The 144,179-nt window shown below is 32.2% G+C and overlaps 3 protein-coding genes and 2 long non-coding RNA genes across 7 annotated transcripts; 3 read left to right on the top strand and 2 right to left on the bottom strand.

The window, feature by feature from the left end:
- The first annotated feature begins 19,312 nt into the window (after window positions 1–19,312).
- LOC143052294 (uncharacterized) lies at window positions 19,313–24,165 on the top strand. The gene is made up of 4 exons (XM_076225303.1): window positions 19,313–19,441; window positions 19,827–20,363; window positions 21,337–21,468; window positions 23,650–24,165. The coding sequence occupies exons 1-4, from the start codon at window positions 19,392–19,394 to the stop codon at window positions 23,837–23,839; spliced, it is 909 nt and encodes a 302-aa protein (XP_076081418.1). The 5' UTR covers window positions 19,313–19,391; the 3' UTR covers window positions 23,840–24,165.
- A 22-nt stretch (window positions 24,166–24,187) lies between these two features.
- LOC143052298 (uncharacterized) lies at window positions 24,188–26,414 on the bottom strand. Its single transcript, XR_012971070.1, has 3 exons — window positions 26,334–26,414; window positions 25,384–25,503; window positions 24,188–25,197 (listed from the first exon to the last, which is right to left on the bottom strand). It is a non-coding gene; the product is annotated as an uncharacterized LOC143052298 (long non-coding RNA).
- Window positions 26,415–36,481: 10,067 nt separating this feature from the next.
- On the top strand, window positions 36,482–134,554 carry LOC143052265 (orexin receptor type 2-like). Of its 3 annotated transcripts, XM_076225265.1 has the most exons (7): window positions 38,251–38,607; window positions 57,912–58,004; window positions 58,509–59,185; window positions 114,377–114,755; window positions 120,779–120,932; window positions 126,994–127,112; window positions 132,581–134,554. In XM_076225265.1, the coding sequence occupies exons 3-7, from the start codon at window positions 58,778–58,780 to the stop codon at window positions 132,745–132,747; spliced, it is 1,227 nt and encodes a 408-aa protein (XP_076081380.1). In that variant the 5' UTR covers window positions 38,251–38,607; window positions 57,912–58,004; window positions 58,509–58,777; the 3' UTR covers window positions 132,748–134,554. The 3 variants fall into 3 exon arrangements, with proteins under 3 accessions (XP_076081391.1, XP_076081380.1, XP_076081371.1); XM_076225276.1 differs by lacking the exons at window positions 38,251–38,607; window positions 57,912–58,004 and adding an exon at window positions 36,482–36,598; XM_076225256.1 differs by lacking the exon at window positions 57,912–58,004.
- Window positions 98,183–100,234, top strand: LOC143052288 (uncharacterized). The gene is made up of 3 exons (XR_012971066.1): window positions 98,183–98,198; window positions 99,029–99,148; window positions 99,335–100,234. It is a non-coding gene; the product is annotated as an uncharacterized LOC143052288 (long non-coding RNA).
- LOC143052279 (uncharacterized) lies at window positions 100,367–105,219 on the bottom strand. Its single transcript, XM_076225287.1, has 4 exons — window positions 105,091–105,219; window positions 104,169–104,705; window positions 103,064–103,195; window positions 100,367–100,882 (listed from the first exon to the last, which is right to left on the bottom strand). The coding sequence occupies exons 1-4, from the start codon at window positions 105,138–105,140 to the stop codon at window positions 100,693–100,695; spliced, it is 909 nt and encodes a 302-aa protein (XP_076081402.1). The 5' UTR covers window positions 105,141–105,219; the 3' UTR covers window positions 100,367–100,692.
- Window positions 134,555–144,179: the final 9,625 nt, after the last annotated feature.

The following is a 144,179-nucleotide window of genomic DNA, read 5'->3' as shown; positions in this document are numbered from 1 at the left end:
GACAACGATGTGTGAACAAAACAAACAGACATAATAGGTAAAAATGTCAAAATAGGGGTACAGCAATCAACATTGTGTTATAATCTTAATCACTGTATAAACAAACAAATATATAACAAAAAAGCACAAAATGGCATATAGACCAAGCATATTAGCAAAAAATTAAAGACAAGCATACACATATATACCATATATAGTATAATAACGGGTTGTACAAGTACAGTGTCACGTCGTATATGTATCGAAGAAATATAAAAAGGCATTTAGACAATGCACATTAGCAAAATTGAAAGACAAGATTACCAAAAATGTTTATAGCACAACGGGGTGTGTAAGTACAGAGCCACGTTAATGTATCAAGCTCTTAATTGTATTTTTCTAAATGCAAGAGTATCCGAAACGGTTAGAATAGCAGGGGATATATAAACACTTATATTGTTAGTTACACTTGTAAACCATTAAAAAATTAATATTCGCTCATATATATATCAGAATAAAATACTAGGGATGTCAACGAGTACTCGAGTATTGCTCGGAAGTTCCGGGTATCGAGTACCAAAATGATACTCGACTAATCGGTTTTCTGTTATAATGGTGTTGCTTTCTTAGGTTTATAAAGAAAACAAATTTTATTGTGAGTGTCTCACGGGAAATTATTTTATATCGATCAAAATTAATAAAAAAAAAAAAAAAATACGATTCCAATCTTGCCGTTTAACTGTCATTTTGAAATACCTGCTAGCAGATGTACATGTAGAATATATGAACAAGAGCATTTCCCCAAGGCTTACATTTTTAGCTAAATAATCGTATTCACTCTCCCTTCTCTGTACCAGAGCATGTCATCAGTAGGACTGTTAGTTACCTTGCAAATTTGAGAAATCGCTATGTCCCAGAAAAAATTGACGAGAAAATACTGTTTAATAAGAACAAATTCGCTGCACCCTGTGTCGACCCTCAGAAAATGATTACTGGTTACCAGAAGTTTCAATCGTCACCCCTTTGTTGATCATTAAATGTGTTTTTTCTAAAGTTCACAAATACTGTGATTTGAGTAAAATAAATCTTTAGATATTATTTAATTACTTGATTAGAACCCCTTGTTTTTTTTTTACAAAATACCATTATCACAAATATTAAAAGTGTATGTTTTATTGCTTCGAAGAGATTCCAATTAGTTTTTTTTTTTAAATGAACATTGTCTTATTAAAAAGCTCGGGATCACATAATAGTTTTTTATATGTATCTGCAGATGCGGATACGTCAACGTATAAGATACGGTTGATACGTTTGTATATGACCGACCGTAATTATGGTATAAAATTCGTTGGACTATTATCTAGTCCTAGGTAATCATGTTGAGGGTTTTACGATCATAAGACAACGACCCACAATACATGTACAGATTCAGATTCAATATTTTATTGGAGTCTCACCACTTGTAAGACATATCATACAATCATCATAATATATACATTTGTAACGTGTAACCGGGCGATCAATGGATCCGTATCTGAATAAATCAGGATTTCAAGTGTTCAACTCAATTTTTCACCACAACCAGTTGTCCTATTCAAACAATCAACACATCCATAAAAGGATTTACAACGAAAAAAATATACACAGCACAATGCACATAAATCAAAATTCAAGGCGAAGTTTCTCATTCACAATATATAAACACACTGTATCATAACAAAATATATTTACACAATGTCACTACGCAATCACTATGCAACATGTATCGGACCGATTTATTCACAATGTCACTAACAGATTATTATGCAACATGCATACGGCCCTTTATTACACCATGTCACCAACAGACTACTTTGCAACATGCATCAAGTAAGTATTACACAAAACGTATGAACACAAAATCACATATATACAACTTCTATTTACAACGTCCACCAATATGTAGTATCACCTTGTTAGTCTGCAACTAACCACAATAACACAATTACACTTGCACAATGTTTCAATTCACAAGGAATGTATTTGAACACAGCTCAACTCACACACTAATTATCACTATGAATCCGAACGAAATGAATATATTCCCAACTGGTAAAATTAAACACAGTGCACTTTCACTAATACACTTCCACAATATAACAACTTGCAACACCAGCAAGTAAACACCTTGTATTCTCACTAATACAAATCTATGAAGTATTCACACTTCCAAATAGTACAACTTGCAACTCCAGCAAGTATACACCTTGTATTCTCATTAATACAATAATCACTTATATATATCAGATTCACTTTATACATTGTATCACAATCACTATTGCAATATCTACATATAAATCCGAACACTAGTTATATATCCTTTGGAATCACTTAATTCACTCTACTTACCAGTTGGAAAATAATCCCTGATGTTATCACTTCAACGGTCCACATATAACTGACAAAGTTTCTCTGTCTTGAGCTGGCTTATATACTACCATATGGAACGGTCCACTATACGTGAAGGGGTGAAACGGGTGAAAATCAAGACTATACCAATTTAAGGGGTGTTTTTAGTAATAGATGGTGCTCCAACTATGGAGAAACTTGTATACATATAGAAGCACAATTAATAAGGAAAGACAACTGGAATTTCACATCGAAATAAATAAACTATGACCAATTTTTGTTACACATTGTACATGAAAGGGTATAATTTAGTGTTTCCACTTTTGTAAATATTTTATCGAGCGAGTACTCGAAAAATAAATAAAAAAACAATACCAATGGCTACTGACAAAAGTCGTGTTACTTCGGTTTTCTTCTGACCGATTGCAAAACCCCCACCATACTGTGCTGGATGTATAAGAAAGCAGACGTGTCTTGTCAAAATAGGACATTAATTCCAATACTTTGTGTAAAAACAGTTCCACGCTTTCTGCACGTAAACAACATATCCAGCTATACTCATCATTTTCCCGTGGCTTTTCAAGCTAAGGGAGGTTTAAGACACCATAAAGTACATTAAACCTCGTAAGGCGTAAATAATCTGATAAGTCCATTTCTGAACTGAAGCCTGGGTATCACAAACCCCACTGGGCGTTATGGGTGCTCCGGAAGGGTAAGCAGACCCAGCTCAAAATGTTGCTTATGTTCGAAATTATTTTCAATCTTCATCATAATTGTTAATAAACTCATCATAGATACCAGAACTAAATTTTGTATATATACGCCGACGCGCGTTTCGTCTACAAAAGACTTATCAGTGACGCTCGAATCCAAAAGAGTTAGAAAGGCCAAATAAAGTACGAAGTTGAAGAGGATTGAGGATCAAAATTTGCCAGATCCAGCTAAGGTAATCTATGCCTGAGGTAGAAAAGCCTTAGTATTTCAAATATTCTAAATTTTGTAAACAATTTATAAATATAACCATATCAATGATAATTCATGTCAGCAAGTGCTGACTACTGCGCTAATTTGTTTTCCTATATAGCATGCATAAAATTATTGCCACTTAACGTTAAGAAACCTATCAATCATACAGAAGCCATCGATGGCCTCACAATGAATAATTTAATGGTTGTAAGGTATTGAACACTATTTTACTGTCACATGTTAATTGCGTAGTTGTCCTGCAGTCCATATGCATAACACGACCGGGTGCCACATATGAAGCAGGATCTGCTTACTCTTCCGGAGCACCTATGATCATCCACAGTTTTGGTTAGATTCGTGTAGCTAGTTTTTAGTTTTTTATGTTGTGTCCTTTTTTGTATGTCTTTCTTAGCCATGACGTAATCATGTTTATTTTTGATTTATGTGTTTGAATGTCCCTCTAGTATCTTTCTCGCCCCTCTTTGATAAACTTGGAGTAATCGTCAGACTGTCCCTTTGGTATCTTTCGTCCCTCTTTTACTGATTCCTGGACAAATATTCCGTATAGTATTATACACAATCGTCTTGGAAGTCAAGATTCTAGGTACATGCGTTGTTAATCATTTTGATAATGTGTTGTATTTGTCTTTGAAAATTATAACTTTTTATATACTGTTTAGATTTTATTTAGTAGTGCCCACTTGATGTGGCTCGGTACTTGTACATCCTGTTATTGTACAGTGGTAATTTTTTTTTTTTTTGTAATCTTGTCTCGCGTTTCTACTAATGTGTTTTGTCCATATGCCTGTTTGTTTTTTATGTTGACTAATTTGTTTGATTTAAGACTGATTTGGGATTATGAAACAACATTGACTGTTGGAACCCTGTAGTGGGCTATAATACTAGGTTTAATCCACCATTTTGTGCCTCTACCTGACAGTTGTTGTCCGTTCGTTTGGTGTGTTTTAGCTTTTGGTTTTTGTTATTTGTTAGGGTCTTTCTGTTTTTAGTGTTCCTTGGAGTTCGGCTGTCATTTTCCGGACTTGGTACAGGCATTTTCTTATGCGGAAAATGATGGATTAAACCTGGTTTTATAGCTATCTAAAAATTTCACTCACATGACAGTCGCTTAAAATTCGATTAAATTGACAACGATGCGTACACAAAACAAACGACGTACCAATAGGAAAAAATGTCAATCGAGCAGCAGGCAATATTGTGCTATTATGTAAATCACTATAAACACATGTCAAGAAAGTTAAACAAAAAGGTATATAGACAAATCATATTAGCAAAAGACGAAAGACAAGAATGCAAAATTTACTATAACACATTGAAGGGATGTATAAGTATCGAGCCACGTCAAATAGATGTTGTCTTTTATAGACTAAACATTAAAACATTATAATTTTAAAAGACACAAATAATATAATACTACAACACGTTTCCGAGACGACAAACAACGTTAGTATCTATATTTCAAGACTATCGTCTATTATTTGTGGAGTTGAGACGGAATATTTATCAGCATTTGTTCTGCAAAGATGGGCATATTTCTGGTGAATGAAAATGTGTCGGTTAAAGCAGGATGTTGGATTACTTAGGTGTCGGATTAGGCAAGTTACATTGTACAATTAATGTCTTTTGACCAAGAGCTGTTTATTGTCATGTATTAAAAGAGGGACGAAAGATACCAAAGGGACTGTCAAGAGTTGCATCCAGTGGCGGATCCAGAAATTTTCATAAGTGGGGGACCACTGACTAACCTAAGAGGGGGCCCGCTCCAGTCACGCTTCAGTGATTCCCTATATAAGCAACCAAATTTTTTCCCAAAAAGGGGGGCCCGGCCCCCCCCCCCCTAAATCCGCCTATGGCATCCTCTTTTCTATAAATAGGAAGAAAATCTATTGTGACTTACACTTGATTTGTTATTGACCTTGAGCAACATAATAGTTTTAAAATAATTTTTTGGGGCTTTAAAAAAATACCCTTCTGGTTTGTTCTTTTGTCAAGGGCACTTTAGAGTTCGCATTTGTCAACCTGTGTGCTAATCTGAAATTTACTTATGATAATGATTTGGCTTTTTATACGCCCGTCAAAATTTTGACGGGACGTATTATGGTATACAAATGTCCGGTGTCTGTCCGGCGTAAACATGTCGCGCTGTAACTTGAAAACGACTTATCCAAATTTCCTGAAACTTAATATAGTTGTTTCTTATGATGGTCAATTGATCTGTATACTTTTTGGTGGAAATAAGATTAAAACTTTTTGAGTTACGGCACTTTGTAACTAAAACAGGGTTTTTTTTCACATGTCGCACCGTATCTCAAAAACGATTCTTGATTATTGCTTAAAACTTTACACACTTCTAGTTATATTAATCTTAATATCTGTATACTTTTTGGTGATGATTCACAATTTGATTTTTGAGTTATTGAGTATATTGTGAAAAAGGGGGGAGGATTTTTTTACATGTCGCGCTGTATCTCAAAAACGATATATGATTATTGCTTGAAACTTTACACACTTCTTTGTTATATTAATTTAAAGATCTGTATACTTTTTGGTGATGACTCAAAATTTTATTTTCGAGTTATTGAGTATTTTGTTTAAAAGGGGATGGTTTTTTTTTACGTGTCGCGCCGTATCTCAAAAACAATGTATGATTATTGCTTGAAACTTTACACACTTCTTTGTTATATTTATCTAAAGATCTGTCTACTTTTTGGTTTGATTCAAATTTTATTTTAGTGATATTTAGTTTTTTGTAAAAAAAAAAAAAAAACAGGGTGGGAGGGTTTCACATGTCCCGCCGTGTCTCAGAAACAATAAATGGTTTTTGCTTAAAATTTTCTCAGAAACAATTTATGATTATTGCATAAAACTTCCACACAAGACGTCGGGCGTATCATGCGCTCATGGCGCAACTGTTTATTTAAATTCCTAGAAGTCAACAGTCCATTCCATTTGAGTTGGAGTTCCTTCAAACATGTATCAAAAACAAGAATATTAAAGAGCCTAGATCACTTAATTTCACATTCAGCTGTATTGATGATGTTCTTTCCATTAACAATTCAAACTTTTCTGATTGGGCTACCCAGAACTAGAAATTAAAGACACAACAGACACGGCTTCCTCGGGCTGTAAATAGGAACTGAACTTCGAATTTGACATACACGGTCATCTCAGTGTAACGGAAGTGAAGTTGTGACGTTTAGTTCGTATATAAAACTATATAATTCCAAGCGTTTCCCGTCGTGTATTTTCTCTGGTTCTGAGATATAAGTCGTATAAATATTAATCCTTTAGAGGTTCCGATGGTTTATTTATCTATTGTTTACATCGAAAGTGTACATGCACTAAATTGTACAATTAAGTGGTCGGTGTTCTTACCATAAATATTATTGTTTTTTTTTAAGCAGCCGTCAGTATGACGTATTAAATCCAGGTTTTCTCGGGACTACGTATGGACTACGCGCACTAACTAAACTAACACTACTAACTAAAAGACCCGACTGGGCTCGGGACAACAGAAAGTATCCCGACGAGAAGTACAATATAATTATACTTGGGGATTAAGAACGTCATCTACTACACTCCCCCTTTCTTATTACCTAATGGGCAGCAGCAAATGCACGTTAGTTCCCAAGAAAGTACAAAATATAAATTAAAAACATGCATTCAACAATTATAACAATTTAAAACAGGTAATTAAATTTCATCAATATGAGAATTTTTTTTGCCCATGTGAAATTTTAAAATTGTTTGTATATAAAACATTGAACGCCAAAAATATGTGACGTATACATTTTCTGACGTCAGACACTCGAAATTATTTCTTTTAAAATTGTAACACGATGATGACTGCTGTACCCATATTTTGACTTTAATTATAATTTGTCTGTTAAGATGTCACACATCATTGTAAATATAACGGAATTTGATGAGACTGTCGTACAAAGTGGGAGGTTTAGCGCTATAACACCAGGTTTAATCCACCATTTTCTACATTAGAAAATGCCTGTACCAAGTTAAAAATATGTCCGTTTTTATTTATTCGTTTGAGTTTTTGATTTTGCCATTTGATCAGGGAATTTGCTTTTTGAATTTTTCTCCGAGTTTAGTATTTATTTGATTCAACTTTTTTGTATTGCTCTAACCATAATGGGTGTAATTTTGCAATTTAGTAGAATAATCGTGGAACAATAACGGGATGTAAAAGTACCGAGCCACGTCAAACAGATATCAATAAAACAGACTATATTGTATAATTAAATTTTTGTTGATTTTGAAATTGTGCATATGTTACTTTTACAGCAGCTAAACATTGATAACGACTGATATTTGAGCGTTAGTTTGATAATGGAATTGATCCATACACAGTCAACATGTCACAAATCATGCGACTTCACTCGTAAGTTAAAGAGAGTCGAAAGATACCAGAGGGAACTTTCAAACGCATAAATCGAAAATAAACTGACAACGCCATGTCTACAAATGAAAACAGACAAACAATAGTATACATGTCAACATAGAAAAACTAAGGAATAAGCAACACGAACCCCATCAAAAACTAAGGGTTGATCTTAAGGTGCTCCGGAAGTGGCAATCTAGGACCTCTCAAAGATGTTGATTGTCAGTTGAGCTCTGAGGTCCGTACGAATTGTGAATTGTCGATTTCGGTCGCTCTTAAAAGTTTTTTGGTAAGTTTTTGTGTTACTAGTACATACCTGTTAAAAATCCGCCAAGATTGAACACGCATGCACATGTGTAACGTTTAAACGAAGATATGATTACGCTTTGCGACAGAGCATAAGGTATGCTATTGCGAATTGTTTGTGTAGATATCGATATGACGCAGGGGATCTTTTGATACTATTTTTAATATCATTATACAATAAGGAGATCAAATTCAAAACGGAAAGTCCATAATCGAACGGCAAAATAAAACGCTAGATAAAAAAAAAATGTAAGGAATGGATCACACCTGTTATAATCCTGACTTGGCACAGTCATTTTCTTCTTATGTAGAAACTGGTGAATTACACTGGTTTTATAGCTACCTTAACCTCTCACTTGTTTTTTTTTTTTTTTTTTTTTTTTTTAATTTTGAGACTGTCATTTGAACTGAACGGCTCTTGAAAGAATGAACAATGCATTCTTTAGTCGTTTTCAGTATTTCAGTTTTTATTTGTTTTACACGTATTTATTTGCAGTCGAATAAGATATATTCATTTTATGTAACCTGTTCGGTGAAGTTTTTGCCAATACATATCAACATCAAACTGAATTGACTCTAAGCAAATTATCTGAAAATTGACTGAAGGACTAAATATTTTTTTGTTCAAATTTCTCAGTACTCTCAGATCTGTACGTACTTTATCTTTTTTTTTTGTTTTGAGATGTAAAATATCTGGTAGATGTTATTCAGCTTTGTATCAATCCGATGAGTTAAGACCTTTTTAACTGATTTGTATATTTTGTGCCACCAATGGGGAGGTTTGGTCCCTTCAAACTTGTTTCACATTTAGCATTTAGTATATGCCTGGCTCAAGTCAGGTACCTGTAATTCAGTGGTTGTCGTTTGTTGCTGTATGCGGGTATTCGATTTGTTATTCATTCATTTTGTTTTGGTAATTAAATAGGCTGTTAGTTTTCTCGCTTGAATTATTTACACATGTCATTTGAGAACTTTTAGTGAGACTCCCATTTTGCGATATGGGTTTTATTCATTGTTGAAGGCCGTACGGTGACTAATTGTTATGTATGCGTCTTTTTTTCTCGTATGGCGAGTTGTCTCATTGGCATTTATACCTCATGTTCTACTTTAAAATAATTAGTGAATTTTTCTTCTACACTCGACCCAATAGTGGCGCTGGACTTAAACCATTTGGAAGCATGAATACGAAGTTGATTAATATTATAAATCGCAAATTTGTTGAAATAATACGATTACGGCAATTTATCCATATGCATGGGAGTAACCATTCTTTGTGTTTTTAAGAATTCAGCATTCATTTGTAAAAACAATTAATTTACAGAAACAAATTACTCAATATTTCATGTCAACATAACAGTGTCGGCTACCAGTTTGGCGATATTTTTGCTGATAAAGCATCACGGCGGTGGCATCGATCCATTGGTTATAATCAATCACCAAAGATACTGAGCGGTATTGCCTACTTGAAAAAAAAATAAAGTCCAAACAATAGAGCCAAAAAACTAAAGATCATGGAACAGATGCTGGAGATGCAACGGAGGTCTACTGTGATCCTAGAAGCATAAGAGCAGAGAGAAAACCAGTATGGAATAAATCTCCAGTGTTTGAATTGTCACCAGTCATTAAATTTTCTGAAAGTTATTTTGGTATTTTGAAAAATTAATCACTACAAAATCAGTCTTTTCTCAAAATTATATTGACTCAAAATCCCTGTACTAATCTTCTCCTTATAGCATTTGCCTCATTATTTGGTTGGTCATCATTTATAATGTTATGATGTGCTAACTCTTGGATATCAACATCTCGGGCACTAGCAGACCATCACTACATGCCTTGTTATGTAGTCTAAAACAAACCCCAATCAACTTACAACACTTACAACATGTCGGAGGTTGAATTGGAGTGACCCACCTGTTTTATGTAGACTTCTGTAAAAAAAAAAGTTTCACATGTTTTAATTTGATACTATTTTAAATTGTGAATTATTATTCCACTGCTACTATTAAAGTTTTTTTAACAATTATTCCAACTCCTGGTGATGTAAGCATTTAAAGGTCACAGTTCACATGCTTTGCCCATTAATGTTTTTGGCTTTGCTCAGAAATCATCTCTTTATCAGTTAAAATATATTTCTAACTTCGAACAATTAAATATATCATTTCTGGTATTTTTCTTCCATCTATTTTTTGATAAAATATCATATTAAGCTATTCAACTGAGATTGAACTATAGAAAAATACAAGTTGTTGTCTGGTTGGTGGGCACTTCCACTTTTTCCTAAGTAATCAACCCTGTTATAGTGTTGTAAAAATCAAGAATAACATTTCTGGATCAGCCACTATTAGGATATTCTTTAATATGATTATAACATGAGCCTGGCAAGTGGAGATGAATCGATACATGCCCTCTCATTGTTGAGGGACTCAGACATTTTAACTTAAGTAAATGATGAGTCAGAGCATACATATTTGCTTTTATTCATAATGAAATTGTGACAAGTAATTTTTGATACAGAAAGTAAGATAAAGCAAAACAGCTTTTATCAAGTATTAATAAAAATTACCTGAAGCGAGCTTTAAGAACATCAAATGCCCTCTCTACCGTGTTCCTGGTCTTGCAATGAGATTTGTTGTAGGCTATTTCTTTCTGTGAATTGAGATTTAACAAGGGTGTCATTAGCTCTGTGAGTTGGGATTTTACAAGGGTGTCATTAGCCATTTCTTTAATCCATACCCGAAATCCCCAAGAAGACATGCATTCTGACCCTCCATTATTGTAGGGATATTGGAATTGGCCAGAATGAAGGCATCATGGGTGGCTCTAGACCACTTAACAACGTGTGTTTGTAAACCTTTTAAATAAAATAAAAATGAAACACTTTATCACTGAAAAAAAAATCATGATCCTAGATACTAGTACTCATTTAAATGCAAATCTGACTTGAACTTTTTCCTTGGTTCCTGTTCAGATTATATTTATTGGCTATTTATTTTCTTTATTCATGCTAGCAGAATCCATGTTTTTTTTTTCGGTTTGATGGTCCTAACCGTTTAGGAATTAGAGGCTCAAAACAAGCATTTTTCTAGTTTACTGACAATAACTTGTGAATAAGTTTTTTGACTGCTCTGCGATTGTATTTACACGCTTCAATACCACAAGTAGAAGGTTGAGTTTAATTTTGGTGGTAATTGCCTAAACCTTTTCAGGTATGAATGGCAAAAAAATGTCCAAAAAAAAAGCAATTTTTAAGTTTTCAGACATTGCTATATGAGCTTTGCTCATTGTTGAACGGTGACGAATAGTTGTTAATTTCTGTGTCATTTGGTCTCTTGTAAAGAGTAGTCTTACTGGTAACCACACCATATCTTCTTTTTTTATATTGAATAAGAATCAGTGGAAACGGAGAATATGACAAAGAAATTCTATGCACATGTAAATAAGTACACGCACTTATTTTCGAATATTGATTTTATTAAGCTTTAAAATTTCTAGTTTCAATGTTGTTGTTCATTTTGTTTAATTACTGATAATGATGACAAACATAATTCGGCTCATCATTCCCTGACATCCTTTGGATAGGAATCAGCGTCCCATGGATGGCACCCAACACATTTGGAAAACTGCTAATTTCATAAAACCTTTCTTTTATCCTCTTCTGTTCTGCTTCCTGTCTTGGGAATTTGAAGTTTTGGATACTTTCACACATAACGTTGCAAACAGAATGTACTATTCTAGATGCAGAGGCAATGAAGATATCATGAAAATCTGCAATTTCTGACAAATAGTCACCCTTTGCCAATATTCTCAATGTTGTCATGACCTACGAAAAAGAAATATATATATATTACACGCTGAATCAATATGTAGTACACAACCGGTAAATCCAGGTATACGAGGGTATACAATGAGTAGGTAAATAGGAAAGCAATATAGATGTGTTATTCAGAACAAATCTTTCGCAGAAAATAAGCCATACAACTTGCAAGATTTTTCAAAGATTTTGTCAACTGAGGGTATACTGATTTGCTTGGACAAATTGAACACCTTTGTGACTATCAATTAACAATATGTACACTGGATATTGCAAATAGTGCACTCAATACTGGAAATTGCGAGAGCTAAAGCGAACAGAAACTGATTTAAATGTATGACTGTGATATATATCTCAGGTGTGAATAATCACATTGTCTTATCGGGGCCTTTTACTGCTCACTATGTGGTATTGTCTTTGCTCATTGTTGAAGGCCGTACGGTGACCTATATTTGTTAATGTCTGCGTCATTTTGGTCTTTTGTGGATAGTTGTCTCATTGGCAATCATACCACATCTATTTTATATGTATCACGATGGGACACAGGACAAAAAAGCCATATACTTTCAAAAAGAATTGTGTTGATTTGGCATGAATGTTGATAAAACAACTGTACACACTAAAAGGGTTAATTAAGATTTAAGCAGCTATAACTAGTTCACCATTTGCCAGACTACAATAATGCTCAAAATTCAATTTATTGTATTTTAAGCTTGAAAGATCATGGCTTTACAAAACATTTAATTGGTTAAACGAAAAAAAAAACACCCGGGACGGTTTCATATATATAAAACGAATAAAAAACTGCGTTGTGGTAAGTGGAGTGCTGTTTGTCTTGGATTTTTTTATAAACGTCACGGTATTATTGTTTTGTTTTGAGCTTAACTGACCCTTTGGTTTCTTCCGCCTTTCTCTTAATCTTGTTAGATAAGCAGAATACCTAGTGTCTTAGAAAACCATCATGTAGGCTATTAAGACGGTAGTAATGGGGGTACTTTCATGACTAAAAAACGGTAAAAATTCTTGCAAAATGCCGGTGCATGACGATAAAATGTATACTTTCTATAAAACGATAAAAAAAATCAATTATTTTGACGCATTACGGTATTTTTTTCCGAAAATGACACTTGCGACAATTATTTAAGACCTATGACGAATCACGGTATTTTTATGCCCCACCTACGATAGTAGAGGGGCATTATGTTTTCTGGTCTGTGCGTCCGTTCGTTCGTTCGTTCGTCCGTCTGTCCCGCTTCAGGTTAAAGTTTTTGGTCAAGGTAGTTTTTGATGAAGTTGAAGTCCAATCGACTTCAAACTTGGTACACATGTTCCCTATGATATGATCTTTCTAATTTTAATGCCAAATTAGAGATTTTACCCCAATTTCACGCTCCACTGAACTTAGAAAATGATAGTGCGAGTGGGGCATTCGTGTACTGAGGACACATTCTTGTTTTTTAGCAATTTGACGCTAATGGTAGCCGAAAATTACCATTTGACGCCTGACGGTGAAGGGCATTAAAACCCTATTTCCATTGTAAACAAAAAATTAAGAAGCAACGTATTACCTTTTAAAACGTTGAAAGAAACAGTTACATTGAATCAAATTTGTAATAATAAATAATATGTCAGGCTTTGAAAGCAACTACTACATTTCTTACTCGGTTAAGTGTGCATTGTTGTTGTTCTAATTAATAAAACCCCTCTTATTTCACCCCAAATGTGTCCATTTTTTAACTGTGTGTACAATAATCAGATTGACAAATTTTAGACTTTGGAAAGAAAGGTTTATTGATCTTTAACGTTCTACAAAAATCTGTACAACCTTGAGTCTTGCTTGTATGTAAGTGTTCGGGATTGCCGTAACATAATTTGTAATCATTCACTTCATAGCGGACGTGATAGAAAGCACTAAATTTGCACATTCAACTTCAAGACGGAAAAAAATGTGATTTGTGTTGTTATACCTACTTGAATATTGGAAGGGATTGCATTTGATCTGTTAGAAGGTCTTTCAATGGCATCTCTGAGAGTGTCTGTTATATCTGAAAGAAACTGCCTGGGGAAACGATATCGTGCTATCAACTGGTCATCACTTAGAAAATCAAGGTCGTCGATTCTGTCACGAAAAACGAGATCTCTTCTTAAAGCTCTACGGTTTATAATGTCGAAAATAAATAAGGCAGCCATTTTTATTTTCTTAAGATTTCTCTTATTAATAAGTTTGAAATACATACTTAAGAGTGGAAAATAGCACTCTTAAAGTTACGATAATTTTTACTCTTAAGATTTACTTAAGATTTTTTGTGAAAATGGCTACTGTACGCAAGACCGCGCAATTCTTCTTCTTTACTAAAAAGTGGCGCTGGCATAGTCGAAAACGTGATAAACGTTGATGTATTTAGAGACATGTCTACATAAGAAGGTCGAAAGAAATCAAAGGAAAATTCAAACTCAGAAGTCTAGTTTCTAGTTTTTCTACCTCAGAAATAGATTACCTTGGCAAAACATTCAGGAATTTTTGGTCTTCAGTGCTCTTCAACTTCGTGATTTGTTTGGCCTTTTTAACATTTTTTTATTCGAGCGTCACTGACGAGTCTTTTGTAGATGAAACGCGCGTCTGGCGTACATTTAAAATTTGAATCCTGGTATATATGATGAGTTTATTTAAACTAGTTAAATTACCTTGGCCGTATTTGACACAACTTCTTTGAAATTTGGGTCCCCAATGCTCTTAAACTTTATACTTGTTTGGCTTATTTTGATCTGAACGTCACTCATGAGTCTTATGTAGACGACAAGCGCGTATGGCGTATTAAAATTTTAAATCTTGTACCTTTGATAACTATTTACACTGTCAACGCAATAGCTAAAAAAAAAAAAAAAAAAAAAAAACAGCAGACAAATAACAGTACACAATACAGAAAATAGAATATTAAAACATGAGCAACATGAACCCTAACAAATACTGGAGGTGATCTCAGGTGCTCCAGAAGTGTAAGCAGATCCTGCTTCACCTGTGCAAAATGTCGCCTCGAAAAAATAAATAAGTAATGCCTAATAGTGCATTTTGAACGAACTCGTAAATATATTTTAGTATGAAGGAGCTTTGTGGGTATCTTGATACTGCAATTTACTACACCCTTAATCGTTCTTTTTAATGGTTGTATTATGTTTAAAAGGATACACAAAAAACGTACTTCAACCAATATCCTTGATTTGTGCAGCAAAACAACTAGGTAAAAATAATTGTAAAGATGTGCCTTATTTAACTGTATTTTTTTCATTCTTTCTGTCCCTCTTTATTTGTTCTTCTCTGCAAATGTACTCATTTGAAAAACAGAACGTTGTGTAAAATTAAGATTGTTCCCGATTGTTTTTCTCTATAGGTTAAAAGTCATTCACTCATACGTAAGTATGTGTGTTACAAGTGATATGGTAGTACTGTTCCAAATACTGATGCAAGCTAATGTCCTTTAAAAATTCTCATGAAAATTGAAAAAAAACTACGTTGGTTTTAATTGTATTTCCTCCTTCATGAAAGGTTTCATGAGTACAGCTTGCATTACAGAAGTTCTGGCAAGGATAAAAGTTTAAACAACTCTTGACTGCAAATATTTTTATCCATTAGATTGTTTTGTTTTAATCGAATTATAAATGTAGTATTCATAGTACCATTAAAAAATCATTGTTGTTGACCTCTGAAGAAACAAATGTTTCATCTATATATATATTTTTGTACATAAAACATACAACAAACATTACATGCGTGCAAAAAATACTTATAGAAATAATGGGCAGAAAACACATTATTTATTAAGTAAATGTATGTCGTTGTTATATTTATGTATTATACAAGAACATCTAAAACTAAAATGTTAAGGCACATGTTTCATGTTTTTGATCTATTTATTGACAAAGAACAAAGTCGTTCTGAACTTGTTGGAATTTACAGACTGGAAGTTAATTTGCACCTTCTAAAGGTGAAAGCTCTCTTATAACAAACTATTGAAATGGCAATGTTTTCTAATCTGTGTATTAAATCTTTTAGCGCTCTGATCAAGGTTTTGTTTTTAGTCGAGGTAGTTCATTGAAGGTATTAGGCCCATCAACTTGAAATTAAGTATACCTGCTCCATATGATGGAGGCTTTCTAAATTGTATGCTAAATTTAGTAAAATTATGGGTTTTGACAACATTTTATAGTTCATGTACATGTAATTGAATAGTTCGTAAACAGTATCATTTACTCATAAAACCTCCTACCAAATCTTTTAAAATGTTGGTATGTTGTTGCTGATGACAAAATGTAGGTAAATTTCAAATTGACGAGTTCGCCCATCACCTTTTAAGAGGTTTTTTTAAAACTGTTTTTCCATTCGTGTATTATTCATCTACTAGAAACCGTACAACCAATAATAATGATAAAAAGATAGATCTTAAACACTTTCATCTTTTTCTGTAGGTAATACATTTCTATATGGTACTGTACATTGAAGGTATGCCTATTGGTCACTTTGAATATTCAAAAGAAGTTTAAGCGATATTCATTATTCTGATTTATTCAAAACATAATTAAAATAAAATATATCCAGTTTTGTGTTCATTCTTGCCTACTCTTCATAATCAAAATCAATTGTCGTCAGATGCTGTTCTTCAGCCTTCATAACATACGAATACCAATCACGTCCTGTAACAGCAAGTTGAATGTTGACTTGATAATGTGATAGTTATTGTAATTTTTTAAGGTTACTAATAGGTTTCCATCATCATTCTTTCTCAATTAACAACAATCTATCAGAGGCTTTACTGGACATTTTATTTCTAGCAATCAATATGGCGGCAACATGGTTGGGTTGTACACATTCCTATCAGAAGAAGCTGCCAACCAAGGTGAGTATGGGCTAACAGTGATACCACTTGGAAACATTTTCACATTTTCTACATTCTGAAACTGGAAAAAATTATATACAATGTATTTAATTACAACAAACATTTGATGTAGTCTAGACTACAAACCAGCTCTTCTCTTGACTATATCGCCAGCAACTGATGCTGTCAACCTGTCTTGACGAACAGCGTGCCACCTTGGATCATCACTCTGGAGCCTTGTCGTCACGCCTATGTTGCTTCATACATACTGACTGGGATTGCATTAAAGCTGGTAGTTTTAGTCTTGTCTATATCATCTTGTGTGTTTAGCACTAAGTTATCAATTGAAAGTATGAGGAAGTCCTCGTCTTTGATATTTAAGATGTAATGAGCTGAAAGATTTTGTTGGTACCCTATTACAGAGCCTTTTGAATATTTAAGTTTGTGTCTGTGGTTTCCTAACTACTACCGCTGCAGACAAAGCTTTGAAATACTGTTGTCAACTTTAGAAACTGCTTCACATAACTCTGACATGAAAAATCTATTTTTGAAGGATCATATAAAGTTGATCTTAGACCACGGGGCTGCCTATGTTGGGATTTTGAATTTTAGCCATAAACAACATCATCAACTTCGCTATCTTTAAGCTTCACATCTCTAGGTTTATTCGGATCTAAGGCAAAAAGTCTTTTAAGATATTAGACGGTAATGATTTTAAATGTGACGCTTTCATGTGTGCTAATGTGTGTAGAAGCCTATTAACATAGCTACGTGTATCTGATTTTTCTATAGCACAGCAACAATTGCTGGATTCTAATACATGCCCTTCCATTAGGATATTTACAAAACGACAAATGGACAAAAATAATAAGTGTAGCATTTTTTTCTCAACAGTTCTCTTCCACATAGGTAATACTAAATCTCCTTTCTGCTGAATTATACGTGTATTTTTGTTAATAATCCACTCTCCACAGTTACTTGGATAAATAATATATCACACTCGATGCAGCAGTAAAATCTCTTATTTGTCGATTTTTTGTGTCATTTCAACTCTTGTTGATTGGTGTGAGAAAATCGGCAATCCTCTCGCTTTGATAGTTACCAATAGTCCAAACTTGCACATGCGAGCGATGCAACGTATTTATTTAAATTAAAATTAGATATATTTAAATTTGTAAAAATGTTAATATTTTGGGAAAATATAATTGTTAAATTCCAGTAAGCTCAAAAACCAAAAACAAAATTACTCAATATCGACAATGTTACACTAAGGCGTTTGAGTGTTAATGGAATTGCTTTACAAGTTTGTAAATAAAACTGATAAATGTACTAAATTAAAATCTAACTTTACAAGATACAAAACACTCATTGTTAAATACAACAACATTATGATAAAAAAATAACAAGAGCTTTTCGTGGCTGTTCTTTATATCTTTACAGCTAGGAATTTTAAAACAAAGCGATTAACCTTTTTTTTCGAAATGCAGTTTGTTTGATGATAGAAAAATATTGAGGTTGAAATCTAAGACGCAAGTTCTTGTTATGTTTTGATATGGTTCTTTATAATGTGTATTGAAAAGAGCAACTCAATGGTTATCAATAGCGATTAAGTGGATAAACGTGTCCTATTCTTTTTTGCTTACTTCGATATTCTCAGCGTTACTTAAGGTAAATTAACTGAACTTTATTAGTTGTCTCATTGGCACTAATATCACATCTTCATGTATCTATTTAGTTACATGAAATTTTATCATCTATAAACAAACAGATGAATAAATATAACGTTATTAAAAACTGCAGCACTTACGAATACTTTAAAGAGTTATGGCGATTTGAAGCTAAATATCTTAAGAATTATGTCGTCGAAACCGTATTTTGGCCTCTAAATGTCTTATGGGTTAGCGTCGTTTAGGTTTTGTCTCATTGGCATATTACATATCTCCTTTTAGTTTCTGTTCAGTCTTGCTGCTGACATCACTTTCTTTAGGTTCTTAATTCCGAAACATTGATGAAATTGTATATTAGATTTTTTTCTCTCTGTGGCCAGAATGAATAATGAACGAGTTAAAAACCTTTATGTGGTAATTAAAACACATCGAAAGAATTAACAAACAGCCTATGTTATAAACAAAAAAAAAACTTAAAATTGCATTGTAATATGACAAGTAAATTTAGTGATTTATGTATTAAGTAAGATGACGTCAAGCTGATGATAATGTCTACTTCCGTACTACTAACACCAAAATTAATATTTAAATCTAACTATGTACGTTGTTTTATTTAACTTCATTTAGTCCAAAACTACATCTTTGTATTCACTACCTGGCCTGTAACTATAATTTCTATGGTATACATCCAACTACATTTTATATTGTGTCATATATATCAAACTTATTCGTTCAATGTATATTTATTTGTATTTTTTAAAAGACTTTTTGAACGAGTTATCATTAAGCCTTTTCAATTGATATTTTATAGTGTGTCTTTTTATGTTCTGATGTTACACTACTGTACCAGGTTGGTGCCTGTTAACACGTTTAAACCCGCTGCATGTTTATGCACCTATCGCACGGTGCATAACCATAACGGCCACTTCTGGCGGAAACGGATACTGCCACCAAAACCAACGGAGACTTTCGGCGTTTTTCCTACGATGTACTCAGACGACGATCCGAATAATGATGATTTAGACAAATCTGTTAGGTAAGTGATACAATTGCTGTGTCCACGGAATCCTAGGATGTTTTTTTGTCATCTAGAAACCACTTATCCCAACGAAGATGTATTCCTTATATATTTGATTAGCATTTTAAACTAGTGACTTTGTTTTGTGCAACTCTTTTCCCACCAAAATGATAATTATTCCCGCTTTAATTAGAACAGTATTAGCCATACTTACATGGTTTCGACGTAAAATTTCTTTTGTTAATTACATTTTGTGCATAATTCAAGATTTGAAGTCAAACTCCTTCCTTTTCAAAATTATTAGAAACGGACCCTTTCACCTAGATCAAATTACTGGAACCGGACCCATGTCAGCTTTATTGCAGGCACCGGACCCTTAATGATGTTTTGTTTTTGCTTTCAGGAAAAGGAAAAGGAAATCTGCATTATGGTTACAAAAACCAAAAAAGTATAGTGGCAGTATTAAAAAAATAATCAGCAAATCAAAGGTGAAAACTCCTAAAAATATATTTGATCCAAATGAAAATAAATTAAATTATGCGCCCTTCAAACGAAAGCCAACTAAAAACATAAGACAGAGAGGGAAGAAGAAATTATTTGGACCAAATTCCACAGAACAAATTGTTAACCAGATCATTGAAATTATTCCTGCAGTAGTTTGTAGATTGAAGAAAGTGAATCTTCTGGGAGACTTTGTTATACTCTTAAATCTGATAAATCAAAATAAAAAGCGTATAGATACAACAATACAACTGTACTCCATTGTCAAGTCCGGTACATATAACCATAGAGCTATTTCTAGTCTTGTCAATGAAACCTTCTTTGGTGAATTAAGCGACATGGAACCAACTCGTCTTGGGTGTCCAAAAGCTATATCAATTCCTCGTCTGATGTCAACAGTAACCGAAATCTTTCACTACCGATGTGACCCATCAGAAAGGTAACATTATAATTGTTTTATACTTGACTAATAGAGAATCCACGTAAAACCAATATAAAATACCATAACAAGCATAACAAAATAGCAATCCAAAGATACCTATATCACTGTTAAAACTAAAATAAAAAACAATAAAGGTCATTCTCATATTTTCAAAACAGAAAACTGGTGTATAGGGTCGTTTCTCGATGTATTTTTGCAAAGTTTGTGCATGCATATACTTTTTTTGAGAAGCAAATAAACATGTTAAGATGAAGAACAATTGCAGATGTGTTGCGAGTTCCAAGATGACCACCATATCTGAAAATAGTTTTAAATAGAACCCAATGCCAAAACCACACTTATTTATATTGTGTGACACCGCAAAGTCCGTGTGAACCAAACTTTCAGAAATGGTCCTTACAAGGTCTTCTTGGAGAATTGTTCCGATGACCCTGCCTGTGATTAAAGATGGCTACCATTGCTGAACTTAGTTCAACATAAGATACTATGAGAAAATGGCTAAAATTTCTTCTTCTTTTCTGAAACTAATTAGCAGCAGCAGTAGTTTGCAGGTGGTAAACTTTCAGATCGGTTTCTTTTTACTTGGTCCCAAATATAAGATTGCTTTCATCACAAGACAATTCTGGTTATAGGTTTACATTTTGTTCAGGTAGGTAATCAGGATTCTGGGGGCCTTTGGTTTCCTTTTATTTTTTTTTAATTTTCCGTATTTTTTATTGATCTTTGTCGTTGCTCTAACTTGTTTAAGTGGTCTCTGTCTCTTCAAACTACGTGTATGTTAAATAAATCTTATGTTATAATATAGATCTAGTCATTAGCAAGTGAAATATGGTTTGAACTTCCAATATGAAGAACAACAATATAACTGTCGTTCATTGTCAGTAGTGAATGGCTTTGGCTAATTTAAAGTACATATATACTATACAATTTCTTACAACATGAAAGTTTAGACATTGTGTTGATTTTGTAGGTCATTTCGAATGAATACAACAAGGAAAGCTGTCTACCAAGAGGTACAACTAGTGGATAATTTTGTTCAGCCGGTTGATGTCAACATGCAGGATGTTTCTTCTGATCTATACTTGAGATCAATAACATTACGGTATATCTCTATTTTAAGGGCCAAAAAGGGTACAATTAAGCATTTTCTTGGTTTTCGCACTATAACTTTAGTTTAAGTGAATAGAAATCTATGAAATTTTGAAACAAGCTTTATGACCACAAAAGGAAGGTTGGGATTGATTTTGGGAGTTTTGGTTCCAACAGTTTAGGAATTAGGGGCCAAATAAGCATTATTCTTGGTTTTCGCACAATAACTTTAGTATAAGTAAATAGAAATCAGTGAAATTTAAACACAAGGTTTATGACCACAAAAGGAAGGTTGGGATTGATTTTGGGAGTTGAGGTCCCAACAGTTTAGGAATAAGGTGCTAAGAAGGGTCTCAAATAAGCATTATTCTTGGTTTTCGAACCATAACTTAAGTATAAGTAAATAGAAATCTATGAAATTTAAACACAAGGTTTATGACCATAAAAGGAAGGTTGGGTTTGATTTTGGGAGTTTTGGTCCCAACAGTTTAGGAATAAGGGGCCCAAAGGGTCCAAAATTGAACTTTGTTTGATTTCATCAAAAATTGAATAATTGGGGTTCTTTGATATGCTAAATCTAACTGTGTATGTAGATTCTTAATTTTTAGTCCCGTTTTCAAATTGGTCTACATTTAGGTCCAAAGGGTCCAAAATTAAACTTAGTTTGATTTTAACAAAAATTGAATCCTTGGGATTCTTTAATATGTTGAATCTTAAAATGAACTTAGATTTTTGATTATTGGCCCAGTTTTCAAGTTGGTCCAAATCGGGGTCCAAAATTAAACTTTGTTTGATTTCATCAAAAATTGAATAATTGGGGTTCTTTGATACGCCAAATCTAACTGTGTATGTAGATTCTTAATGTTTGGTCCCGTTTTCAAATTGGTCTACATTAAAGTCCAAAGGGTCCAAAATTAAACTAATATTGATTTTAACAAAAATTGAATTCTTGGGCTTTTTTGATATGCTGAATCTAAACATGTACTTAGATTTTTATTATGGGCCCAGTTTTCAAGTTGGTTCAAATCAGGATCCAAAATTATTATATTAAGTATTGTACAATAGCAAGAAATTTTCAATTGCACAGTATTCAGCAATAGCAAGAAATCTTCAATTGCACAGTATTGTGCAGTAGCAAAAATTTTTCAATTGCACAGTATTGCGCAATAGCAAGAAATCTTCAATTGCACAGTAGTGTGCAATAGCAAATATTTTCAATTGCACAGTATTGTGCAATAGCAAGATATTTTCAATTGGAGTTATCTTTCTTTGTCCAGAATAGTAGTTGAATCAACTTAAATCATTGTTTTATACAATATACAATGTATATTCACTTTTACTACCAACTGATACATTAAAACAATCTTTACCATTCAGTGATAACAAGCACTTTATTTTACATTTTAATATTTTATGATGTATTTAAATGAGTAGTTATTGTTGCAAACTCCACTAGAAATTTAAATTGAGATCAGTTTTGGAAAAAGGGAAAGGGGGATGTGAAAAAAAATGGGGGGGTAAATTTTTCTCATTTCAGATTTCATAAATAAAAAGAAAATTTCTTCAAACATTTTTTTGAGAGGATTAATATTCAACAGCATAGTGAATTGCTCAAAGGCAAAAAAAAAATTTAAGTTCATTAGACCACATTCATTCTGTGTCAGAAACCTATGCTGTGTCAACTATTTAATCACAATCCAAATTTAGAGCTGAATCCAGCTTGAATGTTGTGTCCATACTTGCCCCAACCGTTCAGGGTTCAACCTCTGCGGTCGTATAAAGCTGCGCCCTGCGGAGCATCTGGTTTTAATCAATAATAGAATTGTCGCCAAACCAGGATAACTTGTATTAATAATTCATCTAGTTTCATCATTTATTTATTTTTTTCAGATGCATTTTTTTTAAAATCATTGTGAAAAAAAAACATTTTTGTGTTATCATAAAACATTCATCAATTAAATTTAGACCATACTTACGAAATAGAAAGGATTCGGTTGTGTGTCAATGAGATAAAACTAGCAAAACACCATTATCTTGGATCGCAGGATGACCTTCAATAATGAGTATAATCCTTATACGCTTTATATTACAAAGTACTAAATGGCATCGAAATATTAAATACCAATTTTCACAAACCTTGTACACTAATTGTTTTATCAATGTGTGTTAACTTGTTTCACTATTCATTTTCCAGAGATCATTTGTTTGATAAACCTATACGCAGACGAAGGAGGCAAAGGACGACCAAACGTTCAGATGTATCCAAACCAGGCGAGGTTGCAAGAGGATGCCTACCAATCAAACAACATCACAAGACCGATGAGAGTAAAATCCTTCCAACCACCCGACTTGGAATTGATATGAAAGATCTAGACGGGAAATAATGATCATTAAAATACATGTATCACTCAACAATTATTTCTCTTTTTATCTGGTAGATTTATTCTAGAATACCAATTTGAATGCACTTAATATACATATTTTATCTTATCAAGAATAAAATGCAAAAAGTCGGAAAATGTGATACCCAAAACAAAAAATACCCGAGAGTGAAACGCCAAATATTCAACTAAGGACAAAGCAGCTATGTCATTAGGCAATGAAAACATATATATTGTATTTTCAAATAATTTTATTCTCAACAAAAAAACAACATGTATTTCAACAATGTTTAACAGCAACAAAAAATGTCGGAATAATTGCTAAACCCTGAATCAAAGAAACACAATTTTAAAATGTAAAGTCGTGCACAACCCCTTTATGCAATAACACAAAAAATATATCAATAAAAACAATATTTTCAGATAAAACAAAATCGCTTAATGCAAAAACACAACTTTAATATAATGCACCAGCGATTATTCAGCAGCACAAACATTTGGCGGCGATACAAACAGTATGTTCATATAAAACAAAAGTCTTTAAAAATATAACAACAAATCGTTAAAGACGTGCACAATCCCTTTGTGCAAAAACACAAACGTAATTAATTATGCCAAGTTTTCTTGGAATGTTTGTACAGAGAGGCTCTAAATTTATAGAATGTTCCACAAGTAGAGCATTGGAATCTTTCTGGATTTTCGTGTCCTTTGGCATGCTCTGCCAAATATCTTGGGCATTTGAATGATTTGTTACAAATATCACAGTTTGATCCCTTAACTTTTACACCGCAGCTGAATACATGCCTTCTTTTGTTTCTAATATTGGTAAACTTTGCCCCACACTTATCACAACTGTGTGGTTTTGTTCCCTCATGCATGGATTTGTGTCCTTCAATATCCGCCGTATAGTTGAATCCTTTTCCACATTGGGGACATAAATATTTAAAGCGGTTAATATGCTGGTTTTCATGGTTCTTAAGTCCAACTCTGGATTTAAAAGTTTTAGGACACTTGGAACATTTATAATTAAAAGCAGTATGTAATAGTTTTCTGTGGTTCTCTAAATGATATTTTGTATCAAACTGCTTACTGCACTCTGAACATTCCAACATGGAACCATTGTGTCTCCGAATGTGTCTTTTAAGGTTGGCCTTGGTTGAGAATTTTTTATTACAAACATCACAGTGTACTTCCTTGGCTTCAGTCGAAGGTGATGGTTCGATGTTGGAATGTTCACCAGTAGATATGAGTACATCCACATGTATGTTGGATTGGTCATTTGTAGATATAGCAGGCTCGCTATCCATATACTCATTTGTAGATATTACTGGTACGTAGTCGGATATTTCAATACTTTCCTCCTAAAACATAAAACAACATCAATCAAATATTGCAAAACCACAAATTCGTTTACCATATGAAGCAATGAAAAAGGGAAGGCTACATGGTTATATTTTCCAATAAGTTTCTCGTTCAGCTTTTCGTCATTTCTTTTCATTTGTTTATTTTATATAGATTAAGATATAATTGAAACAAAAATAATATACCTGATCAACACTTTTGTTATTATTCAAATCGGCTGTGCAGTTATCATCTAACAAAACTTCACATCCTAGTCCTAAGGATTCATTGAATTCACTCAGGAGAAGACCTGTATACGCCATTACCTAAATAATACATTTAGTATATATATTTGGGTAACATATTATTATATTTTACAACATATACATGTACAAACAATCAATATTTAGTATTTAGCATTATCAACTTGGTATGAAAATTATACGGGTTTGCATGGCATTTAATAGTTAGAAAGAGCCATATCAAACAGGCTTAATTTTAAAAATATAATTAAAACTACTACAAATCCCATGTTAAAAAAAAAACAGATCTTATTGCACTTTTACAGTTACCGATATTGCACTTATATATTTCGGTAAAATAACAATTGCAAAATAGAGTTAAATCTAACAGAACATTTCACATTTATATACATTTATTTATATTCAATGGCGATAACAATATGCCTGAAATTTCAATGAAAAGTACGTATAGTATCCAAAAGATAATGGCTAAATATATATTATCAGCATCACAAAGGGTCCGGTGCCAGGTTTCTTAAACGTCCTAAAGGGTCCGGTTCCAACCATATTGACAATAAATTACGTTTTTCTCCGCTCTGAAGGTTTCCTAAGGATTAATTTCTTTTCTCTTGACAACATTTAATGTCAAACCATAACCTGTAAGTTTACTTACTGGATATGGAAACTGAATAGCTTAGAAATAAACAAAAAAAATATCACTTTATGCACTCGAACGCATAACATGCAAGTTCATATTCTTTAATTTGTTGAACCCCAACTGAATTACAAGCCTAATCCTTCGATTTTGATCTTGTCAGTTATCATTTTGTTCCGTGTTATAATTCATAAATACCTTACATTGTTCTAAAACGTGATAAATATACTTTTTTCTGAGGAGCGTGAAGTTGACTTACCAATAAAGTGTGAAGTGTCCGTTGCTACTAGCAGCCAGTGTCCGTTTCCGCCAGAAGTGGCCGTTATGGTTATGCACCGTGTATCGTAAGTCATGAGCCTGTTGTTCAATTGTTGTCGTTTGGTTTACAAGTGTTCTTTTTGTACATTAGATCTATACCGTTGGTTTTCCTGTTTGATTTGTTTTACTCTAGTCACTTTGCGTCCTATATAGCTCACTTGTCGGTGTGAGCCAGGGATTTGTGTAGAAGGTTATCCGCACTGCATTGGCGTTTGTTTGTTTACTTTTTACTCGTTTTTTTTTTCTGCATATACGTCAGATATATATTTGCGATAGGTGCACCATTACCTGTGTGAGATCAACACTTTAGTCTTCCATGTGCGAGAGAGCTTTTATATACGGTACGCATCTTACTAAGTTTCAAAAGAAGCACTCTTATCGTGTCCCGTTTTTACTATAGTCATGAACACTTTTACAATATTCGTTATTATTCAAGTATTTTAGTAAAATATATATATATATATTTATTTATGAATAGAATTATTTTCTGTGACTGTATCTTGCATTAATTTGTAGGATTCTTTACTATAGATAATTGAGCTGATCTGTAACAATAACATCTCCATGCCTTATATATCATGTACTGTAGTACGCCGCTAGATTAAAACTGACGAGGAAAGGTAACACACGGCCACTGAAAGCTTTATTCTTGTAGAGCCCAGGTGGTCGTGTGGTCTAGCGGGACGGCTGCAGTGCAGGCGATTTGGTGTCACGATATCACAGTAGCATGGGTTCGAATCCCGGCGAGGGAAGAACAAAAAATTTGCGGAAGAAAATTTACAGATCTAACATTGTTGGGTTGATATTTAGACGAGTTGTATATATATATATATATTACTAAAATACTTGGAATAATAACGAATATTGTAAAAGTGTTCATATATCGAATGTATTTGTTTGCTACCATACCAATAGTATAAAGAATATGTTGAATCATTAAAGCTTTGTGTTTTGGCTGAGTGCATGTTGCTCTCAATATTAAATTATTTTGCTGTGGTAATTTTTGATGATTTAATTCAGTTTGATATACATGATGTAGTTCCCCAGTCATAACAATTAGTACAAGATTCGTCCATAAATAACTTTATAGAACAAGATTTCACTGTACATCTCCATCTTATTTTTCATCTTTCTGAATACCTGAAGGAATCTTCATAAACGATGGTAAGTTTCCCCACTTTCAGAATCGATTTCTTGTACGAAATATCAAACATCATTAATAACCAAAACTATTCGACAGCTGAACAATTCACTAATTGGTAAGTATTTGAAATTTTGATGAGTAGGAAGTTAATTTCAAAGTCGTGATAAAGGTTAATTATAGCACATATTTCATGTTTACAGGTAAATTATATATTACATGTATATATATAGTGCAATTGGATTCCATGTCCGGTTGATTATGAATTATATAGGTATAAATAATTAGGTCGGAACAGTATCAAGGATCTCATCCCCTCTTCTCGTTTAATATTAAACTTCAATGTACAATAAAACTTAGATTAATGGATCTTGTATCTCTTGTTTGAATAAAGGTTTCGTAAATCATTCAATATATCTTAAATAGAATGTAACCAGTGGCTGACAGAAAAGTGAGGAATTATTGTCGTTTAAAAAGACAGTTTATAAACAAACAATACGTGTTCTACATTTTGTCAAGAAAATTTACACAAGTTTTTAATTTTGTTTTAATTTCTAATTTAAATTCAGTTCAATTATTGTCATATAAATCAAGTTTTATGCTTTGTTACACAATTAAAAACCATACATATAAATGACAAAAAGAAAGCATGTATAATTTAACAAACTTATAATTGTACATTATAGAATAGTTTACCATTCAATTACGAGTCCGTATGAAACTGCTTCAACAAAGTTATGAGAAGGACAGATTAAAATTGACAGTCCGTAAATTTTATGGACACCATCACGAATTAGTTGATCCATGTGATGTGTCTTTGACCAAACTAGCTAAGGACATTTTTACCACATGGTAGATTGTGGTTTGTCATTACGTCGTCTAATCTTTTAATTACCGAACGGGACTTATTCCCGATTGTGACTGTTTTGCTGAGTGTGTATTAGCATTACTATAAGACGTGTTACGGTACTTATCTATCCCAAATTCATGTATTTAGTTTGATGTTATATTTGTAATTTTCATCGGATTTTGTCAAATTGGTTGACGTCTTGTCTATTAAATTCATGTGTTATGGTAAAGAAAATTAATCACCGCCTTCATTTATTAGTTTTGATTTTCATAGATACCAGGACTAAATTTAGTAAATACGCCAGCCGAGCCAGTTTCGTCTATAAAAGACTCATCAGTGACGCTCGAATCCAAAAAAGTTTAAAAGGCCATATAAAGTACGAAGTTGAAGAGCATTGAGAACCAAAATTCCTAAAAGTTTTGCCAAATACAGCTAAGGTAATCTATGCCTGAGGTAGAAAAGCCTTAGTATTTCAAAAAATTAAAAAAATTAAATAAGTGTGATTGCCCTGAAATTATCAGGGTCAGACGGGTTACCTTTTTTAAAAACAGGTTTTATAATTCTACTGGTCCAGCTTTCTGGAATAATACCAGCATCTAATACTAAATTAAAAAGTTCACAATATATAAAATTAACAATGGAGTTGAATATTTCAAATATTCATTTAAAATTATATCTGTACCTGAAGCTTTGTTATTTTACAGCTCCTTAATTGAAAATTTGTGAAGTGTATTCCAAAATGCTTTTGTGTTTGTTTTTGATAATGATCGAAGCTCCTTTGCGCAATTTTCTAGGTATTTTTTAATAACTCTTAAAAAGGAGTTGTCAGTATTCTTTAACCTTCTTATTCATCATTGTTTTGTTATCAGCAGTATTATTTTTTTTTTTGTATTTCCTTCTTGCTCTGTGGAACTCATCACGCATAATCTTGCAGTCTTTTTTAAACCACAGTTTGTTTTGAGTTGATCTTTGACGCTGTTTACCCGCTGGTCCAAATGCAGTTGAAGCCGTATGTAAGAGTACATTTCCGAGTTCACTAATTAGGTCATTGACCTGTAGTGGTGTCACGGATTCTGTTTGAAAATTTTTTAGGATGTGTTTGATTAAATTCAATGCATCCGTGTCATCGCTGAGTTCCTGTGTAAACTCGTGTGCCTTGTTTGTGTTCCATCGAACGTATTAAAGTGTTGTTTTCCTTATTTTGTTGATCAGTGTAATTTTTGTGTGTAATGCATAAAGAAAAATGCATCTGACTATGAACATCAGATAGTGTAGGATTAAAGTCAAATATTTCAAATTCAATAACTAGGTCAAACATATCAGATGACAAAATAAAATAATCAACAAGACTTGCGTCTTTACAAGTGTTTTTTTTCCCTATAAATGTATCCTGATGCAATCTACCATTTACAAAACACAATGAACATCGTTTGATCATCCATAGTTTTTTGGGGGGTTCGTGTTGTTTATTCTTTAGTTTTCTATGTTGTGTCATGGGTGCTGTTTTTTGTTTGTCTTTTTTTATTTTTAGCCATGGCGTTGTCAGTTTGTTTTAGATTTATGAGTTTGACTGTCCCTTTTGTATCTTTCGTCCCTCTCTTGCATAACTATTAATTTTCTGCCATAATTATTTTACAATAATTTTGTCCTCGCTATACCTTTCAAGGGGGATACCCTTTTTTATAATGTTATTTACACACAATGTATTTTCATTCATAATTTCAGATGTATCTAACATATCAAAAAGATTCTCGTCTATTTCAACAATATCACTCATATGTCCTGTTGTTGAGTTAAAATCACCAACAAGAGCAATAGTATTTATATCATGAGAAAACAATAAAATTTCTTCTTCTATCTCAGTGAATGTTTCTTCTGAAGAATACTTCGAATTTTCAGGAGAGATGTAAATACATCCAAATAGAAATTTATTGCTCATCAAAGTTTTAGTACAATTTAATGAAAATTCCACCCACTGAACAAATTCTGAGTCTGACTTCAAAAATTTCAGGCAGTCAGAAAATGAATTTTTAAAAACAACGACTATACTCCCTAATTTTTTCACATTTTTTTTTTTTCTATTTTTTGAAAAGTAGCTGTAACCATCTGGTAATTTTAACTCGTCAAACTCATCAGTTTTAGTTTCAACAAATATCAGAATATCATAATTTTTAATCAATACATCAAAATCTGGATTTAAAAGTTTTCATTTGATACCACATACATTTAGAAAGGTTATTTACATAGTATTATGATTGTCAGTTAAATGACCGTAATCAATGTCTGATGCGTTGTCCTAATAATCTCCACCATTATTGGGTAACGGTTGACCTGGAATTGTAGGCGGGGATTCACGATGGGTGTATACTTCACTATCTACCAGGAGTTCATCGTACACTAACTTTGCGTTTCGTCTTTGCCGGTTGAATTCCTTAATTTTCGGAATGAGTTTTTTACGCCTGTCTTTTATTTCAATCGTGTATTGCTGGTATATAGAAAATTGTGGTTTGTTCTTTAATTCATATAATCGTCCAAAAAATTTCAATCGGTCAGTGTTGTGAACATATGGCAGCTAATTAATGGTGGTGCTTTGAGGCCAAAGTTTAACGATGGTCACCCGTTTGTAAACAATCAACAAAGAAGCATGGATATTCAGGTAGCACGTGTGTAACAGGTACAATAAGATATAGTATATCTTGATGATGGAGCGATGATTACGTTTGGTTTTCCATTTGGACATGCGTATTGTGATGACCGGATTTTCCCGAGAAAGGTTACGCTGCATACGGAAAACATGTTGGCAAATTGTTTGCTGGAAGCAGACAATTAAAAAAAGTAAACTTCTTCTTAACTTGGACAATTATAGAATTGTCTAAAAAAAAAAAACGTATATGTACATAAGTTTTATAATAAAAACTAGCCATTTAGTTGTAAAAAACATATGCATATTTTTTTTTAATTTGAAGTTTCATATGACTTAAAAGAACAATTACTTTGTACATGTTTTCATGTTGATGGGTAGATAATATATTTCATGTTGTAATAATTTCGAAGTCAATAAAATCATTATTTTTTTACGATGAGTTTTTCCTGCAATACAAAAAACAGGCGACCTATACATTTGCACAAAGATTTGGTATTACATTTTTGCGAATTTACCTGAGCATTTACCTGTGATTTAAGCTGAATGTTACGTTGTTGTGCTTTTTGGGAATATGAGTTAACTTGTTGGTTGTTGCCTTTCATTTTTGTTTTGTTTTTTTTCATTCATTGTTTTGAACATTGTTTGCAACTATACTGATTTCATCCTTTGTAGGTGCAATTTACATAGATAAATAAAATCGTATAATATAAGCAAAATGAGGATGTTAAATTTGATGCATGTCTTTTTGTGTTTCTTCGTTACATTTGTTGTGATAGAATTGTTGTTATAGTGATTAAGATGATTACACAATGTTGACTGGTGATCCCCTATTTTTGACATTTTTACCTATTGAGTCTTTTTTTTCACGCATCGGTTACAATATAATTGAATTTGATGCGACTGTAATACAAGTGAGAGGTTTAGCTAGCTATAAAACCAGGTTCAATCCACCATTTTCTACATTTTAAAATGCCTGTACCAAGACGGTTCTTGTCCATTCGTTTTTGATGCGTTTTGTTACTTTTGATTTTGCCATGTGATTATGAACTTTCCGAATTGATTTTCCTCTGAGTTCAGTATTTTTGTGATTTTACTTTTCGTTACATCTTATATTTTTTAAAAAATGAAGCCGTAAATATTTTTTTTATTTTGACCATGCATTGGTCTTGGATTTTGTTTTATATTTCAAGCGAAAGCGAGGGGTGAAGTTCCATATATGGTGATGGCTGTCCAAAGAATCTGACACATTGTTGGTATGTTTTTATTCTTCATTAGGCCCAGACGTCCACATTGATTGGGGAATTTCAATTCACTGGTTACGTAATTTTCTACGAAGTAGTCGGTGAATGTGTTGCATTTTTATGTATATCGTATGAAAACCTGTTCTCAACTTTCTCTGCTGGACAAAATCATGTCTTTCTTATTCTTTATTAGCTAAGCCTATAGATTTGTATTTTTCGTAACAAGGTCTGTCCAAGATGAAAAAAAAAACCCTTTGATTGAAGTATTTGGATACATTTGAATAATTCAATTCAAACTTGTTGCAATTTTTATTTTGTTTTAATTAATAAGTTTTGAATTTTCTCCAGGTAAATTTCACGCAAACGGAGTAGTATGTTGCTCAAACGTATGACGAATTCGCGCAAAATTGACGCGCCGCAGAAAAACCGTTACCCTTCTTCCATTGTATTTAAGGGGACTGACATAATCGATTTCCTCACGTAACGTCTAGGTTTCTTCAGTGTTTAAATTTCAGTTTCATTGATAACATTATGCACACCATGAAAGTTAGAACACGCGTCGGCAGATAATCTCGTTGACGCCAAATGTTCATAAAGAAAAGATAATTTGTTGAAGCGGCTATACACAAACTGTTGAACTTTGAGGCAGTATGAATAAACTATTATGTTAAAACAAATGAAACATTCTGGGTTTTTTTTTCTCGAAAGTTTAAAATGTTTGGGCATCGAACCAGTGTGTATGTATTACGCATGCAGCATCTTATTCTAAATGTTGAATCCATCATATGCAAGCTGATGTTGGAATATAATTATTAGTAAATCTATACATAGTAAGAATGTTATCTGTAGTCATAAAAACCCCAGTTTTCGATTTCGGCATTATACCTCAAAGTTAAACCATACCTGAATTATTTTTCTCTTGTGTTAAATTTGATTCTTAAACATAGAAAAGGTTTAGTTTAATATACTAAATATTTGTTTTTTTTTAGTAACAAAGTACTAGTAAACAAATGCCTCTTCATAAAATAAACAAATCTTGAGATTTTAAAATTAACTGTGACATTAACAAATTGTCCTCTATTTTCACCAATTAAAACGATTTCCCCCAGTTCGATAAATTTAGATATTTGTGGCAAAAATCTGAGGCATTTCTTTCTGCTCAAAATAGCCGAGCCAAGCGCTTATCCTGAAAATATTAATTTCTCACCTTGTACTTCCCTGACACTGGCTTTGCAGATCCGGTAGCTTGTGTTTTCTTTTTAATTGATTCCTAATGCGTGTTTTCTCCTCACCACATTTTGAACATACTTTGATTATATAACCGTGTGAATCGCGGCGTACTGTGTCTTTGGTGGATTTACTTATTCCGTGTTTTTCGTACAGGTGACGATTCAAATTCTGTAAATTTTTGCCGCATACATGACATTGATTTGTGCTTTTGGGCGGGGTTATCTCTTGGAACTCTTGTTGCTTTCTGCTTTTTAATTTATCGGTCCTTTGATGGAAACCTTTTCATAGGTGTTCTTTCTGTTGATATGGGTAAACGAGACAATGGCCTTCCCCTTTTGGTCGGTGTAATAACTGATCGCTCTTCATTTCAAAATACTGAAAGTATGCTTTCACCCATTTTTTGTGGTCTTGTTTTCTTAAAGATACTTGCCGATTCACTTTGGAGATCACCCGACTCTTCGCTTTTGCTTCTTGTTGACTTATATTCTTCTCCTGAAGATCAATTCACATTCGGATGATTCACTAGATATGAAATGAAAGTTGAAGCAAATGTTTACATAAATATGTACATGTTACCTTAATTCAACCCTAAAATTAACCTATATGAGTGTATATAATATGTACATATGTAAGTATAATGTTATGCATGTTTGTACTATAAATCTCCAAGGGCATCTTTTGAATACGAAACATTTGCTAGAGAAAGGGAATGGGCCCATCAAAATAAGTTGCATCGCCAAACCTTTCCAAGTCAGAACCTATAGCAATATCTGTCTTCCCGTCTGTCTGTCTGTGTGTAGGTAGGTAGTTGTCTGCTCTTTGGTCGGGTTGTTGTCCTTTTGACATATTCCCAATTTCCATTCTCAATTTTATCATATATTCCAAAGTATTTAAAAGATAATTCATTGCTAATATATGTGTTATTAGATTGAGAACGTCGATACACTTGCATTAGAGTTATTGATGTTTATTAATCATGCGATTTTTTCCTCTAAAGAGGGTTTAATTATAATATAGAAGATTTCTCGGTTTTTTTTTTTTTTTTAATTGAATAGATTCTGAATGTATCAACATTGAATAATATTAATGTTAGTTGTCAAAAGTAAATAACAGTCAATTGCAGGATGAAAAAGATGAGGAAAGCAATGGATAGCGAAAGATTCCTTTTTTTTTCGGAAAGTACCTAAACTGCCACTGACAATGGGTGGCATATCAAAGATATTAGTAAGTTAAAATGTTAACCTAATCTGTGTTGACAACTCTTGAGATCTGATACAATTAACATGAATGAATCTGGGTTAAACTTTCATATTTATTTGTTCTTGGGCAGATGGAAGTACATCAACCTATCAATGTATTTACGTAAATAATCTTTAAGTTACTTTGATGTAAATAATTAAGTTATATTTGAAGACAAATAAAGACAGTATTAAGATTAAAGCAGACTCTTAATTAGATAGATTATGTTTATAGTTTACCTGATAAAATCCTATCTTAACACCCACGAAACGGAAAACAAAGACAAAAAATGAAATAAGAACATAAAGATACGACATGAAGTCCTTATTCTGTTTCAACGCTTCATTAGGAAGGAACGGTACATCTAAATCAACATTACTTTTCAGATTAAATTCAATATTTGTCATCTCGAGAACTATGATAAACGACGCGAGGAATAGAAAACATCTCTCTAAATGGATTATGTAATATAGATTTAACAAGTAACAATTATTGCAGACAGATTTTACTCTCATAGATAATAATGCTTTTTGGTTTTACATCAATTAAGGTGTGAATAAAAACTTTTATCTACAAGACAAAATACCAAGTTAACGCTATTAATGAAAACAATATATAAAGTGCATAGAAAGTATTAGGAAACATGTGACAAACACCACAGAAGCTTGCTTTGTCTCGCCTAAGTTGTATAATATATACAGGTGTGTCAGTTTCGACAATTTTTTATTGCAATACATACATGAATTGCCACAAACATTTCTGTACTAGGAATGAAAGCAAGAACTTAAGGATGACTTTAACTCCGAGTATTTACTAACATGAACCGTAAATTACATTAAAATGTCTGAACAGAGTTTGCCTCCCCCTCCCCCCACAGAGAACATAAAATCAATCCCGGTTTTTGGTGGGGTTCTTGATGCTCCGTCTTTTAGTCTTCTGTTTAATACAATGGGATTATCAGTTTGATTCGACATATTAATATGATTTTTTTTCCTCTCATCAAAATTTGTTCATATTTTTTCTGGTTTAAATCGTTTTACATTGATCATTTCGAGACCTTTGAAAATGTTGAAGAGTTTTCGCATAACTTTTTTTGTTAATTTGTATTAATGAAGTTAATATCAATTCGGAAAACATTTCCGTTGTTTAAAACAAGACCAGAACTGCTGATGTGACAACATTACATTTGCATTTGAGTATTTTTCTTATATTTTGATTATTCTGTAATATAGTCATCAGTGTACTTTAAATCAGAGGCTCAATAAAAGAATAGTTTCATACTTTTACACCAATGGCAAGTGTCGTGTATTAATTTAAAATTGTATTTCACAGCTAGCAGCTTAGGCAAGCAACATACGTACAATGTCGTACCATATTATACCAATGTTATTTACCATTCATTATCTTTTTAAACGTCGATTGAGAAATAGATTAAAGTAAATTTGTGATATATATTATATACGTAAATAAGCCGACAGCAACCTAAAAATTTGTCCATCTTAGTTATAACACGAGTTAAAAGGACACTGGCGTTATTTCTGCGTTTAAAATCAAATGTGACACTTGTCCATCGATTCAATATTTTATACGATAATTAATAGGACTTTGATTGTAGCATTTTATAACTTTAAATATTCAATTCAATTCAGTTAATATAGAATTAATGGTGACATCTTGTTTCATCGACCGTCTATAATGAAAATGTAACAAAAACAACAAAATTAACCTTATTTTTATCTTATTTTTTAGCAAGTAATCAATCCATGACAGATACAATTATACATTGGGGTATCGTGATTTCGGTCACAGCTGGTGGCAGGGATCAATGCTTGTTATTTGACTGGCCACGGAGAAACAGTAGGTAATAAAACTTTCTTCATTCATAAGTTTTGAATATTTTACTTGCATCCGAATAGTTATCTGTATACATTTTCAAATTTTCAGATACATTATATAATAATATTATATAAACATATTGGTCACTGGACACGTAAGCATGGGCTAAAATTCCGCTGAAAGTTAATTGTATTTTTTAACTTCGTTGTTACGCTTGAAATCATTTTTCTCATTCTCGCATTGCTCATTAATATTAATAAACTCATTTTAAATATGACCGTTTTCATTCATAGAACCGGTCGTCTGTTCACTACGTTAAACGTTCAGATAATCCGATAATTCATGCCATTAGGATCTGCTATTTCAAGCATTCTGTGTACCCCTTAACAACAAAATGTGATTGCCAATCACGTCTTGGTATGGTCCGATCTATCAAAACATTTTAGGTGAATATAAAAAAGCACGTGACATAATTGCCACTGAGTCTACTATCCACAAGTGTCCAAGGGACACGGTACGACCTTCAAAATGAGCAAAACCCAACCATCTGATTAAAATTGAATTCTCGAAATATTTTTAATTGTATTTAGGAAATAAAGGGTTGTCTGAATTTCAACGACGTTGGGTAAAGCCTTCCGGTAGTTTCGATTTATAACACAAGTGATCTGGACAGCCCAGAATCTGTATTTAATAATTAAATAAATATGCACATGAAAAAAAAATGTGTATCTACATATAAAACGAGGTTGGATTTCCCATGTAAATTTTGTCTACTCGTGTATGTTCTCAATAATGACGACTTCAGTATGTATACTAAAGAAATTTATCCTGCTGAACTTACTTTTAATAAAGCTAATACTAACAATGACCACTGCCCTTTCCTCGATCTTGATGTCTATAGCATTAACGGAAAGCTTAATACTAGAATTTATGATAAAAGAGATGATTTTCATTTCCTATCGTTAATTATCCATTTTTAGATGGTAAAGTTCCCTTGTCACCATCTTACGGTGTTTATATATCTCAACTTGTACGATTCGCTCGTGTATGTAACAATGTTTTAGATTTTAACGAGAGAAATTTATGTAATTACTGAAAAATAATTACACCAGGGTTTTCGATATTATAAACTAGTCAAAACATTTACTAAATTTTATCATCGGTATAAGGACATCATTCGTAACTATAGCTCAACATGCAAACTTCTTATACGTTCAGGTATTTCACATCCAATATTTTATTAAAATATTCTTTATAAAGCACAAAAATGTCAGTATTCACCTCAGAAGCTAACAAAACCTTTAAATAGACTTATTAAGAAGGGATAAAGTTACGATACTGTTGTCAGGTCATTAAAGATTGCATATTTTGGCGTTAATATTGATTCACTTATAGGATCTTTGCATCGGAACTAAACACATTTATTTAAAAACTAGTTGTTGGCATGACACGGGTTATGTTCTTTTTATATATGTTATGAAGATATGATACTAAACCCCTCACGGGAAGGATTGTGCCTGATATTCATATGATGAAGATCTAATCTTTCAATCAGTTTAATTGAAGTCTGGAGCTGGCATGTCAGTTAACTGCTAGTAGTCTGATGTTATTTATGTATTATTGTTATTTTGTTTATTTTCTTTGGTTACATCTTCTGACATCAGACTCGGACTTCTCTTAAACTGAATTTTAATGTGCGTATTGTAATGCGTTTACTTTTCTGCATTGGCTAGAGGTATAGGGGGAGGGTTGAGATCTCATAAACATGTTTAACCCTGCCGCATTTTTGCGCCTGTCCCAAGTCAGGAGCCTCTGGCCTTTGTTAGTCTTGTATTATTTTTAATTTTAGTTTCTTGTGTACAATTTGGAGTTTAGTATGACGTTCATTATCACTGAACTAGTATATATATTTGTTTAGGGGCCAGCTGAAGGACGCCTCCGGGTGCGGGACATTCTCGCTGCATTGAAGACCTGTTGGTGACCTTCTGCTGTTGTCCTCTCTATGGTCGGGTTGTTGTCTCTTTGACACATTTGGTTGGTTTTATGTTGATTAAGATATTTACACAAGCACGGCCGTCACTCTGCTAACCGAGAGATTGGTCGGTTAATCTATATTGAGTATGCGGCTATATTGGCGGTTGATCTGTTAAAATGTTGGCTAAAGTCTGTTAATCGGGTGTTATCGAGAAAATCATAGCAAGTTCAGTATGTTTCATTGTATAACTTTTTAGATATCTTTTTATCATAAAAAATATTCATGTCTGACAAAACAATTCAATGTACTGAATCCAGTGGTGTAATTTTTTTTTTAATTCTAGCTTCGATAAACGATCTATAAAATGAAAAGCGGGTTACTCATCAATATATTTATACACATTTTACACACACAAAATGTACACAAAATGACAAGTTGGTTGAATTTACTTGCATGCGACATTTTGAACATCGAAAAAAGCATTATGTTCGTTAACCATATTAATATCATAGTGTGAAAAATCTACACGAAAATTTGTATTTTGGTGACATTAATCAATTTTTATTAAAACCCTGGTCTGTTAATGGGTCAGATACCTAAAACCTGGTCTGTAAATTGGTCTTTTAAGAGTTAACAAATGGGTAGGCTCAAGAAGAGTGGCTAAAATATAATGATGAACAATGAATCATAAATTTAGACAATGGACATTGAAAATTGATAAAAATGATTTTAAAAAGTGTAATATTAAAGTAATATTAATTTCATCCAAGAATGGTCACATATGTATATCATGTGGATTCTGTTTCGTTGTGAAGGACACCAATTTGTCATCTACATTCAATTGGTAACCAGTATATAAATCACAAAACAATATTGAATAAACTAAATAAAATATAGAGAAAAGTGACATAACAATTTAAGAGCCAGTCTGTGATAAAACCATGCAAAATGGTCCAAATCCAAAATATTCCAATCAGACTGATATTTTGTATTTTAGATACCTTATATATAATAACTATTTGTGCAAAATATTTTGAAAAAATATTCAGCCATTATTTGTGTATGCCGAACATTCGATAATTGTCTATTTCTGTACTGACAAATAGCCATTTCAAGCCTATTTTAGGGTATTTTGACCTGATTTTTTTTTGTTTTATAGAAAAAATACAACTAAATGATAACAAATATCTTAACTAACAACTTAAAATGAAAGGAAATTATGATAATTCAAAAAGTTGTGAGATTTCTCAATACCCCTACTAACAGGTTGAAATTGCATGGTTTTGAAAAAGTGCCGATTCAGCAAAATTTGTATATTTTCAAAGGCTTGAATCTTGTAAGATCATGTTTTATTTTCAATAAAATGTAATATTTCATGAAGCTTACATATTTATCTACAAAATGCAAGAAAATGGTGCTCGGCAAATGATACCTTCTTACGAGAAAATAATAATTAAAGATAGGCGTGATGGCCATTTTGCCGATTTTTTATTTTTTTTATCTGTTTCATTAGAAACTTTTTAAAAGTATGTAATAGTCAAAATATAAGAAAAATAATGACTGAACTAATGTTTACTGGTTATATTAATTGAATAAAACCAAGTTTAACTTAGTTTAAATTATAAAATATACTAAATGAGTAAACCCGGGAAAACCGCTTTTTTGCATTTTTTGCCCCTAAACAGCATTTTTACCATATGTTTGAAATCTTAACTTATTCAAAAGTAAATTACTTTAGTAACTTAAAATGGGCTGTTTTATTTACAATACTATGCACACTCATCAAGTAATATCATCATGAGTTCTTCATAATTTTAGCATTTTATAATAGTCTAGTTTTTAGACGCTTTTTTGTCTAAATTCAAAGTGGCCACAATTGAGTTCAGTCTTAAATTTTAAAACATGTTGTATTTGATAATGATTCATAAAATTGTTTAACATATAAGAGATAGAGACTCAACATGAATGCAACCCCTTGCAGTTTAGACAAAAATACTATCATAAAAGTACTAAAAATTCTAAGCACGTCTCCTTCAGATGAAATCGGGGTATTTTCTTTTCTAAAATAGTATGAAAATGTAGACAAAATTGTACAAACTGCGCAGCCTTGTACATCCATGTTATCTATTTCCAGAAAAGAGGAAGATTTAATAGTTTTGTGAATTTCATAGAATTGTGCCTCTTACCTAGAAAAGTGCTATAGTTTGTATATTGTGATAAAGCTTTATGTCAAATATAAAGAGACTACTCCTAGTAGTTCCTGATAAAACTGGAACTGAAATTTTGTGACGCTGACATGAACCAGTTAGTTATCCCTATGTCAATTCTGGGAGAACCGTGGACATAACAGTAATGTTAAGTTTCCTCCTAGAATGTAATCTCTAGCAATTTGAGGCTTGGGAATAAGACATGTAAAATACAGATGGCCTATTACTACCAGCTGAGACAAACACAAATATTTCAAATTGCAATAAAATTTATTTCATAACCACATGTAATAACCAGATACTCCGCAGGGTGCAGCTTTATACGACCGCAGAGGTCGAACCCTGAACAGTTTGGGCAAGTATGGACACAACATTTAAGCTTGATATAGCTCTGAATTTGGATTGTGATTAAATAGTTGACACAACAGAATGAGTGTGGTCTAAGAACTTAAACTTAAAAACTTTAAAAAATTTAATTTGACATTTACCTAGTATATTATGGTCCAATATCTAAAATCTAAACACATGGTTAGATTCAGCATATCATAGAACCCCAAGAATTCAATTTTTGATGCAATCAAATAATGTTCAATTTTAGACGCCATTAGACTTCAATGTGGACCAATTTGATAACCGGGCCCAAATATTAAAAATTTAAATACATGGTTAGATTCAGCATATTTGAAGAACCCCATTTATTCAATTTTGTTGAAATCAAACAAAGTTTAATTTTGGACCCCGATTTGGACCAACTTAAAAACTGGGCCCATAATAAAAAATCTTAGTACATTTTTAGATTCAGCATATCAAAGAACCCCAAGAATTAAATTTTTGTTAAAATCAAATTAAGTTTAATTTTGGACACCAATTTGAAAACAGGAACAAAAATTAAGAATCTAAATTCACTGTTAGATTTGGCATATCAAAGAACCCCAACAATTCATTTTTTGATGAAATCAAACAGTTTAATTGTGGACCCTTTTTGGCCCCTAATTCCTAAACTGTTAGGACCAAAACTCCCAAAATCAATCCCAACCTTTCTTTTATGGTCATAAACCTTGTGTTTAAATTTCATAGATTTCTATTTACTTATACTAAAGTTATAGTGCGAAAACCAAATATCTTTGGATGACGACGACGATGACAACGGCAACGACATACCAATATACGACCAAAATTTTTCATTTTTTGCGGTTGTATAAAAACAAATATACACAGATAAATGGTTAAACTGTTGAGCAGACATACAATTATCCGGCCACGTCCACTTGTATTTTTGTCCATCTGATGAGTTAAGCCTTTTTTAACTGATTTTTATATAATTCGTTCTTATGTTTTACTGTTATACCACTGTCCTAGGTTAGGGGGAGGGTTGGGATTCCCCGCTAACATGTTTAAACCCGCTAATAATACATTATTTATGTATGTGCCTGTCCCAAGTCAGGAACCTGTAATTCAGTAGTAGTCGTTTGTTTATGTGTAACATATTTGTTTTTCATTCATTTTTAATATACATAAGGCCTTTAGTTTTCTCATTTGAATTGTTTTACATTGTCTTATCGGGGCCTTTTATAGCTGACTATGCGGTATGGGCTTTGCTCATTTTTTAAGGTCGTACGGTGACCTTTAGTTGTTAATGTCTGTGTCATTTTGGTCTCTTGTGGACAGTTGTCTCATTGGCAATCATACCATATCTTCTTTTTTATATTGTCATTAAAATGGTAAGACTTTACTGTTTATATACATGTAATATTATGGTGGTCTATCGTAAAGAAAAACGTGCAAAATGGTCTAAATACAAGTTTTTAGTCATGAATGAACATGATGAAGGTATTAGCAAAAAAAAGTAAAAGTTTGATAGATCTGAAAAAAATTAACATAATAAAGTCATCAATATCTATTTTAACTAAATATTAAACAATTTTGCAGCATCAGAATTTTTTTGGGAAAAAAACAAGCATTCTGTGAGTAATACATGGCAATACATAGTCCCCAACCCGTTACAAATTCATTGTAATGGAACAAAATTTTAACTTGATCTATAATTTGTCATGGTGTAAACTACATAAAAATGTCGAGACAAAATCTTCAAGCAAAACAAATAAAACTTGTTGAATTCTGACTATCTAAGTGAATTTCCTATGTCCAAAGACCACAACTCTGCACACAAATATCAGACTGGAACAAAACTGAATCACTAAATACCAAAGAAAAGGAAAAACATTCAAAATGTCATTTTGTCTTAAAAAAAATGAGTTATTTCCGTTTGAAAAGAAATTTTCTAATGAATAAGTATTTCATCAAAAATTTAATTCTAGAGAAAGGGCTTCAACTGAACAAAGAGAAAAGATTAAAGCGTGAATAATGAATTTGACCTGTAACTTGTCATGATAAATCAATAAACCAAATATCAAATCAAAATTTACAAGCACAAAGTCTTGATTTGCCAAAATGACAGATAGACAGACTGACAGACAGACAAACCTAAGTCCACTTAGACGTTAGCCGTTAGGGGACTTAAAATCAAAATCTCAAAGTATCAACAAACAGGAAAGAGATGTTCTTTGGAGAGGGAACATTCAAGATAATTTTGGAAAAGCTTTCGATTTTTGAAGAAGTAGGGTCACCTCAAATGTCTTTCTTTTATCTTGATTTAATCTGAGATATAAATCAAAAACTTTTATATGGCACATTATATATGCACATATAAACTTTTTTCGTAGATGAAAAAAAAATGGCCACATTTTTTACATACGCTCTAATAGACACAGATTTCGAATCTGGACACTCAATGAGTGATTGCCCCGATAATTGGTTGCATTCCAATCAAAAGTTTCAAAGAGGAAGATTTTTTGAAGTACAAGTATGTTCACAATTCTGTTTCATATAACAAGCTTTTTAAAAGACTGTCATCAATTGAAAGTATGTGAAAATCAGGTGCTCCGCAGGGCGCAGCTTTATACAACCGCAGTGGTTGAACAGTTGGGGCAAATTAAAGTTGGTCACAATGTTCAAGCTTGATGCTGTCTGAATTTGGATTGTGATTGCTTTTTTGACAAAATAAAAGTTTTTGTTACAAAATAAATGTGGTCAAAGATCAACAAATCTATTGCACAATACTGTGCAATTGAAGATTTCTTCTTGAAAATTTTCAAAATTTGAAATTTGAAATATTTTGAAAAAAAAGAAATCCCTTCAAAAATTGTTTACAAATCCCCCCCCCATTTATTGAAACCCCCTTTAAGGAATAACCCTTAAACACAATCCCATCCTTTCCTTTTAAGTATAGAACCTTGTAGTACAATTACAGAGAGATCCATATACTTAAACCCAAGTTATTGTTTGGAAACTAGAAACATGCTTCTTTTTGGCCCTTTTTTGGCCCCTTATTCCTACATATTTTGGACAATTAATCCAAAACTAAATCTCAGCCTCCCCTTTGTTATATGGAGCGTTGTGGTACAATTTGAGAGAGATCCATACAATTACACACAAGTTATTGTCTTGAAACTAGAAAAATGCTTGTTTTTTGGCCCCTTTTTGGCCCCTCTTTGGCCCTTAATTCCTAACTTTGAACCCATGACCCATTTAAATGAATCCAAACCTTCTACGTGTGGTTTTAAACATTGTGATACAATATCAGAGCAATTGAAATACTTATACACAAGTTATTATCCTTAAACTATAAAATGCTTGTTTTGGGCCCCTTTTTGGCCCTTAATTCCTAAACGGTTGGGACCATCATCCCCAAAATCGATCCAAACCTTCCTTTTGTGATATTGAACCTTCTGAAAAAAAAATCATAAAGATCTATACACTTAAACTAAAGTTATTGTCCGGAATATAAGTCTACTCTGATCAGTTCTAGTTAAAATATTAAAGGGCAAAAACTATTTTATAGATATTTGGGAGCATTTTTTTTCCAATTTCCCAATATTTGCCAGGCTAAATTTTTTTACTTGTCTTAGAACTGATATGCACCTTTGAAAAAATCCTAAAAGTTGAAAAAAATAAATATGATCTTGAGAGAAAACACCTACTGAGTACATGTACTACATGCAAGTTATTTAATACATCTGTTGCACGAACCTCTCTGGCAACCTGCCAAAAGGTAAAAAAAATGTCAAAATGCATTTTTTCTTTTTTTTTTATAATGTTCTTTGCAAAATATAACAAGATAATGCTATATTTAAGAGATATATCAATTATCCAGACCTTTAAAAAGTACCTAAATATGGTGATTTTTTGGGCATTTTTTTTTAATAATTCACAAATATGCAAATAAGGCTGTTAAATGAAAAATAGTGTGAATTTACAAAAAAATTTTTTTTATCTTAACTCCTAAATACCCAAAGATTTTGGAAATATATATAATGTTGCCCAGTTATAACTACCAATTTGGACGAAATTTGAGATTTTGCATGGTTTTATGGCAGACTGGCTCTTAAAGAATACAGAAATAAACAACACCCCAATTCGGACTCTCATGGTGCACATAGAATATTAGAATATAGAATATTAGATAAGGAAAGTAGAGAGTGATGAACTGTCAAGAGAAAAATAATAATTGTTTAAGAATATACAGACATGAAACACCCCTTTTCACTATTTAGACCCTGGTTGGGTCGGAATAGAATGGATTAAAACTTAAAATAACCAAATGTAGCTGAATTCGCCCCTATCCATTTACTTCTTTAGAATGATTTGTAAACAACATATGATCAAGTAATAGAACAAAAGAACCAATTGGATGATGCTGACGAATTTAACGTCCCATGGCAAATATCAAATATCAATATCATGTACATATGAGAACGACAACACGTTATATGTACCCAGTGTTGTATTAGACAGACACTTTCAATCGGATTTTAGAACGTGCTACTTTGAAAACACACAAATAAAATGCAAAGAGAGTCAAAATAAAAATACTCTTACTAGAAGGATACTATTGCACTGTATTGTCATTTTTAAAAATGATATAAAGGTAGCAAAACTATTGTCGTGGCTAAATAACTCTTAACTGACACAATTTTAATTGTCCAACCCATTAACAGACTTTATTCCTCTAATATTTACTAAAACGTGGTATTACTCACGTTATATTACAATAATAAATTATTTACTAATGTCAATTTATTTTTTAGAACCAAAGTACTATTTTGTGTTCTTTAAATGATATTTAAAATTATTTGTTTCGCCTTTTATTAAAAAAAACTTGTATGAGTATAAGCATAGATACCACATACTTGCGCGACGCCTTTCAGTTTTACTGAAAACTGCGCATACTATGAAATGTTTTTACAGGTGAAAAATGTTCTATGATAGATATCATTTTGTCAGACGCTTTTCTTTTTTTGATTTGGTTCTTATAATATGCCAAAAATCTGTATATTTAATGTACAATATGTAACCTATGGGAATGCAACAATAGTATAAATCTCAATAACCAAAAATTATACCATAGCTATTTATGGTATAATTTATATCATAGCTATCTATGGTATAATTTTCACAATTATACCATGGTTTTGTTGTGTATGATTTTCGAAGAGAAAAACAAAGATGGCAAGACCTGAACGAGGCCGCCTGATTATTTTAATTGACATATGAACAACAGAGTCAATGTGGGGGTGTCACAGAACAGAAGTTCCTTCATAATATAATTTCCAATTGGAACAAATATTCTGGAATATTATTTCCACAGGAATAACTATTACAGTAGATGTTCCTAACGGAATAAATAGTATAGAATATTTGGTCCAACAGGAACAGGTATTAAGACATTGTTTATAACAAAGTTTCCACTGGAATTTCTGTTAGGCGGAACAAATATATGTTGACAGGGCCACTAAGCTAAACTGCCCGCTTTGCACCAGCCGATAAAAATGAATGCCAAGGGTGGGAATCGAACCAACGTACACCAACTCCATGGTCCCTATATTTTTAAATGAACAAAAAATTGTAAAGAACAAATTTAAAAAAGGTATAAATGTGTTAAAATTTAATTATCAAATTATACATGAAAATATAAGTTGATTTTCGGTGATTCAGATGTCTACTTAGATTGTAGTCCCAAAGCCTCCACTGTACAGCTACATTAATATATTGGGTAAAAGGTTTTAAAATTGCGAAGGCAGGTTTTTTGGGGTAGAAGGGAGCGGAAGGCACGCCCTTTTCAAGGAGCTTCATGTATGGTTGATCCTTTTTTTTTTGCTAGACCCCTCCCCCTTTAAAAATCCTGGATTCTCATCCGATTAACTGTTAACGAGTTTGCTTAAGTAATAACAATTGTGTTTGAGAAATAAAAATAGATAGGTTCCTTCAAATGAAGCTGAACATAAGTTTCTTTAAATGAAGCTGAACATTTTGTTTAAATTATCTAGAATATAAATCACATGCGATTTTAATCGTGGACATTTTGAAATCCTTGTAATTAATGCGTGACTTGGGCTTCTGGTACAAATTAAAACGTGGAATTATTCATCCAAACTCCCTAAAAGATTCTTGAGATGCAAATTTCCACAGAATTATACAATTAATTAACAATAAAAATTCAAACATTTCGAACATTTAACATTTTGATAAAATAAAAAAAAAATACATTAACCCTTTGCAGTTCAACTTTTAATCTGGGGTTCCGGAAAAAATTTAAAATATCTCTTGCAGTCATATGCAGAACATCCAATTTCTTTTGTCTGTAACGTTACCCGTCACCAATGTAGTTGTGCATCCATCGCTGTCGAAAAATCTTGTCTAGAAGCCCGTGCTTATTTCAGAAAGAAGGCGAGACTTAATGTGTAAGGTCCAAAAAGGGTAATTTGACTGATTCTTATATAAGTATTTTTAGAGTAAACTAACAAAAATATATGAAATACACATTTTTAAACAGCAATATATGCGATAGGTTAAAACAGTTTTGTGCTGTTTCGTAAATTATACCATAGCTTTTGTTGAAACCCCTCGGCAACCTTCGTCTCGTGAGGTTATTGTCGGGGGTTTCAACAAAAGCTATGGTATAATTTACGGAACACCACAAAACTGTCCAAAAGATATGAAATATCTATATACTATAAACTATAAAAAGGTTAATCACTTAAAACCTCTGTGTTACAAGGCAGCGCGCTAACCGACTGAGCTAAAGAAGTACTTCCGTAGCTCAACCGCTTACGGCTGACTAAGTATCTACTAAGTTTTTCTAAGGGAAGCAATCCCGTCACACTTCCCCCACCTCAAGAGTCATTATACTCTATAATGATGATATTTTCATCTTTTTTTTTATATTTATATTTTAACCTGGTTAAGTAATTCTTCTAACCGTGGGTTATTATTGTTGGGCGCCAATGTAACCGGAGAGCATTAATTTCATTACAAAATTGCTTGTCTCCACCGGGACTCGAACCCGGGACCTCTGTGTTACAAGGCAGCGCGTATACCGACTGAGCTAAAGAAGTACTTCTTAGCTCAACCGCTTACGGCTGACTAAGTATCTACTAAGTTTTTCTAAGGGAAGCAATCCCGTCATAATACTTAGACCACGCATTCAATAGAAATAAAAAGCTGTAATCAGGTACTGCCAAATGCGGTAAGAACATTACAGTAACTGATAGCGTTGGTAATACACATAATTTCAATACATATTCGAGGTGAAAATTACAACTGAATTTTACCAGGTTCAGTTATCTACCTTTTTGCAGTGTATAAAATGAAACTAAAAATGGTTGATACTTGAGTTACACGAGATTTTTTGTTTTCCATTTATATTTACACTGATAGTTTGGTCTTTTCCAATTAAAATGCTCTCCCATATAACTACTTCAAAAGGCTTTGAAAAATAACATCCGAAAAGTGGGGTCCTCGCTGCACTTCAGTTTCGTACTTTATTTGGCAACTAAAACCTTTTATATTTAAGCATCACTGATCTGTCTTTTGTAGAATAAACATGCGCACAAAGTCGGGTATCTAGGATTGGGTTTTATTCTACTTCTTTAGATTTACAATTGTACGCTCATTACGAGTTTCACTTTGCCGTATTTGGCACAACGTTTCGAAATTAATGGTTTTTAATGCTCTCTAAATTCGAATTTGAGTTTGATTTCTCGCTAATTTGATTCGAGCGTCACTTAAGAATCTTATGTAGAAGAAACCCTTCGTCCGACTATTATATGCTTTGTGTCTATAATTAGCTTTGGAATCAAACCAAGCAAATCTAGTCCATCTCTTTACCATTGCGATCCGTTCTTAACATACTAATTTTAACATTTAACATTTTTAAAACATTTTGATAAAATAAAAAAAAAAAAATACATTAACCCTTTGCAGTTCAACTTTTAATCTGGCGTTCCGGAAAAAATTTAAAATATCTCTTGCAGTCATATGCAGAACATCCAGTTTCTTTTGTCTGTAACGTTACCCGTCACCAATGTAGTTGTGCATCCATCGCTGTCGAAAAATCTTGTTTAGAAGCCCGTGCTTATTTCAGAAAGAAGGCGGGCTTAATGTGTAAGGTCCAAAAAGGGTAATTTGACTGATTCTTATATAAGTATTTTTAAAGTAAACTAACAAAAATATATGAAATACACATTTTTAAACAGCAATATATGTTAAAACAGATATTTCATATCTTTTGGACAGTTTTGTGCTGTTTCGTAAATTATACCATAGCTTTTGTTGAAACCCCTCGGCAACCTTCGTCTCGTGAGGTTATTGTCGGGGGTTTCAACAAAAGCTATTGTATAATTTACGGAACACCACAAAACTGTCCAAAAGATATGAAATATCTATAACTTAACAGTAAATTGTGCGTTTTACTCTTAACAGACATATACTCGACCCGATTAACAGACCAACCGTCCATATTATTAGTTACATAGTGTGTTAGTGCTTTCCCTGTATATATCATATTAGGTCACTAGCACACTATCTAACGAATTTGTCTTACCGACTATCTTTATTTGTTGAATTTGGACTAAAGTTGTCTAATTTGCTATCATAACACTTCTTGCTATTTCTGTATTAAAGTGTTCGAATGTAAACGATAAATAGAATGAAATTCAAAACAGTGTGGCTGTGGCCATTGATTGACACATTAAATTCATCCATTGACTGGGACAATTTAGGTGAACGTTTGTATGTAACGACAACTGCTCACTATGTACTTTTTAAAGACACTTAAACTATGGGGTCACCAAAGGTTCTCAACACCTTAATAAAGTAATTCGAAAAATCAATCAGAAATAACACGATGTTTTGATTTATATCAATTATATAAATCAAAACATAAAGGTTATTCCTGATTAACTTTTCGAATTATTTTATAATTAAAGGCGTTAAGAAACCTTTGGTGACCCCACAGTTTAAATGTCTATCGTAGGTACGTCGTGAACAGTGGTCGTTACAGACAAACGTTCACGTAAATTGTCCCAGTCAATGGATGAATTTAATGTGTCAATCAATGGCCACAGCCACACTGTTTTGAATTTCATTCTATTTATTATCAACATTCTTGATATCTCCAATATTAAACAGAACTTTAATAGTTTTAAATAATCAAACAGCGCCCCAGTCGTAAAGTCACACTAACCGTGTATTGAAATAAGCCCTGCCTCCCAACTAACCTAATATTGAATATACACGGTCTCCACGAGTTCACTTTTAACCAATCATATTCCTAGAAATGTATAGTAGGTAAGATAAAGCTGCATACTCGATATAGATTAGCTGACCAATATCTCGGTTAGTTTTTGACATTTATACTTATCATGTTTTTATGTTTCGTTCACACATTGTTGTCAATATAATTTGGAATTGTATGCTATTGACTTAAAAGAAAGAAGTTTGGCCAGCTATAAAACCAGGTTTAATCCACCATTTTCTACATATGAAAAAGTCTGTACCAAGTCAGGAATATCACAGTTGTTATCCATATGGAATTTCCTTTTTGAATTTTCCTCGAAGTTCAGTATGTTTGTGACATTACTTTTCACTATGTCCTTAGATCAGTATAAATGTAAAAAGGGAAACGACATCAAAAAGCCGAGTTAAAGATATATTCAATTACACATATCAGTTAAGTTAAATGTTTTCGGAGAATTTGATATTCATCAGTATTTTCATTTGGTTATAAAATTAATGACATATCATCATTCGGAAAAAAAATTATAGGTATCATGAAATGGTATTTGGAAGATGACATGTATAATTTCTATATCAAGTTTGGTGTTGTTTTACAAGAAGGCACATTTTTTAGATAATTGCTTTTGATCTTGGAAAAACAATAGGTCCGAGACCACAATTGTCGTCCCTTGATTTTCGTTGTTATAGTCCCTAGTGTTGACAGTGGGTTACTAGCCATTAATTTGTATACCCCTTCCAAATTTATTTCTCCATGTTTAATGCCTCAAATTGCAAATAGGGGGGTGAAATTACACTGTAAAAAAATTTGGGTCCAGAATTTTAAAGGAAAGTAGTGATTTGGTCCAGCTGAAAAAGGTTGAAAATTAGCACTTCGGAAGCTGTCAAAAGATTTCAAGACGCCCTAAACATAAAATTGTCCATATTTTGAGTTAGAGCCGATGAAGTTTTCTATAATTTTGATATAATTTGTCCCAAAAGTAGTACAACACACTGTAAAAGTTTCTTTGAGAAAGCGCAGGTGGGATTTTTTTAATTTTCATTTATGTTCTAAAAGAAATGCACTACGAAATAATTGTGTTCTCGGACCAATATAATGGAATTGTATGCTACTGACTTAAAAGAGAGAGGTTTGGCTAGCTATAAAACCAGGTTTTATCCACCATTTTCTACATATGAAAAGGTCTGTACCAAATCAGGAATATGACAGTTATCCATATGGAATTTCCTTTTTTCTCGAAGTTCAGTATTTTCGTGATCTCACTTTTCACTATGTCCTTAGATCAGTATAAATGTAAAAAGGGAAACGACATCAAAAAGCCGAGTTAAAGATAGATTTAATTACACATATCAGTTAAGTTAAATGTTTTCGGAGAATTTCATGTCCATCTTTATTTTTCATTTGGTTATAAAATTAATAACATTTCATCATTCGGAAAAAAAATTATAGGTATCATGAAATGGTATTTGAAAGATGACATGTGTAATTTCTATAACAAGTTTGGTGTTGTTTTACAAGAAGGCACATTTTTTAGATAATTGCTTTTGATCTATGAAAAACAATCATTAACTAAGTCATCATAAAAGATTATTTATGAAATTTACAGTTTAAAGACAACTATTTCTTTTGAAATTATCTTTTTAACTATATCTTTAAATAAAACGTACCGGTAGATGATATTTAACAAATATTTACGGAGGCTTGACATCACACAGCTTATCCAAAATGCCACTAAAATAACAGAATACTCTCTCTATTTAAAAAAAAAATGATAATAACACTAGATAAATAAATCTAATTTTGATGACTCCGAAGCGCTTTTCTAGATCTACTTTTATGAGCTTGTCTGTAACGCAATACTGTTTTTTCTTCTAAGTTTTGCATATTCTTCATAATGTGTGTTAAGTTTAAGATCGAGATTAAAGTTAAAGGTTAAGTACTAAAAAAATTATCATGATAATGGTTAACCCACCATATTTAAATATACATGTTTCGGAAGTCAGTAACTCTTTGTTTATGTCCAAGTGCTTTTGTCCTTGCGGAATTTTATTTTTATGGCAGATCTTTGAACAATGAAGATTGCGTAAGTTATTCCCAATTTGTATAAAATCAGTACGGTCTGATCTAAATATATAGCATAGTCACTTCAATGCTGTCTACTGTTGAGGACTAGTTTTATTTAAAGAGATTTTCAAGGTTTTATTTTCTCTTATTGACGTAATTGATGCTTTAACAAAGAAATGAAATAATAAATGGGATCTACAAAATCCAGACCAAGAAACAGCAAGTGCATCAACACGAAATGCAGATGCAGATGTGCATGCATCAGGTGTCATGCGATTGGAAATACTGTTTTAGCAAGTTTCAAGACCAGGAACATGTCAAGGCTATAAACAAGAAAACGATAATGAACAAATCGCATCTATAAAACAGTAAAATATCTCCGAACTTTAAAAACAGACATCGCTTAAATGATGAACTTCGTCTAAATTAAAAACAACTAATTTAATAAAGAAACGAAAAAACTAAGCAACTACTACAAAATATGAAAAGTGAGTGAAAGGTGGAGTAAGGGAGGTGGGTTGCTTTTGAAAAATGAAATAAAATATACTAGTACTCACACTAGGAACCTAAAAATCAAATAGAACGTGTGCTGTCCTGTGTTTAAAAAATGACTTAGTACAAATCCCTGCCCTCCACGCGAGAATCAAATAGTCCTTTATTATACAGTTTGAGTCTTGCTCATAGTTGAAGGATGTAAAGTGTCTCTTTCGTTGTTAATATAATAGTCATTATGATATCTTGTAAATACATTTTTAGATGTCTCGTTGGCAATCAATCCACATCACGTGATTTAAACTAATAATAAACAGTCAGAGGTGTACAGTTATTGTTCGCAGTCTTAACAAAACAAACGGAAAGGGATACAAGGGAGGAACAAGAATAATACCCTGATTTCCATCTTACACACGTGCCACTTCAATAACATCATAAAAAAAATGAAAATGTTAGAAATATTAATCAGCATTAGACAAAATGTACTGGAATGTTTTACTTGAATGCATTGCATCGTAACCTCCTTCTAAAGAAAAGTTCGTTTGGTATCTTTTTCGCGTGCAGGGATTCAGAGGCGGATTTAGGGGGGGGGGCCCAGGGGGCCCGGCCCCCCCCTTTTTGGGAAAAAATTTGGTTGCTTATATAGGGAATCATTGAAGCGTGACTGGAGCGGGCCCCCTCTTAGGTCAGTCAGTGGGCCCCCACTTATGAAAATTTCTAGATCCGCTACTGGGATTGGTTCATTCTGTTTATCTATAACGTGTTAAGCAGTTGTCAAAAAGAGACATTAAATAAACGTGACAAGTTTAAACGAATTGAAAATTCCATCACACCATGATTACGATAAAATAGAAATGATAAAAATCCTTTCTAAAAATACAAATAACTGTATTATCCCTCACCTTGTAATCACGTCGCCTAATACTTAAATGAAGCATATACATATTAACATGAAAACGATTAAACTATAAAAAGGTTAATCACTTAAAACCCATTAAATGTTTTACATTCATGTATCATACCTAGACCACGCATTCAATAGAAATAAAAAGCTGTAATAAGGTACTGCCAAATGCGGTAAGAACAGTACAGTAACTAATAGCGTTGGTAATATACATAATTTCAATACATATTCGAGGTGAAAATTAAAACTGAATTTTATCAGGTTCAGTTATCTACCTTTTTGCAGTGTATAATATGAAACTAAAAATGGCTGATACTCGAGTTGCACGAGATTTTTTGTTTTCCATTTATATTTACACTGATAGTTTGATCTTTTTCAATTAAAATGCTCTCCCATATAACTACTTCAAAAGGCTTTGAAAAATAACATCCGGAAATTGGGGTCCTCGCTGCACTTCAGTTTCGTACTTTATTTGGCAACTAAAACCTTTTATATTTAAGCATCACTGATCTGTCTTTTGTAGAATAAACATGCGCACAAAGTCGGGTATCTAGGATTGGGTTTTAATCTATTTCTTTAGATTTACAATTGAACGCTCATTACGATTTTCACTTTGTCGTATTTGGCACAAAGTTTCGAAATTTTTGGTTTTTAATGCTCTCTAAATTCGAATTTGAGTTTGATTTCTCGCTAATTTGATTCGAGCTTCACTTAAGAATCTTATGGAGAAGAAAGCCTTCGTCCGACTATTATATGCTTTGTGTCTATAATTAGCTTTGGAATCAAAACAAACAAATCTAGTCACATCTCTTTACCATTGCGATTCGTTCTTAACATACTGATTTTCTGTGACAAATGACACGATGTAGCTAAGGCGTCTTAAGTATGACCACTCCAACCAGCAGCTTGCATATAGCGATAATGTTTAGTTGACATATAAATAGGAAATTATTACCAGAACCAAAACACTTCAACTACATTGCTTAAATATATTTTTATTAGTATTTGGTAAATCAATTTACATGCACAACTGTTATTTATATACATGTATGCCCCACATTTTCAATGATAAAAGTAGGCAGCCTTAACATTACAACAGATTAACCTTTTTTTACATTGAATACTGTGGATTAATTTATTTTCGTGGGTACCAATTTTCGTGGATTAAGGAAAACTTAAATGTTCGTGGATGTTTATTTTCGTGGTTTTGCCGAGGTCTGCATACAAGCCTATAGAAAATTTGTCATTCGTTGAACATTTAATTTCGTGGTTCATCTTTGCCCACGAAATCCACGAAAATTGGTATCCAACGAGTAATAATATATCCACAGTAGTCTTATCCACTTCAAAACTGCGTTCAATCCAACGGAGTCTAAAAATATTAAGGCTAAATATATTATCAGAATCCAAGATGAAATGCTAACACAATAAATTATCAAAGAGATCATAATTAATGGACAATTAAGTAAATTAATTGGCCATTTTGGTTTTCGACATCTATACTAACTAGATATTTTTTCTTAGATGGTTCTATTGAACATGTTTTCTTATATAACATTATATCGTACAAATGACGCAGATCACAACCTAATGATACACTGGCGTAATGTAATTGTAGTGTTTCCCTCCAAAAAAATCTTATGATGGTTGATATTTAAAGAACATAAAAAGATTTGACGTTTTTATTGATTTCTTAAATTGTTTCCTACTTAAAAGTAATGCTTTTTTTCGTGATGTTTTCATTCTTAACATCCTTTGACATATACAGCATTTCTTTAGAGTATTTTTTTTATGTCCTTGTAAAAGTAAGATTTATTTGCCTTAACAAATTGCACTTCAGTGTCTAAATAATAACTTGCAGGAACAGTGACACTTCGGATGATTTCATCCTGTTCAATACAAAATTAAACCATTCGGATGATTCACATCATAATACCAAGGACATTAACCTTTCGGATGATTTTATCCTCGTAGCACCGGACTGCATTACGGATTTTAGATACATTTACTGTGTCAAAACTAGGAAACACTCAAAAGAAGGCTTCTTATCCATCTTCCCCATTTCCATTCTCAATTTTATTCTTATCAACTTTGAAAAGGACCCTTATAAGGGTGTCTCCAAGGAATTACGCAATGTATGCATAATCATTTTACTGCATTTTTGTATAATATAGATAAAACACTTTTTGCAAGTCTATTTTATATTCAAATATGTATTTTATTATATGCTTGCCTCCGTCTTTCCCGATTCAGGTTTAAAAAAAAATTGGTCAAGGTGGTTTTTGATGACGTTGAAGTCCAATCAACTTGAAACTTAGTTCACTTATTTCCTATAATATGATATTTCTAATTTTAATGTTAAATTAGAGTTTGATTCTAATTTCATAGTCCACTGAACATAGACAAGATGTAGAAGTACCGAAACACGCGAAGGGCTATACATTGTACGACCAAAAGTTGGGACAAAACATACATGTAATAGCAAACTTCGTCTATGGTGAACTTTTTAAATGTTTTTGAAACATCTATCTTAACATGCATAGATATGACTAATCTAAACTAATAAAACAGTGACACGGTTTTCTGGAAAGCAGATCATGAGACATGTGCCTAAACACCTTGCAGTATTTTTGTAGAACTTACCTTAAATCACGATGTCCACTGATATCTGAACTATTTTAGTTTCAGGTTTGATTTTGCCTAAAGCTTTTACTGCTGATGATAAAAAAAACATCAGCAAAGCCATTCTTTTTTGCAAATATTTATTTTATGAAAAAAGCATGTATCAATGAATTGCTCACAAAATAATGGCAACTTTACGCATGACACTGAAGCCACACGACAGGAAATCTGATCTGTGCAGTGCCGTTAACCAAGACGATCGAAGATTAAAGTCACTCTTAAATGTTACCCTGAGGAATCTGCAAGCATTCATTTGCGTTCGGAGTTTGTACTCCTTGAAAAGGAGATTATTTTAGAGGATTGTAACCTGCGAGTTTATTGCAAAAATATTCTTCGTTGTTATAAATAGTTAGAACGAAAGTAAGACGGTCAATTCTAAATTACAAAGATTCCCATGTGTATGCTTGTTCTTGACAAGTAAACCTGAATTCATCAAACACAATAATGACTTATCAATTTAGTCACAAAATTTCAATTCAACATTGAATGGTAATAATTCGGCCAAATATTAAGTAATTTCTGATAGGCTAATGGGCAAAAATTCCATTTATGGTTCATTTACATCAAATTATGTTGCATATGGCATGACCTGTTATTGAACCCACACTTGATATATATACATTTCTTGGTTTGTTTTATGTATATTCCGTCATTATATTTTTCAAATTTTAAATCTCTCATCCGCAACAAAAGCTACTTGAACAAATCATTTTCGTGTCTGCATGTTTAAGTTTGTAGATTCAATAGACAAGATAACATTAAAATATCCTCATGCTTTTGTGGTTAAAAATATCAAACTCCTAGGAGAATTTTTCTAAAGAATTCAGTAAAGCTTGCAATCAGATTGAAAACTGAAAACATTCAATATTTTAAATTGAATAGAGTAGACGGATAGGCAGACTGATGCCATGAGTTAAAATTTTCTAATTATAAAGCAAGGCACTAAAAATTTGAATTCCAAAATACTAATAGTAGTAGAAAAAAGAAACAATAAGCGTTATTGCTAACGATACTGACATGCGCGGTAAATACAAAGTAAAAGGCAACCAAACGATACATGTTACTTTTTCTATATCAAACAGTAAATCCTCGACAAATCTTATCATAAAGAACAAAATAAAATAAAAAGTTTAAGTACAGACATACTATTTTCACAATGAAAAATAAATATCTAAAACCCAAGGGTTCTAGTATGAAATATGAAGCATGGCAAAAATACTTAAAAGACAACATGAATATACATTTTTCGCCGGTGTTTGAATCAGAATATTTATTACATTTCAAACAGCAATCCTTAAATAAATATATTTACAAATTGGTTTCGACTTTAAAATTAACATGCCTTTATCTGTTTTATCTTCCACATTTTCGTTGCACCAGAAAACTAGTAACATGTCAACCCAGTAAATGCATTGACTACTTGGCTGTTTGAGTGATACAGACATGGAACTCAATCATTACAACTGGAGACTGGTACATAGCATAACGTGCTGTGGCAAAACCCGTCTTCTGTACTGAAAACTATCTATTTAATTAAGTAATCACTGTAACTGAAAAATTTGAAATCAGATTAGATCACAAAAGATTAAGATCACAAGTAACAAACTAGTACAGACGTTATTACATTATAAAAATCTTAATTTAATTCTCTTCCTACTTTCTATCTCTCACAATTATATTTTAAATAGATTTACAAGTGATATTAAAGACAATCTTTATATTTGATTAATATAACAGTAGCAGAGTTGAATCGATTCCACCTAACGATTACCAATCAGTGTTATAGAATGACCGATACATGTCCAACCCTCTCTCCCACGGGTAAATATACAATATATACCAAACACCAATCAGCATCTTCGTGTACAATAGGATGTAATTGTTAATATCTTATTTTGTTTTTACCTTAGCTACATAACTAATGGAATTGTTACAATCCATACCAATTAAAATAAAAATAACTTTGATGATTTTCAGGTATTTTAGTGTTGTGATGGAAAGCTGCTTCTTCATTTAACTTAAGCAATTGAACTGTACACATCTCAATATACCATTGATGATCATATCTGAGGAGGATTACAAAGGAAAGACATGTGTTACTATCGCATTAACTATTATCATTTTGTTCTGCTTAATTTGTAATCACTAAAGAAGAAAGTGTTTTAACAGAAAAATGATCTTCAAGACGAAAGATTTCCGGTATTTGAATATATAACAGATCTGAATTAGTCTCAACAGCTTTTAAAATGTCAAATAATATATCTACTGCCGGAAACTTTTCGTCCGGTGTCACCGAGATGATGTCTCAAAATACTGTACAAAATGGAACAATATGTTATCTAAATTACTGTGGCGAACAATTGGACGGCATCAGAGAAGAAATGGAGAATTATATTAAACCAGCTTGGTATGAATGGATTGTAATTATCATTTATATAATAACATTTATAGTCGGACTGACCGGAAACGTTTTAGTATGCTTTGCAGTATGGAGAAACCGACAAATGCGGACTGTAACTAATATGTTTATTGTGAACCTTTCTGTCGCCGATTTGGGTATTATAATTATATGTTTACCTCCGACGTTACTGGTGGACGTTACTGAAACCTGGTTTATGGGTCTTGTTATGTGTAAACTAGTTTATTTCCTCATGGTGAGTATTAATTTAGTTTAAATTATTTCTGTTCTTAAGTTTCCAAACATTAAAGCATTAAGACCGCCGCATGTTTGCACCTGTCCCAAGTCGATAGGCTCTAGCCTTTGATAGTCTTGCGTGATTTTTACTTTAAGTTTATTTATATGTTTCGGAGTTTAATTTGACGTCCATTATCACTGACCTAGTACCCATTTTTTGTAAGAAGAAACCTGAATCAAGCTTCCGAGTATGGGATCTCTTGATGGCCTTTGGCTTTTTCTTTTCTTTGGTCGGGTTGTTGTCTCTTTGACACATTCTCCATTTCCATTGTCAATTTTAGTATCTCATCCGATTTAGATTTTGTAAATGCTATTTCAAATAAACATTAGTTCTTGCAGGAACAATTCTGTTTACTTCTAATGTCATTTTATCCCGGAAATAAGGAAAATTCCAATGCATATTTTGGTGTTAATTGATTGCGTTTTAAACATAATAAGAATCAATTAGAATAGAGAATACCTTTAAATGACTAACAACAGAGTAAACAGAAATATAATGAAGTTTAATATCATAACCTTCGCGTGTTAATATTGCCGTTCCATTGAAATACCAATAACATACCATATATAAAAACACGATTGTTAGAGACAATATAGGATATCGTATAGGTTTTAGAAAGTCGTTTTATATTCACAGCCTGGAATTGTTGAATAATAGCTATGTTTTCTTATATAGTAGTTCTACTAGTCTAGTGTTATTGTTGGCAAGTCATTCTTTAGTGTACTGTGCATCAGTACTTTCTTATACATGTATCAAATTGTCACTCATCATATACATGTAAAGTTCCCTCGTTAACGAAAACCAGTAAATATCGTGAAACGTGCACAGTTACAATATTCTAGCAAACATATCTTCAGTTATTTTGAATGTTTCACCTAACACAGAAAGATATATTTTTCTTTAAGCATTTAAAAATTCTGAATAAAAGGGCTAGTTTTCAGCTAACCAAGCCATATTCGTTATATGTCTCGGTCTTTTCGAGTGGCTGAACGAATTTAGTTCAAATATAAGAAGATCAAATTATCATTTTCTTCTTAAAAGTAAAAGTTACCAATGAAAACTTTTTCGATTCAGATCGCAAATGTGATTCTAAATATTTTTCAAAAATAAAAGTTTTCTTAGCTGGTAACTCATTTATTACAATGTGCTAGTTTTATGTTAGTAAACTATGTAGAATAAAATGATATAAATTTAAAAAAACAAAAACACAAGCACATCACGATTATTATCATTTTGGTCATAAGTATATACTGCCGAGTAGTAATTGTCATGTGTTCAAAACTACAGAGGTTTTACACATATAGCAGTACTTTCATTATTTGTTATTAGGTTAAAGAGTTCATGAAATGTAGGTCAAAGGTTACGGATCCACTTTAAACATATTTTTGATCTTGATTCCTCACAAAATTCAAAAAGTTTGCTATACTGTCACATTTTATTTTTAGGATATAACTAAAATATTAACTGCTCTCCGAAGACGGATAACACACTAAATTTAGATTATGAACGTGTTACATCACTATTTATCGAATGTGTGTCAGAGTAGCTCGTTTTAAACTCGTGAGTCTTGACACTGTGCAACTGGACTGATATGTATCCAGAGTAGATGTTTAAAACTCATGAGTCTTGACACTTGCAACTGGGCTGATATGTATCCAGAGTAGATGTTTAAAACTCATGAGTCTTGACACTGTACAACTGGGCTGATATGTATCCAGAGTAGATGTTTAAAACTCATGAGTCTTGACACTGTACAACTGGGCTGATATGTATCCAGAGTAGATGTTTAAAACTCATGGGTCTTGTCACTGTGCAACTGGGCTGATATGTATCCAGAGTAGATGTTTAAAACTCATGAGTCTTGACACTGTGCAACTGGGCTGATATGTATCCAGAGTAGATGTTTAAAAACACAAGAGCTCTGACTCTTTGCAACTGGACTGGTATCTATTAGATAAGCTCGTCTCAAACTCTTGAGATCTGTTAATGCGATATATGAATGTTATGCATCAGAGAAGCTCGTTTCAAACTGGATTTCTGACGCTGCCCAATACACGAATGAAATTTTTGAGAAAAACTCATAGCCTTCCCGTGCGCTACATGACAAGTATATGTCAGAGTAAATCCTATCAGCTTCTGCGCGCTACAATAATGGTACAAACGTATGTTCCATATAAGCTCTAGTCAGAATCACAATCTCTGCCCCTGTGCAACAGATATGGTATACATTATACTTGCTCTTGTAACGTATTGATCCAGACAATAGTTCGTTCTTTGTTGTACTTTTACGACACTGTCCCAGGTTTAGAAGGTGTCAACATAGCCAGAAATTAGTAGTGCTTTTGCTAATTAATATTCATAATATGTAAATGAGAATTGTACCACGTGATTATAGTTTGAACTGGACTGGCTTGATATCGTTAAAATCTTTAAAACGCGGATATTATAAGTTGCCCGTCACAGAGTCCTTGTTTATAATCATTCTGATATTTCCGTAAAGTTGTCAGGCGGTCAAAATCAAAACAATGAACGCGAATTAAGAGAATTTTTTCGTGTTCTCGTGAGTTTATTCTTCTTAAAATATTGGCATTTTAACTTTACTTGGGAACCTAGAGTTCAACGACTACACATACAAGGTTTGGACTTGTTTATTCTTTGGACATCCAAGTTTCAAGTTTCACCCCGGCAACTTGTTTTCTAATGACCTTGTTAGCTAATTTTCAACACGAAGTTTGCAAATTTGACGTTTCAGCCATTTTAGCCTGTATTTTATACTGTAATGTTAAAAGCCTCTCGCTTCAATTTTCAAAATAGCTCAGGAACCTTGATTTTTGCAACGACAGTCATTATGTTTCGTTTAAATGTTGTATATTGTTGTGTATATTTATTTTCTGGCCCGGCAACCTGTCTATCACTTAAATTTAATTTAAAATAGACATTTTTCAAAAATCCCTATTATTTCAATATAATTTCCGTGACCCGTATCCGATTTTAATAGTATAATATTCAAATGAGCAAAGTGGCGTTGATCCTCAATCCTCAATCTTAAGGCCTGTTGGCACGAATTGTCCCAATGTACGGTTTTACTCTCTGGTGCGTTTTCCTCGATGTATTTTCTTCTCTGTGCTTTAAATTTGGTATGCGCTGGTTAAGATTGGGATTGAGGAACAGCAGTATTAAATCTGCCCGTTCTGTCAATGTAATGTGCCACTGTTTGTAATTTGGCTTTTGTCTCTTCTGTGTTTTCGCCGTCCAGTCTTGTCAGCATAGTAGCTAAATTCAAGTTTCTGACCCCGACCTCTTTGGATATTTGGTGTAGCATATCTTCTCGTTCTTTTTCATAGTAGGGACACTCCAGAAGGAAATGTTGAGGCGTTTCAGGTGCTCCACAGTTGCATGACTCTATGGCGTTGGTTTGGCCTACTCGGTTCTTGTAGTAATTCAGTTCTGTATAGCCAGTTCTTAGTTGGGCGAATATACTGAAATGTCTTTTAGTTGGGAAATCATACATAATTGAGTGTTTTGTAGTTGGTATTTTTTCATAAAGGTCCCTGCCTCTCTCAGATATTTCCCATCTTCTCTGCCATTTATTTCCTGTACTTTTGTATGCTGCTTGTTTGACGTCCTGTAGTGTTATGACGTTATTTTCCGGTGGTAATTCTTTTGCTTCCTCTGCCGCTGTTTTTGCAAGGATGTCAGCCTCATCATTACCAACTATGTTGGCATGTCCTGGTGTCCATGCTACAATTACATTGAGTCCTTTTTGCCTAAGATGTTCAATATTTTCTTTTATTTCTCTTATTACGGAGATGTAGCTGTTTGGGGCCCAGTTCAGTGTAAGTAATCCCACGGCGCTTTGACTGTCAGAGAAAATTTTGATTCTTTGTATTGCATTGTAAATGTTTTCTGTAATGCAGTATTCTAGGACCATGAGAATTGCTATGAGTTCCGCAAGAAGGATGGATCCTCTTTGTGCCACAGGTCTATGTAATCTGGCAGCAGGTTTAATGTGTTCAGCATAGATAATTGCACCTGCTCCACAGGGTCCTGGGTTCCCTAGGCATGATCCATCTGTAAACGATATTGCTTGTTCTTGTGTGCAGTCTCCCATGAGTTGGTTAATGGTTTCCTGGCAAAGTTCCTGTTGCTCATTTGTCCTTGATTTTGAGTTGCCTAGTTGACTCCAATATAAAGGTTTTGATTGAGTCATTTGAGTTTCTCCCAGTCTGTAGGTAAACTCTGGTTCTATAAGATTGATGTTTATCTTTGTCTGTTTTTCCATTTCTGCTGCTTGGCTTAGTGCTTTGCCCATTGGTGTTGGATACTTGTCATATGCGTCATGTTCTTCATACCTCACAAGTTGCTGTTTGATTGGTTCCTGTGCAGATTTGGATTTAATCTTTGCAATCTCTTTAATGGCTATTTGTTCTAGTCTCAGGTCTATTGGCATAACTCCTGATTCCACTTCTAGTGCTTCTCTGCCAGATGTTGTAGGCATATCCATGCATAGGATAAGTGCTTTTCTCTGTACTCTGTCAAGTTTTTGCAGGTCTTTTGGTTCTGCTATTTGCCAGGCCGGACTACAATATTCCATGACTGATCTGACTAGACTGTAGTATAATTGTAATAACTTTTCTGTCTTTAATTTGCTGATCTGTCGCACTTCTCTCAGAATAGTTAAGTTACGGTTTGCTCTCTTTTCGATTGCATCAATGTGTTTACTGAAGGTCATTATCTCGTCCATAATGATTCCAAGAAGCTTTGGTGTTGAGTTGTATTTCAGTTCTTTACCTTGAATCAAAATGCGTTTGTCCTCTTCATCGATGTTTTTTTTTGAAAAGATGCATATTTCAGTTTTGTCTAGGTTGATGTTTACTCTCCACTTTTGAGTCCATTTCACTGCCTTTGTGATGTCATCCTTCATTCTATCTTTGAGTTCCAGTATCTGGTCTGGTTGAGCCGTTTGCCAGAGTGTTCCGTCATCAGCAAATTTGGTGTAGTCTCCTAGAATGTCTCCCAGTAGGTCGTTGATAAAGATGTTGAATAATGTGGGAGCCAGAACTGATCCTTGTGGTAGCCCTATCTTTGTTTCAAATTCTTCACCTACATAGTTTTCGAAGATGCATCTTGCCATTCTGTTATTTAGGAAATCTTTAATCCAGGCCCATGTATTTCCTCTTATACCCAAATGGTGTAGTTTTACTAGTAGTCCCTCTCGCCAGATTGAATCGTATGCCTTTTCAAGATCAATAAGACATGCAAGGGTGATTTCTCCTTTATTGAATTTTTCTATTGTGTTCTGAATAAACCTGATCAGGCAGTTTGATGTTGAGTGTTTTTTCCTGAATCCTTCTTGTTTTTCTTCTATAAGCTTCATTCCTTCTATGAACGCTGCCAGCCTGTTAAGAACAATTCTTTCAGTAATTTTGCACATGACACTGGTTAGACTTATTGGTCGGTATGATGATGGTGAGTAGTAATTGGTTTTTCCTTGTTTCCTCAGGAATTTTATGTTTGCTGTCTTCCATTCCTGTGGTAGCCGGCCATGTTTTAGTGTGAGGTTCACCATAGTTCGTATTGCTTCTATGAGGTTTTCTCCGGCAAACTTAAATAGTTCTGGGAAGTGGCCGTCAGCTCCAGGCGATTTACCTATTTCTAGTAGGTATATTGCTGCCTCAACTTCATCCGTGGTAACCTCATAGTCCAATTTATGTTCTCTTTTTGTCAATCTTTTCTCTAATTCACATATTCTTTTGTATTCCTCTTGAGTCTGTTTGTAGAACTCTTCGTCAAATTCATCGGTCTTTAGATGCTTACCCTCAAAAAATGTTTTTTGCAAAATTTTACATTTTTCTTGATTTGAAAAGGCTGGTGGGTCGTCTTGGTCTATTAGTGGCAGGATGGTATTGCAATCTTTCTTTTTGGTCAATTTCTTATAAGTTGTCCATACCTCTTTTGAGTTTCTTGATGTATTGATCTGGTCTACTAGGTGTTCACTCCAATCATTCATAGCTTTTTCTTTCTCATTTTCAAACTTTTCTTCTGCTGTAACAAGGGCTTCTTTATTTTGTGGGATGTTTCTCTTCCTATATTGCCTTTGTTTATAGTTTAAGTTTTTCTTTGCCTGATTAACATCATAATTCCACCATGGAGGTTTAGTTGATTTTTTTTCTTTCATCTCTTTTTGGCAGATAACTTCCTGCATCGTTTTATCAATAGCCGCTTTAAGTGATTGGTATACTTCATCTACATTATCATTGCTTGGATTGTTCAGTAGCCATTCTTCCATGTTCTTTTCTGCCTGTTCTTTCCATTTATTCCAGTCTACTTTGTTAATTTGCCATACTTTCCTTTTTGTTAAGTTGTTTTGTTCCTTTTTGCATACATCAAGTTCTGTTAGTATACATATATGGTCAGATCGTATGTTTTCATGGACTAGTGTTGAACAGTTGTGCACTTTACTAATAGTGCTGGGTGTTATAATGACTAAGTCAATGACACTTTTGGTATTTCGTCTTGTAGGCTGGCCATCATTAACGCACAGCATGTCTGTTTTGGTCAAGAAGTTTTCAATTATTTCTCCTGCCTTGTTTGTCTTGTCATTGTTCCATTCTAAGCTTTTAGCATTAAGGTCTCCCATTATAATCAGTTCATGCTTGTTGTTTTGTTGTACCTTTTGAACTTTGGTAGTTAGTTCTTCAAGTTGTTTTGTTTCTTCTGGTGGAATGTAGGGTACTAGCAGATTGAATATGATGTTGTTATCTGTGTGTATGGTAGCTGCTACACTTTCATAGTTTGTGTCTTCAAAGTCTGTGCATTTAGTGACTGTGAAATTGGTTTTGTGAGTGTTGATGCAAATAGCCACGCCCCCGCCTTTTCTTCCTTTACGTGGTTTATCAAACACTTGCCAGTCTAAAAAAGTTAGTTTTTTATTCTCTTCTTGGTGTGTTTCATTTAAACAAACAATATCTACATCATAACTATTTACAATATGTACAAGTTGCTGATAGGCCGTACTAATGGCCTGTGCATTCAGGAAGAGGAGTTTCATTCTGTGTATTCAGTATGCTGTAAAGTCTCCTCTTGTTGATTATTTCAAGATATTTTTCGCACTTTGTTGATGTTGCTTGGTGTATGTTCCCACAGTTTACGCAACACGGGGTGTTTTTGCAGTCTTTAATCTTGCAGTTTTCTTTCCCACAGTTTGAACAGGTAGCTATGTTTAGACAGCGCTTGCCAATGTGTCCAAATTTGTTGCAATTGTAGCACCTAACAACTTTAACAGGTTGTTCTGCTTGAAATTTAGAGTATGTTGTTGTGCCGGGGTGGCAGTATCCTTTCGAGGTGATAGCTTTTTTAACTTCCCCGTGGTCAGTAAAGGTTACTTTTACTACTGGCATAAGTTTCCCAGTGTCTCTGTACTTTTTTCTCTTCACTTCTTTTATTTTATATAGGTGTGACAGATCTAATGATAGATTTTCTTCTGATAGATGGACAGGAATATTATGTAGGTAACAAGAGTTTGTTCCGTGGTTTATAGATCTTGGTTTGTGTGCCACAGACTTTTCGCCAAATACGGATGTATTTATTGGCCAGGATTTAATGATTATGTCCCTTGTTTTTTGGTCTTTCAGGTGGATAGCTATTCCCCCTTTTGGTAGGCTATACGCCTCTTCTATTTGATCTTCAAGTGCTTTGATTTTTGTTAACTCTTTTCTAATTGTTGTACTGTCTATAGCTGTGTTTGGCTGTTCTATGTTGTCTATAATTATAATTTTTTCTGGGTCTTTCTTCTCTCTTAGTGCCCTTGGTAGTTTTCCTTCTGTATTCTGCTTATGGTTATTACTTTGCAGATAGCCTTGTCCTATTGTTTTTGTGATCTCTAGTAATTTATCAATTTTCTGGTCTGTTTTGGTATCACTAGTTGTTTGATGATACTCAGCTGTTAGTAGTATATATGGTTGCTTTATGATGCAGAGTGCACATGGGAATTTAATACCTGTACTTATAATTTTTCCTGCATCCTCTGTTGTGTATCCTGCACATACACTGTGCCACCACTTATTGCACAGATCGCATTCAAGCCAGGTGATTTCTTTCACAGTACTTATAGTTTTTGGTGGTTCGTCTCTACAACATCCAGCACATAGAATGCTCTCCTTTTCCTCTTCAGAGCTGTTTAACTTTTCTTTCTCTTTCTTGTCCTGTGTTTCTTCAGTGACTGATTTTCTTTTTCTATTGCTTGTCAAACGGTTACTTCTTCTGATGGGAGGCATGGGTTGTTTTTCATGAGTTGAGTATATATCTATATTTATATACTAATTGACTATATGTTCGTATTATATATATTTATCCGGATATATGTTTGTACTCTATAAGGATCTAATAGTATCTACCTAGCAAGATGATTTAAGGGCTATCACGCAAACTTTTGTGGTATTGTAGTTGAGTGATAGGATAAACCCACCTAAGCTCGACCACTTACCTCTTTTTTTTTCTATAGCCGAAGGTGTCTTGCGTGTAGATAATTCTCCAGTACTATATTCTCAACTTCTAATTGATCTAGGCAAAGATCTACCTAACAGGATAACTTTAAGGCTATTGTGCAATTTTTTTGGTGGTGTAGTGGAGTGATAGGATAAACCCACCTAAGCTCTATTACTTACCTTTTTGTTGCTTTGGCCGAAGGTCTCCTGCATGTAGATGTTTCTCCAGTTCTCTATTCCCAACTTCTATGTGGACTCAGTTACATATGTCGAATGTGCGATATTTCTATCCTGGTATTTGGTCGATGATTGATTGATAGATTGATTTGGGTAGCTGTCGGTTTTCTAACAGTGATAGGATAAACCCACCTAAACTGTTAGAGAAGCGAATTCGTCTCCTCAATTTCAATGTCTATTACCAGAATATCTTTTTCATTCACCTCTTGGTAGCACTCTTTGTATGTGTCAAGTAGGATATGTTTTGTTATTGCTAGACTAAGGCTTTGACCAGGGTGTACACCGTCCTTGTTATTGATGCTAAGGTTAACTGTTCTCCTTGTCCAAGATCTTCCTTTCCTTTTTCTTCCTCTGAAGAAGTATCTACTGACTTTTATAGAGTTTTTCCTAAGTGTGGAGTTAATTTTCCAGATGGTTTTATTGAGCGCTGTTATTTGTTTTGTTATGAGGCTGTCCTGGTTTTTGAAGTCTTCTGGATGCTTGTGGCCCTTCCTCTTATTCCAGGTAGAGATTGATAGAACTGGGTAGTCGAGAAATTTTATCTCAGCTGATGAGTATTTGTTTACTATAGCTATGGCTCTCTGGTACTCTTTTTCTATTGTCTCAATTGACGTATTGCCTTTGTGCCTAAGTTCTATAAATTTACCTTCTTTATGTGTCAGGTCACACGTCCCTGCCCAGAAGTAAACAACAATATGATGGTGTCTTTGTATGGCTTTTTCAATACGATTTTCTAATAGATCCACAAGTGCACTTGTTCTGGCGCCACTGATACACCAGGATTCGATGGGGAAATTGTATTGTTTACAAGCGTCTCTCAAGCAATAACCTTTGCTGTCTGATATCAATATGGGGACTTTATACCTGATACCGGAGGGTCTGTGTGGCTGCTCTTCAATATATCTCTGAAGCTTTCTCTTGCTCATCTGATAGTTAAGGTTTTTTTGTGTTTATCTTTTTGCAAAGTGATTGGAGTTGTTCCCGGTTTGTTTTGTATTTTAATGGAGAGTTAAACTAAGGGACAGAACTGTTGAATTTACCCGCCAAACTGTCAGAACTGGCCGGTGGAGAAAAAAGTAATTAAGATCTGTTTTGTTTCGATTTAGGTGAGTAGTATGTAATGCCGATGTTAATGCATTGTGGTTTTATCGTATGAATTTACGTTAAAGGATACTACTAATGGATTCTTTAAACTTTTTCAAACTTTTCTTTGGAGCTGTCAAAAAAGTCGACCATTCATTTCCAGCGCATGCGCAATCATGCATTGATTTCTGGATATGGACCACCAATTAAAAATCCTTATCTATTCAACCAAATTTTGCAATTATCACAGCTTTCTAAATATTTTACCTTAAGTTTAACTTCATAGAAACCAGGTATATCCTGAATTGTACATGTATCAGCTTTATACATGCCAATTTTCACCATACCTTTAAAGCCTTCTAACAAAATAACTGACCTTCGAACAGAGCTACTCCAAAAATAACCCAGATGGTTTTCTGAAAATCTTAAATTAGTATACTATGGAGCGCATTAATTCTCAATTTTTAATGCAAACTCATAGACAAGTAAATTTTGGCTCAAAATGGTCTAGATATATTTCTCTTTCACCAAAAGTTTCATTTCTACAAATGTGTGGGTTAGTTTAATTAAACGAGGACATCAAAAGCACTGTTTTGTGTCAGAGAAAGACTACTTTTACGTTCTAAATAGGAGGGAGTAATTGGTGGTCTGACACCTAGAAGAAGGTTGGGATTCCGGCTAACATGTTAACCCTGCCAAAGTCTGTATGTATGTGCCTCCCAAAGTCAGGAGCCTGTAATTGAGTGATTGTTGTTTTTTGCTGTGTTACATAATTGTTTTTCGTCCATTTCTTTGTATAAAGATTTTTCGTTTGAATTGTTTTAAATTTGTGATTTCGGGGCCTTTAAATTTTATAGCTGACTATGTGGTATTAGCTTTCTTCATTGTTGAAGGCCGTACGGTGACATTTTCTTTAGTACATAGATTAGGCCGTTAGTTTTTTTTCCGTTTGAATTATTTTACATTTGCGATTTTGGGTCCTTTTTTCAGCTGACTATGCGGTATAATACTATTAGCTTACCTCATTGTTGAGGCCGTACGGTGACATGTACTTGTAAGTTTATGTGTCATTTGTCTCTTTTGAATATTTCTTCCATTGGCAATTGCACCACATCTTTTTTTATATTTAGCTTGTGTTATGCTTTCTAGTTGTGAATGGCAAAAACAAACTAGCTCCCATCAGGCTCATGTCTGCGCTACATGATTATGCTAAATCCCAACTGATGAGTTAATACTTTCAAAATCAAGTTTCATATCATACTTCATTGTTTTAGTCTTATTCTTTTCATCAGTTAAAGTCTTCGTAATAATTAATCATGCTTTCAGTTACTAATTCTTATAACAAAAAAATGATGAGGCAAACCATCAAAATTGTAATTGAGGTGGCTATACATTGTATATATGAATAACATGAACTGACTTTTCGATGTTTGTCTTGCTATAAATATTGAAATTGTAGAAAACAATCTCATCTACGTTATAAAAGATTTATTCAGAGAAAAATTGTCTGGTTTGTTTGGAAAGACATTTATTGTTCTCCAAGGAACACGTGTGCAAATAGTTATCAAAGGTGCAAAACTAATACAATAGCTGTAATCACTGTCTGTTTTATATTAATCTGTCAATACCGATACTCTAATGTGTATATACGTTTGTAATTTTAACGGGAGATTTGTAGAACGTACGATGGTGTCTACGAAACTAACTTTCGGCTTGTACTTTGTAACAAACGTAGAATAACTTTACAATGTTTGAAAACGTAAACTTGATTTTTAAAAGACCTATAACAATAGAATGCGAAGTTCTGGTATTGTCCAGTGAAGGCTTGGTTGTAATTTTGCACTGATTAAAAACTCGGGCTACAATCGCTGTTTCTACTGTGGAATTTAATCGCATTTACGTTGTTTGTATTTCAAGATGAAGATGAAAATTTAAACATAGTTAAAACATGCTGTTAGCTTTTAATTAAATACGTAATGAAATTTTGCTATTCAACAAATTGTAGCCATACATTGGACAAATTAGTGCATTCTCAAACTATTTCTTAACAAGTAAATTGATTTGGGCATATAATGCCATTAATTGGTTAGGCTTTGAACATTACAATTATAATACAGTAATTAGTTATATATGAACAAGGATTACTTCGTTAAGTGTATGGCGAGTTACTAGTACAAGAGTTGACATAAAGAAAGTGCTCTGTTTAAATATTCAACAGACAGAACGATTGTGTACCTCGTGACTTATATAAATTGTATGATGCATTTTTTCGTGATTAAAGATCTTTTTTGCAAAGTATTCATAAAATGTCACCGTTTATGAGTATTCAACTCTTCCTTCAATTTTCTTATCAGATTCTTCAAAATTCCAGGAAAGATTGTATACGTATATAAATTGTGCGCCTGCTATTTAGAACTGTTACAAGAGTTTTTAAATAGTCCTGATTTGAAACTTAATCATTTCGAAGCACCATTTTCAAACAACAATATGTTTAGCAATCAGCTTCTGCAGTCATGTTCCTGATTTGAAACTTAATAATTTGGCAACACCATTTTCAAAGAGCAATATTTTTAGAAATTAACTTCTGCAGTCTTTATCCAAATCAATAAAACTTCATAAAATTTTGTTTTACCTCTATTAACGTTTATATCCAACTTTGTTTGCATTTTATATTTTATTAATTTTTTAATGCTCTTTAAGGACCATTTTCCAATTTTGTAAGAAAAACATGTGAAACCAGACCATTTTGGTCTTTGGTCTATTATTCATGTCTAATGTTTAAAGATAACATCTGAACGCCTCTGGTTGTCATAGTTATAAAACCTATTGTCTAATCTTGTCTTATAACTGAAACCATTATTATTTTAGTTTTATTAGTTTAATTACAATGTTGTAATTTTTGCTCCTTAGCTTTGTAAAATATTTAATGACATACATTACTGTTATTACATAATGCACTTATGTATAGTGTTACAATGTGTCTACGTCACTACATGTTTATGTCTTGGAATTTTCCTTTGTTCTCTAAAATAAATATCAATATGTTTGTGATTTTGTAATCCTTCCTGAAAATGCATTTAAAGCTATATATGGCTATAAATAAGAAAACTTAATTGAAATAAACAAAAGGGAACTTTTCGAAGCATATTCGGATTCAATGGCAGAAGCAACTATTAAAATAGACCTGTGACATTATATTTCAATTAGCAAAGTAAAGACAATAATCAGTTGTGTTTTTTTTTTTATTTTAATGTGTACAGTATTTAAAAACTTTTTCTATGGGTTCCTTCAATGGTTCTTTAACTTTTAAGTGTTTTTGAGGCTTAATCATAACTTGTTACGTGTGAGTCAACATTTCCCTGAATACGATAGTATGATTGAAATATTGTTTTTGTCTCTTCACATAGATTTTTGATTTGGATGCAGATTTGGTAAATTGCCACAAATGCAAGTCGCATCGCTTTTTTCAAGCATGGATCTTTTTTGTGATTCGTATAGATGTCCAGCATCACAAAAAAATATGTAATGTAGGCATTTTTTTAATATATTTTTCATGTTGTAAAAAAAATCTTTTCGTCTATTACATCATGTTGTGTCAATTTTTTTTGTATTCTTGCACATGAAAAATTGTTACAATTTGGCGCAGGATCTGCTTACCTTTCCGGAGCACCTCAGACCACCCCTAGTTTTTGGTGGGGTTTGTTTGGTTTATTCTTTAGTTTTCTATGTTGTGTCATGTGTACTGTTTGTTGTCTTTTTCATTTTTAGCCATGGCGTTGTCAGTTTATTTTCGATTTATGAGTTTGACTGTCCCTCTGGTATCTTTCGTCCCTCTTTTACAAGTTTTGAACAGTTTGAATAAAAAGTAAAATCACAAAAATACTGAACTGAGAGGAAAATCAAATCGAAAAGTCCCCAATCACATGACAAAATCCAATGACAAACACATAAAAACGAATGGACAACAACTGTCATATTCCTAACTTGGTACAGGCATTTTCAAATGTAGAAAATGGTGGATTAAACCTGGTTTTATAGCGCTAAACCTTTCACTGTATACGACAGTCTCATCAAATTCCGTTATATTTACAATGATGCGTGACTAAACAGACATAGTAAATAAAATAGTCAAAATATGGGTACAGCAGTTAGCATCGTGTTACAATTTTAAAAGAAACAATTTCGCGTGTCTGACGTCAGAAAATGTGGGGTTCGTGTTGTTTATTCTTTAGTTTTCTATGTTGTGTTGTGTGTGCTGTTGTTTGTTTGTCTTTTTCATTTTTAGCCATGGCGTTGTCAGTTTGTTTTAGATTTATGAGTTTGACTGTCCCTTTGGTATCTTTCGTCCCTCTTTTATACGTCACATATGTTTTCGCTCAATGCTTATACAAACAATTTTAAAAGTTAAAATTTCACATGGGCAATGTTAGCATAAAGGGTTAAAAAATCAAAAGTATGTAAGAATTATTTTCAGAAATAGACCGAGATTTAAAATAGTCCAAAAATTTTATAAAATTTATAAGAAACCACAAATGGTTCATTTCACTACGTGTTAAATAATTTTGACGTGTGTAGTTCCACGTATTTTCTAATTTATAATAGAACGCGAATGACGTATCCATACGAGGAGTTAGCCCTTTTCAACTGATTTTTTTTATTTTACTTTGAAAATATTTTGCATATTCACTGATATAACCGCATTGAACCAACTAAGATTAAATTAAAAGTTTTGTTTTTCAAGAAAGATGCCCTATCAATATATGTAGTTGTAAAAAGAAGAGATATGTATAAATAAATCAGCTGATGAGAAGCTGGTAATCAAATGAAAACAGATCATGTTGAACTTCATAGTTTTATTATTTCCTTTCCTCAATATTGTTATAACCGTCAGTTATCTACAAATATCCATATGACAAATCTTAAAATCTCAATATTTTCTCAAATTTATGCGACAAAAACGTAATGATTCCTCCGCGGAAAATGCATCTGTCAACTATTTGGTTTTTAATCTAGTAAAAATTGGCAGTAATGTCCAGTTTTGAAAATGCAACATTTCGAATCGTATTACAATTGAGATGTGCTGTTTTTTTTTCTCTACAGAATGCCAAATATTGTGAAATTCAGTCATTAAAAAACTTTACCCAATTGAAAATCAATGCAAGTTATGACTACATTTATTTTGCAATTGACATCACCTATATATGTTGTGAATAACAATTGATGGCCAAACTCTGTAATATCGTCTGAATATTTTATGATTAATTATCTCTAAATATGCTGCAAAAATTTATCATTATGAACTTTCTTTAAATAAACCAAATATAAACAGTAATAAGATCTAATAGCTGTCCTAGAATTTGATATTTAAGTTTCACACGCGAACCTCTATATATAAATCTACGACAAATGATACTTTTTTTTTGTTTGTTTTATTGGTTCAAACATTGATTTCGTTATCAATATATATGATCAAAAACTAAATAGTATGTATTAGATAAAATACAAAGGTAACAAAGAAACAGGCCGGTAAAGCTGGATCATTCTACAACATCACCTGATATTAACTACTAATGTATGAAGAATACATAGATTCTGTCATTTCACTTTCTTTTCGATTTTGATATTAGTACAAAAACAGGATTACAAGGTACTCATTAAATTTTGAATAATCATGGTTTAAATTGTTGGGGAGGTCTTCAAAAAACGAATATCCAATTGTTATTTGCGGAGATATATAATCGTTGCTTAATATATTAATATATATTACAATTATGACCATTATATAGTACCACATGTGGAGCAGGATCTGCATACCCTTCTGAAGCACCTGGGTTCCCCCAGTTTTTGGTGGGGTTCGTGTTGCTTAGTTTTTAGTTTTCTATGTTGTGTCACGTGTACTATTATTTGTCTGTTTGTCTTTTTCATTTTTACCCATGACGTTGTCAGTTTATTTTTGATGTCTTTTTCATTTTTAGCCATGGCGTTGTCAGTTTATTTTCGATTTATGAGTTTGGCTGTACCTCTGGTATCTTTCGCCACTCTGCTATACATACTAATTAAAAAGAAATAGCTGCACATTTAAAAATACAAATGTTTTATTTAGAGTGGTATGGGGTCTAAATAACTAGAGGCTCTCAAGAGCCTGTATCGCTCACCTGAGTCTACTTGGGTTTTTGAAATCATATAAACAGATAAAATTTGACTACAAAGTAACAACAGTTGGTCAGCATTTCATAAGGAACATTTATGGTATGTTTGGTTTCATTCCATTCAGTGGTTCTCTTAAAGATGTCATGTGTATGCATTTCCCATAGGGTCCTAAGTTCCCCCGCTGGCGGCCATCTTGGATGATGGATCAGTTACAAAGTAACAACACTTGGTCAGCACCTCATAAGGAACATTCATGCCATGTTTGGTTTCATTCCATTCAGTGGTTCTCTAAACGAAGTCATTTGTATGCATTTCTAATAGGGTCCTATGTCAAACTAAGTCCCCCGCTGGTGGCCATCTTGGATGATGGATCGGATACAAAGTAACAACACTTGGTTAGCACATCATAAGGAACATTCATGTCATGTTTGGTTTCATTCCATTCAGTGGTTCTCTAGAAGAAGTCATTTGTATGCATTTCCAATAGGGTCCTATGTTAAACTAAGTCCCCCGTTGGTGGCCATCTTGGATGATGGATCGGTTAAAAAGTAACCATACTTGGTCAGTACCTCATAAGGAACATTCATGCCATGTTTGGTTTCATTCCATTCAGTGGTTCTCTAGAAGAAGTCATTTGTATGCATTTCCCATAGGGTCCTATGTTAAACTAAGTCCCCTGCTGGCGGCCATCTTGGATGATGGATCGGCTACAAAGTAACAACACTTGGTCAGCAACTCATAAGGAACATTCATGCCATGTTTGGATTCATTCCATTCAGTGGTTCTCTAGAAGAAGTCATTTGTATGCATTTCCCATAGGGTCCTATGTTAAACTAAGTCCCATGCTGGCGGCCATCTTGGATGATGGATCGGCTACAAAACTAAAACTGTGAAAGAGCTAATGACCAATAATGTCTTACCAAACATGATAGCCGGATACATCTTAGGTCAACTTTGCCTAAAGGGTTTGAAAACTTAGTAAAATAACAACAATCAAATAGACACTATATGTTTTTCTGTAAACAAGCAAATTTAAGGGAAAGAACAATGTATTAAGCCGACCCAACCCCTTCACATAACACCCTAAGAAAATGAACACATCGTATACTATATATAGCTAAACTGTCGATCTTAATTGCTATTTTAGGAGATAAAAGAATTGCAGGTATAATTTAATGTTGCTTTGTCATCAGTATGAATTGTATCATTAGGTTATATAGGTATTTTATTCTAGATTTTATGGACATCAGTTGGGAAAAGTATTTTATTATAGTTTTTATGACATCATTGGTAATAGTGTTTTATTTTAGTTTTTAAGGACATCAGTGGAGTAGTGGAGTATAATAGATTTTAAACTGGGTGTATTGAAAATGTGTTAATAAATGATCTACTTGGGGAAAGCTTTAATAATCAAACGAAAGATTCCCTGAGTGATATTTACTGGTAATGCTTCATCGATGCATGCATATCGACAAACTAATACCATTATACACAAGGAATCCCTATGTGCATAATTAGATTTTTTTCCTGAAGAACTGATCATGTAATTGAAACCAAATATAACAGAAGTAGTTCTTGTTTGGTACATATCGAGTATAGCTGCGCGCCGACCAACTTACACATTATTTTGCAGCGTCAGGTTTTTTGGATTTTTTTCTCACTCACTTTTGATATGAAATATTGAGAAACATCGTTTTCTCAAATGCTGATCAACCCGTTGAAACCAATTACTTCAAAATTGTGTGAGATACCTTTTGAAAATTTTGTAATTTCTGCTGATTGGGAAATAGTATTAAAGGAGAAATCTAAAGAAAAGTTTTTGCGAAACGTCCAAATAACTTACAATACAAGTGAATTGAATGAGTTTTTGATTATTGTAAACAAACTTATTTTCGCGGATACTTTTTTTCGCGTTTAGCCAATGCTATCTCTTTTCGCGGCTATTGAGTTTCCGGTTTTCAAATTGTTTTATGTAGTTTAATACGGAAAAATTCAAGTTGTACATATTCGCATTATTTTTCTACTTGGGAAAATCACGGAAGTAAATCGCTCGCGAAAATTAGTTGGTTTACAATATCGAGTTTTGTGGAAATATGCTGTCGACTGTTCATCCAATATGGTCGACATAGAAGGGTTTGGGTTTAAATACGAATCTATATCAAATGTGTACAACAAGGTTCATAGAGTACTGACATGACTTTGAATATCCCTGGCCGGCATGCAAAATTTGTCTAGCATTTTCTGAGCAGTTCAGTATTTCAACAGTTTGATCTTTTATGTTTTTGAGTTATCTTAATTTTGTTTTACATTTCGATTGTTTCTTGTCTGAATATTATATATTTAATACTGACATTTTTCGAAGATACAGTTAATGCCGCCAATTATGCACCACTAAATATGTTCTCTTTAGTACATGCACTTTAGTATAGAAAACTACTTAGTAACATAATGGACTAGTTATTGTAGCCAGTTATTACACGTTGTAATCATTGTCGATCTCTTTAGATCAATGTGGTTTTCTAAGATTAATTTCGTGCACTTTTCACCAATAAACTTATTTGTTAGCGGATAACGTCGTCTACGGACAGGTCATTCATTTAATCGTCTCTTTTCCCACTGTTGTTTAATAATTTAGATCAGTATGACGGTACATGTGCACGCAAGAGTTTAATTAATTAGCTAATTTGCAGAAGGTGACGAACAGCAGTGACAGCTTTGTTCAATACTGTCTTAGTTATACCTGTTTAGGGTGTAATGAGAATTCTGTTTTCTATACATCCACTTTATGTCTTTTTGTAGGTGTATAATACATTGCTAAGTAGTTTACTACCTACTTCTATTTACAAACTCAGATGACGACCGCCAAAAGACCCGAATATAGTTGTAAGCCAGTTAACTTTGAATTTAATAAATATATTAGGTATTTAACGCAATTGTATGTGACAATAACAGTTACTGCTTATTTAAATTTCATCTCTTCGATGTATTTTAAAATAACGTAGTATTTTCTTGAATATAAGCTGTGTTCACTATCATCAGTTTTAAATTGAAGTACTTAACTTAAATGCTTCATGACATTTCCATAGACTTCATACGGTTTTATTGTTTTCTTCTCTCAATTAGCAGTATTAACTAATCATAAAATCTTAAAGAAGCAAATATGGGCTTCAATAGAATTTATAATATTTTTCTGTCGAAACAGCCATATCAATATCTTTAGATGTCTTACTAAATAGAGAGATATACTGTTACGTTATGACCAATTAACCAATGTTTCCGCTTTGTCTACAGATACCCGCGGAACTTCTGTCACAGTCGAAATAAGCAACACTTTGAAAAGAGAAGTTCGATTATTCTTATTAGGTTGTATAATCTCACAATTAACTTCAAATCAAGTATATGTTAATCTTTGATTTAAGTGACGTTAAACTTCAAAATTTGACTTGAACATCCGAGTTTATGTACTTTGTTTCTGAGCAATATAAAGGATTACAAAGGAACAGAAAACTCATCCTCCTATCGTGACTTGCAATTCTCTCTGTTTAAGTTGACCTCAGATATGAGTTATCACCATTTTTCTTATCGGGATAACTAGGTAGGCCACTACTGTTCCAGATACTCACGACTCTCGAGAGATTTGAGTTACAATGACCACGGTTTTTAATTAAGTCTTATTGGTAAGTCTTTGATGAAGTGTAATGCTGACTGTGTAACAAGCTATAATTCTCTACATTAATGCTGACTGTGTAACAAGCTATAATTCTCTACATTAATGCTGGCTGTGTAACAAGCTATAATTCTCTACACTAATGCTGGCTGTGTAACAAGCTATAATTCTCTACACTAATGCTGGCTGTGTAACAAGCTATAATTCTCTACACTAATGCTGGCTGTGTAACAAGCTATAATTCTCTACACTAATGCTGACTGTGTAACAAGCTATAATTCTCTACACTAATGCTGGCTGTGTAACAAGCTATAATTCTCTACACTAATGCTGACTGTGTAACAAGCTATAATTCTCTACACTAATGCTGGCTGTGTAACAAGCTATAATTCTCTACAATAATGCTGACTGTGTAACAAGCTATAATTCTCTACACTAATGCTGGCTGTGTAACAAGCTATAATTCTCTACATTAATGCTGGCTGTGTAACAAGCTATAATTCTCTACACTAATGCTGAATGTGTAACAAGCTATAATTCTCTACACTAATACTGGCTGTGTAACAAGCTATAATTCTCTACCCTTATGCTGGCTGTGTAACAAGCTATAATTCTCTACACTAATGCTGGCTGTGTAACAAGCTATAATTCTCTACACTCGCTGGCTGTGTAACAAGCTATAATTCTCTACACTAATGCTGGCTGTGTAACAAGCTATAATTCTCTATACTAATGCTAGCTGTGTAACAAGCTGTAATTCTCTACACTAATGCTGGCTGTGTAACAAGCTATAATTCTCTACACTAATGCTGGCTGTGTAACAAGCTATTATTCTCTACACTCGCTGGCTGTGTATCAAGCTATAATTCTCTACACTAATGCTGGCTGTGTAACAAGCTATAATTCTCTACACTAATGCTGGCTGTGTAACAAGCTATAATTCTCTACACTAATCCTGACTGTGTAACAAGCTATAATTCTCTACACTAATGCTGGCTGTGTAACAAGCTATAATTCTCTACACTAATGCTGACTGTGTAACAAGCGATAATTCTGTACACTAGTGCTGGCTGTGTAACAAGCTATAATTCTCTACACTAATGCTGGCTGTGTAACAAGCTATAATTCTCTACATTAATGCTGGCTGTGTAACAAGCTATAATTCTCTACACTAATGCTGACTGTGTAACAAGCTATAATTCGCTACACTAATTCTGGCTGTGTAACAAGCTACAATTCTCTACACTAATGCTGGCTGTGTAACAAGCTACAATTCTCTACACTAATGCTGACTGTGTAACAAGATATAATTCTCTACACTAATGCTGGCTGTGTAACAAGATATAATTCTCTACACTAATGCTGACTGTGTAACAAGCTATAATTCTCTACACTAATGCTGGCTGTGTAACAAGCTATAATTCTCTACACTAATGTTGGCTGTGTAACAAGCTATAATTCTCTACACTAATGCTGACTGTGTAACAAGCTATAATTCTCTACACTAATGCTGGCTGTGTAACAAGCTATAATTCTCTACCCTTATGCTGGCTGTGTAACAAGCTATAATTCTCTACACTAATGCTGGCTGTGTAACAAGCTATAATTCTCTACACTAATGCTGGCTGTGTAAGAAGCTGTAATTCTCTATACTAATGCTGGCTGTGTAACAAGCTGTAATTCTCTACACTAATGCTGGCTGTGTAACAAGCTATAATTCTCTACACTAATGCTGGCTGTGTAACAAGCTATAATTCTCTACACTAATGCTGGCTGTGTAACAAGCTATAATTCTCTACACTAATGCTGGCTGTGTAACAAGCTATAATTCGCTACACTAATGCTGACTGTAACAAGCTATAATTCTCTACATTAATGCTGGCTGTGTAACAAGCTATAATTCTCTACACTAATTCTGACTGTGTAACAAGCGATAATTATGTACACTAATGCTGACTGTGTAACAAGCTATAATTCTCTACATTAATGCTGGCTGTGTAACAAGCTATAATTCTCTACACTTATGCTGACTGTGTAACAAGCTATAATTCTCTACACTAATGCTGGCTGTGTAACAAGCTTTAATTCTCTACACTAATGCTGGCTGTGTAACAAGCTATAATTCTCTACACTCGTTTCAAGAGAGTACACATCAAATGAACTATGCTTGTGTTCTTACGTTTAGTCTGTACGCTTCAGCATTTCTAGTTTGTCATAGATTTTCTGGTGTTTTTTTTTGTATTTTGAATGACTACATTAAATGTAGAAAGACAATATTTTATTTCAATAGTCCCGGTGTAACTAATTGCTTCAGAAAAATATCTTTCCATAACGTCATTAAACTAGATACGGGATAGTATTGTGTTCGCTCTTCTATCAAAATAAACAAACATCAGTACAATACAAAACAAAATAGCACACTTCAGACAATCTATATTGTCATGTTTATTTGTTAATAAAAATTGGCACTGGTAAACTATTTTTATGTTTTTGCTGACATAGGTTAGCCGTTCATTATTAAATATAGGGCACACATGCATTTGTCGGAAATAAACGAATATAATAATTTAAGAAATTCCTGTAAAGAAGAAAAAAACTTAATGTCAATGCTGAAATAAACTAAATTAACCTTAATTGTCTTTTAAAAAAGTTGACATTTACATTACCATTATTTTTGTTTTTATTTCAAAAGGATGTCATTCCCCGATCAGTAAAAAATCAGGGATATTCTCAGGAAGTAAAAGCAAATGTGAAAATCCTTTTGTAGTTGAATCTGATAAAATTGTGCTTATTCCCTTGTTGCGTGTCTCTCACCTAGGAGACATGTCATTATATTATTATCAAACACCAGAACACAAAATTGATGTTAATTTAGTTTGATTAGTCGTATTCTCACGAAAGCTAAGTAAATATCAAACATTTTTATAATTACTAATTCCACTGACTGAAGCTAATTTCTTACCAGTCCCACTTATTCCTAATTCAATACATTAAATCTTTGTTTAACCCCTTTTATATTCACTTTTCATAAAAATGCCTATCTCAATTGACTTCGTCAATGAACACATTTATAATTGTTATTTTGACTAACACATTTCTGTATTAGATAAACCATATTTCATATTCATATATATATATATACAACTCGTCTAAACATCAACCCAACAATGTTAGATCTGTAAATTTGCTTTCGCAAATTTTTGGTTCTTCCCTCGCCGGGATGGTTCGAATCCCGGCGAGGGAAGAACCAAAAATTTGCGAAAGCAAATTTACAGATCTAACATTGTTGGGTTGATGTTTAGACGAGTTGTATATACATTATGTACACAGCCATGTATCACCATCATTGATGGCGATCCGATGGATACATCTGTTGTAGGTATATATATATCCGATGGATACATCTGTTGTAGGTATATATATATTCCTTCCTCAGAGAACAATTGAAGGTCTTTCCACATCAAATAAATTTTGAAAAGATGATAGTTTCTTCAGACTGATGTGATAAATAATGGTTTTGATATGCTTGAAAGTGAACTAAAGGAAATCATATGCTACTTCCGGTTAAGTAAATGTTGCTTTTGGTCTCATATGATAGCTTCTTTCACACTGATTCAAAAAATATATAATTTCTATATACTTTTGCCTGTAAACCGGGATATAATTGACCACCTCCGGTTTACCGAAAGTCACTTCTAGTCATTAGTGATAAGTAAATGTATTTAGATTACAAAATATATGGATTCTGACTACTTTGATATGAAAAAAGTGCAAAAATAGCTACTTCCGGTTTTCTCAAGTTCACTCCCGCTTGTCATTTTTCAAGGTCATATGTCACCTAACTTTTTGTACGTGGTCGTATGGCTTTATAATGAACTTAGTTGAAGTTATAAACAAATAACCTTATATTAAGACATTTCAGGGGCGCAAACTCCTATAATATACCATTTAATTGTATCAGACCAAATGTAACATATCTTCATTACAATAATGCAGACATATTGCACTTGTTCTTTAATGTATATTTTTAAAATTGTCAAAATCTCAAAACAAGGAAAAGTCAAAATTTAGAACTTGACCTGAACCTTTGACCTTGACCTAATTTTCTAAGTTAGAACCTAAGGGTCTCAAATAAAAACATTCCAGGGTTATATGGTTAATAGTTGATGAGTTGAAAACACATACCGACAATTTTATTTTGTAAAGGAAGATAACTGCTATAAAATTTTATCAAATCGCTTGATCCAAATTAGCCAAAAAATCCTGAGGATGGAACAAACAATTTGTAAACTGAATAGGGAGATAACTCTTACAAAGAAAATGGTTCGGCTTAGCAGGGTGAAATTTAAAAGCGCATAAACTATATGATACAATATAAGAAATATTTAAGCAACATATTGCGAAACAAACATTTGTCGCAAGAACAAAATTTGGCGAAGAAAAAAAAAATAATTAAAAACCAATTGTTCAGAGAAAAATTGAAGGTCTTTCCACATCAAAGACATTTTGAAAAGAAGTTAGTTTCTTCAGACTGATGCAAAAAATAATGCTTTTGATATGCTTGAAAGTGAACTAAAGGAGATCATATGCTACTTCCGGTTAAGTAAATGTTACCTTTGGTCTCATACGATATTTTTTTTTAACAAACAGATGTTAAAGGTTATCTTGAACTATGTTATTGTGACTCATTTTCATTTACGTTGTCTTAATGCAGGAGAGACATTTGTAGAAAATATGTCTCCTGATAATAGGTTCACAACCATTAAATTTTTTAATGAGTTCTACTACATATCAAATGTGATATATTTTCTCAGTAAAGGATCAAACTTGCTATCATAGTCAAGTAGGAGGAGAATTGTAAAAAGAGTTTATGTACCACAGAGGTATCTGTGGAAATGCTGCATTGAAAATAAGTTGGAATTATCAATTTCAAGGCGAGGAAAATTATCTATTTCAATCAAGAAACATTTTCGTCGAAATAATCACTGGAAGTGCTTAAATGTCATCGACAGAAAAAGTTCAGATGTCTAAATTCATTATTTAGTATGAGACGAAATTTTACCCTTAAAAAGTAAAATAATAAAAACGACCGAAATCTAAGGTAAATCAAAATGTTAGTCCTTTATAAATTGGCAAAATCAAAAGCTCAACGATTATTTCTCGTATCCTCGTATCAGAACAAGTAAATAGTCAAAGTTTCTAAATTGCATTATTTTATCATATGGTTTATAGTATTAAAACAAGACAACAGTATCTATTATTAATACAGCTAAGTTTAAAACGATGTCTTGAATCTAATACATAAAAACAACGATGTCTTAAAACTAAAGTAAATTTTAAAAAATGCAAAGCGAAAATTCTTTTTTTTTTTAATAGCATTTTTAGCCCCAAAAGTGCAAATGTCACGCTTATATATTATCTCAGATCATGATGGCGTAAAATGATTACTTGTGTTAAATTACTTGTCTTTTTTGTAATTTTCTTTTGTTATGTTACCATTTTGCGCGTAATAATGACAATCAAGAGTGCTTTATATGTTATATATCAATACATAAGATTAATATTATGATAAATATTGTATAGTGCAATCATCTTACAGATATTGTACTTTAAGTTGACAAATATAGTCGATGTCAGTCGAAGTAATGAAGGTCATAAATTATCTCAGATTTAGATCTTTTATATAAAACGTGGTTTATTTTGAGAAATATGCCTTAAGTTTATGTGATGTACAGGAATAATTACTACACCTCACACTTCAATCCATCATATGGTTAATCAAATGAAAATATTAAACGATGTATTAATTTTGGGAGTCCAAAATCCTATCCTTCTTTTTCTTGGATCCTCGACAGGAAAGCTCAAACCCAAATATAGATAGCCAAAGATGTCTACATTAATAATCGTGAATACTACAAGAACTGCATGTTCAAAATATCAACGTTGCCTGTGAGAGTTGGGACCTTATTTATATCTTAATATATTGTATTATCTATGTATATGTTGTGTATACTGTTTTGTTATCTATGATGTGTTGTGTAATCTATGATGTGTTGTGTATACTGTTGTGTTATCTATGATGTGTTGTGTATACTGTCGTGGTATCTATGATGTGTTGTGTATACTGTCGTGTTATCTATAATGTGTGGTGTATACTGTTGTATTATCTATGATGTGTTGTATACTGTCGTGTTATCTATGTGTTGTGTATACTGTTCTGATATCTATGATGTGTTGTGTATACTGTCGTGTTTTCTGTGATGTGTTGTGTATACTGTCGTGTTATCTATGTGTTGTGTATACTGTTGTATTATCTATGATGTGTTGTGTATACTGTTGTATTATCTATGATGTGTCGTGTATACTGTTATGTTATCTATGATGTGTTGTGTATACTGTTGTGTAATCTATGATGTGTTGTGTATACTGTTGTTTATCTATGATGTGTTGTGTATACTGTTGTTTATTTATGATTTGTTGTGTATACTGTTGTATTATCTATGATGTGTTGTGTATACTGTCGTGTTATCTATGTGTTGTGTATACTGTTTTGTTATCTATGATGTGTTGTGTATACTGTTGTGTAATCTATGATGTGTTGTGTATACTGTTGTATTATCTATGATGTGTTGTGTATACTGTTGTGTTATCTATGATGTGTTGTGTATACTGTTGCATTATCTATGATGTGTTTAGTATACTGTTGTTAGTCTTTTGGTCCTTTTGTTTTGCCATGGTGTTGTCAAGTGTTTTATTCACCTTATCAGTTTTAATATCCCTTTGCTATCTTTCTCCTCTCTTTTAGTTAATGATTCCAGAAGGAAAGGTCTTCTAAATGATACATTTTTCATTTACAAAATGTATCCGCTGATACTTACACATTATAGCAAAAACTATCCAAATAATACATATATTTGAGGATGCATGCTTAACTTTTAAGGGCGCCTAATTTTATTCCCTGTTAAAATGATAGGTGGTTACGCAATTTTTTTCCCCAATCTGTCTTTGAGTTTAGATGTGTACATTGGAACGAGAAAATGTTGATAACATAATTGCAATATTCGTCACAATACAGGCTAAATTTACAATATTATCTAGAGAATTAAGTTATTTATGCTATTCTTATAAATAGAACAATATATATTGGTTTGTGATGATTGAATCCAAAGAATAACTCATAAAAATGAATATTGAGTTCAAAAGAGCAAGCTCTCTATTGCCAAACTATCAACGAATATGGATATGTATGTTAAATGTGGATAAAAATAAAACGACTATATAGGACAAGTATATGTGTTTAGTATAATTATAACGTCAAATATGGAAGTCGGGATTTCTGTGTAACGATTCGTTTTTCACTTTATTGGATATTTGAAGATAGTATGTAAATGTCAACATTAATATTCGTAAAATAAAACTACGACACTTTTTTCTCGTTCTTCTATTTTAGGAACCATATATTATTAATAATAAAACGAAATTGAAAATAAAATGTACATGATCATGTCTGTTAGAAGATCATCATTGCTAAAAGTCGTGTTCTATGATTCAACATTTATAATAGAACAAAGTTAATGTGCAGACATATAAACTTGCGTAATGGTACGTTCAGTATATACCGAATGTGTTTGGAATTAAACGCTATTAGAGGTTAAATCTAAAATAAAATGTGTAAAATAAAATGTGTAAAATTAAAATGTAAAAATAATATGGCAGGCAGAAATTAAATTTCAATTCGTCATCATCATAAATTATTGTTAAATAACTGATAAAAACCAAGGTTAAATTATGTATTTTGAAATAAATACATGACGAATCGACTGAATTAGGGCGCACAATTTTAAACAATTAATCGTAGAATACTTGTGGGGCATGTTTTCGCTTTACGGCAATACAAATGAACTTTATAAAATATGACTATTAACGTCCCCCTTCTTGAAGCATCTTGACTTGTATAGTTCAATGACTGGCAGATCAATATAAGTTGTTTTAGAACGATTTAACGGCAGGAAAGACGTATAGTTTTCACGCTACCATTTTTACCATATGTTCGTAGTTTTCTGTCAACAAATTAACAATAGATCTAATTATCGGATGTTTGTATAATGATTTAGCGTTGAACAAGGAAAAGCTTTAACTGCTTTTGGTTTTAAGTTACTTAATTTATGTCAATCTGTTTGTACTTATTTTCTTAAAAACACGATAGTTACGTTACAACATGGTACAAAATGTATAAAGCGGTTATCGGTAGAATATTATTGGTTCATTAATCTGAAAAAATAATTGTATGATGCTATAATAGTGTTAATAATTAACTTAGATTTGGTTGCAATCGTGTACAATTGGTTATTGTATTAAAAGTGTCGTTTGAAATTAAATATAATACTATTTTTCAACTATAACTTTTATACTTTTCAACGATAATCACTTAGCTTTGTGTAAATAACTTCACTTGTGGTTTTTTTATGTATCTTCGACTGCAATGACGGATATTGTTGATCAACTAAAAAGTATAGGGCAAAATATTTCTCCTGTGAGTAAGAAACTTACAAAATCGCTGGTTTGATCATTGGTAGGACGTGAACAACAGAAAAGTTAACACCAATGCCTATAAAGCATGAGTCGAACAAAAAACAAATAAACAGTAGATTTAAATATTTCGTTGAACATGTGTTTTGGTTTTTTTTAGATCTTATTTGTTCAACGTCCTGTGCATGTTTTATAAGTTACAATTTGCAACTGATGTAAGTGTTATATGCACATTTTCTCAAATTGGAATTGTAATCCTGGTATCTATGATGAGTTTTATTGAATCATGATTAAGTGGTACCACAGTGGCTTACTCAAAAAAATATAAGAAAATGCAGAGTTTCTCTTACGACTTAGTATATCGTCTGCAGTTCTTCATGAATTTCTTGGATAAAGTTGACTGGCTTGACGTTTTCAATTAAGAATTGAATGCTTCTTTTTGTAACTTCATTTGGGTGTAAAAGCGTTGACCGAAGTACATTTTGTATGAAGCGCGGAAGTGTTTCATACTAAAAATGTGCGCACGGTCAACGCTTTTACAACCCTATGAAGTTACAAAAAGAAGCATTCAATACTTATAATTACATTTTTTAGCAATGATCATGAAAACACAAATTTCATTATTGTTTTATTTGATTCACCTGTGCACTTTATTGTGGGACCACGTGTTATCATGAATGAAAAGTTTTATTGAGCAATGCAATTGCTTACGGAATAACAAGTGATGTGCAGTTAGCCAATCAGAATAAAGTATTATAATGAAACATACATCTAATGTAATTATTAATTCATAAACACAAAATGTATCGAGTGTTTTCCTTGCAATAAAGTGACATATACACTATCTACCTATTCATTTTCAGATGCGTAAGACTGGTAAAAACAGCTTTTAAGAATGCCAGATATTTCAGTTTCTTGCGAAGAATGCAAATAATTCTCTCTTTGTTTTTATCATCTATTTGATTTAGATTGAACATTGGAAAATATCATTTGCACCTGTTTAAAATTAATAGAAAGGGTGAATTTCCTTTTGGAAAAAGCAATTAATTATGATCATTCAAAAATGCCATATAGTCACCAGAAAAATAAGTTACTATTTAAACTCATATATATTCCAAACCGGATCTAATAGACCATTATAAAGTATGTGCACCATTTTGAAAATTTATAATTTCTCATCGCCAAAAACAAAAAAAGAAACACAAGTTCGACAAAAAGAAATTGTATTGATAAATGCATTTCGTCTCCTGTTCAACTGGAGAATTATAACCAGTTTTAAAATGTCCTGCAACTCAAAATTAATGTATTAGTTATTATCAATCCATTAACAGTAACGGTTTTTTTTTTTGGCTTGAATCGGTTATCATTTTCTTTGATAGCTGGTCATATAACTCAAACAGATGCTGAGAAAGTTGGAGATACATGTATGTGGCTTTATATACGGCTTTATTACAAATAAAATAAGTTTCATATAAAATTAGAATATATGGTATTAATACCAATGTGACGGCTATTAAACAGTGAACAAATAACGTAGATGTTATTAACTCGGTAGGTACACTGGTATGGTAAGCTATGGTTAATTCATTTAACAGTGTCCTGTAAATACTTAGAGTCTTGAATATTTCGTTTTTATCACTATACTATATTGTCGTGCAACAAAACGTAGGCTTTGTAAGAAGTGAAGAAGGTTTTGCCAGCTGTTAATTAATGTAATTTACATACGATTTCAAAATAGATTGACACACAAACAAAGTTATTGTCCATTGCATATATAGAATAGTATTGATCATTCATTTCATTGTATTCATTTGCTTTTGGCTGAAAACCTTTCAATATGTTTTAAGATTAAGGACAGCAAATGTTGTTTTGTTCCTTTTCTAGAATTATGTTGCTGCACATAGTTATCAAAGGTACCAGGATTATAATTTAGTAACAAGCACCAAACGCGCGTTTCATCAACATAAGACTCATCAGTGACGCTCATATCTAAAAATTTATAAAGCTAAACAAGTACAAAATTGAACAGCATTGAGGATCTAAAATTCCAAAAAGTTGTGCCAAAAACGGCTTAGGTAATCTCTGTCTGGGATAAAAAATAATCCTTAGTTTTTCAAAAAAAAATAAAGTTTTATAAACAGGTGCAAAGTGTATATTTTAATCTCTCCTTGTACGATTTCTGTACAATGGATATCAAATTTACACTATTTAATAGTGCTTTAAAGTGTATATCTTACTTACTCAATGTACGATTGCTGTAAAATCTATATCGCAACTATTATCGTTTGCCACTCAAATCATAGAGATGATCACCAAGAAACTTATCGTTAATGTGTTTGAGGATGACAATACACTTGATTGAATTAAACATGATTGTGACAGTAATCCTGTTCTATAGTCATTTATAGACTCTTAATACTCATGATTTACCGATCGTAAACTTGGAAAACAATGATCACATGTTCGATATTTCACTTGCTGATAAATCAGAAATTAGGTGACATGTTGTCTGATATAAGCTTGAAACAATTGAAGTGTGTGAGATAATCTTTGTTGTTGAAGGCATACTATCTTCATAGCAAAATGTATGATACAAAATGTGTTTAAGTTAATCTCTGCTATTTAAAGAATTCATGCTTGACATCTTAAGTTATAGAGGAAACAGATTACACAGTCTCCTTTCTTAATTTAGCATATGAACGGACCTGTGCATTGATCCTTTGTCTTGAAACAAAAACATAACTATTTTGACATAATGCGGAAACTATATTTACATTTGTTTATAGATTATGAAAAAATCAAATGTAGCGTTAAATTGTTTTGAGCAAAAAAATGTTTCATAGGTGGTCGTCCGCCTTAATATTGTAGTTAAACGCTTAAATTTGAAGATGTTTTGGTAAAGACATATCTGTTGTTTATATTACATGTATCTTCTGTAACCATTGTATTGACAAAGGTTTATCAGAATAAAGTTTCTATACACAAATGAATCGCTTGAGATGAGGTGTTTAATTGAAGTCAGAGTACAGGATATGGCTGTAATCTCTAGTTTTCTATCAATAATACTTCATTGATATGTAAATCTTACATAAAAAAAATATAAAGATATTGATCCAATTTTTATATTTTACGAAATCAGAGACAATTAATAAGCACTGCACCAGTTCATTTACTGTCGTCAAACTTTTAATATTTTAATGTCTACTCGATTAAATGTTTAATATACTTATTGTCAACAGCAACACAACACAACACAAATATGTATTTCCATCAACAAATACAAATTCAAACCGACACATTTTTATCCAGGATCAAGGATCATTAATTTTATTTCCTAGTTTTTAAGAGAATTTGATACGGATGCAAGGAATGTATATTAGGCATGACAAGTTCAAAGAGGTTTTAAGTCATTTACCCCAGAAAGTTCAAATTGCATAAGACATTTTACTCTTAAATGTTTGCTTGGAAATCAAAAAAGAGGATAAATGTTAATAATAATAATTAAAAACCAATTGTTCAGAGAATAATTGAAGGTCTTTCCACCAAAAACCATGTATCTTAATATTAAAGTAGTAAAATTCGGTTTAAAATGTCATTACAATCGTCAAATGATAGCTTATTGTACGCTGATTCCAAAAATATATGGTTTCTATACAATATTTTTAAATAAGGGAGATAATTTGTTACTTCCGGTTTGAAAAATGTTTCTTCCGATACTATTTGATATATTTTCTTGACAATGATTCCTAAAATATCTGGTTATATACTTAAATATTAATGAAGTACAAAAAATAGCTACTTCCGGTTTATACAAGGTCACTTCCCGTTTAGTTTTTTCAAGGTTAAATTGTCTGAAACCTATTAAAAAAAGTCTCATGGCTTTATCATTTAAGCATTTGAGGTAAAGCAAAGGTCAAAATCTAGAATGTCAAATTAGGCTATGACCTTGAGATTTATTTCAAGGTCATAAACCAAGGACCTCAAATCAAAAGACCATAGGTCTTAATTATATTTGGTTAATATACAAATATAGCCTTTGTATGAGGTCGATACAAGGATATATTGACCTGAAAGAAGTATATTGACTGAGGACGAAGTCCGAGGTCGATATACTTCTTTGGGTCGATATATCCTGTATTGACCTCATACGAAGGCTATATTTGTTATATTATTAATTTCCGACCATGTCTGTATCAAAATCGTCATTTATGTTTGTTGGAACTTTATAGATATTACATTGTCTCCTTGAAAATAACAACATATTAGTTGTTATTTCATTTACTTTTTTTTTACATTTTATGTATTTGAAGATTTTTTTTTCGTCAAATAATCGATCACAGATATCATTTGTTTCAAAACGTTAAACAATATCCTGAAATTCATTACATGACGTCACAAAGTATATCGGTTTTTAGATATTCTAAAAATAACCGTGCAATATGCTTTTTGCCGGTCAATATGCTTTTTGCTATCCGCCGTTTTCTCTCTACCTTCGAAAATATAGTTTAACATGTGACTATCTCTAAACGAATCAAATTTGTTAAAATATACGAATTAATAATATTGAGTTATATCACCACACGCGTATTTTTACATACAAGAGGGGAGAAAACTCCCTTCATATATCATATACCAAACATCTAAGCGACACTTTGAGACAAGAAATAAAAGAAGCGGAAGAAGAAAAAAATAATAATAATAATCAGATCAAATACAATAGGTCTTTCCACCGAAAAGTAGAAAGACCTAATTAAGAAAGTATTTAAACAAAACGAGCTCCAAGGTAAATTTATTAAGAGACGGTCAATATAAACTGATGAAATGAAACGGTAATATTTAAACACAACTGTTAATATTCCTGACTTGGTTAAACCCGGTTTTATAGCTAGCTAAAGCTCCCAATCGTATGGTAGTTGATTCTTTTGTAATAACAAAATTGGGTGAGCAATCAAACAGACATTATATGAAAATGAGACAATAATTGGTATCCAGCAGCCACAAGTGTGTTTACATACATCACAACTAACTAAACATTGAGACAAACAATCAAATACGAAGTAGGCAACCGAAATTTGTTGTAGTTAATAGTAAATATGTCAAAGACGCCTACAAAAATATTTTTTGTAGTTGATAGTATATTAACAACAAAAAGGCGAAGGATACCACAGGGACATTTAAACTCATTAGTCGAAAATAAACTGACACCGTCATGTCTATAAAAGTGAAGGTCAAACAGACAAACATCAGTCAGTACAAAAAAAAGTAACGTAAAAAATCAAAGACGCCGATACAAACCTTCTTTTTTGGTTGATAGTACATACCGTATATAACCTTCTCGATAATGGAAAATTAAGTAAAATATGAATTAATGAGTGAACAAAATGGAAACAACATTGTGAAAAAAACTCTTGTGTCTTATTTACTCGTCAGAACTAAGGAATGCTTAGAGTAAAAAAATAACCGCTATGCTCTCCATCGGCAATCACTAACAAAATATAATTTGAAGCTTATTTAAGCGACAAAAAACCCATAATGGTAAACGAAAAACCTTGGATATATGTCGTAGACATGTCGTGACATTTCTTATCATTGACAGAGGAAATATTGCTGAAATGTGATGTTATATTTTAACTTTTTTGAAAAAGAACAACATAGAGGAAACTTATTTCTCGACTTATTTCACCCTGTTGTTAATATAAATGTACATTATTATAATAAAATTTAAAATACTTAAGAGTTGAGTTTATATCCACACGTTATCAATAGTATATATGACGAGATTTTTTCTCATTCAAGCTGTTTATGCACATTGATATGGAAACATGATCTTATACTCGTGGTGATACAGTTTAAAGACAACTTTGAAGTATATTTACAATAATCAATATATATTATTAAAATAATTGATCCATGCATTTTACTGAATTATTTTGCGTAAGTTTACATTTCCAATGACAAAAAAACACTTATTAAGTTCAACAACTCTCAAAAACAACGAAATTTAATCTTATATTGAGCAATGACGTATTTTATTTAAAGTTACATATTGTTACGCAATATAAAGGCATTATAATATTTGATTTTAGATCACATCTTGTATTTCATTTATTAACTATTGCTATCCATGCCAAGGTTATTTGATAACGACAAACGAACGATTTTCTGTTCAAACATATGAAATCATTTCTATGGTGGTGATATGGGGGATATATAGATCCGCACAATACAAAGCTAATTAAGCCAGTTTAATCAAGCATTCTCTAACTGTGAAATGATATTTATAAAAAGTGTTAAATATAGTCCTCTGAGACAGAGATCTATAGGATACTTTATTACTGTACATTCCGATTTACAAGAAAATGGATAAAATAGTTATGTAGAATCGATTGAAACATCTTGTTAATACTCATATTTCGGATTTTTTGAAATAATGGTATTAATGATTTCCTTTTTTTATTTCAGAAGTTGATTTTGCGTTGACTTGTTTGTTTTCAATCTTGTGTCTTTCGTTAAGAAGACATTGCCGTGACCTCTGTTAGTCGTATGGGGTTGAAAGGTTTCTCAAATTCCCCAATAATTCTCTTTATTCATACTGTTGTTTTCAAAGAAAATGATGATGTTAAGATAATGACTCATAAAAACTTGTCGAAAATATAAATTTACCGATTTTATACTAAAATAAATGTATCAACATGGTAACCATCTGTTTAAAACGGTCAGCATTGATAATTGATTATTAAGAGTAATTAAAGTTTATTCACTACGCGTACGTTGAATTCACTAAGGTAGCTTGTATTCGATTTTTAAACGAGAGCTACGTTTTTCCATTCAGAAGTCTATTTTTTGGAGAAACAAGTGAAACTAATTATTTTTCGTAATCTTACAATCATCTCCCCTTTAAGTTTTAGTGAAATGCCGACTCCAATTATTTGTTTTTCATATTTCAACTCCGTTGATGTTCAAATTTAGTTTTACAAATAAAACTCAACGCAGCAAACGTAAGACAAAAATATCAATTCAAATAGTAATATGATGACATGGCAGCCTATGAATATCTTTAACAGCAGTTTGAGCACTTTTAAACAGTAGAAATTTACCACGGTGTTGTCTAGTGATTTACATGATAAAAGGAAAACGTAGCAATATTACTACTGTTATTTCACGAACTGTTGACTTTTGATTCCTTTCGTACCACGATATTATATTAGTCTAAAAGCATAGCACTTTACATAGAATTGATATGACATGTATAGGAAATTATGACCAACATACAATCAATTGGAAAAAAAATAAAATGTCATCTGGAATATAAATTGTATATCACAAACGTTTTAGCGGTGTATTACAAGACATGTGTTACGTGTATAAGTAATGTTATTTTCTCATAACAAATTAATTTACCATAAAAATATGGTAGAAATCAATTCAAGGTTTGATTCTGATGCTAATTAGTTGACCAAGCGTGGTCAAGTAGTAATTTGAAGCTGCAGGGAAATCGACTATGCTCTAATGTGACATTCTAACGTGTATTTAAGACAGATTGTTCCTGTAACTGCATAGATTTTTTTTTAATTATATGTATTTGGTCGACAAGGTCATATTGTATTTTTATTTTTAATAGTCAAGTTTACAAAATGGTCATATTCTGATAAAATCTGACGAGCAACAATTATTAGATAAGCAATGAACCAAAATACAGTTTTGTGTTTGTGTTTGTGTTTTGTTTTTTTTTTTTTTTTGTTTTTTTTTTTTTTGTTGGAGTGTGATATTCTGCTTGGTGTGTATTTTGGCGTCCTTTTTTCAACTCAATAACTTGAAGACTATTTTTTATTTAAAAATTTGCACATCCAATGACCTAATATTGAATGTACATGGGGTCACCAACATATAATAATACTGTATAAGAAGTAAGATAAACACAAATATACACAACAGTACATGAACAAATCTGCTATTAAAGGGGTACATATGGTCCCCATATGAATACCAACAATCAGTCAATTAACTGTATTGCGAAAACTTTTAAATTGCATCTTTATATCTTATTTTTATTGTGTTTACAACTTATTTGTTTACTTTTTCAATTGTAATCTTTATTTTAAATTGCTCTGTGTTTCTAACATACATAGCATAAGGACGTTTACGGTGTCTTCTTGTACACATAAAAGTTTTTAAGGTCAATAAAATTAATAGCATTGAATAAATAAAGTTAAATAAGATTGCGTTATAGCGTATTATAGATGATCGGAAAGTCATATTGTCAACAGAATCTTAAGGACCATTAAAATTTATCATCAAAACATAAGAAGATTTGTTCACCAACAAAATCTAATTTTATTTGTTTTACCTGTTGAACATTTTTATTTGAAGAAATAAAAGTCAATTATTTTGAATGATCTGTAATATGTGGGGAAAACAAGTATAATCAATAAGTATCATTAAATAGTCTATGTTTTAAATATAAATAAAGAATTCAAAGTTTATAACAAAAACATTGCAGTGTCAAATTTACTACAAACAAACACCTGTCAAAACCTCTTTCACTAGAATGCAATGAAAACAATAGCAATTCACACGTTAGACATTAAAGCAAAGCAGATGATCGTCATCACTGGTGTAAATAAAGTGATTCAGAGAAAACACATATTGTCTATTTTGAATTTGTAGTGAAAATATCAAAAGGTTCGGACGTTTCTTCTAATCAATGGCACTCTGTACATTTTATAAGACGAAATAGAACCATTCATTCTTACACTCCATCTTCAAGAATATGGTTTTCGTATAATTGTATGAAATATTTCACGAAAAAAAACTCAGTCGCATTGAAGCTATTATAAAATCATAATCCATATTGAATATTATTTTATAAATCATAAACATATTGTAAACAATACACATGTCTTTTCACCTAAACACAAATAGACAAAATAATTCGAAAAATTATGAAAGGCATTTTAATCAGTATGCTATATAAAACACTAAAGATTGAGCAACTTAAACCTCATAACAAATCACGTGGTGCAGGACTTAACAGTTCCTGATATAGTATTTGTGTGCGTGGTATTACAAACTTCGGTTATTAGTCAAATTTAGTGGGGTCACAATCTAGGGCAACAGATTTGATTCCGGATGATGTGTACTCTATCCCATAAGTGGTTTTTTGCGTGTAAACGCAACACTAAAAAAAAACTAAAAGTATATAATACGTAAATATGTTTTCTCTTTACCAATCCTGATTTTGCAGAATATGACAGTAGTTAAAAGAAACGACTGTCTATTGTTTTTAATGCAGGACAATTTAACTATTACTGAAGTCATCCTCCCCAGATTGTTTATATCAAACATGATGACCCTTTCTTTCGTTATGGCCATTGTTATATTATAGTTCGTTTCTGTGTGTGTTACAATTTAACGTTGCGTCGTTTGTTTTCTCTTATTTTTGAGTGTAAATTGACATTGCGATAAGACGTGTCACGGTACTTGTCTATCCCAAATTCATGTATTTGGTTTTGATGTTATATTTGTTATTCTCGTGGGATTTTGTCTGATGCTTGGTCCGTTTCTGTGTGTGTTAGTTACATTGTAGTGTTGTTTCGTTGTTCTCCTCTTATATTTATGCGTTTCCCTCAGTTTTAGTTTGATACCCTGATTTTGTTTTTTGTCCATGGATTTACGAGTTTGAACAGCGGTATACTACTGTTGCCTTTATTTATCCTCAACGTGTCGTTGGCGTCTTATTGTGGAGTATATCTGCTTTTTTCACATAACAGAGAGTTCAATTGAAACTGTTTTTGTAGTGTCAGTACTTTGCATAGTGTACACTCATGATAGTTCGTGAATTGGTTTACTTTCATTTTTGTTTTTGTTATTGTGTTGGTAATAATTGATTTGAATAAAAAAAATATATACTTTGACAACCAAAGATGATGTTCCTTAACTGTCATATACCTCCGATAAAAATTCCTTGCAAAAATAAAAAAAAAAAAAAAACAAATGTATAACCTAAGACCACCATTCACGAATTCCTGGCGGTGAAAAATTAAAATGAAGTAGTTTAAATTTTTTTTTTAAAAATTCAGAACTTCAACTACTATACAGTCAGCAAAACATACTGTCTACAAAATTACATAAACAAAAAAACAGTTAAAAAGATTGCTATGCCCGAGGGGGATATTAAATAAAAATATTAAACTATCTATGTGTGTTTCGTTCGAAATTAAAATATTACATGGAATATAACTCAATATAGATACTATAATCAGTTATTTATGGGGTTTATCTCGATTTAAAAGTGATCATTTTAATAAAAATCGACAAAAAGAGAAAGCGATCAATCGGTAGAGCGCTGAAAGTTGTTTTTATCAACTGATAACATTTTTAATATCATGTCATCTATTTCGGGTTTTCGAGTACATTGTCATTGTAAATCCACTGATCGATATATACAGCCCGTAACAGAGAAGTGATCGAATTGATGTTTCTTTACCGTCAAAATTAGCTACGTTATCGACAAACTTAATTGAGTAGTGACCGAACTATTGGTACTTTAACGTTAAAAAGATTGACAATGCTGACAAACTTTCATGTGTCGATAATCAAGTTTAATACCGATAATATTGAAAATAATTCTAATAAATTAATATGAAACAAAATATGTCCATGCACCATTTCGATTGGGCGAAAAGTAGTCATTTCTTCAAAGTCAGAGCAGAAAAAAAGATTTATGGAAGGACGTCTACACGGTGCATAACCATAACGGCCACTTCTGGCGGAAACGGACACTGGCTGCTAGTAGCAACGGACACTTCACACTTTATTGGTAAGTCAACTTCACGCTCCCCAGAAAAAAGTATATTTATCACGTTTTAGAACAATGTAAGGTATTTATGAATTATAACACGGAACAAAATGATAACTGACAAGATCAAAATCGAAGGATTAGGCTTGTAATTCAGTTGGGGTTCAACAAATTAAAGAATATGAACTTGCATGTTATGCGTTCGAGTGCATAAAGTGATATTTTTTTTGTTTATTTCTAAGCTATTCAGTTTCCATATCCAGTAAGTAAACTTACAGGTTATGGTTTGACATTAAATGTTGTCAAGAGAAAAGAAATTAATCCTTAGGAAACCTTCAGAGCGGAGAAAAACGTAATTTATTGTCAATATGGTTGGAACCGGACCCTTTAGGACGTTTAAGAAACCTGGCACCGGACCCTTTGTGATGCTGATAATATATATTTAGCCATTATCTTTTGGATACTATACGTACTTTTCATTGAAATTTCAGGCATATTGTTATCGCCATTGAATATAAATAAATGTATATAAATGTGAAATGTTCTGTTAGATTTAACTCTATTTTGCAATTGTTATTTTACCGAAATATATAAGTGCAATATCGGTAACTGTAAAAGTGCAATAAGATCTGTTTTTTTTTTAACATGGGATTTGTAGTAGTTTTAATTATATTTTTAAAATTAAGCCTGTTTGATATGGCTCTTTCTAACTATTAAATGCCATGCAAACCCGTATAATTTTCATACCAAGTTGATAATGCTAAATACTAAATATTGATTGTTTGTACATGTATATGTTGTAAAATATAATAATATGTTACCCAAATATATATACTAAATGTATTATTTAGGTAATGGCGTATACAGGTCTTCTCCTGAGTGAATTCAATGAATCCTTAGGACTAGGATGTGAAGTTTTGTTAGATGATAACTGCACAGCCGATTTGAATAATAACAAAAGTGTTGATCAGGTATATTATTTTTGTTTCAATTATATCTTAATCTATATAAAATAAACAAATGAAAAGAAATGACGAAAAGCTGAACGAGAAACTTATTGGAAAATATAACCATGTAGCCTTCCCTTTTTCATTGCTTCATATGGTAAACGAATTTGTGGTTTTGCAATATTTGATTGATGTTGTTTTATGTTTTAGGAGGAAAGTATTGAAATATCCGACTACGTACCAGTAATATCTACAAATGAGTATATGGATAGCGAGCCTGCTATATCTACAAATGACCAATCCAACATACATGTGGATGTACTCATATCTACTGGTGAACATTCCAACATCGAACCATCACCTTCGACTGAAGCCAAGGAAGTACACTGTGATGTTTGTAATAAAAAATTCTCAACCAAGGCCAACCTTAAAAGACACATTCGGAGACACAATGGTTCCATGTTGGAATGTTCAGAGTGCAGTAAGCAGTTTGATACAAAATATCATTTAGAGAACCACAGAAAACTATTACATACTGCTTTTAATTATAAATGTTCCAAGTGTCCTAAAACTTTTAAATCCAGAGTTGGACTTAAGAACCATGAAAACCAGCATATTAACCGCTTTAAATATTTATGTCCCCAATGTGGAAAAGGATTCAACTATACGGCGGATATTGAAGGACACAAATCCATGCATGAGGGAACAAAACCACACAGTTGTGATAAGTGTGGGGCAAAGTTTACCAATATTAGAAACAAAAGAAGGCATGTATTCAGCTGCGGTGTAAAAGTTAAGGGATCAAACTGTGATATTTGTAACAAATCATTCAAATGCCCAAGATATTTGGCAGAGCATGCCAAAGGACACGAAAATCCAGAAAGATTCCAATGCTCTACTTGTGGAACATTCTATAAATTTAGAGCCTCTCTGTACAAACATTCCAAGAAAACTTGGCATAATTAATTACGTTTGTGTTTTTGCACAAAGGGATTGTGCACGTCTTTAACGATTTGTTGTTATATTTTTAAAGACTTTTGTTTTATATGAACATACTGTTTGTATCGCCGCCAAATGTTTGTGCTGCTGAATAATCGCTGGTGCATTATATTAAAGTTGTGTTTTTGCATTAAGCGATTTTGTTTTATCTGAAAATATTGTTTTTATTGATATATTTTTTGTGTTATTGCATAAAGGGGTTGTGCACGACTTTACATTTTAAAATTGTGTTTCTTTGATTCAGGGTTTAGCAATTATTCCGACATTTTTTGTTGCTGTTAAACATTGTTGAAATACATGTTGTTTTTTTGTTGAGAATAAAATTATTTGAAAATACAATATATATGTTTTCATTGCCTAATGACATAGCTGCTTTGTCCTTAGTTGAATATTTGGCGTTTCACTCTCGGGTATTTTTTGTTTTGGGTATCACATTTTCCGACTTTTTGCATTTTATTCTTGATAAGATAAAATATGTATATTAAGTGCATTCAAATTGGTATTCTAGAATAAATCTACCAGATAAAAAGAGAAATAATTGTTGAGTGATACATGTATTTTAATGATCATTATTTCCCGTCTAGATCTTTCATATCAATTCCAAGTCGGGTGGTTGGAAGGATTTTACTCTCATCGGTCTTGTGATGTTGTTTGATTGGTAGGCATCCTCTTGCAACCTCGCCTGGTTTGGATACATCTGAACGTTTGGTCGTCCTTTGCCTCCTTCGTCTGCGTATAGGTTTATCAAACAAATGATCTCTGGAAAATGAATAGTGAAACAAGTTAACACACATTGATAAAACAATTAGTGTACAAGGTTTGTGAAAATTGGTATTTAATATTTCGATGCCATTTAGTACTTTGTAATATAAAGCGTATAAGGATTATACTCATTATTGAAGGTCATCCTGCGATCCAAGATAATGGTGTTTTGCTAGTTTTATCTCATTGACACACAACCGAATCCTTTCTATTTCGTAAGTATGGTCTAAATTTAATTGATGAATGTTTTATGATAACACAAAAATGTTTTTTTTTCACAATGATTTTAAAAAAAATGCATCTGAAAAAAATAAATAAATGATGAAACTAGATGAATTATTAATACAAGTTATCCTGGTTTGGCGACAATTCTATTATTGATTAAAACCAGATGCTCCGCAGGGCGCAGCTTTATACGACCGCAGAGGTTGAACCCTGAACGGTTGGGGCAAGTATGGACACAACATTCAAGCTGGATTCAGCTCTAAATTTGGATTGTGATTAAATAGTTGACACAGCATAGGTTTCTGACACAGAATGAATGTGGTCTAATGAACTTAAATTTTTTTTTTGCCTTTGAGCAATTCACTATGCTGTTGAATATTAATCCTCTCAAAAAAATGTTTGAAGAAATTTTCTTTTTATTTATGAAATCTGAAATGAGAAAAATTTACCCCCCCATTTTTTTTCACATCCCCCTTTCCCTTTTTCCAAAACTGATCTCAATTTAAATTTCTAGTGGAGTTTGCAACAATAACTACTCATTTAAATACATCATAAAATATTAAAATGTAAAATAAAGTGCTTGTTATCACTGAATGGTAAAGATTGTTTTAATGTATCAGTTGGTAGTAAAAGTGAATATACATTGTATATTGTATAAAACAATGATTTAAGTTGATTCAACTACTATTCTGGACAAAGAAAGATAACTCCAATTGAAAATATCTTGCTATTGCACAATACTGTGCAATTGAAAATATTTGCTATTGCACACTACTGTGCAATTGAAGATTTCTTGCTATTGCGCAATACTGTGCAATTGAAAAATTTTTGCTACTGCACAATACTGTGCAATTGAAGATTTCTTGCTATTGCTGAATACTGTGCAATTGAAAATTTCTTGCTATTGTACAATACTTAATATAATAATTTTGGATCCTGATTTGAACCAACTTGAAAACTGGGCCCATAATAAAAATCTAAGTACATGTTTAGATTCAGCATATCAAAAAAGCCCAAGAATTCAATTTTTGTTAAAATCAATATTAGTTTAATTTTGGACCCTTTGGACTTTAATGTAGACCAATTTGAAAACGGGACCAAACATTAAGAATCTACATACACAGTTAGATTTGGCGTATCAAAGAACCCCAATTATTCAATTTTTGATGAAATCAAACAAAGTTTAATTTTGGACCCCGATTTGGACCAACTTGAAAACTGGGCCAATAATCAAAAATCTAAGTTCATTTTTAGATTCAACATATTAAAGAATCCCAAGGATTCAATTTTTGTTAAAATCAAACTAAGTTTAATTTTGGACCCTTTGGACCTAAATGTAGACCAATTTGAAAACGGGACTAAAAATTAAGAATCTACATACACAGTTAGATTTAGCATATCAAAGAACCCCAATTATTCAATTTTTGATGAAATCAAACAAAGTTCAATTTTGGACCCTTTGGGCCCCTTATTCCTAAACTGTTGGGACCAAAACTCCCAAAATCAAACCCAACCTTCCTTTTATGGTCATAAACCTTGTGTTTAAATTTCATAGATTTCTATTTACTTATACTTAAGTTATGGTTCGAAAACCAAGAATAATGCTTATTTGAGACCCTTCTTAGCACCTTATTCCTAAACTGTTGGGACCTCAACTCCCAAAATCAATCCCAACCTTCCTTTTGTGGTCATAAACCTTGTGTTTAAATTTCACTGATTTCTATTTACTTATACTAAAGTTATTGTGCGAAAACCAAGAATAATGCTTATTTGGCCCCTAATTCCTAAACTGTTGGAACCAAAACTCCCAAAATCAATCCCAACCTTCCTTTTGTGGTCATAAAGCTTGTTTCAAAATTTCATAGATTTCTATTCACTTAAACTAAAGTTATAGTGCGAAAACCAAGAAAATGCTTAATTGTACCCTTTTTGGCCCTTAAAATAGAGATATACCGTAATGTTATTGATCTCAAGTATAGATCAGAAGAAACATCCTGCATGTTGACATCAACCGGCTGAACAAAATTATCCACTAGTTGTACCTCTTGGTAGACAGCTTTCCTTGTTGTATTCATTCGAAATGACCTACAAAATCAACACAATGTCTAAACTTTCATGTTGTAAGAAATTGTATAGTATATATGTACTTTAAATTAGCCAAAGCCATTCACTACTGACAATGAACGACAGTTATATTGTTGTTCTTCATATTGGAAGTTCAAACCATATTTCACTTGCTAATGACTAGATCTATATTATAACATAAGATTTATTTAACATACACGTAGTTTGAAGAGACAGAGACCACTTAAACAAGTTAGAGCAACGACAAAGATCAATAAAAAATACGGAAAATTAAAAAAAAATAAAAGGAAACCAAAGGCCCCCAGAATCCTGATTACCTACCTGAACAAAATGTAAACCTATAACCAGAATTGTCTTGTGATGAAAGCAATCTTATATTTGGGACCAAGTAAAAAGAAACCGATCTGAAAGTTTACCACCTGCAAACTACTGCTGCTGCTAATTAGTTTCAGAAAAGAAGAAGAAATTTTAGCCATTTTCTCATAGTATCTTATGTTGAACTAAGTTCAGCAATGGTAGCCATCTTTAATCACAGGCAGGGTCATCGGAACAATTCTCCAAGAAGACCTTGTAAGGACCATTTCTGAAAGTTTGGTTCACACGGACTTTGCGGTGTCACACAATATAAATAAGTGTGGTTTTGGCATTGGGTTCTATTTAAAACTATTTTCAGATATGGTGGTCATCTTGGAACTCGCAACACATCTGCAATTGTTCTTCATCTTAACATGTTTATTTGCTTCTCAAAAAAAGTATATGCATGCACAAACTTTGCAAAAATACATCGAGAAACGACCCTATACACCAGTTTTCTGTTTTGAAAATATGAGAATGACCTTTATTGTTTTTTATTTTAGTTTTAACAGTGATATAGGTATCTTTGGATTGCTATTTTGTTATGCTTGTTATGGTATTTTATATTGGTTTTACGTGGATTCTCTATTAGTCAAGTATAAAACAATTATAATGTTACCTTTCTGATGGGTCACATCGGTAGTGAAAGATTTCGGTTACTGTTGACATCAGACGAGGAATTGATATAGCTTTTGGACACCCAAGACGAGTTGGTTCCATGTCGCTTAATTCACCAAAGAAGGTTTCATTGACAAGACTAGAAATAGCTCTATGGTTATATGTACCGGACTTGACAATGGAGTACAGTTGTATTGTTGTATCTATACGCTTTTTATTTTGATTTATCAGATTTAAGAGTATAACAAAGTCTCCCAGAAGATTCACTTTCTTCAATCTACAAACTACTGCAGGAATAATTTCAATGATCTGGTTAACAATTTGTTCTGTGGAATTTGGTCCAAATAATTTCTTCTTCCCTCTCTGTCTTATGTTTTTAGTTGGCTTTCGTTTGAAGGGCGCATAATTTAATTTATTTTCATTTGGATCAAATATATTTTTAGGAGTTTTCACCTTTGATTTGCTGATTATTTTTTTAATACTGCCACTATACTTTTTTGGTTTTTGTAACCATAATGCAGATTTCCTTTTCCTTTTCCTGAAAGCAAAAACAAAACATCATTAAGGGTCCGGTGCCTGCAATAAAGCTGACATGGGTCCGGTTCCAGTAATTTGATCTAGGTGAAAGGGTCCGTTTCTAATAATTTTGAAAAGGAAGGAGTTTGACTTCAAATCTTGAATTATGCACAAAATGTAATTAACAAAAGAAATTTTACGTCGAAACCATGTAAGTATGGCTAATACTGTTCTAATTAAAGCGGGAATAATTATCATTTTGGTGGGAAAAGAGTTGCACAAAACAAAGTCACTAGTTTAAAATGCTAATCAAATATATAAGGAATACATCTTCGTTGGGATAAGTGGTTTCTAGATGACAAAAAAACATCCTAGGATTCCGTGGACACAGCAATTGTATCACTTACCTAACAGATTTGTCTAAATCATCATTATTCGGATCGTCGTCTGAGTACATCGTAGGAAAAACGCCGAAAGTCTCCGTTGGTTTTGGTGGCAGTATCCGTTTCCGCCAGAAGTGGCCGTTATGGTTATGCACCGTGGTCTAGATAGTATTATTTCCTTTACAATTTTACCCCAAACTAAAAGAAATATACTAGTAAACAATTAAAAAGGTGTTTGATAGGAATGAAGTCATTTATTTTTTTCGGACTACAATGTGAACCGTATGTGTTATGGATTTGAATTCAATCAATAACTTTAAAATGTTTTCTCGCATGTTTACACAAAAGGAAGGACGTATTTCTACTTCTGTTAGAATATGACGCAACGTTATACATTTATTTCCCGTGCCTGAGGGAGATATGAAGATTTGTTCACCCAAGAATATTCATATTTCACGAGGGCTTTGCCCGAGGGAAATATGATTTTTCGAGGGTGAACAAATCTTCATATCTCCCGGGGCCAAGGGAAATGAATGTTTTATTCCACTGCCTAAGCTTTGTATACTATCTGAACTTCAAATATTAGTTTGCATACCGGCATTTTTTCAGACTTATTCGCTTGTTTTTATTACTGAACACGACATACATATTGATAAACAGTACGGATAAACATTGATTATTTAATTAGTCTTTTTGTTTTAACGTCTGAAATAAATTTGAACACGATAATGATATTTGCTATTGCTATTTAGAAAATAAGAAGTTCAAGACGTTATGTACATAAACCGCGCATAACGTCGCACGATTTAGTCCCGACATGTCAGAGGGGAATATGATACTCAGAGGTGAATATGAAGTTTTGTTCGACGTCACGTGTCAAAGTTTCAACCAATCAAATGTTGATTTCGCTATCAAAATCAACATGCAGTGGAATAATAGATATTGCTACTACCACGAAAAATAGCGTTAAGTAAATATTTGACGGAAATGTTTTTATAGAAATGCTGAAATAAATATTTCAAATTATACATGAAAATAAAAATTGATTCTTAAATTTTCACATTATGATAGAGAGAGAATAAAAATATAATATTCATAGGCTAAGGAAGACACAGATTATACGAAAAATGTTTACTTAGCGTTGTCCCATGTAACAAACTCGAAACATAAAACTCGAAAAATTCGCGAAATGTTCACGCAGCTCTTCGAAATTTTGCATGAACATTCTATTACGTGATATTATATGTTATTCAGTTCTCAGACAGGGTATATACTGTGACATTCCCGGCTTAGAGTTTATATCCCCTGAGCCGAAGGCGAAGGTGATATTAGCCCTAAGCCGGGAATGTCACAGTATATACCCTTTCTGAGACCTGAATTACACATATATTACGGATTACCCCTGACTTAATGTTATTTTCCAGTGCAGGTATTTGTTGACAACACATATATATTGAAAAAACCCAACCTGATATGTTCGGCATACGTGAAGGATTTTCTAATTTGCTGTGAACATAATTTTATCGTGTATGTAATAATTTATAAGAACACTTTTAACATTAAATTTAAGTATTAAAAGTGTAAATTGCGTGATTTTGTATCAAAAATGTATTATTGACTGAAGCACGTCATTATTTTCCCTCAGTGAGCCTCTGACAGTCTGATAGCTTTTGACTACGTCACATAGTAACCGGTGTTATGATGACGTTTTTGAGGTTCCAATTGGGGACAAAAACGTCGTATATACCCCGGCAGTTTTCTGAATATATACTGACATCTCTGTGTTGTTATCCAATCACAAACCTCGACACATTTGTAATCCGTAATATATTTTAGTATTGGTTAACATGGCTGTCTCCATTTAAAATTTGCATACATATTTTCAAAAGAATATGATGTATGGAAATGTCCCATCCGAATTTTAATTTGGAAACTTGAAATATTTCAGTTCAAAAATAAAATTTTGACAAATAATTCATTAAATTGTAAGCACGATCGTTTTGTACTAAGTGTAAGCTCCCAAAATTCGAATTGAAAAGTAAATTGAGCTACATATTCAATTCAAAACAATAGATTTGCAATGTCTTGCGGAAATGTCCGAGTTAAACTTTCATGCCTTCACAAAACTTTTACGGCAAAAAAAAACCCAGAGATTTGATTTCGTGAAGATTATTTTTCGGCTTTGATAACTATACCAATAAAAAGTACTGTTAAAGTTGAAGATGTAACACAAAATAGCATTTAGATTACAGGGTTATCTATAAAAAATACGGATTAATGAAAATGTCTTGCAAGTTTGTCCGTTATCATAATTTGACGTAGCCACAAGCGTAATATGCTAGGGACGGCATGAACTGCATTCGCGTGTTCCTTCCTCCACTAAATATAAATGTCCTGGTTTCAACAAAACGAAATGATGCACACATTACAAAAATACACATCTATAAGACGATCAAAACGTAAGAAAACTTCAGTATCATAGCTACATGTATAAGCTATTGTATGTCACTGCTTGAACAAAATCATACTCGGGTTGAATATATAATGCAGTAATATTCCTCCAAAAACACATAATTACTAGCAGTAAAATTGAATATCATATGTTAATTATAAAATCATATTGGATTGGATTCTCACGGCATTAATTTATACTTGTGTGTTATACTTTGCATTTACCCAAAAAAGAATGCAGGAAGAATTAGATAGTGCACGTTTCCAATTTAACGTCATTTTTCTGTTACACGAAATGGTAGCACTGCGCTTGCTGTCATTTTGAGGGATCATGCAACATTTCAGCTATTACCCATAAACAACATAGGTTCTCAATTACTAAAAAAAGTTCTAAAAGATAATTTCAAATCAGAGTAAACATATTAACTTCCTTATATCCAGTCGAATTTGTCTATAGGTTACACAAAGCTGGTTCTTAAAACGTTTGTATCAGGGAAAACATTTTGCTTTGACTTTTAAAACATGTAGGGGAAACGGATTTCCTAACGATTCACATATAATAATATTCCGTGTTTCTGATTTTTTTTCGATAACGTAAATTATACGACTTTTTTTATGACTACGTGAACTTGTGCCATTTACTTTTGCTGGTCTTTAGGAAGACAATTTACAATTGTGCAGTGAACGGAGGCACTTATACATAACCTTGGAGACCTCTACAGTTCCTTAAAACATCAACTATTTTTTTTGTAAATTGAGTGCCGTCTCCGTGAACATGCTAACACTTAAGTCATATCTTTTCATTTTCATATTTTTTTCCATATTTGTCTCTGTTGTCTTGATTGTTGGAACGATTAGTGGTATCTAACAATATTTATGAAAACTTTCTGAGAATTATGAATATTTCTTCTCTGTCAGATATGGATCATTACCAATGATAAAATGAAATGCCGTACATCACATCGTATAGAGGTTTAAATTTCAAATATTCGTCAATAACTTAAGAAATAGAGCAATTTTGTCTTCAACATTCTAAATGTTAAAGGGTACATTTGTATTTTTTACTTTGATTTGAAGGAAAATTATTTCATTTTTTTCTGTGACAAAGTACAAGCATGTCGGTATTTCAACAATGTATGATTGACATAATCCCGGGGACATAATAAACAGATAGGTATGAAAAAGAAAAGATATGGGGTATTCTGTATCAGACGAAAAAAAACCTATTACAGTGTTGATTCCCATAAATATTCACAGTGCAAGCAGTATATAATATCTACATTGAGCAAATCGATGAGGTCATGTTTATTGTAGAAACGTTTTACCGTTAAAATGAAAATGCCAGTGAGAGGTTGATTATAAAAAAATGTTTTACTGTGTTAAAAAACAATGAAAACTTACACGTTGCACATTAAATATTTTGTCGATGAAGAAAATTAAATTGTCACTTCTGAAATAAGTTTGTCGATAACGTAACTTATTCAGACGGTAAAGAAACGCGAATTCGATCACTTCTCTGTTACGGGCTGTAAGTGACTAAGTACGCTAAAACTGTAAATAAGTTTGTACGTATCCAGTATTGACGATTTATGTGGCTTTCCCCACTCCGAAATCCTCTCTGATACTTTACATATGTATTCGTGTCATTTTGTTCAGGAAGGTTTTTTTTTATGATCTCCGGTCACTAAATGGATCATTATTTATCAGAGCTGTTTCAAGTGAACGATACCAAAATACTGCATTTCTGATACTATTGAAAGCCGATTCCGACTGAATTTACCTCCAATATGTCTGAATATATTGATTAAACATCAGTATACTTCCAATGTGTTTTCACTAAAATACATGACAAACGTCAGTTGTTCTGGAGTGGTATGTTCAACTGTATTGTATTTTAGCATGATCTTCGTAAAACGTAGATTTTACAATCACAATATATATGTTGACTTCTGTTATAAATATTTAAATGGCATGATGTAAACTTTTGAAGAATTTTGATTATTTTTTTTTTAAGTTTGTGAAATATACATCCGAAGTTTATTTTTGTATGTACAACACATTGATTATTGCTATATCAATGTAAATTAGCAGTAGTGTTACTTGTCGCCAATCTAATGTGCAATGAATAGTTTCAATCAGTTTGTAGACGTGTGCCTGAATGTCATACTGATGTGTACATTGACAAGTATTCTATGTCTGTGTTCAGATATGTGGGCTTACCATAATAAAATTAATCGATTCTCATGATAAGATACCTTTGCACGTCTCATCATATTTTTTCTTTCTTTGCAAATTACTTTTTTAAAGCAGTTCGTCGATTAATTCTTTTTTGTGTTACATAATTTGTCTTTAATTATCCTTTAAGATGTTATTTTTCCCGATCAAAGACTATTAATGGGCAAAAGAAGAAAGTAAAATGATTTACGGATTATTACACCTGCTTAGAACTAAGAAATCCTATAGTTACTTCCTGGTTCGATTGTTATTTAATTACAGATTATTGCCCTTGTTGTGTTTTGAAATCTTCTCCAGATTAAACAGTTAAATTACTAAAAGCTTATTACACTATAAAATAAACTCTAATGTAACAAAGATGAAAAGATACCATTAACGAATTTAGTGTTTTAAGTATCTGCTCTCGTCTGCGTAGAATTTATTCACAATTGTGTTAAAATTTTTAGCAGTTGTCTGTCTTTATTTTGACAATTATTTTGAATTATAAACCTAATAAAATTGAGAAAAAAAATGGGGAATGTGTCATAGCGACAACAACCCGACCATAGAGTAGACAACAGCCGAAGGCCACTAATGGGTCTTCAAAATAGCGAGAAACTCCCGCACCCGGAGAAGTCCTTCAGCTGGCCCCTTAAAAAATATGTATGCTAGTACAGTGATAATCGACGTCATACTAAACTCCGAATTATACACAAGAAACTAGAATTAAAAATCATACAAGCCTAACAAAGGCCAGAGGCTCCTGACTTGGGACAGGCGCAAAATTGTTTTGTTAGATGTCCATGTCGGCGGTTCTATTTAATGTCGTCTGTCATCTTTACGGTCTGAAATGTAGGATATGTTTGATTTCCACAGTTGATCTCCATATGTATTTTATGTATCAATGTTCACGGTTGTTTCAAAACTAATATACCTCTTCTCATTTACATTTCTGCTAAATAAAATTTTCATCTTTCAAAGAGACTTAAAATTAATCACTTTTACAATGCCACCATGAGTTTAACAACAAATAATTGTACTTATAATAGTTGTTTGTCCAGTACTCCTAGTTGGCCGAAAACTTTATTTATTCACCATCTGACACTAAATAACAACTTACTTACTTGCAGTTGAAAAGTATAAACAAAAACTAACCAAAGCCCTATCCTCCCTTAAACAAAAAACAAACAATAATACAAACAAAACAAAACAAGAAAAATGAGAAGAATCACATCAAGTAAATGGACACATGAAACTGAAAAACATGGGACCTGAACAGGAAAATAACCATCTCATGAAGGCAACTATATGATCATATAATGCAATAGTGGTTTCTATCTTTTGCCTTAGAGTTGGTTGAAGAATTTATTGTTTCAATAATAGTTTAGTACATGCTCTTTGTAATAACATGCATTTGTAGTCCGTTTGTTTCCCAATAGCTTTTCATGTAAAACATAAATAAACCAATCTTGGATACAAAGATACAAAGTCGGAATCATAAATAACAGATTTAATAACCACGATATTAGGTTTTAATTATTTTTGTGTTTTTCGTTTATTGTATATCAATAACATGCCATCATCTTTAAGATGGACTTCAAATATTTTGTGCACATGATAATTAAATACAAAATAGACAATAAATCTAGTTTTATTCCTGATTGTGTACATTCTGAATAGTGTTGACGTATCTTTAATTCTATTAATGTCTGAACCATGAAAATCACAAACATGTTTTTTTTTTTATTAAAAATCTTTGTCATTTGATGTGTTTGAGTTTTTGATTTTGACATTTGATTAGTGACTTTTCTTATTATATTTTGCTCGGAGTTCAGCATTTTTGTTATTTTACTTTTTAATGATAGTAAGGAGATATGAAAGGACAAATGTACTTATATTATTCTGTTCGTTTGAAAGAAGACAATTTTTATGTAATGCATTAGGAAGTAACTATGACAAAAATGAATTCATAGACAGACAATCCAAACGACCGTAGGACAATACACGACAGACAAATAAAATGTTTGATATGGTGATCTAGATTACTGCCAAGTTAAATATATACTGATAATGCTAATTTGTTCAGCTCCTGTTGCCTATTTGTCGATTTACTGCTTTTTATCTCGTAGCCGAACTTCATAAGAAGCAAACTAATTATCATTTTGTATAATTTTTAACAATACATTCAGACATTTATCCGACCATTTGCTCTGAAAAAGTAATCTCGATTTTTCCAGATATTACTGACATTTATTTACCTGAAAGTGCTTTTAATAAATATAAAAGCTCTGTTCTAAATTTTAATCTCCTACACGTTGAAACTTAATTTACTCCGGCCATTTGTCATTGGATGTGCTATATAAGTGCGTGATTTAATAGGAATATTATATGTCCGGTTGATAAGTATTTGTTGGACAATTATAATAACCAGTTAACTTATTTTTGTACTAAATGTGTATAAAAGTGTGACCGACCTTTTGATATTGCTAGAGTACCTTTGTTTGTGTATAATTTTTTAAACTGGTACATGTTTCACAGAGTACAAATTCAGGCTGGTTAATAATTCATTAACGTGAAAAACAGAGAAATTTATAGATTTTTTTCTTTTTTTTTTCAAAATAATTGAACAAGTTACATATAATACTAATATTCCAAGTAAAATATCAAATTTCTATGATCACTTATCTATCTTTAAAGGACTCAGAATTTTCCTATGAGTTTGGTATTTTTGTTATTTTACTTTTTCCAGATTAAATATCTAGACAAAAGTTTAAGTCTTTCTCTCTTACGCCTCACTAACCGACCGTGCAAAGACTGTATAGCCAATCATTGTCGTTAAAAACTTCCATATATATCACTATCTGTGTCAGAACAAATAGATGTCCATGAACAACTAGGCATAGATTTCTTGTATAATACAAATAATATTATTAAGTAATGTTGCTATCTTTAAAAAATATGGCAATTCAAACCACTTACCCAACCCCTCTTTTGATTTCTCAAGTAATACCAAGTCGGCCTCTGGATCAAATAAAAGTGTTGAATGAATACTAACTGATCATTTTATCATATACAAAATTACTACCCTTTATTATAACCATTGAAATGGTCGGGCTTTTTAAGGGTTGATAATATTGTTAATATGAATAATATTACGGGGCAACGGAACAAAAACAATCAGTCTTTGCTTTCTTACAATTTAATTTAGTTTTCGCTACAAATTATAATAATGCAGTATATGAACTGATATAATATGTTTTCCTCTTTAACATTATCTTTAACATTATCCACAGCAAATAGCATTTAAGAAACTGAAAGTTACACAATAAGTTAAAGATTTTTCTTCTTTATATTCTGAAGGTACAAAATGTCATTTGAAATTGAAAACAATTTAAAACCTTACCGATTTCAATATTTTATTATTTTCTGTAAGATTTTAACACAGAGTGAGAATAAAACAGTACAAAACGGACACAAATAGAGAAAGGTTTTACAGTTCATTTACTGTTGTAAACACATTATATTATTCTAACGAGAACAGGTGTGCGTTTTTATTGAGCATTTGCATCAAATATCACAAAATAACACACAAGACAAAAAGCTAATAACTACTGATTTCAATGCATAGTAGGAAGTTAGAGCAAAGAGAAAAAAAAGTAATGAACTCCTTGATGTTTTCAAAATTAACTTCCTACCATATTGGCAGCATGAGAAAAGACAATAAAACCTATTACAGCGAATATCGTTTACTAAGGCAATTTTATTCAGTAATGTAGTCATTGGCTAATGAACAATAATAAACTATCTTTCCATTATAGTTAATCTAAAAGTATACTTTGGTCTTAACTTAATATTAGGAATATTATGAGTTGAGCATAACTTGTAATGAAAGTACTATGTTTTTCTCAAAATGATGTCAATTATGGAGGCATTAATGTTGACTAGTTTCTTCCTGTACTTACAATTATGAGCAGTTTTCAATAAAGAAACGCACTCGATATAAGATTTTTGCATATACAAAATGGTGAGAATGGAAAAATAATTGTTCGGCGTTTAAAAAGACAACACATTACCCCTTTTATCAGGAAACAAAAAGAACGCACAAGATCTGAAGTGAAAATTAACAATATATGATTTAAAGAAGATATTCAAATTGTTTCATTTTAAACATACATTTTAATTTACTCAGACCTGCAAAAAATGCCTACTACATATTTTATTTTATTCACTTAATGTTTAAATTGTTCAGACTTGTCCTTCGCAAATGAGACTAATGAATTCATCCGGGGAGAAATATAAGCATTTAAATTAAGCTAAAATAAAAAATGGTTAAAAAATGTTACCATAGCTCACTTTTGTTCTGTACAGCATTTTATTCTAACCATTTTGTGTGTTTATATTTTATCCAAATGACAAAATGTGAATTATCTATCTACTACACACCGGTAATGCGAATAATTTTCACGAGTGTTATGCAGTACAAACTATGAATATTTCAAAAGACCATAGTTTGCACTTGATAACAAGATAAACAACATATGTTATATTATATTTACCAACATTTTAATATTGTTTTCTCTTTTTGTTCTTTCTTCTTTACTTTTAATGAACATATTGCAGTATTGTTTTCTCTTTCTCATTTCAGACTGTATCAATATCTGTCTCAGTATTGACTTTGGCCGCCATTGCCGTAGAACGATGGTATGCCATCTGCCGTCCATTGGCGTTTAAAAGTACACGAAAGAGGGCAAGGATTATGATCATTGTGATATGGTTGGTTTCAGGTTGTGTGGCACTTCCAGACATTTTATTCATGCAGCTGGATAGTTTGGTACCTGATTTTGTGTCTTCATTGTTGATATCGTGTCGTCCAGGATGGGACCAAAACAAACAAACATTTTATCAGGTTGCCTTAATTGTCTTATTGTATTTCCTACCAATGATTTTTATTGGATTCGCCTATATACAGATTGCCTTTGTTCTTTGGAAAGGTGATATACCCGGTGAAAGTAAAACAAGAACAGGTAATATATTTATTTTATTTACTCAAAGAATATCAAATATGGCAAAATTACAGTGCTGCTAGAAGTCTGATATTGTCTCATTTGTTTATTATATACACTGAAGGACAACAAATAAATTAAAATATCAGGAGACAAAGGGACGGTTTTGTTTAAAACAATAACATGGGTTTGGTATCACGTTTAAAAGTAGTCAATTAAATAATAGATTGTTGAACTATTGAATAAAATGGGTAATTAGAAAATGCCGATGTACTGCAAATCTAAGAAATGTATTTGATATCTTAAGACAGAAAGAGTTTATCCTGGAAAGCTTACACCACTAAAAACGCACGAAATGCTGGTCCATATTTCCAAGTTTATGTGTCATAAAATGTTTATTTTATACTTTTCTTTTTATTAGTATATACGTTTATGTATCTTATAAGTCGAATATCAGAACTTGGGTCAAATAGGTTAACATGAATTGGAAAACTAGTTCCCCTTTAAACATGATGTAAATGCAAAAGCTCAATTTAAAACAAATTCATTTTAATACAAATGTAGTTTATTAGTAAAAAGCATAAAAAACAAGTTACAAGTATGACACAATGATAAACAACAGAAAAGAAACACCCATGGGACAATGTTAATTAATAATAGTTTTGTAATTGTTAACTAATGACGTAACGTAATTAATAGCTAATTTGCAACAGTGCGATTGTTCTACTCCAATTCGATTAACTTTTTTTTTAAAATGAAGTGAATGTAAGCAATTATAAGCACCAGTACGGCTTTCAACAATGAGAAAAACCCATACTGTATAGTCCCCGACTTGACAATTAGAAAATAATTCAATTAAGGAAACTAACGGTCTTATTTATAACAAAATAATTTTCGAAAATAATATGACAGACATGGATCAATGACAACTACTGACTTCATGCTCCTGATTCGTGACAGGCACATAAAGAATGTGTTTGTAAACGCTCAACCCTTCCCCTAACATTAGGCAGTAGCGTAATAACACAAAATAAGAACAAACTTTAAAAAATAGTTAAAAAAGGCTTCTGTTCTTATGTTGTACTTTTATACCACTGCCCAAGTTTAGGGAAGGGTTGTTATCCCGCTTACATGTTCAACCTCGCCGCCACATTCTGTATGCATGTTCTAATTTTCAATAAATTTAACATGGGAATGTTAGTGTAGAGTAAGGAACAATCGAACGTTATGGTCTTGTTGATGAACAATCCTAAACAATAACAGTAGGGCATATACGGTTAAAGATCTCTTGGTTCACAATATGTGTTAGCTTCTTAATTTAAACAAGACACCTTACAAAAGTATACTTATTTCAAATTTCAAATGATATGGAAGCAATGAATGTTTTATTCATCTAAAGAGAGTTCTGTTCTCATCAATTACAATAGTTAAGGAACTCGCTTTCAAATTGTGATACCAAAGTTATGTGTTTAGCTGTTTCTGGAGTGTTACAATTTTTTGAGAGTTGGACATTTCTACGTTTTATGAGGATCAGTTAACAATTTCGTTTCACTTGAATATTAACGACAACATCTCATGCACTTTCTTTATTACGAACACGATTATGTGCACTTTCTTTATTAACGACTTTGTACTTTGTCTATTAACGACACAATCCCATGCATTTGTATATAAATCAGAATGCTTCAGGTTTTAAATTTAGTGTAGCTGTATCTATTGTATCCGTTTCATATTCCTTAAGCCTATAAAATATACACTTATATGTCATGCAAAGAACAGATTAAAACCATTAGTTTTTGTGCTTGATAATATTAATGTTTGCATTGGAGGTAAAGCGAATGTCATATGATTCGTATTTTATTGTCATGTGACCATTATTTTGATAGAGATTCATTATGCTGAGTTTTCATACTGTGAGGAGTATTTCGGACTTAATTTCATTTGAAAGAGTTTGCAACATTGTGTGTTACGTATCATTTCTGATCTACGACACTGTTATTGCTGGGATATATATCTTTTTTTATTAATTGTTATATATTTTTACAATTATTTATGGGAAGTTTTTATTTTTAGATTTATTTCAATTCTGCTTTTTGTGATACGCTAAAGAGTACATATTTATCAAACTTTGTTCTTCAAATCTTATTTTTTTTTTTTTGGTATTTTTTTTCTAAATAGATGTATTTCATAAGATTATACATGTGTTGTGATATTAGGGTTTAGATATTAATTCGTTTCTTTACACGATAAAATTCTTCTTTAGTTGTTTTATTAATTCTATGAAACTTACTTGGTGAATACTAGTTTGGGTTTTTTTTTGTAGTCTTTAAAGACAACTGTCAGGGTTCCTATTTAACTTTTTTCTAAATTAATTTTACAATTTATGCGCTAGTTTACTATAAAAACTGGTTGAGTTTAATAGGGACGACTAAGTGCTCTATCAAACAAGAATGTGTCCACAGTACACAGATGCCCCACTCGCACTATCATTTTCTATGTTTAGTGGACCGTGAAATTGGAATAAATTCTCTAATTTGGCATTAAAATTAGAATGATCTTATCAAAGGGAACATGTATACTAAGTTTCAAGTTCATTGGACTTCTACTTTATCAAAAACTACCTTGACCAAAAACTTTAACCTGAAATTTGCACTATCATTTTCTATGTTCAGTGAACCGTAAAATTTGGGTCAAAACTATAATTTGGCATTTAATTAGAAAGATCATATCATAGGGCACATGTATACTAAGTTTCAAGTTGATTGGACTTCAACTTTATCAAAAACTACCTTGACCAAAAACTTTAACCTGAAATTTGCACTATCATTTTCTATGTTCAGTGAACCGTTAAATTGGGGTCAAAACTATAATTTTGCATTTAGATTAGAAAGATCATATCATAGGGCACATGTATACTAAGTTTCAAGTTGATTGGACTTCAACTTCATCAAAAACTACCTTGACCAAAAACTTTAACCTGAAGCGGGACAGACGGACGAACGAACGGACGAACGAACAGACGGACGGTCGGACGAACGGACGCAGAGACCAGAAAACATAATGCCCCTCTACTATCGTAGGTGGGGCATAAAAATTAAAACCCATCACATATATCGAACAAATAAAGAGATATAGTATGATTGGTAATGATAGAATCATCCACCAGAGATCAATTGCAAAGAAAGGGAGTGAAAACAAATGTTTAGCACTAAATGACATTAAAAAAGCTTTAAAAGAAATATTAAACAAATCTAAAGAGAAAAATAATTGTTTGGTGTTTACAAAATCAAACAAACAAATAGCAAATGAGAGAGACAGCAACTTTTAGATTGTTATGGACGCTCATTCTTCATGCATCTAATAGTATAAAATTACAAATGTAAGATTATGAATTTTAAAATATAGTAGTGATTTGGTTTAGGTTAGAAAGTCACAAATTAATATGCATGAATGAATCTGTCAAACTGGATTCAGGACCTCTTTAGTATAAAATTGTCCACCTTGATGTTGAGGTTTTAATTACTGATTGTTCTAAGAAATAACGTTCCCTGGCATAAGGAAAAACGGATTTTGAGAATATTTTTGTGATTTTTTTTTTAAATACAGAGGATTTTCTTGTCCCAGGCATAAATAACCGTAGCCGTGTTTGACACCACAACATTTTTGAATTTAAGGTCCTCAATGCCCTTCAACTTTGTACTTGTTTGGCTTTATAACTATTTTGATCTGAGCGTCAATGATGAGTTTTATGTAGACAAAACGCACGTTTGGCGTATTAAATTATAATCCTGATACCTTTGATAACTATTTGTTTATCGAACATTGCTCCTTCCTGAACTAAAGTTCATGTAACAATGCACAGTTGGGAGTGTGCTTTCCTGTTAGTATCGTTATTTTTCCTTTTTATTCTTATTATAATGGTCACTTACACTCTTTTATATGCAGTTTTACAACCAACTATTGCGAAAAAAAGTTTGACGTGATCACTTGGCATATAAATGACAATGGTGACCGATAATTGATCCCCTCGAAGGAATTGAAATACTTACTTGTATTTGAATAAAATTAAGGGAAACATTCACCTCTTAACTTTTGAACTTACATTCTATGAACGAGGTACTGATTATATACATATGCACGGGTATGTCACAAACTTTTAGCATAATTTTTTTTAAAAACAGGAAAAGAAGTTTGTTGAAAATTGTGAGGTTTACGGTATATTTTCGTATATTTGTTTTGCAACATCAGTTGAAATGAAGTTAGTCGTTTAGACATTGTAGTCTTGTTCCCATTTTCAACGATAAATTATATAGATAAATACTCTTTGAGGTCAGAAATCGTCAGCAGTGTATACTAATATTAGTTACTTTTTGGAGGAATATTATTCAATTTTCACAAAGAAGAATTGTATTTAATGAAATGCACTTATAATTGATACACCACACCTTGATTTGTTATATCGAAATATTTTTATTAGGAACGATCACAATTATGCATAATTTTGTTCTTCAAGTGATATAAGTAAACACAAATAGAATTCCATTTGGGTTATGATAATAGTCAAAATTACTCGAAGATGTTCTCTGTGTATAGAACAGATTAACAAGCCAGTGGTTATCATTATAACTAATTACTTATGATAACGAAATGGGATATTTTCTTGATCACCCCTGATCATTACACAATAAACATAATGTGGTTATCTTGCAATAGACACAACAAGCGCTGAACAGCACTGAAATACCGAAAGGGTTTTGTGATAACATCCTGCTTTTTACTGATCTGTGTAAATAAATAAAATAAAATACGTGACCATTATAATAAAAATGTCATATTTTTCAGGATTAAGAAGGTTTTTTCTTCACAATAACAATAATTTCCACATGTATAGATATGTGACTGTTGATAGACATAAACAATTGCAACTGTAGATTATTCATGTAATTTACACGTTTTCTTCTCGTTTTCCTCGATCATTTAGACGTTTGTTTTGTAATAAAATTGAGAATGGAAATGGGGAATGTGCCAAAGAGACAACAACCCGACCATAGAAAAAAACAACAACAGAAGGTCACCAACAGGTCTTCAATGTAGCGAGAAATTCCCGCACCCGGAGGCGTCCTTCAACTGGCCCCTAAACAAATATATACTAGTTCAGTGATAATGAACGCCATACTAATTTCCAAATTGTACACAAGAAACTAAAATTAAAATAATACAAGACTAACAAAGGCCAGAGGCTCCTGACTTGGGACAGGCGCATAAATGCGGCGGGGTTAAACATGTTTGTGAGATCTCAACCCTCCCCCTATACCTCTAGCCAATGTAGAAAAGTAAACGAATAACAATACGCACATTAAAATTCAGTTCAAGAGAAGTCCGAGTCTGATGTCAGAAGATGTAACCAAAGAAAGTAAGTGTGTTCTAATATAATTTTTTTCCTCACTCAAAGATAAAGACGAAAAATCCCCTGTACCATTTATGTTGCGTCCGTTTTAAATTTTCTGGTATTCATAGTTTCAAAGGGAAACTTTAAAGAGTTTGATAGTTTGTTGTACTTATATATAAAAGACAACAGTAGTATAGAAGCTGTACTTATATATAAAAGACAACAGTAGTATATAAGCTGTACTTATATATAAAAGACAACAGTAGTATAGCGCTGTTCAAAAGTAATACATCTATTTAGATTAAAACATCCAGTATATTTTTATATGAAATTACAATCTCTTTGAAATTTCACGATCTCAATACAGATCGATGTTTAATAGTCCAGGGAAAAGAGTAAGCGTGTAAACTATTAAGTTCTCAGTACAATATTTGTGGACATTGCATTTCCTATTGATAAAGAACATGGTAATATTGAGTCGATAACTTGACTCTTCATTTAAAAACAATTTGAAAATGTATCACCTTAGAAGTCATCTTATATATATTTGATCAGTCTCGTTGGCTAGATAGCTGCAAATTTGGTATGATCAACATTAGAGTTTAACTCTTTCTTATTGTTATCATTGCTGTTATTCAAATCTTCTTGTCAATAGTTACAGCATCCTCCAGACCAATGATGGAGAGTAAGAAGATGAATATAGCTAATGACCAGCTTGCAGCAAGACGTAAAGCGGCACAAATGTTGATATCGGTTGTTGTGGCTTTTGCTGTATGTTACTTTCCAGTTCATTTGTTAAATATACTCAGGTGAGTAATGCTTGAGCCTAAAAAATGTGAGATAGCAATAGCTTTCAATCTATTTGCTGCAATATTGTACACATTATTGTTTTGTACTCGATTAAGAAAATATCCGATGAAATTCTTCATACATATAGGATTGAAGTTAGTTGATACAGACGGACATTTAATATTCTATTTACCATCTTATACGATAAATACCAACCATCTTATACAATAAATACCAAGACCTACTAATCATTGAAAGAACACGAATGTTATTCGATGTTTGTAACTTTAAAATAAATCTTACAAAATTATTTGGATATCATTTCTTTTAAAACAACATCGTTTTATTTCAGTGTAGTCTTACCATTTATATAGTAATCAATACCAGATGTAATTACTGTTTATAGTAAACATTAGTACAAATTAAAGGCTCGTGTTAAAAGCTTTCGCTAGCCATGGGACAAGTTTCTGATTTCTTCCAACAAACAAGCTTTTTAGTAAACAATAAATTTTTAAAAGTACATGTTTTGCACAGCATCGACAAGATCCTTATTTGAAATGTTTCACATTGTGCCAGCAATAAGTGCGACCATCAGTTAGCTATAAACAAATGTTCTTGTTGTTTCTAATAAGTATCTGGTCTGGTCTACGCAACATACTCGTAACCTTTTTATTAGTAAATATAAATCACAAAAATTATATTTTACTACAAATAAAAGCAGTATTAATTGGGAATATATATCCATTACATCATTTCTCCATTTTCGTTGATTAAAAAAAGGCACGATTTTAAAAGAATGGTTCAGTGGTAAAATAAATGCATGTGCAGGATAAACCTGATACTGTGAATATAGACTCTGCTTTGTCTTATATTAACACGACGAATCGGATTTTTAACGAATCACAAATAGCTTTTTTCAAGTCCTTGGTTTGCCCCGGACGAGGATTGAACATATGATATCCGATAACTGAAGAAATCCACATGTAGCTGAAGCAAGGGTCGCTATATTTATAATTCCAAAGATTTTGTTGTTAATATTGAATCGAGATTATAAATGAAATGTATATATATACAACTGATAAGTTATATATATATATATTTTTTTATTTTATAGTGATTAATTTATTATTGTCCATTGTCAATACTAAGTTTGGGTTTGGTTCATTAAACCTACACAGACTGCAAATATATTAACAAGTTACATAATTAAGACATTTCCAATATGAACAAGTATATATTTTATACACTTTGCTCAGACGGAAAATAATCAACCGTCACAAGAAGTACATTGTGTGCTTTTTTTTTCGAGGGGAAAATCCACTTGTTAAGAAGGTGAAGTCCGGCAGTTAGTGGCCGGCTGCCAAAACAGTTTCCGTGGAATAAATTATGAACCGTTCAACAAGTTTTTTTTTTTATTTTAATATGTTTCTGCTGATTACAAAATAGAGCCCAAGTCAAATATTGACTGATAGATTGCAAAATGGGCATACATCAATTTCATTTTTTTAGACGCCTCTTTAGTTCATATGTGATAAGCTCTAGAATACAGTAAATCTGTTTTTCTGTCAAAATTGGTAGCGGATTGTAATGCAATTTAATATATACCTACACATCTCTATAATTTACTTTCTTTCTTCTATTGAGAAAAAACCTGGACGATTAATCATGCTTAGTTTTTGTCCTCGCTGTTTTATGTATCAAGAATGGATTGACTATGTTACGCCTGTTTTCAAATTTGCGCACCTGTTAGGATTGATGTTCCGACAAAACGATTGGCATGATGAGTTTTAAATATGGGAAACTGCATCTGTAATGATAAAACCATTTTGTCTTATATTAAGGCGCTGCAATCGTTGAATAATTGAGACAAATCTTTTACGATGATCAGATAGCTTTTAAATGATTGCGTTTTTTTTTTATTTCATGGTAGGTAATCAAAACTAATGAAAGGAAGTAGAGAAGCCAAAATGGTTATTATTATAAATTTACATGTTTAATTACTTTAACTAAGATATCTTTTTATGACATTGGCTCATTATAGAATTAATTCATACAAACACAGCCTTTTATTCCCTCTTTTTGACGTATATAAAGCATGTAAAACAACATGCGAAGAATATGAAATTGCTTTCAGATAGGATTCCCTTTCTTTATTGCATATAAAAAAAAATCTCAATCTTGTAAAGAAGTATCTGTTTCAGTCGTAATTACCAACAAATAAGATGGTCTTAAAAGTATGTTATAGACGAACACCTCTTGTAAAATATATTCCTCTTACAATCGATCGTGTTATTTTCTCATCTGCATTTTGGAACTGTGCATCGCCATTTATGCTGGATGCTTCAAACATTACAGATACAAGCGGACAGCAATTGGTTAAATGTCCGTAACAAAAGTTAATTGAATATTTTCGAATAGTCAGTCAGTCATCTTCTCTATGTTCATTACATTGCATTGATATTTTAAAAAACGATAATTAAATACGTTTATTGTTTGTTACGTAATATGTGCAATTTAATTATCAAAATTAATTAAACGCAAGAAAATCAGATAGTGAAGAAATACGATACAACAATATTTGATTTTGTTTCAGTGTCTTAACCTTGATGAAACAATTATCATAACACTGCACATGTAATACTTGAACATATTCAATCGGTTATGTAAACAATTGACAGTAGATTTAACCTCCACCTCTGATACCAGTTAGCCAAATGATTTGAAGCTTGGCAAATGGTGTGTTAGGCAAATTATTCTCATTTCGTTTTGAATGATAAGAGTGAAAAATTTATACTGCAGATTTAGCTTATATCTTTGGTTCTAAAAATATATCTGAAAAATGAAACAGTAAGAGCAAACGTACATATGATAAAAGTGATTAAGGTGAAATCATATATCAACTGATATTTTCAGAAAAATAAGATAATATGTCTCTGAAATGTCCCCTTGAGGCAAATTATGCATATATGCATATTTTGGTTTAAACTGTATATGAGGAGAAACCTTAACAGTTTAACTTTGCAATGAGCTTTTTACCTGGTTTAAGTATTTTTGGCGAAAAATTGAGATTATTAATAGAAACTATAAATAGCCATTATGGTCAGTACGATAGGATCTACAAATAAATCAACATCATTGCAATCGTTAAGCCCCAGTCCCACTAGACCACGATCGCACCACGCTCACCGCGATCTAAAATAAATTTAGATCGTGGTGAGGTCGCGGTATGAGCGGCATGAAAATGTAAATTTTCGTTGCTTTCACGATCCTGCTACGTTCTCATTACGCTTCTACAACGATCCCACTACGATTATACCACGTTCTCACCGCGCTTATTCTGCGACCTCACTACGCTTGTCAAGATCTTTCTACGCTCATCACGTTCTCACTACGACCATTCCACGAGTTATCCGATTACAACACGATCTTAACACGCTTCTACTGCGATTATAGCACGTTCTTATCACGATTATACTACGTTCATACCGCGATCTTACTGCGTTCTCAGCAATAACGTCAATATCAATACAGTTCCATTCCTTCCATTTCTGATTAATACGTAGATTTCTCGGAAACAATACAGTCATTCCACCAAAATCTACTAGAACACGTGGGCGTGGAGGTAGGGGTTGATGTAGAGCCAGAGGGAGCTCTGATAGTAACGAATCCTTGGGTTAAAGTGATAAAAAATTGTTCAGTGCTCGGAGCACAAAAATCATGCTCGAAACATGAAATCCAGTATTTTGATTGTTTGATTTTTGAGTACAAAAAACTGACTCGAAAGTTTTATGACTTCAAGGCCTGATCAAGCAGAGATGATCATGTCGGACCGAACAATCCAACCTAAATTACAACCTGTTGCTAGTCCATAAAGCTCAAATGACGATATTTCAGTGAACGATAGCAGAGATGACACAGATGTGTCAATAGATATAGGAAGATGTGGTATGAGTGCCAATGCGACAACTCTCCATCCAAGAAACAATCTATAAAAGTAAACCATTATAGGCCCAGGTACGGGCTTCAACACCGAACAGCAAGCTACAAAGGGCACCAAAAATTACTAATGTAAAATCATTCAAATGGGAAAACCAACAGTATAATCTATATAAAAAAAGAGAATCATGGTTGAGCCATTAGAGAAAATGAAAAAGAAGTTCTAATTACATACAAACAAACAAAACCTTGAGAGATTTAATATATTTTATGTGAAAATGACAATGAGAATGATGGTCGTAGTATGAACGTAGACAGGTCGTAAGAGGAGCGTGATGAGGACGGCAAGGGCGTGCTAGAATCGTACTATGGGCGCGAACAGCGTGGTATAGTCGTAGTGGGAGCGTAGTTGGGTCGCGGTGAGAACGTGATGGTCGTAGTAAGGTCGTAATAACGTCGCTGTGAGATCGTACCGCAGTTTTTCCGAATAGAATCACGCTGTCGCTACGCTCTCGCTACGATGGTACAGCGACCTTCGCGATCTTACTACGATCTTAGTGCGCTCTCACTACGCTTCTATTATGACCTGATTTCGCCACGACCGCACCACGATTGTTTTGAACATGTTCAAAGTTGGCCACGCTCATCACGATCTTGAAGACCTCACCACGACCGTGATACGACCTTACTGCGATCTACACGCTCGTACTACGATCATCAAAATTGTCATTTTTTTTACAGATCGTAGTGCGATCGTGGCCTAGTGGGACTGGGGTATTAGGCGACTTCTTATATCAGTTGTTTATTCTCCTATAATAACGATTTTCACCATTTTTGCGCTATAATCTCGGATACGCGTACTATAACAGATATAGAGAAACGGAATTAAACACATATGTCAAATTTTCGAATTCATCAAGAAACTCCTTTTATGGGTCATTGTCCTTCAAAACCATTACACCTATTTTACACGGTTTGTTTGGCAATAATGATCTTATTGTTTGGACGAGGCGCGTTTTTGACGTAATGAATTTTAAACCTGATGTCTTTTGTTATCTATTATTCATGTGTTTCTTTGCCTAATATGTTCTCCTATTTATTTGTATTGTAGTCCTGTATTATTATGTTGTCATTTTAATGTTATATTTAACAATGCCATCAAAGTGCGAGGTTAGGCATGCCACAAAACCAGGTTCAATCCACCATTTTTTTTCTTTAAAAATGTCCTGTACCAAGTCAGGAAAAAATGACCATTGTTATATCATAGTTCGTTTCTGTGTGTGTAATATTTTTACGTTGTGTTTCCGCTGTGTCGTTTGTTTTCTCCTATATTTGAGTGTGAATTCACATTACTATAAGACGTGTCACGGTACTTTCCTATCCCAAATTCATGTATTTGGTTTTGATGTTATATTGGTTATTCTCATCGGATTTTGTCTAATGCTTAGTCCGTGGCTGTGTGTGTTACATTTTAATGTTGTGTCGTTGTTCTCCTCTAATATTTAATGCGTTTCCCTCAGTTTTAGCTTGTTACCCCGATTTTGTTTTTGTCCATAGATTTATGAGTTTTGAACAGCGGTATATTACTGTTGCCTATATTTATACAAAATATTAACAGTTTTTCAATTGTTTAAAGATCGTAAAATATGTGAACAAAGCTGATTTTCTGAATCAACTTCTTGATAATGTAGCAGTCAATGCCCGAAAACAACACTATTTGATCAATTTTAGACTTCTTTTACAATTATCTCCAAAAGACATTAACTGTAAAGTGCAAAAATGAATAGCATGACTAATTCTAAGTTTAAAATAAAGTTAAGGCAATAAGCCATTGAATTACATCAAGATGGTTTTTACTATTGCATCTTTTCTAAGATGAGCATTTTGGGTTTCTGCGACTTTTTATTTTTAATTTGCGTATGCAATAGTTGTTTACGTCAAACTGTAATACACTGTATGATTTTCATGTCTCTTTCGAAGTGCCAATATATTGGGTTTTATTTTTTTTAAAAAAGCATTTTATTTTAAGTATCAAGAAATATTTTCTTTTTAGTTAAAATGATCGAATCCAAATGGTTAAGATATTGTTTTTTTAGAATATTTTTGTGAATTTATGTGTAAAGGCATAATATATATATGTTGTAGGTATGCAGGGGTTCACAAGTCCATACCAGAGAATGGTTTTAGAGCTTACAATTACATTGCACATTGGTTGCCTTATCTGAACAGTTCCACAAATCCAATCATTTATAACTTTATGAGTGGTAAGTACAGTTCTAATATTTTATTATTTCGTTGCTACGAGATGAGGCGGTTTTTAATTGCATCAAAATTATTATAAAATGTCTATCTCTAATTTTCAGAAAAATTCATCATTACTTTTCATAATGTCCTGCATATTTGACAGGTTGTTGAACTACGCCATAAAATGTCAATCAAAATGAAATTATATTTCAACTGATAAATACTTAAACACAATTAGATCTTCGGGTTTAAAAATAAGTTTGATTATTCTTCCTTTCTAAATAAAGACAAGAAAACACAATAACTAGTCGAATATGACATAATTTCATTATTTCATTATTCCTAATGCAAATAAAATAACTAAAAACAAAACAACATGACGAAAGTCCATTAATTTAAAGTTTATTGTAGTTTATCATTGATAAACAAAGTTGAGATGCGACGGCAGACATATCTTGTTCAATATTTTATCATTGCGCAAAGACCTTTGTTGTCATCCGACTGATGATAACGTTTTACATTGAATTTTAGTTTCAGATACATGATTTTCCATACGTTGTTATTGCCTTGGAATTAGCTTTTAGTAACTGCGAGTAATCTCCCATCTAATTTCAAAATCTTATGTCAAATATAAGTAGACAATATATGCTGGTCCGAGACCACAATTATTTCGTAGAGCATTTCTTTGAGAAGATAAATGAAAAATAAAAAAAATCCAACCTGCGCTTTCTCAATGATATTTTTGCAGTGTGTTGTACTATTTTATCATTGCGCAAAGACCTTTGTTGTCATCCGACTGATGATAACGTTTTACATTGAATTTTAGTTTCAGATACATGATTTTCCATACGTTGTTATTGCCTTGGAATTAGCATTTAGTAACTGCGAGTAATCTCCCATCTAATTTCCATACGTTGTTATTGCCTTACAAATTCAAATGACGTCATTTTTTCGTCATTTTTCAGTTTCAAATAGGACGTCACTTGGCGTAGAGGTTTAAACTTATTCGGATGTGTCTACTTTTGTGTTTCAAATGTCTGGTTATGTAAATGTATTTAAGTTGTTTCCTGTAATTAGTTAATACTTCAGTTTTATCATGTACATCTTTTGAATATTCATTTTATAAAATTTACTGTTTGCAAAAGTATAAATTATTCTAAATTATAGGGATTTTCTGGTAACTAACAGAAAACCCTTGCCGTTTTTGGCACAACCTTTTTGATCTTTTGGTCCTCGATGCTGTTCGGCTTTGTACTCGTTTCGGCTTTCAAACTTTTGTATCTGGGCGTCACACGTAGGTCTTGTGTGGACAAAATACACTTCTGGCGTATTAAAATTTTGAACTTGTTGTCTTTTGTTGGCTGTTGTTCGTGTGATTCTTTGTCAATTGTGTTCTCCAATTTATTTATATTGTAGTCCTGTGTTGTCATTTTGATGTTATATTTCACATGGCCATAAAAGTGCGAGGTTTGGCATGCCACAAAACCAGGTTCAACCCACCATTTTTTCCTTTAAAAATGCCCTGTACCAAGTCAGGAATATGGCCATTGTTATATTATAGTTCGTTTCTGTATGTATTACATTATAACGTTGTGTCGTTTGTTTTCTCTTATTTTTGAGTGTAAATTTACATTGCGATAAGACGTGTCACGGTACTTGTCTATCCCAAATTCATGTATTTGGTTTTGATGTTATATATATATGTTATATTTGTTATTCTCGTGGGATTTTGTCTATGTGTGTTACATTTTAGTGTTATGTCGTTGTTCTCTTATATTTAATGCGTTTCCCTCGGTTTTAGTTTGTTACCCCGATTATGTTTTTTGTCCATGGATTTATGAATTTTGAACAGCGGTATACTACTGTTGCCTTTATTTGTACTACTTTTGGGACAAATTGTATCAAAATTATAGAAAACTTCATCGGCTCTAACTCAAAATATGGACAATTTTATGTTAAGGGCGTCTTGAAATCTTTTGACAGCTTCCGAAGTGCTATTTTTCAACCTTTTTCAGCTGGACCAAATCACTACTTTCCTTTAAAATTCTGAACCCACATTTTTTTACAGTGTAATTGCACCCCCTTTCTTGCAATTTGAGACATTAAACATGGAGAAATAAATTTGGAAGAGTTATAAAAATTAATGGCAAGTAACCCACTGTCAACACTAGGGACTATATTTGTACAACGAAAATCAAAGGACGACAATTGTGGTCTCGGACCTAATAGGATAGAAAGAGTTGACCAATCTTATAAAAACTTTGAATGACTACAGATTAATAAATTATAACACTGGTTACAAAGTTTCATAACAATAGGATATATATTATAGACAATATGTTAAATTCTATACTCATCTTTGCGTATTAAATTTTGATGTTAAAATTGAAATATTTCAACTATCAACATTTGGGGCTTCAAAAATTAAAATATTGCAAAATAATACTTTTTAAATGCCTTAATATATCATTTATGTACTTAAAGCAATAGAGTACTCATTTGATTTATCAGACTTAGCATAATTATTCAAAAGTAAAATGTATATGAGCCTGCGCCTAAAAATTGAGGTTTTTCAATGAAGGGGGCCTTACATGAAGATGCAATTTTTTCCAGTAATTTTAAATTTGTAAAGCTTTTTGGTTATAAATAATTCTTACATATGTATTGAATGTACTTTAAATGGAAAGAAAAGTTACAATTAACATATTATATTAGTTTAAAAGGGTCTTAGGCCAAGTAAGACTGTAAAAAATTTAGGGTCAGTTTAGGCCGTGCCACATATTTACATTAAAAAATACATTTTGAGACAATTGTGGTCTCGGACCTGCTATGGGGGTTAAACAAAACATGAAAACACACATGTTTTCCCTCTCACGCTATTTAATATCTAAATGGTTTCCTTGTTTAAATATATCGTAAGATTGGTAGGTGAACAAAAGAAGTAGAAGATACGAAAAGAAAAAATCAAATCTATACTGTTATGTTTTTAGTTCGGAGCTCGTTATTTTTGTTATACTTTTTAAAATTAAATAGCTAAAGCATTTTGTTTTTATCCTGATGAACACAGTATTATATTTTTTGGATACCTAAACAAAGAATTAAAAATATGTATTTTCAAATTCCACAATTATATGTTTGTTATGAAAGGTGTTTTTTATAAACTTTAGGGGTTGTCAGAGACATGTCAACAAACAGGTCACGTTAGAGCAACAATAGATATCAAAATCACATGTGTTGTGAATACTGGTTTGCTTCATTGAGTTTCTCGCCTATAAATTAATAACTTGCATGCTTTCAGATACTAAAATGGCAAAAAATGAAAGATTTGGTTAGAGTATCTCACTTTAAAATCCATCCAGGACATTTGTTCTAATTACACTGCTCTGAATAAACGATTGTTTTTGCAACATACACTGCTCTTGAAGCGTAACGGTTAAAACATGCATTTAAAATTATTTCTAAATATCATTGGAAGAAAAAAACTTTATATTGCTCCATCACACGAAAGTTTTATCATGATAAATATGTAAATACACAATGATGTTGAATGTTAGATAAAAGTACTAAAAAGGTTCTATGGATAAAAGTTAATTTCGAACACATTAAAAGTGCAAATGAGACAAATCTGTGGCGGCTTTTTTATGTGGAACATTGTACATTGGTCTGAAGAGGCGACGAGAAACAGACATCTGTATTACTGAGTAGGCGCTTCAATATCTAATTTCATGTTTACGAAGAATCCTGACATTTAACTGTTGGTTATTGTTCATTTATAACTTTCACAAGTATTTTAATCTGACAGTTAATTCCTTCGTTAAAACAATAATATGTCACGACATCGCAAATGATTTCAAGTAGATAAATAAAAATTCCATTTTATCATGATTTTGTTTTTAAATTATTCCATATTTCTGCACAGTCATTTGGCTAAAACATTTGTTTTTGTCATCATATTCAGTTTTAAAAAATATTATTTGTACCAAAGCGAACTACAGGAATTTAGTGTTTCTAAGATAACAGCTTTAGAACTAAATACCACCATAATCAAAAGACAAAAACGCTTACAACAAACTACCACACCACCCCGAAAAAACCCTCTCAAAATAGACATACACAATTAAAAAAAAACACGAAGGAAAAATAACATCCAACATAACATGCATAACAAATGCACTAAAAATCAATGAGAAAATACAATCATCATCACACAACAAAATGTAAGCGAAGATATTTATGATGTGGTAGGGTAGATCAGTTCTATCTACGGCATTCGTCATAGATATGTCATATCAAAACTAATAAAAGGAAGCAGCATGTGCTTTCCTTGTTACAACATGCTCTTTAATTGGTTTAGGATATATACTTTATTGGTGAATGGTGTTTTGAATGATCAAGAAATTTCTGCCTTAGTGTTTTTAATAGGATATATTAATCCATTGTGTTTTAAAATAGTTTTTTTTAAAGGAGGGGACATATTGGTTTACTCTTGTTTCTCGGTGCATCCATCTGTCCGCTTATACATTTCTTCAGCAAGTGTCTATGTTTTTCTTCCTTTTGGTTGAAGACTGTCAATTATTGTTGTCGTTATATCATTCTTTTCCCTCGAATTGACCTTGAACTTCCCGAATGACACTTATCATCGAATGTGTTCTTGTCATGTCTTATCTATCTCGGCCAGAACAAGTTATTTGTTATAAGTAAATGACGCCAAGTTTGATTTGATTTCTTGGAAATTCCGAAAATGGTTTTCTCCTTAAATGCACTACTTCTTTCTTGCCGTTTATTTTCTACATAAAACGTCGTGTTCAAATGTGAAATATTTTGGGGTTGTCCTTTTTTTACGATTACACGAAGTCATATCTTGTTTATTAAATGGAGGGTTTGAATAAGTGTGCAATTATTACATACATTAACTTTCTTCTTGATTTTCTTTATAGCGCAAAATTTCTTGGCTAAGATAAATTTGAACCATAACAATTTAAAAAGACCGTGACAAAAGGTGAAATCCTACAGTAAAACATGCTCCAAGATAGTACAATAAAACACAAAATAACCAACACGCAAGCAAATCATTACAAAGCATATTGTTTTTACATGGTGAATGGTCACGTCTGGCTATGATTCACATCAAGCAAATATGTCTTTAAGCAACTACCAAAGGTCAACCATTTGCATTATGAAGTCGTTAAAACATTATATTTTTTACAGCTTTTCTTTAAATGAATTTTTGCTGTTGGTTATAAAACATGAATTTGATGACTTGTTTTCAACTGTCAGCTCTTCGGAACATGTTTTATAACCATTAAGATGCTATGGTTTCAAGTCCCTCAGGCAAATTTGACCGTGAACCAACATTTATAAGTGTTTTTGTTTTATTTCTTCAGGAATGGACAACCCGATTTTATTATGTATTAAGATTCTTTTTAGTTATATATCTGCTTATTGTTTATATTGTTGTTTTTTGTTTTTGTTTTTTTTTATTTTTAAGCTAAATTCAGGAAAGAGTTCTTTCTAGCATGTCGGTGTTCATACAGAATAACAGAGAGAAGTTCAAGCAGACCAGGAATGACCTTCTCAAGTACACATTACAGTAACCATGAAGGTCAACGACACAGTTGTCATACTGAGCAGATTTCCTTGACAACAGTCAGATAAAACTATTTATATTGATGAACTGTTGTCATTGTTATTCAGCATATCATACGAAGGAGGTGTAATAACACAAATGTGTATGTCCTTACCTCGAAACTTTTTGGCGAAATATTTTTCTATAATATCAACGCAAGTTTCCCTATTTTAACGATGACATGTATTGCAATAGTCGAGTAATCAAATATTAAATCAGTCATATTTACTGACAAGTGATAATAAAACATACGCAACCGATAGTGCACTGATAACTGTTATCTCTCACTCCAAACACCTCCAAACGTATGAAGAAAAAAATCGAGGAACATTTTGTTCACATTTTATACTAAGATTAGTTCTTATCCACATTTTTCCAAGACAGATTTAAAAATAATGATTATGATCAGAGATGTTTTCTCTAGAGATAGTTTCACGTAAGACTACACTACTACAAATGATTTGTAAAGTTTGATCTTAATGGTTCACCTATAAATAGATTTTTAGGGGAAACATTGGTTATCCCGCGTCCTAGATCCCGGAGTAGTTCCACGACACATACATTCCAAACAAAAAGGCCAAATCTGCGATTTGAAGTTATGTCAATATCAAATATATAGTGCTTTGAAAGATAACATATCACATCTGATCAATTTCCGGTGATAAATTACTTTTTAATGAAAATGATGGTGTACTCATTTTTTGTCTGTACAATTACCATTTTACGGTACAAACCTGTTATGTTTTCTGTAATCATATACAATTCTTGTCAAATGATTTTGGTAACTGAATCATTTATGTTGAACGAAAGTTTTATTTATTATTTCAGACTGTAAAGATCACATGGTTAATTTATTAATGTTTTGTTTGTAAAATATCCTGCACTTGGTTATTCAGAATCATTGTACTGTGTTGATATATCATACCTAAATGATCGCCATGCACTGTTGATAGTTGTCTTATTAGCACTTTTTTTTATACAAAAGGCTATTGAGAAATCAACACAAGTATCGAAGATTATATAACCGTTTTGAATTCCTTTTGCGTTCTTCCGTTATTTTCAGCATTCCCAGTGTACAAAATCAACAGACGTTTTCCTGAATCTTATCAGATTTTTGAAATCCCGTGTAAATTTAAGGAAGCCTACAACAGCTATGATCACAATTTATAGTTATTTTAAGATTCCTTAAAGTACGTAACTGAGACAACAGTACTACAACAATAAAGAATAGTAAGACATCTAGATGTCAACATAAGATATTCGACAAACAAACGAGTATCTATAACCATAAGGAAATTTCGGATTCCCCTTTTCCTTGTAATATAGTTTCTGTCACATTCAAATTCAACACGGGTTCATCATTTGGATATCTATGAAATCAGTTACTTCTAAGTGAAATTTTGAAATGTTCATGCTTCCATCTCGAGATAAGTACTTCAAGTATACGGTTAACGTATTATAGTCTTATATGATGCCAATTAAGGAAGTATCGAACAAAGGTATCTCATAGATTGAACGACGGTAATTGTATATTTTGTATTAATATATGTTTGGTGGCTGTCTACAATAATATGAAAAAAATATATTTAAGTTGTAAATACTTCTTTTGGTAACCGTCTAATAGATTCATCATTAACGTATTTAGAAATTTAGCACCAAAATGTCCTATACTGTATGCCTTTTGCTGATCTACGTTTCAATAACAGTGATGACTGGACTTCATAACATCAAGGTTAAATAATTTCCCTTTTCCCAGTTGGATTCTAATTGTGATATACATGTATTAAGTGTTGTAAATGTGACAATATTACAATAAAGTAGTTGTTATTTTGTGACTTAATGTGTTTAAAAAAAGGTATAACATGAAATAGAGAGATTTAATGTACAATAAATCTGACTAAAACGAGAAAGTGGTTAAATCATCTTATTGTTTACACCGGAGGGAAACACGACAAAATGTTATGGTCAAATAGATATAGGAAGATGTGGTGAAAGTGCCAATGAGACAACTCTCCATCCAAATAACAATTTATAAAAGTAAACCATTATAAACCATAGATATAATAGCCAACAATTTTCAACTTTCAAGTAGAACGAACTACCGTACTACGAATGTCGTTCGTGTGGAGCAAATAAACTAAAAAGCTATTCGCCGAAAAGTATTTATTGACATCCGATAACAAGCATTAAATTTATTTAAAAGTTTAATACATGACATTAAATGCGCATTTATGAATAAATACTGTAAATAATTTGTGAATAGCACATGTATCTACATGCACTTCATCATGTTACAGGCTAATAGTTTCGCTAATTAAACTGGTCTAAGAGCAAACTCTGCTCTTGACAATTCCAGTTTATTAAAATACGGGAAATCAGAAAAACCTGAGACAAAAACTTTGTGTTGTATGTCGTTCACTAACACAGCTTTTCTTGTACAGTATATGATGTAGCAATTATTACACTCACAGTCTGTGAATATTAAAAAACATAGCATACAATCACGATTCTTCACATGTAAAAACATGAATATCAATGAAAGTGTGTACTCGCCGGGGGGGGGGGGGTTAAAATTACTTGTAAACAAGTAAACCTAAATGACAGATCTACATACACGAAGTCACTATAAAGCCATTGGGGATTAAATGAAGTAAAAAACTATAATTTATACTCGGGTTAATGCAGTTTTATTTGTATCAGAAAAAGAAGTCATAGTAGAATTGTTCGTCGAAAATTAATGTGATCAACCTAAGGCTATTAGTATTGCATCATTGCAGAGATGATATTCACCTGCAGGAATACAAAACCCAAATAAAATAGATAAGTTCGTAAAATTTAACGACTATATACCGCAAATAAAACACTCTTCCAATTGGTTATCTATTTGATATTGATCGACAGATATATGGCTTTATATCTATGGCCAAACCATCGACATAAATACTTTCGGGTCAAATAAACAAATGCTCAATATTGGTTTATTGTATGAATATATGTGGCTATTATCCCCGAGTAGATGTTATAAAATGCACGAGCTTGCGAGACCAATGTATTTTTATTCCAGGGATACTATTCAACATTATCTTACCTCCTATACATTTCTACGAATATGATTAGTTGCTCTTACTTCCTATACATTTCTAGGAATATGTTTGGTTAAATGTTTAGAAGGTAGGGCTTATTGCAATACACGGTTAGTAATGGTGTGTCGTCCCTATTAAAAAACATGGCGTCGAGGGAAAATCCGACGGGTTTCAATAGACTGATGATGAACGAGTGAAATATATTCATAAAATACATTTAAAGGTAACGAGTTGTTATTTTTGTTTTTAGTCCATTTATGGACAATTGGAAGTAGGTTCTTTATGTTAATATACTTATAGTAGTCGGTAAGATAAATTCGTTACAAAGTGGGTTAGTGACTTAATACGATATATGTGGGGACAGTAAATTCCATATGGGATTCGCTAATTTAATGACACCCATATATATCGTATTTGGTCACTAGCTTTGCTCTAACCCCATATGGAATTTACTGACCCCATATTTATCGTATTAGGTCACTAGCACACTATGTAACTAGTATTATTCCATTTGTTATTTTCTAGTAGTTTTTCACCCGAAGAAAAGTGCTCGTCAACGCACTAACGTCACGTGCTTTTACAGGTATATTGATGGTCACATGTTTGGTGTACAACTAATTTCGGTGAATAATTGTTATGTAGTAAATATTTCGGAAGATGGAATAAAACAATGACTGTATTTTGTTTCGGTAAATAAGTGGCGGAATTGACTTTTGAAAAACTGATATTCACTTCAACGAAATATGTCGTTTTACTGACTTTTGAAAATTTGATATTCACTTCGGCTGTTAGCCACATTAAATATCAGTTTTTAATTAGTCAATTAAACCATATATTTACCTAATCAAATAACAGGAATTGTATAATATTCATGCAATAATCGTTTTATTGTATAGCAAAGTTTTAAAAGGCTATTAGCCTCAGTGAATTTCATTTTTTTTTTAAGTCAATTAAACCACATATTCACCTCATCAAATACAGGAATTGTATTATATTTATGCAATAACCCTTCTCTTGTAAAGCAGATAAAACATATTTTTGTCACTGATGACGTCGATAATTGTGAGCTATCTTCAATAAGATAGAACTTTTTCCGTGAATCCAATTTAATTTAGTTACGTACTGTGGGAAATATGACAATGTTTTACAATAAACAAAACATTCTCCTCATAACTGCGAAAGACAAATCCAAATATAATGTTTAAGGGGGTTCGCGGGTCTAAATCATTTATATAGGATTTCTCTATATTTTTCTATAAACGAACTTTATCTTATAGTTAATAGAAAAATAAAATAAAAAAGTGGGGTCACCGTTCATTTGCGCTCACAGTCTGCCTTCGAAAGAAGCATACATTTTTGTAAAGGAGCTTTTTTTCTGTTGAAGTAATAGGAGAAATAAAGGTAAATATCGAAATAAAAAAAGAAATTTAGTACAGAAATCGCTCAAATTTTACAATAATTTAGTTTAAGTACAGCTTATATGGAAATTATATTAAAAAAGATAGGTCACCGATGAGTTGAAAAAGATATTTCAATTTTAAAGCCAAAAAATGGCATTTTTCCATCAAAGGGAGATAATTTGGAACTTTTTCAATGATGTATACATTTTAAAAGTCATCTGGGGCCAACACGAATTGATTGTTTTGAAAGATTTTTGTACCATATGATAAAGTAACAATTACAAAAGGAAATAAATAAAATTTGTAATGAAAAACAAATGTTTGATTTTTTTCTGAAATTTTTATACTCTCGAGCCTCCTTAAGCTAATATTTATAATTGACAAACCGGTTTATTATCAATTATTGAGCGAGTAATTTGCGGGTTATTGTCTTTTCGTATAATTTATAATACTAAACCCTAAACTGGTTGGCTTGCGCTTGATTTTTATATGATGGGGCTCACTCTTTCGATTAGTTAAATTGATGTTTGGAGCTGGTATGTGAGTAACTGCCGATGTTCTACACGAGGGAATGATTGTGTCAAATTAGGAATATGACAATCGTTTTCTTTTTGTTTGCTGTGTTTTAGCGTTTTATTTTGCCATTTGTTTAAGGACTTTCCGTCTAATTTTTTATTGGAGTTTTGGAATTTTTGTTATTTCACTATCAAGTAGTCCTTTGTCATCATACGGCATTTTCTATTAATAACAAAAAAAGGTATAATATGCTTCACAGAGGAATAAGATATCAGTATCCTTTTTTCTACTTTTCAACATATTTGTTACATTGGAGGTAGACTTTTCGACAAATTGACGGCATTCCTATGGAAACAACGAACTGGAACTGTGCGCCTCCCTCTTATTTTCAAACAAGTCGGATTTCCTTCAGACACTTGTCAAAAACAACATCAAAGAAGCCAGGTCATTTAATGTTATGTCAGATATATAGATGATGTTACATTAACAATCCAAATTGTATATCCCTCAGAACCAGAAATTAAAGAAACAACAAACACGACTTCCTCCGCCTCATGTTTAGACTTATATCTCGAATTTGACATACACGTTCCGTTTTAAATATTCCTCAGAGAAAGGAATTTATGTTATTTTACTTTATGTTAAATTTAAGTTGACGATTTCCATTTTGCTTAGTTTCTTCCTTTTCTAACATCAAATTCTTTGGTTCATGCTTATGTGTTCGGAGTTATTAGTGGCGTTCACAAAACTATTATATATTATTGTAAAGGGTCATCTGAGATTCGACTCCAGGAGCAGGATTTTATCGCTGCGTTGAAGACATATTGGTGGCTTTAAACTGTGTTTCTGGTATCTTATCGGATTGTATTCTTTTTACACATTCCATGTTTCAAATGTCAATTCTATTAATATGATATCCAATTACACGGATTCCGCTTAATATTATTAATAAAACAATTACATTTGAGAAAAAGTATGTTTATATGTGAAGTGAAAAGGACTATTTATACGTTATTAAACTTAAAAACATGACAAGACCAAAACTTGAATTGGGAAAAATCTTTTCTGTGGCAAAATTTAGGACAAAACTAAAACTCAATGTCAATTCTAGATGAAATACAAGATACAAAGCTGGACAATTATGTCAATGGGTATCAAGTAAAAATGAGGAAGAACATCTTCTACCTTATAGGGTCAATTTTAAACTTGGTGAAAAGTGTGATGATTTTTCCTTAATTTGTATATATAAATATAATTTCATGCTCCAAGTAAAACTGTAAATAACTTATTTTATTATCAAACACTCAATATATTTTGATTTTGGCACTAACGAAAAGGATCTTGTATGGGGCTTTTTGTGGAGTGACAACAACACAACAAGTATGATAACATGTTCGTAATATGATAACAAAAATCTTTAGCAATTCATGAAAAGAGATAAAAGGAGTCCCAAAAAAAACACTGCAGAGTACAACAGAGCATATTAATCAACAACAATCGATTATTCAACAAACATTTTTTTTTATTATAAATGATTTTATACTAGTCAACAAAAGAAACGATACACGACTTTGACATAAAATTTATCAAAAAGTGTTATATATAAAACAAAATAATATACACTATTTTAAAAAGCTTTCATTTGCAATGTATGCACATGTGATAATGAAAATCAAAACTTTTCGGAAAGTATCTAAATTCCGTGTAAACGATCATCGGGTGTAAATTAGTTTTGCGGAAAGTTGATTAAAATATCGACACATAATTTTCTAAGTACTAAATAAAATTTCAAATTTGTTTAAAAATATTCAATATGCTAATCAAGTTATGTTCATGTTGTAACTGATGGGTTGAAATATTGTTTTTTTAAATTTTTGGGAAAAAAAAGGTTTTTTTGAAATCTCAAAAATTGCAGAAAATTTTTTTTTTTATTTTCGTCCCAAATCAATGCTTTAGATATGAAAACAATACACAGTAAATTTGGAACCTTTCGGATTAGTTTTAAGATTGTTGCCGCTTTTTGAATATCACTTTACACATACTGTCTATGGTAAATCAGTTGATAATGTATACATTTTAACGATTTCTCGTGGGGTCGAACTTTGCTTAACTAATAAACTAAAAAACTGTATGATTTTTAAAAACAAATTGATGGCAAACACTGTCTTTACCTTTAACTGAGAGGTTGGCATCATAAGTTCGAACTTCTGTTTTTAAAATTGTCGTTTTATGTAAATTTTGTAAAAAAAAAAAATCGCGAAAAAACGTCACAAAAGCAAAAAAATTTTTTTTTTTAAACGGATTTATATTTCCATAATGATTTAGTATTACTTCCTTTAATATTGGTCCAATGAACGGAATACTTTATCTTTAATTTGAAAAAAAGTCTTGTATCGTTTCTTTTGTTGACTAGTATATTTAGTACATATGTAATTATTATTTCTGGTATGTTGTTTCACAAATATTTAGCAACTCTGGATACTTTTATTTTAATTTATGTACAAATTTTGCAATTTTTCAGTACTATCATCTCTTTTTCTTTCAAAAGCTTAGCCTATATCTACGACCCCTTGCACATATTGAGTATTACTACATTGATATCATCTGTGCAGTTCATGTCAAGAAGATAACAATGCAATTAGTGAGACTGTCAGGGCTTTTATCACATATTCTTCATATTTCTAATATATAGAATGGCTGTCAATCAGACTAAATTTAATTCTTCGCTCAAGTCATTACTTTCACTTTATCACATAATTTCTGTCGACAAGCAGAAATTAAAAATCGGATGTATTTGCACATATTCTTTTGGACTTGACAGATAGTTTACATTAATTAAACGCTTTGTCTCTGTGTGTAAACGTCGTTAACACGTCGAGTATTAAAGTACTCGACACTGTAAAGATGATACAACTTGTTCGTATCTTATTTATACAGAGACTACCATAATGAGGCTTCAAAATTCATTCCATTCTTCAACCACTATTAATGTTTGTTCACGAATAGTTGTGAAAGATGTCTGAAAATAATTGTGTCTACAAGGTGGATTGAATGCCTTACTGCTCGGTAAATATACTAAAATGACATCGTTCCTACCTTCAGATTTGTAATTCTGTGATTGCATATGGTTGTTTCACGAATGTAGGTGCTTAGATGGGTACATATGTAAACTCAACTAAACTTTGAGTAAACATGGAGTACGATTAATCACAATAAAAATTCTGCGCATATAAGTGAAAAAGTATGAGGTCAAAGGGTAAAACAACACCGAAAATGGATATATATATGTCGCATTGTCAATATTAGTATTTTGCTCCTCGGACTGTCTGTCCGCCCATGCATGATAAAGACTAATCCAGAAATATCTAGTGTCCGCAACTTTGTACTGGATAAATCCTGACATTTATAGTTTAATTCTCCTGTTGTATCATCAAAGAGGTAGGGCCAATATACCGAGGATTTTTTTCACAGAAAGGCCAATTTCAAAAAGTGCCAACAGAGTAAAATTTCCTATAAAAACCAAAAATAAAAATGCTTTTTGATCAATATCTCGATTTACATATAGTATGATATGTGTGATCAATAGTTAATTTAACCCTAAAAAAGGATGAAAGTCCAATATCCGGATTTTCGGGTGTTTTTATGTGGAAAAAACAGGGAATCCCCCAAGAAGGACATTTCAAACCAAAGAAAAGTTATGCTTTTTATGACTGTTGTTATTCATACTACTTTTTACTTCAAAAATGAAATTGGTTTAGTGTGTCCTTATTACATAAAAAACAACTTTTTAAAGAAAAAATTGTAACATCGATAAATTGTACCAATATAGTTTCTAAATAAGAGTCATAATGATAAGAATCGCCGTAGCTCCACCAGTAGAGCACCGAACTACTAATAAATGACGGTTTTGAAGAAAGGGTTCGAACCTCGCTCAGAACTTTTGAATTTTTTTGTGTTGTTATATTAAATTTTAAAGTTTCTATCATATTTTTTCGGTTGTTTGCTTGATTCATAGAGTCATTTTGGTTCATTTTGACTATTCAGTTAGTGTACTAGTAAATAATTTTACGTGTATCAAAGAAAAAACAATGTATCGCTTATTGTGTGCAATCCTATGACTGTCCATACTCTTGAATTACTTTCTATTCATGTGTTTACGTTATTACATATATCCAAGGGACAACTGCCGTCAAACTGATGTAGGTGCCTGTACATAACCAATAACACGAGAATTAATTCTATAGAAATTAAGCCTACATGTTGCGGGTGTAATATACACATAACTTAAAATAAGGCCATTGTATACAATTTTCATAACAACAAAACACATTTCGTCGAAACCTTTTTTGAACATGGTATTATATGTAACAAATGCAGTCAACAACAATTTTGTCGCCAAATCAAAAACTGTAAAGATACTAGTACTGAAATTTTTACCACCGTCTATACACGGGTACATAACTCATCAGAAAAATAAAACAACATAACAGAACAAATCAATTACACTACAAATCGTGATTGTAGGTAAAACATCAAGAAGCTGTTGCATATGTATCACAACGAAGGGCCGATTTATTAAAATTACAGAAAAGGCAATACAACATGAAGTAGTAACACAGGGTGATCTATGACCAACTGATGTAAGATGTTCTGCGGTTAAAATATATACTTGCACATGTATTTTCTTGTCTAATCTTATAGACGATAAAACCTTAAAAGACCAGGGCTAATACTGTGTAACAGATATACATATTCAGAATGAGAAAATCACGATTTGAATTAGTTCGATATCATTTGGCTCCTTGAGAAGTTACATGGTATGGCACCTTGCATAAAGGATGTTAATAATAAAATAAAATCGATATTAAAAAATCAATAGTCATGGCCTTGTTTTTGTAGGAATACCTGTTCAAGGTATGAAAATAAATGATGTGACGTATTTTTATGTACTATAAATAGCATCTATCGGGCTATTTAAAACACTATTTACCTATCTTATCGAATGAAACAAATTGCCGACAAATTGTCCCTACCTCTTTGTTTTGACTTCATTATTGCTTCCGTTCTTGTACTAAGATTTTATCAGTTCAAAACATTCGTGTCTTTTAAACATTCTGATGACATTCAAACCCCACCTTAAATGTTGTATTGTACTTAAAATCATCTGTAAGCTGTTGTTAATCCATACCACATAAAATGTTTCCTTCATGTGTCTAATTAATGGCGGTAATAACTTCTGCATATGTTGTTTGACTGATGAAATTTAATGCTTTTTAAAACTTTCAATTGTCTCACCTTTATACGTTCAAGGAAATACAACGTCAAAAACAAGCCTTAATGTCAGGAAGACTTGATCAGGATGGCCGAACACCTGTTTATGTACAGATGCACTTAATCTATTATAAGTCCAAATAAATAAAAATCGAAATAAAAAAGTACAAAGATTTATTTTGGTGTGGTTTAACAAACAAGAACATTTTTTGAAACGAAAATACAGAAAATACTCATCTGGTTAACATCTTTCAAGTTTTTAAATATAATTATAATGTTGAACCCGCCTGTATACTGTCTAACTAGCACGCATAATGTCAAATCTGACAGTTACTAACATATCGAAACTTAATAGAAATATGCATTTACTGCATGATTTTTACAAAACAAACACAATCAGCAATTTTGATGGACTTTGTCAAACTTTGAGGTTTTGTTAAAAAACTTCAAACGTGTACCACTTAAAACTTAATGGAAGTGAAGTATTGAGAAGCATATCAATTATTGTTCTTCGTGTCTTTTAATTTACTATAATAGATGTAAAACTTAATAATAAAATATTTTGGGATTCTATGAATAACAAAGAAGCTAAATTCATTCAAGTATGGACATCACAATATAGCAACTAATTACATAACAATTAATTATGTAATAATTATGTCATAATGAAATTATCACAATTTGAAAGATTAATCATTCTTCTTTCTTTTGGTACCTCATTTATAAAATTTAAAGAAGGATGAGTGGAATTACATCAGTTTAAAGATGTCTGATTGGGGATGAAAATTCTTTGTATTGTGCTACCTTAAGCAATGTTCAGGGTGAAATATTTTTGATCTTGTGAATATAAGTAAACATGTAAAACAATCTTTACTGTACATTTAAAGTATATTATTGCTTACCAGAAAACAACCCTGGATTTCTGGTATTAACAAACAGGGACTCTTCACTGGTATGCTGGACTAGTGAGGTATATTGTTAACAGCAGATTTGTTGTTGAATAAAAAAATAAAAATAAAGTGTATTATTCTGACTCTTTAAATTGCAAATGTATTACTGATTCATGTGTTACCATGTATTATACTTATATTGTTTACCAAAACAACCACATGCATGCTATTTGAAATCATTTAATGAATAATCGTGTTAATTCTTTTTTGAATCTATTTAAAGTGCATCAATTAGTATGCA

This window comes from Mytilus galloprovincialis, chromosome 1, assembly GCF_965363235.1.
Source record: "Mytilus galloprovincialis chromosome 1, xbMytGall1.hap1.1, whole genome shotgun sequence".
In the NCBI taxonomy this organism is placed as follows: Eukaryota; Metazoa; Mollusca; class Bivalvia; order Mytilida; family Mytilidae; genus Mytilus; species Mytilus galloprovincialis.
This window is presented reverse-complemented; position numbering and strand designations above follow the sequence as displayed.

Coding starts and splice junctions, on each gene's coding strand:
- LOC143052294 (XM_076225303.1), top strand. CDS start 19,392: ATGTACTCAGACGACGATCCGAATAATGATGATTTAGACAAATCTGTT. Junction 19,442..19,826: donor GATTTAGACAAATCTGTTAG/GTAAGTGATACA, acceptor TTTTGCTTTCAG/GAAAAGGAAAAGGAAATCTG. Junction 21,469..23,649: donor TTGAGATCAATAACATTACG/GTATATCTCTAT, acceptor TTCATTTTCCAG/AGATCATTTGTTTGATAAAC.
- LOC143052265 (XM_076225276.1), top strand. CDS start 58,778: ATGTCAAATAATATATCTACTGCCGGAAACTTTTCGTCCGGTGTCACC. Junction 114,756..120,778: donor TGAAAGTAAAACAAGAACAG/GTAATATATTTA, acceptor TCTTGTCAATAG/TTACAGCATCCTCCAGACCA. Junction 127,113..132,580: donor CATTTATAACTTTATGAGTG/GTAAGTACAGTT, acceptor TTTATTTTTAAG/CTAAATTCAGGAAAGAGTTC.
- LOC143052279 (XM_076225287.1), bottom strand. CDS start 105,140: ATGTACTCAGACGACGATCCGAATAATGATGATTTAGACAAATCTGTT. Junction 104,706..105,090: donor GATTTAGACAAATCTGTTAG/GTAAGTGATACA, acceptor TTTTGCTTTCAG/GAAAAGGAAAAGGAAATCTG. Junction 103,196..104,168: donor CGATGTGACCCATCAGAAAG/GTAACATTATAA, acceptor TTGATTTTGTAG/GTCATTTCGAATGAATACAA.